General features: G+C 65.0%; 1 protein-coding gene across 4 annotated transcripts; it reads left to right on the forward strand.

Moving 5' to 3' along the window:
- Positions 1–476: 476 nt before the first annotated feature.
- On the forward strand, positions 477–96466 carry RXRA (retinoid X receptor alpha). Of its 4 annotated transcripts, none has more exons than XM_064490753.1 (10): positions 477–575; positions 68433–68698; positions 74326–74476; positions 74763–74942; positions 82808–82977; positions 86191–86320; positions 87829–87961; positions 89202–89293; positions 90857–90962; positions 92678–96466. In XM_064490753.1, the coding sequence occupies exons 1-10, from the start codon at positions 548–550 to the stop codon at positions 92823–92825; spliced, it is 1404 nt and encodes a 467-aa protein (XP_064346823.1). In that variant the 5' UTR covers positions 477–547; the 3' UTR covers positions 92826–96466. The 4 variants fall into 4 exon arrangements, with proteins under 4 accessions (XP_064346823.1, XP_064346824.1, XP_064346825.1 ...); XM_064490754.1 differs by lacking the exon at positions 477–575 and adding an exon at positions 43824–43924; XM_064490755.1 differs by lacking the exon at positions 477–575 and adding an exon at positions 51838–51945.
- The last annotated feature ends 39571 nt before the right edge of the window (positions 96467–136037 follow it).

Genomic DNA, 136037 nt, shown 5'->3' on the forward strand with positions numbered 1-136037 from the left:
CCCGCCGCCCCCGCGCGGCTCCCGGGAACGCCTGGCGGAGGGAAACTTGCAAGTTTGCGCCGCACTCGCTCGCCTGCAACTCGGCGGCCGGGCGGGCTGGCGGAGGGGGGCGCGCTCCGGGCGGGCGGGGGGAGAGGCGGGGGGGGTGCGCGGGGGGCGGCGGGGGCGGCGCGCTCCGGGCGGGCGGGGGACCGGCGGGGGGTGCGCTCCTGGCGGGCGGGGCTGGGCGGGCACGCAGGCCGGGCGGGCGGCGGCGCTGCGCCGAGTCCGCGCCCGTCGCGGGCCCCCCGCCGCCCCCCCGCCGTCGCCGCAGCGGTCGGAGCGGGGCGCGGGCGCGCGCGGCGGGGACGCGGGCGCGGGCGCGCGGCGGCGGCGCGCAGCACAAGTAGTTTACATTGTTGGGCGACTTTTGCAACAACTCGCCGCGCCGCGGCCTCCGCGCGCCGCCGCCGCCGCCGCCGCCGCCGGCTCCCGCCGCCCGGGCCCGGCCGGCCGCGCCGGGGGCCGCCGCGCTCGCCCGCCCTCCCGCCGCGAGGTCGCCGCAGACATGGACACCAAACATTTCCTGCCGCTCGGTAAGTGCTCGCGGGCGGCGGCGGGGGCGGCGGCGGCGGGGCGCGTTCCCGGCGCGCGCGGGGGCCCCGGCCCGCCCCGCTCGGCCCCGCGCCCCCCGCCGCCCCGCGCGGAGTTGGGGCGCGGGGCAGGATCGGGTGGGCCAGGCAACTTTTCCCGGGGCGGCTGGGCCGGGTGGGGGCGAGGGCGGCGGGAGGCCCCCGGCCCGAGCCGGGCCCCCGACTTGGTGGCAGAGCGGGACTGGGCAGCGGGCCGGCGGCAGGGCCCGAGGGGTTGCGGGTCGGCTGGACTAGGGGGCTCCTGCCGCCGCCCCGGCAGCTCCTCGCGCCCTTGGCCCCCAGGCGCTCGGCTCAGCCGGGCGGCGCAACTTGTGCGCTTCCAGCCTCCGGCCGCCCTGGCATCGGGACGGCCTCTGCGCCGCCGCCCGGGCTGCGGAGTCCAGCAGGCCGCCGGCCCTGGAACACTCGGGACCCCTCCTCCCCGAAAGCAGCTCACGCGCGGGTGGCCAGTCACCAAGGGGCCTTACGACCGGGAATATGAAGCCTGGGAAGGACCCATTCCAGAAATGGGGCCCCTCTCTCTGGCACACCCAACTGTTCTCCGGGGCTGGCCTTACTCTTAGGGGAGGATGTCCCAGAAGCACGGAGGGTCAGTGTCCCTGTCCTTCGGCTGCCATCCCGGCCAGTGGCTTGCCTGCCCCACACTGCCCTCCAACTCCAGGCCCGGACCTGCTGAGGAGGAGGAGGAGGAGGAGGAGGAGGAGGAGGAGGAAGGAGCATGGCCAGGTGCCCCCAGCCGCTGTCCTCCCTAGAGTTTGGGAGCCAGTGAGAGGCAGGAGAGGGGGGAGGGTGTGGGGAGACTTTATAAATGAGCCCCGGGAAGGATATTAATTTGGTGGTGGGGCCGGCAGCCAGGCTGTCAGCCTGGGTGAAGGATTTGTGCTGAATGGAAATTAAAACAGCTGATTATGAATGAAACCCGAGGTCTGTTGCCCCTCCTGCCTGCCCACCCCACTGTAGCCTAGGGTGCAGATTGGCCACTCGGTTGGCGACCAGAACACAGCACAGCTGCAAGGACGTTTGGTGAGATTGGGAGGTGGAGGGGAGCCGCATGGACCTGGCCCCCTGGATGTCTGGGCCAGGGCCTGAGCACCCTGGGGCACGCTTACAGAGTGGCACATGGCAGGGTGACTGGCATGGGGTTCCAAGTTTGTCAAATGTAAGGACTCCTTCCCTGACTGTACAATGGAGACCTCTGCAGGTGCCAAGCGGAGCGCGCTCCTTCCTCCCCAGAGCCCCCGGGTTGGGCACTCATGCCCATTTTGCAGATGAGAAAACTGGCTGGGAAAGACTGAGGCCACAGGCTACAAAGTGATGGAGTTTGGATTTGAACCCCCAGCCCGAAGTGCCTGTGTATGTGTGTGTTTGTGTGTGTGTGGAGCAGGAATGAAAATCTGTGACTCGCCACTGCCAGGCCTGACGTGGAGCTGGCGGGACCCTGTGTGGGGCAACAACATGTCCTTTCCCCCATTCAAGCTTTGCACATTTGTTTGCTCACACACACACACACACACACACACAGAGCTAGGTTCTCTGGGAGGATCCCTTTGGAGCAGGAATGCTCAGTTCTGTCTCTGCGCCCCTCCCTGCCCCCGATGAGGCAGGGCCATGGCTGGGTTCTTGGAGCCGGACAGGTCCCTGTCCCTGATATCCTGGGAGGGTCCTGGGAGTCGGCCCATAGAGGGCCCGGGCCATCGGGTGGCTGTGTTGGAGTCCCCACGAAGAGGAAAGGCAGTGCCCCAGGAACCTGGATGGGGGTCGTTGGAGGCGGGGTCGTGTCCTCCCTCCCACTGAAAGGAGGCTCAGGGGCTTCTCTCTGACCCAGCCTGTGGCCTCCCAGGCAGCCCATGCCCCAGGCCTGAGTGGAGGAGAGCCCTGGGCTCTGATTACACTTTATTTTTTTCTAAGCGTGTGACTAGCTCTGAAGTCTAGTGGAGTTGAAGGTCCATTTAAGCGGCTACTTGCCTAAGCCCTTTTGTCAACACGGCCTAATCCGTTGTGGGGGGTGAGTGTCAGAGGGCCTGGCTTGTCCAAGCCGGCGGCCCAGGGTGGACCTGGAGCTGCCCCTTGCATTGTCCGTCCGCTTTCCAGGCCTTGGGCGGAGGGCATCCTCCTTCCTGCGCCCACTGCCCCCGGGGCTTGGCAGGCCTGGGCGCTTGCTCTCGCCGGCCAGGGAGTCTCCCGGCTGCTCAGCCACCCGGCGGAGGCGGGGACGAGCCCAAGGCGCAGAACTGGAGGAGGAGGAACGTGCCCAAGGCAGCCCCCGCACCCTGACCCTGCCGCTCGCTCGGCACCGCGGCCCGCTGGGGATGGGCGTCTGTGCTGGCGGGGGGTCCGGGCGGCAGGGCTGACGGAGCCTGTAGAGAAAGTCCCAAGGTCTCAGACCGCAGGCCCCTGGCTGCTCGCGGCCCGTTTGCCAGGGGAGGCATGAGGGGGCCGGTAGGAGAGCCGGAGGCCCAGCGGCCATCCTCTGGGCGGCTCTTGGGGGCCTGGGTGAGCTTAGAGCCCTGGTGAGGGGTGTCTGCGTCTGGTAACATCAGAGCCCTTGGGACCCAAAATAGAGCACATTCCGGGGCCTCCCGAAATAACAGGGTCACATGACTCTCTGGAGGCCGGGCCTGGAGGCCGGGCTTGGAGTTGGGCCCGCCAAGGCAGTCCTGTCTTGGCCTGGGCACTGTGGACTGTTGGGGCGTTTGTTTTGGTAAACTCCAGAGGGGGCTCTCTTTGTTGATGGGGGAAGTGTCAGGGTGAGAAAAACAGCCCTCAGATGGGCCTGGCTGTGGCCGTGGCCGTGGCCTTGCTGGCCTGAGTCCTTGCCCGGGGTTGGACGCCTGTCTGCTGTGCCTGGGCCCGCTATGCAGCCCTGACCCACTCTGCCCAAACGCGAGTGGGACGAGCTGGGGATCCCCAGGAAGGGCCACGGGGGAAGGGCCAGGCAGCTCTGAGCTGGGGCTTGGCGGAGCTGAGCGGGCAGCCCTCCGGCCGCCTGCTCCCCGCTCCACCAGCTCTTCCAGCTGTGCCTGTCCTTCAGGGCCTGCGGGGAACTACGCCTCCTCCAGGAGGCCCTCTGCCTGCCTTCTCCCTGCCCCTGCCCTACCCCTGCTGTGGCTTTGGGGGTGGGGTTTGACTGGTGATCTCTGTCTCCTTTCCTGGTTGTGGAATTACTGTGTGGCACACAATGGGTGTTTGGGGTAGCCCCCTGCCTGGCAGGGCTGAGCCTGCATGCCATGGACGCTGGCATCCAGAGAGGGCCCTTCGGTGAGTTGATGTTGGACAGACTTCTGCTGCACAGAAGGTGGTGTGGGCTGGGGGTGAAGGCCCCAAACGCTGCCTAGGGCCAGTGGAGGTCACCTGCGGAGTTTTGTTTTCTTGGATCCCGTGGGTTCTTTACACAATCGGCATATTTCAGGGTCGTGGTCCCCAGTCTCAGGGCCGTCCTCCACGGGAAGAGGGCTCCTGGGCCTGACTCACCTGCTCTCTGTAGGACAGAGCAGAGGCACTGAGCTGGCTCAGGACAAGGCCTGCCCCTCCTTCCCTTCTCCACCCATCCCTAGTTTGCCCAAGCTTGTTTATGGCTGGCTCTGGTGGCCAGGGCCTTGAGGTCTCCCATTCACTGGTCTCTTCTCACGGGAACTGACCATTAACAGGGCCAGGGATGGGCAGGAGTCAGGGCCCTGGAGAGCCTGTGTGTCTGGACTCAGGGCCTGGGTGGCTGGTGGGGCTGGTGTCCATCTGGGGCTCACCTTTGAGACCTTTGTCCCAGTGCTCGCTATGCAGGTGTTTCCTGGATGCTCTGGATGGGTCAGGGGAGAGGGCCAGCCCCCCCCCACCCCCCACCCCCGCTTCCCCCACCTGCGCAGTTACATTTTATAAGGTGCAGATCTACCTTCTCCTTCCTCTCCCCCTCCCCCTCCATTCAGGCCCCTTTGTCACTTCCTCCCCCCACCAGCTCTCTCTGGAATGAGCTGGCCACTCCTGGGGGGACCCCAGGAACTGCACCTTTGGTGTGGGCTGGTGGTCAGGCCACTGGGAATCGAGTCCTCTGTCCCTGTTTGTGTGTGTGGCCTGCCTGCCGGCCTCTCAGAGCCTGACCGTCCACCTGTAAGGTGGACGCCTCGATTGGTTCCTCCACGGTGCTGGGGAAGGCAGTCCATCTTGTCAGAGGGGCGTGTCTACCTGATGATCCATCTTCAGAGTTGAGGCCTGTGGCCAGAGCATCCCTGTGTCCCCTGCCTGGGTCAAGTGGAGCCCAGTTCTCGAATGTTGGACCAAAACAGGGCCACAAAGCAGAGAAGATGGCTGGTGCCGTCAAGCCTGCAGAGTGGATGTCGGGAAGAGGGCTGCCCCCGGCCCTACCTTCCGCTCTGCGTGAGCGCTGACGTGGCCCCTGATCTGGGCTCCCTGACCCCTGTGGGGTCCCTGCTATGTGCGCCCTGCCCAAGGCCCGCGGGAGGCAGGTGGGGCGGGGGGCTCGCACGCCCACCCGAGCCCGGTGTGAGATGTTCTGAGCAGTCGCGCCCCGGCGCCTCACAGACGGGGAAATTGCACCCTAGAGTTACAAAGCAATTGTCTAGCTCAGCAGACGAATGAGCGTGAAATGGAGCAGAAAGCAGCTAGAGAAAATTGGCCCAGGACGTTGCAGGGGAGAGCAGGGTGCACACGCGCGTGTCGGGCCCGGGGTGCGCCCGCTCCCGCGTCCAGACCTGCTGCCTCCCTCGCGGGCCTGCAGCTGGGCCCTGCCTGTGCTCCGCCTGGCGGTCTGTTGCTTGTCGCTACGTTTGCGTGTCCTCTTGTCCCAGAGGCCTGTGTCCCCGTATCCCTGCCCATGGAGCAGGTGAGCCGGGTGGCCGCTCAGGTCCTGATTTCTGTGGTGTCCAGATTCCAGGTGGGTCTCTTGGTCCCTGCCTGTCCTGTTTTTCTAAATCTCTCCCGAATTGTCCACGGCCCTATGCTGCCTCTGCGGGGACACGATGGCTCCTTCTGCTGGGTGCTCGCTGTGGACCTGGGACTTGATTTCTGGGACCTGGTGAGGGCCTCATGGGGACAGCCCAGCGAGTGGGTAGGAAGACTGGCTTGCTGTGAGGCCCGCCACAGCCTTTGCACCGCGCGGCACCTCTGGGCTGTCCAGCCTGCTTTTTCTCAGCAAATTGCTTTCCCACTGTGCCCCCGACCCCCTGATCCTCAGGTGGCATCTTCTGAAGCCATTTGCCTGGCGGGGGTGCTGGGTGTGCACCCTGTCATGGCTCCCTGGGACTCTGTTACACGTGCATCTCAGGCCCTCGGGTGAGTGTTTTGTGCTGGGAGACTCGGGGGCAGGGGGAGCTTCCTTGTGTGTGTTCTGTCCCCGATCACTCCTTGAAGGCTGTCTGGGGAGTGGAGACCCTCATCTTCCTCCAGGGTTGTCCTTGGCTGGGGTGGGGCGGGGCCAGGCTGTTGATATGCTGGAAAACCATGGATTGGGTCAGCAGCCAGAGGTGCAGCCTGAGGACCCCTGAGGCCTGGCGCCCCCTCATCCCGCCCGGATGGAGCTGGCTGGCAGCGAATTCCTGAGGGACCTGGTCGGAGGAGGCTGGGTGAGGACAGCCACACCCGGTCCCCAGGGCAGGGCGGGGCCTTGCTTATCTCTGTGTTCCCCGTCCTGAGCGTGTGCACACGCACACATGCATGCGCAGGCATGTGACTACACACGCACACATGCATGCACAGGCATGTGACTACACACACACACGCACACAGGTGCACACACGGGCACGCACAAGCATGTGTACCTGGGCACGCACAGCCACGCGTGCATGCGCTCACACGCGCACGTACTCGTGCACGGGCCTGGCCCGGCTGGTGCTTCTGACAGTCTCGAGGCTCTTCCGTAGCAGGACTCAGGCCTGCTGGTGCCTCCGTGCACCCGGTGCCTCGGGCGCACCCGCTGGTGCTGGCGTTGGCCTGCTGCCCTGTGGAGGTGGGCGTGAGCCCTGGAGGTGGTGCAGGCTTCCTGCTGGAGCCGGTTCTGGCGTGGACTCTGAAGGAGAGGCCGGATTGCAACAGGTGGGGGGAGGGGCCCCGGGGGAGGGTCAGCTGAGACAGAGGCCCAGAGGCCTGGCCCCGAGGCCGGTGTGGCTGGGGCTGGGAGAGGAGGTCCTGTGTGAGGGGGTTGGAGAGACCGGCGGCCAGCCGGGGCCACGGGGTCCGGTGTGGTGATGTGCACCGTTGGAATGGGGCCTCCAGCTCTGTGCAGAGGCTGGGCTGGAGGACGAAGGGTCCTTGGTGGGCTTGGAGCCCAAAGTGGCAGGTGCTCCTGTGAGTGGGACCTGGCTGGGTCACTCAGTGCGGCAGCATGGGCTGGGGGCTGGGACTCCAGGTGGCTTCCTGGGAGGTCGGACTAGGCTGCTGGGACCCTGGGCTGGGGAGCGCTACCTTTCCTGAGTGCGGGGCTGGGGGAGGAGCCCCCCACCCCTACCCGGCCCTCGGTTTCCTCCTGTCGCCTCTCCCCTTCAAGGTCCTGGGGCCCCTAGCCTGTCCTTGGGGACATGCTCTCCACCTCATGTGCAGCCCCCACATGACCTGAGATGTTCCAGGGTCTGGTGTGCTAATGGCTTCAATGACGTGGTCTGGGGTGTCTGGGAAAGGTGATGGAACAGTCTGGAGGTCAAGGGGGCCTGAGCCCAGTCCTGGAAAGGCACGTCTGACCAGAGCACCAAATGAAGCTGGGGGATGGGCTGTCCTTGGGGAGCAGGGTGACTGGGCCTCCTGGGGGGCAGGGCAGGGACTCAAGGGCGAAGATGGGGACCAGCCCTGGGTGCTGGGGAAATGGGATATTGAAGGCCTTTGGTGGGCTGGAGCCACTGAGGCCCTTGATGTGAATTGATACCTCGGGGTCCTCTCTCCTGAGATGTTCATGGCTGGCCCGTGGCTCTGAGTTCCTGAGCCAGGTGCTGGCAGCACTGTCAGCTGGGGCTGGGGACGCAAAGGGAGCCCGTGGTCTCCTTCCCGGGGGCCCAGAGCCTAGCCCTGGCCTCCCTTTGCCTCTGTGGGCCCATCTGAGCAGTAGTGGTTTCTAGCTGTGCCTCGGTTTCCCTGGTCGTGCCCAGGGTGCTGGCGTGAAGGGTCCCCGCAGAGGCTGCGGCAGCCCTGAGCCCGGAGCCTCCAGCACGGAGGGCAGGGGGCAAGGGCAGAGTGAGCTGGGCCCGGGCCAGCCGTGTGTGAATCCTGCAGTGGCCGTGGATGAACCCCGTGGAGCTCAAAGCCGGCCGGGTGTGGCGGCCAGGCTGTAACGAGGTTACTGATTCAACAGGCTTCCTTGTGCTGCCGCCCTGAACCAGGGAGGCTGGGAGCCCCGGGGAGGGATCTAAGTAGCCCATAATTGACCAATTTAGCTTAAGTGTCCGCACTGGCCCCCGGCAGAGGTCAGGTGGTGACAGCCCAGGTGGCGGAGTCGCCTTGCTCACAGGCTTCCGATGGACAGCTGCCTTCTGCCAAGCCCTCTGGGGCAGGTGCCGTTGGGCAGCTGGCCCTGAGCCTCCACCTGGAGCTCCCTGTCCCCATCCCCTCCCCACCTGTCTGTGGGACTGTGTCTTCTGGAAGCCTGCATGCTTTCCCCGGCCAGAGCCAGCCGGGCTGTCCCTGTGCCGTGTAGACATGGGGCAGTTGGCACGGTTCGGGGCTGGGTGCCGGGCTGCCTGTGTTCCACACTGTCCCCGCTTTTCACTTATATTTCGGGTAGTGGCATGGCCTCGTAGGGACATGGAGGGTCAGCCGAGTGCGGGCACAGGGCGGGCGGGCTTGGTCTGTCCTGGTAGAGCAGGTGCCCGGCCAGCGTGGGCTGCCGGCCTACTGGCCGGTCTGAAACATGGGCACCCGTGCGGCCCAGCGTGGTGTCCAGGTATTGAGGAGTGGGATGGAGGTGACCCCATGACTGGCCGTCAGTGACAGCTCACCCCACACCATGAGGATGTACCCAGGGCCCTGCCGAGGGGCTGGAGGGCCAGTCTGGCCCCTGCTCTCCGGGAAACCCAGGCCTCGTGTCCAGAGCACCTGCCTTGCTGACCGTTTGCCCCTCAGAGGCTGGGCCAGGCGCTGGGCTGCATTGGTCAGTGGTGGCCGTGGCAGTGGCCTCTGCTGAGCCACCCTGTGCTCTGCCCTCCCCATGGACAGGCCGCGAGGTGGGGGCTACTGTGTCTCCCCCTTTGGGATGAGGGCTTCAGGCTTGGGGAGCTTGAGTGACGCCCCCAGGGTACCCTGGCTGGGAGGGCCCAGAAGGCCATGCTGGGGTCCAGGCTGCAGTGGGGGTCCTTCCCAGAGACAGTCAGTGCCTGCTGTGTGCCCCCGCGACTGGGCTTTGTCCGGAGCAGCTTTGCGGTGCCCTCAGTGGAGGCTGTCACTGCTGCTCCCAGGAGATGTCTGCATGGTTGAGCTCTTGGGGGGTTCTCTGAACCCCTTTGTGTTGCCCTGCCTGGGTGGGCGTCTGGTCACCCCCCTGCCTCTGTGGAGCAAGAGAGCCCGTCCGGTGCAGGGGTGCCGCCTGGGGTGGGGTGGACGGTCCAGCTTGCTCTCTGACCCAGCTTGCTGCATGCTTGGGCAGGTCCCTCTACCCCGCGGGTCTCGATTTCCCTGGGGCCCTCTGGCTGCGGGAACCTCTGCCCCTCCCTCTCTTGGCCTCGTTCCCACGAGCTGGTGGCCGTGCGATTGGGGTGGCACAGCTGGGGACCAGCTCCTCAGGGAATGGCTCTGTGCCCTCCTCCTTTTGAGGGGGTAGACCTGGGTGTGGGGGAGAGGTGGGTGCCTGGGAGCTAGGAAGTCGGCTGGGGCGGGGCACATGGTCCCTCGAGCTGGCCAAGCTCTGCTTTTTAGCTGAGTGTCACAATGAGACACTGTGGGGGTGGGGGGCACAGGCAGCGGGGAGACGGGTCGTTACGACGGGGCCGTGGGCAGAGAAGGGACAGATGCTGCACCCCGTGGTCTGGCTGACCCCTTCCCTCCTGGGGCTCTGATATCCCTCTCTGGATTCTCCATGGCCCCCCGTTGCCCCAGTGTGGAGGCTGGGCCTCTGCTCGGTGTCACGTGGCCCTGAAGCCTCTCCGGCCTCATCAGGCACCGTCTGCTCTGCTCTTTGGCTTTCTGTGTTAAAAGCTTGCTAGTGGGAAAACCTACCCTGTGTGTTGAATGAGTGCCAGCCCTGAGTTGGGGGCTACGTGGTCCTGGGCTGGGGGGGGGTTATCTTTCTGGGCCAGAGTTGCCTCACCTGTAAACCACCCTGGGAAATCAGGGAGGCTTCAAAGAGGAGGTGACGTTAGGTTTTTAGGGAGCAGTAGGAATTTGCTGGGTGGGCTGTGGGGAGGGAGTCAAGGCAGAGAGAATGAGTGGACCCTTGCCAGAGAGCTCTGGCACCAGCCGAGGGCGTGGAGGGGGCGCCCACGTGGGCGTGGGTAGGGGTCCTGCCTGGAGGGCTGGGGAGGATCTGACTGCGCGGCCAGGCTCCTCTGGCTTGCCTCTTGCTGGCTGGGCCACAGGCCTGTGTTGGTGAGGAACCTGTGAGCGTGGGGGTGCGGTCAGCTGGTCTGGGAATAATTAACCTTGGGAGGTGGTGAGACTGGGAGTGGGCCTGGCTGTGGTCTGGCAGCCCCCGGCCGGCTGCGGGCAGCCCCTCGGAGCCGTTTTCTGCCGCCTGATGTCCCCTCTGCTTCCCGGGCCTGGAATGTTCTGGTCTAGGGCATGACCCACGCTGACCTAGCACGTGTTCTTATACCAGCTTGGATCTCCGGCTCCTGGGGGAGTGGCCATCGCTGGGCCCCCCTCCTGGTGGGGTGGCTGAGGGCCCTTCCCCCACCCCCACCCTGTCTGGTCCATCCTGTGGTCCCTTGCCTTGGCCTGTGCCCCTCCTTGTGGGCGGCACCAGGCGTCTTTTGCCCCGGAGCCTCCTGCCTGGGTGCTGGGCTGTCTGGTGGCTCCTCACCCTCTCCTCGTCTGAATTGAGGAAAACAGCAGTGATTGGGGGCAGAGTCCACGGGAGGTGGCAGAGCTGCCCCCGCCCCACCCCTGCTCCTGGACTTTCTGCCCAGGATCAAGGTCGGGAGGAGGGTTGGGAGGTGGGGGCCTTGAACACTGGGTGCCTGGCTGCTCTGGGCCCAGACAGTGGTGAGGCGGGCCACGGCCTGGGGCGGGGCAGCTCTGGGCCCGGCTGGAGAGGCGAGGGCAGTGGGGATGGGAGCGGGGCCTTCGCCCTCCCCGCCCTGTCGCCCTGGGTGCAAGGTCAGGGGCAGCAGCCTCCCGCTCCGGGGCTGGGACTCCGGGGAGACTGCTGCCCGGGGGACGGGGGCATGCTCAGGGCCACTGGCCTGAACTGTTCTGGCTCTGCCACATGAGCTTCATGGCTTGGAGTACGTTACTTCCTCCGTTTATCTCGGTTTCCTCACTTGTGAAATGGAGAGATGTGGGGCTGGGCTGGAGGTGGGAAGTACCCGATGGCATGCTGCGGCTCCGGCCGGGACGCCGGCAGACACCTCTGGGAGTGCAGCCCGTTTCCCCCTGGGGCCCCAAGGCCGCGGAGCCCCCTGCTCACCCATGGGCTTGGCTCATAGGTCTCGTTTGCTGCTGGGCGCACGGCGCATGGCGCTGGCACCACACCAGCCTCGGAAGATGTTTGTTGACTGAATCAGTGCTTTCCAGTGCTTTCTGCAAGTGTCTCTCCCACCCCCTTCACTTCAGGGACGCTGTAGGGGTGAGCCCACCCCGTGTGAAGCTGACTTTTAAAATGATCATTATTTCAATCACCCTCCTTCTGGGGGTCCTCCCCAACTTTTCAAGGGAGGGAAGTCCTGCTGTGTGTCTGCCCTGGTGCCGATTCCTGGGAGGGGAGCAGGGAGAGGCGGGGGCCCTGCCCTGGAGGTTTCTGGGCCCATGCTTGCAGCTGGGGGCCCTGGGAGCCCTCAAGGGAGCCCGAGGCCAGGTATGTGAATGAGCGTGTTCCTGCCCACGATGAGCCCCGACCCTCGACTCTGCTTGCTTTAGACGCAACTGCCACCTGCTGCTGGACAGAAGGCTTCCCCTGGACTCAGTGCTCAGATGCAGGGTCAGGCCCCTCAGCCCTAGGTGACTGCCTGTGTTGACACCCTGCTCCTTCCTCTGCTGCTCAGCGCGGCTTGTTGAAACTTGGCTGGTGAGGGTGGGAGACGGTGGAAGTCAAAGCCTGGCCGAGAGGTTCAGAGCAGACCTGCCAGCTTGCTGTCTACTCACCGGTCCGTCTGACTGGCTGTCTGTCTGCCGACTCCTGGGAGGCAGAATTGAGTGAAGCCCAGCCATCAGGATGGTGAGTGGTACTCGGGGTCAGGGTGGACTGGGACGAGCCCCAGGACCACCTTTTGTGTCACCTTGGACCAGAGTTTTAAAACCTCTCTGGGCCTCAGTTTTCTTACCTGTGAAGCGGGGCTTGTAGTGAATCTGGAGCTGAGGTTGACCCACGTGGCCATGCCTGCCTTTGGTGTGAGGGAGGAGATGGTGTGAGTGGTGGTGGTAGGACATACTGGCACTGAAGGGCACAGCTTGCCTTAGTGTTCAGGGGGTTGGGCACTCTGAATTGGGTCCTGAAGGATGCATAAGAGTTTGCCTGCGAGAAGTAAGTTTCTGCGTCCTCAGATCTGCACGTTAGCTTTGTCTGCGTGCGGCCTCCTCAGAGCTTCTTGAATCTGCCTGTGATGAGCTGCGGGCAGTGAGGGGAAAGGGTAGAGATGGAATCAGAGAGCATGGAGAAGGCTCTGGGACTTCTGCCTCGGGTAGGTGGAGCCGCTGGGGGGGTCCCGGGAGGGTTGGCGCCTGGACTGTGCTTGGTAGGGGGCCCTGCTGCTGTGAGAGAAGTTGGGGTGGAGGGCAGGGCAGGAGAGTGGTAACTAGGCGGAAGCCGTCCAGGGCGCTCGGCCTGAGCACCGGGAAGGGTGAGGAAAACCATGGAGGGGGCGGGGCCCATCAGGACTTTGGTGTGGGATGCGGCCTGTCACGTGGGCCGCTGCCTCCTGGACGCAAGCAGCTGGGCAGTCAGGAGCACGGCTTTAGGCCACTATGGCCTGGCTTGGGCCCCGAGTCAGCTCCGAAACTGCAGACGGGGCTCACGGTAGCCCCAGCACCCTTGGGCACCCGGGACTAAGGGAGATGCTGCAGGCAAAGCGCAGAGCACAGCCTGGGGTGTCCCGGGCCTCTCTGGGCCTCGCTCTCAGTCTGGAGGGTGGGCAGATGTCGGGGCACGGCCCCTGGCCTGGGATGGGCCACTGCTGGGCCTTCGATCCTTGCTGACTTCTGGCTCCCGTGGCTGGCGTGGGAAGGGATTTATAAAAAGAAAACGTGTGGTACTCATGGCCACCTCATGCCGGGTGCGATCTGAGTCCTTCTGGCTGCAGGACCACGGGCAGCTCTGGTTCGAGGCCGACTGGCCCCCAGCCCAGGTGGTGCTCCTCCCACCCTGGCTGGCATCCTCCCCGCCTCCATCCCAGGGTCACGGGGTGAGGTTGCGTCTCCTGGTGCCCTCGAAACTGCAGCTCTCGGGAGAGGCGTGCTCCCCGCGTGCGTCTCCCCAGCCATGGCGACCTCCCTGCCCGCAGCTTGTAGCCGAGACTTATCTGCTTGTGGACAGTTATTGCGTCTCCTGCGTTGGGCCTTGGGGATGCTCTCGTGGCCAGCTAATGGAGAGGGGGAGGGGCTGGCTCCTGAGCCCACGCTGGTCCTGGACGTGGCTGATAAGCCGTGGGGCTTGTTATCAGAGGGGGCAGTCAGTGCCCCCCACCCCCTTGCCATCACTTCAGCCCTGCAGTGAGGCCAGGTCCTGCGCTCAGCCCGGCCCCCTGGGCCAGGGGAGGGGGTCAGGTGCATCACGGCCTCGGGGGAGTGAGTGGGCCACGCAGGGGCCTGGGGCTCCCAGGGAGATCCCTCCAGGGCTCTAGGGATGGCCTGCCCCGAACCTCCCTCCCCTGCTGACCCTTGGTCCCTCTTGGGGGCTGGCCCTGCACGCCCCCAGCCCCCAACCCCACTCCAGTTTTTGGGATGAATGTTGTCAGTGTCATCATCTCCCTTACCGTCTAGGCCCTTCTCTTGGTGCTGGGTGCCCACTGGCCGCCACTGGAGTCCCTGACCTTGGGCTCGGCTCCTAGGACCTGGAGGCCAGAAGGCCCAGGGCCTGCCTTCTTACCCTCTGCTCTCACCCGTGGGGCCTGTACCTTGGGCTCTTGGGCCAGCTCAGCGGGTCTGTGGGCTGGAGGGGCTGGGCAGAAAGGCTAGGGCTGGGAGAGGAGGGCATGCCTGCTCCTCTCCGCTCCCCGCCCTTGGGCACTCCATCCTCCCCAGACCCTCCTTGAGGACTTGGAGCCAGAACCATGTGTGGGGCACAGAGAGTGGGCAGGGTCACTCCTGTGGCCGGGTTCCAGAGCCAGGGTGCACGTGTGCGGGCCTCTGTGTGGATGGTGTTTGAGCCTATGTGGGCGTGAGGGTGTGTGCTCCGTGGGTCCAGCACAGGCGGGCCCAGGTTGGAGGTGGGAAGTGGGCAGGTGCCGGGGCGGGGTGTGTGCAGGGAGCCCGGTGTGCTCAGAAGTGCAGGGAGGCCGAGGGGTACGCGAGCTGCAGGAGGATTTGGGGCTTCCTCCTGGGGCTGGAGTGTGGAGCAGGCTGAGAGCAGTTGTGTGTTCCAGGGAGATCTCGGGCTGTTTGGGGACTGCCGGTGCTGGCTCAGATGATTGCTATCACCCCAGACCTCCCTGGCCAGTCCCCTAGAGCTTACCCCAGTTCCCAGGGCTCGGTGAGGGGTTCGATGAACTATGGACCTCGTGGCAGGCACTGACGGGGCCCCTGGGAGGGACGAGGACACCCTGAAGAGGTACGTGGTGGCCTGGTGTGGCCCATCCACGGCACACGTCCCGCGGCCCCAGGCCCGGGCTGTGGCAGCGTCATTCACGGTCTGCAGCCCTTTCGGTGGGTGCCCTCGGTGGCTCAACTAGTTGCTGAGCACTGACCCAGCAAGTGCCTTCCCGAATGAAGCCGGTAGTGGATGGACAGTCTTCACGCTGCCAAGGGCCGGGGTGCTGGGGTGTGTGAGCCGCAGCCTGGCCTCAGTGGCCTTCCCTGTCCCTCTGGATGGGGTGTCTCAGCTCCAGGATCTCTTCTGGGGAGGCTATGCCCTGGGAGAACAAGCCAGTCTTGAAGCCAGGGTCAGTCATGCACACTTTAGTGTGAATGAGCCTAATGCCAACCCTGTAAGGGACCAACCGGAAAGGATAGGAAAGAAGGCTTCCTCTGATTGTGTAGATGAGGAAATTGGGGTCTGAGCTGCTTGGAGAGCCAGGCTGGGTCTCTTACTGAAGTCTGGGGCCCTTATCTCCTGCTGCCCACTCTGGGGCAGAGGGAGTGTTCGGACAGGGAGGGTCCTGGAGGGGCCCTGGCAGAGAGAGGTGTGTGGCAGGCCTGAGTGAGGTCGTGGCTGGTGATGCCGGAGCCTCGTGCTGGAGCCCAGCTCCTGGCCCAGGGTCACACGACTCGTTGGCTGCAGAGCTGACTGGCCCCGGGCTCTCGAGGTCTCTCCCTGAGGCGCTTCCTGACCAGGGTGCACAGTTGAAGCCCCGGGGCAGCCGGAGGAGGGGGTAGACACTCCTTGTCTGGGAGGCGCCCGGAGCTGAGCCTGCCCCGGTGGGCTGGGCGCTGGGCGGCGAGATTCAGTGCTTCCTACACAAACAACCAGGGCTGGCTGGAGCAATTTTATTTTTATTTCCTATTTTTACTTCCCTGTTGGCTCTTTTTAGCAGCTCTGGGTTAGATAGGCCCCCGCCCTCCAGTCTCCACCCGGCTTCCTGGCCCAGGCTGGGGGCTGCGGGGAAGGCGTGCGTGTGCGAGACCGGAGTTGGGCAGCTTGGCTTGCACACACCCGGTGATGGGGAGCTCACCCTCTCCCTGGTAGTGCAGGGTGGCTCCTGTTCATCCCCTGGGACCAGTCGTGGGAGTGGGTGGTGGCCGGGGATGTGGCCTCGGTACACGACTCAGGTCCCCACACTCTCCTCTGACTCTCGGCTGGAGGCCAAAGTTGGGGTGGTCATGAAAGAGGAGAAGGGGTGATTGGTGTGGGTGCATCTGCTGGGAGGGGTGGGCGGGGGACTTGAGAGTAAATAAATACTCAGCATTTCTGTCTCGGACCTGGTTGGGCAGCACCCAGGGCCGGGCTGTACGTGACCTCGCTCAGACTGCATCTACCCAGGGCCCTGGCCTGACCCACTGAGGGACCAGCCATGCTGCGGGGCTGGCGAAGCGGGGTTGTTGGAGGGCCTGACTAGGTGACGTCTTCCTGCGATGGCGGCTGCTGGCTTATGGCCTGCTTATGGCCGGGCCTGCGGCGGGGTGGGGCCCTCGCCGCCACGAGCACAGCCGGGCCTCGTGCCGGCACTCGGTAGACGAGGGGTCTTGATTTTTCGGGTCAGGCCAGAGAACGCACCAGGCCCGCCGTGGCCCCCAGGCCAGAGTGGGGCTGGGGTTCGGGTGGAGAGCCGGGGGCCGCAGTGCGCCGAGCGGCCAGGTGCCGGCCTGTGCCCATCCCGCGGCACTGCGTGTGCAGGCGAGGACCGGGCTCAGAGCCCGAGCCGATGCTCAGGGCCACGCAGACTGTGGGCTTGGGGCGACCTGTCCCAGGTGCTGTGTAGACGAGGAGACCGAGGTGCAGAGGGCCAGGCGGCCGCTGCCCCAGGCCCCACAGCTGTGCGGGCCCTGGAGCCCGGGCTCGGAACTGCATCGTGCCACCTGTTCCAGGCCTGCAGCGGGAGGGGCCGGGCAGAACAGGCCAGGCCGAGACGGCAAAGGCCAGGGTTTATCCAGGGCCTGCTGTGGGACCAAGCGCATGGCAGGGGGCTGTGGGGTCAGAATTGAAGACCCACATGGTCCTGATGTCAGGGTGCTGCTCGCCCGGATGGGGATACGGGATATAGACATTTTCCACGCAGAAAGGTCCATCTCACCTGTACTCAACAAATGTGCCAGGTGAGGGGCGGTCAGAGCGTGGACAAGTGAGTCTGGGTGGGACCCCAGTGTGCTGCTGGCACCTGAGTGTGCAGGGCTCTGCGGGGCAGGGAGGCCTGCCAGGGTGAGGTGGGGATGGGCGACGGCAAAAGCTGGGTAAGGACGCCTGGGCCCCTCTGTGCCCAGTGGTGCCCACTCTGTGCTGGTCACTCCAGCTGCTGACAGTACAGTAATGGCAGCTGCCAAGTGGCTGGTTGACCCTGGACTCCATCCCCCTGAGCCCCACTGATACCTGGGACCCTCTGCTGCCCCGGGGGTGCTGGGTGGGCTTCCTGGACTGGCCCAGATTTACCTGGTAGGTTTGCGACTCTGGCCCGAGGGGCCAGTGGAGAACGCAGAGGGAGGAGCTCGCGGGCCTCGCTGCTGGCCCTGCCTGCCCTGGCTGGCTCAGCCAGACTCAGCCGGTGGCTGCTGAGGTGGCTTTTCTGCCTGGCATGAGTGACGTGGGTGGCGTGGTCCTCGAGGGGCCCGGCGGTGCGTGCACGTGTGTTGCCAGCGTTGTGTGCAGTCTCTTCATCAGAGGCCAGAAAACAGTCCTGTGGCCGAGGTGGGTGAGGGGTACCTCCTCCTTGGAGAGGCCCCAGAGATTATGGGATTTCCGCCCACCCTGCCCTGCGGAGGTAGTGTGGGCAGAGGGCATCTGGCTGGCGGCACTGCCTTGTCACTGCTGGGAGGAGGGGCTCCTCCCGGAGCCTGGGAAGCCACGTGTGGGCTGGGTGGCCCTGGAGCACTGCACAGGCAGGACTCCTAATGCCTGGCTCAGGTCCTCCACTCAGCCCTGTGCAGCTGTGTGACCTGGGGCAGCGTCTCCCTCTCTGAGCCTAGACTTTGTCACCTGTGGAGTAGGGTGATGACACTCACTCCCAGGGTGGTTGTGAGGGTGAACTTAGTAGGGCCAGGCCTTCAGTTCTTACCTGGGAGCAGGGAAGAGCTGTGGCTGGGGGCGTCTCTGACTGTCAGTGTCCTCCTCTGCGGAGGAGGAGAGGACTGTCTTGCTCTGATGTTGGGGGGCCTGTAAGGGTCGGTGTTCTGCAGCACCTGGAATGTGGGGGAGCACCCAGTGATGGGCTGGTCAGTGTGGGGACCCCGTGGGAATTGTCCCTGGGAAGGAAGTGTTTCCCTGGGAGGGGCGGTTCCGGGGGCAGCTGGTTCCAGAACCTTCTGGGGCCCAGGAATCTCTCAGGGCCAGGAAATGAGACCCATTGCCAGGTGAGGCCTTGACGTAGACTTGTGGGGGTGGGGTGACCCACTGGCCTTTTCCCTGCTCAGTGTGTCCAGGTGGGTGGTGTCCTGGTGGGTGGGCTCAGGGGACCAGCCTCCCCGCCCCTGCAGGCGCGGCATCCAGCTGTGGGATGGTGTGATTCTGGGTTTGCCTCTTCCTTCAAGCAAAGAGGATCTTTCGTAACTGTGGGAAAGAGCATTTCCTCCCCGAAGTCGGGTGGGGGCGTGGGCTTGGTCAGCAGATGTGACGTCCCTGGCGCCCTCGTGCCCTCCTGCCTGCGACACTCGCGGGCCCGTTGCCAGCCCTTGCGGCCCCACCAGAGTTGGGTGGTCGTGCCTGCTCAGCGCTCCCCCTGAGCTGGCAGTCTCCTGAGGGGTCCCCCTGGCTGAGTGGAGCCCTGAGAGGCCCCTGGTGGGCCTGGTCTGCCTCCAGTCTAGTTCTTCGCCCCTACAGCCTGACTCCAGGGCCTGCTCCCCTTGAGACGGTCCCCAGGCCTGAGCCCAGTGTCCCTGCCCGCCGCAGGTCCCTGTTCCACGCCTGGGAGGGCATGTGGCCAAACACGGACACATACCCTGTCCTGTCCCAGGGCTCAGTTTTCCCCCAGGGGCCCTTTCCAGTGCTGACGAGTGAGGGTGCGGTGGCCTAGGGTCCTGGGGTGGGGGCATGAGCTGGCTCTCTCCCTCCCCCGGGCCTGCAGCGGGTGCTCGGCGGGGGCCCGGGCTCCGCGTGCTCAGCTTCCTGCCCCGGCTGCTGGAAGGGGTTGTGATTCGGGTGCCCCCGCCCAAGCCCGGGCTCCTGACTCGGCAGCCGCAGGGTGGGGGAAACCGGGTTTCTCTATAAAACCCCAGCCCGGGGCACCCATTGCCCATATTTCTTTGATGAAGGTGGCAAGTAGAGCCCTGGGTTCCCACCTGGGTTCCCAGCAGGAGGTCGGGTGGGACTGTGTGGCCCATGGCTCCCACTGCTCCTGGCCAGCCCCCACTTCCCTGCTTGACTGCCCTTTCCCCATGCACTGTCCTCTGTGGCTCCCCAGGGCCCGCAGGATGAAGCACTCACTGCTGCCTGGCCCGTCTCTCCTGCCCCCCCCGGTGCTCCTCGGTCCTCAGGAGCCACGCTGGCTCCCTCTTCGGGGTCCTGCCCGTGCTGCCCCTTCACCTGCTAGCTTCCTGCTGTGTAACCTCCCCGGGGTTAGGTCCCCTCCACCCCACAGTCGCAGTGCCTGCTGTCCCATTGCCCTGGAGGAGGTGACGGACTTGGGCTTAGAGCCCTTGGTCCAGCGTGTGTGGCAGCTCCTCTCTGCCTGGACCACAGCCAGTAGAGGAAATGGAAGTGGATGTGCCCCAGAGGCCGGCAGGGAGCGCCTGGTGTTGGCGGGGCCTTGGGCAAGGACCTCAGTCTCCTTGCCTGTCAGGTAGGGTAATGGCTCCCACTGGGGTGACTCGGAGCTGACATTTGCACAACCTGAGGTTGTGCCCAGGGAATAGGGTCTCTGGGAAGGAGGTTGACAGTCTGGACCAAAGCTGGAGATGGGGTTTTCACGTGCCCTGGGCCATCAGTCCTGGGGGCGCCTGGCGGGCTTGTGGTCTGGCATGGGCTCGGCCAGCCGGGGGACTCGGGTCCTGGAGTTGAGAAGCCGGTCTTCATTGCCCAGCAGGCAGGGACCACGGTCACAGGCTCGGGTCTAGGGGGGCGCATCTCTGTCGCTCTGACATTGCGTTCCTGGCCTGGCCCTTCCTGCAGGGTCTTAATTCAGTGTCTGATAACAGCCCCAGCCTCCCTGTCGCTGCCTCCAGCGTCTGCCACTGTGGGCTGCCTGCTTGCCCCCTAAAGGTACTTGTGAAACACGGAGCTGCAGTGGGGAGGGCGAGGAGGGGAGGACAGTTGAAGCTGAAGTGAATTGTGCTGCATGCGTTTCCCCTGTCCCCTCCTGCCTCACTTGCTCTCCATGAATCATGCATGACGAGGGGAGGTGGAAAGTAGTTAGAGCCCCAGCTCTCAGCCCGCTTCATTCATGACCAATCTGGGTCAACTCCCGGCACAGATGAGCGCGCCCAGTGGTGGGGCCGTGGCAGTGCTGCTGTACCTGCTTGGCCTGCTGCGGCCAGGTGCCCCCTCCTACGGGAAGCACTCCTTGATGCCCCTCCTTGGGAGGGCCTCTCCCACACCATGGGCCCTGTGTCTTGTGTGTCTGATGGTGTCTTTTCCCCGCCTGCCCTGTAGGGACCGTGTTGGGAGTAGGGTGACAACCCAGAGTGATGTGACATCAGGGGCCGCGCAGGGCCTTCTCCAGTGCTCTTGCCTTCTGAAACGCTTGACCCCATCTTGCTGTCCTCTTTGACCCCCCCACGCTGCCATGGTCCTCGGAGTGAAGTCCTGGCCCCGGACCTGGCCCCGGTCCCTGCTCGTGGGGGACCGGCTGTCCTGCAGAGCTTCCTGTTGCTAAAAGGCTCCCGGCCCCTCCCCCGCCCGCAGCCGTGCCTTCCCCGGAGCGCCCTTCCCTGTGCCGCCCCGCAGCCGTTGCCTTGCTGTTTCCTCCCCAGGCTCAGTGTGTCCTGCCGGCGGCTTGTTGGTGGGGCTCCCGTCCGTCCCCTGACGGCACGCACGTGGCGGGGTGCCGGGGCGGGCTGCCCAGGCTGAGCCCCTCCTCTGGGGTCTGCAGCTGCCCCGCCCCCCGCCTCCTCCCAGAGTCACCTTGTGGAGCTGCAGGAGAGCCTGCTGGGGTGAAAGGAGGTGCTGCCCTGGGGACATTGCTCCATGAAGCCTTGCTGGGCTCTGGGTGGGGAGGGCTCCTGGGGCCTCAGGTTCTGGGGGAGACCACACAGGGACAGTGTCAGTGGTGGGGGGTGATAGCTGGGCCTGGCCAAGACCCCATTTTATAGGAGGGGAAAACTGACGCTGGAGAAATTATGCTTTGCCCGACTCAAGGCCACTGGGGATGGCAGGGGTAGGGGGAGGCGCTGCCCCCTGGCTGCACGGGGCCAGAGCCTGGCCATGGGGGAGGGCCCTGTGCTGGGGGAGGGCCCTGTGCTTGGGGGAGGGCCCTGTGCTGAGGGGGAACCCTGTGCTGGGGGGAGGGCCTGGTGCTGGAGGGGAGGACCCCTGGCTGGGGGGAGAATCGTGGGCCAGCACTGTGGAAGTGACAGGCAGGTGGCAGTGGGGTGGGAGCCTAGGTGTCACCCTGGGAGGGACAGCACTGGGCCCTGTGTGCAGTGCAGGGCAGAGAAGGAGTTAAAGGCTGAGAGAAGTAATAATGTTTCTAATTTCCCTGTGTGATTTAATAAAAATGTAAATCACTGGGCGAAGGACGCCCTGCCCCACCACGGTGTTGACTGAGATTAATTGTGGGCTCCGGGTGGTCAGCCTGCCTTTGTCTCCACACCCCCGAGTGGAGCCGTGCCTCCAGCGGCTTGGGAGGCCAGACAGCGAGGGGCAGACTCCACACCCGCAGCCTGGATGGGTGGGGCTGGGGTGTGAGGGGCAGCCAGCAGAGTGTCAGGGCGTCCACTGAGCAGGAGGGCCCTGGAGGAGCCTTCTGTGGCGTGGCTGGTCAGAGCCAGGCTCCCCTCTGACCCCCACACCCCCACCTCCAGAGGAGCACGGGGACTGCAGTGACCATGGCTGAGTCCTGGGTATGTGGGGTGATGTTTGAGGTGAGGTCGTAGCACCAGAAGGGGTGGCCGGGCAGAGACGGGAAGGAAGAACTTCCCTGGCTGAGGGAGCAGCGTGTGCAAAGGGCCTGAGGTGGGAGTGAGCTCAGCCCGTGAGGGTCAGCAAGGGGCCAGTGCTGGGTGGCAGTGAGGTGGGGCAGGGATCGGGGCCGGCGAGAGACAGCGACAGGTGGGCCCCAGCGGGGGCACTGGGCCTGTCCTGCAGTGGTGGGGAGCCCTGGCTCGGGTGAGACTTGGCCCGGGGCAGGGTGAGGTCTTGGGACTGTGAGGAGGAGGTTGCTGTGGGGATGGGGATGTGACTCGGTGGGTCTGGGCTGGAGTTAAGCCACGTCCATCCAGCAGGGCAGGTGTGGGGATGGGCCTGAGTGGTGGCGTTGTTGGCCAGGGCTGTGGTGGGGAGGTGGCCAGAGTCCCGGGTGGGCGGTCAGGCGGGCGGGGGCGCGCAAGGCTGAGCCAGGCCGCGTGGAGGCTGGAGGGCCGGGACCCCCCACACCCATTCCTGGGGGGGGGTCTGGGCACCTGGGGTCCGCGGTCAGAGTGCCGAATGTTCTAGGTGGCGCGTTTGGTCGGCGTGACTGGAGACTTGAGGTAGGGACGGCAGGCAATGGGGGTCAGAGCGGCCTTTGCAAGTGTGGTGAGCACGGCGTTCTGGCGGGAGGGGTGGTCGGCAGGGAGCTCCCGGTGGAGGTGCGGGGTGTGGCCGTGGGAGGGCCCTGCCACCAGTCAGGGCCAGTCACAGCTGACCGCTGGGGACCCTTGATCCTGTCTTGGCTGTGGGACCCTCCTCGGTGCTCACCTGCCTTCCTGAGGGGGTGCTCCTGCGTGTCCGAACCCAGATCTGTCCTGGGGTCCTGGGGCTCTGTTGCGCCTGCCCATCCATCTAGCGTCAGGCCTCAGATGCCCTCCTGGAGGCCTCAGATGCCGGATTGGGAGGGCTCACAGTCCCCGAGTGAGAGTGGAATTCTGAGTGTGGCCCTGAAGCATGGCCTCGGGAACCCCAGGCCAGCTCTGTGTCTCCAGACCTCAGCGGGGCTTCTCCCAGACACCAGCCCCACCGTGTCAGTGGGCGCTGCAGTGGCGCGCCAGCGGGCAGAGGCTCCAGGGAGGGGCAGGCGTGCCGGAGACCCAGTTCTGTCACAAGCAGTGAAGGGAGGGCCCGCACCGAGGAGGTGGGGGATGCCTGGCCTCCCAGTGCCGCCAGGCAGGGACCTGCGCTGCCCCTGGACCCACGGCGGTGGGGCCCCGTGGAGGCTGTCCCAGGAGAGGGGGCTGGCTGGGCTGCAGGCACCAGCTCTGCGCCGCAGCTGGGCCTAGAGCCGCCGCCTCCTCCGGCTGATGGTATGGGGGCCCCCCTCCACTGGCTGTGCCCAGCTTTGTGCTTGGACGCTGTGTTGTCAGAGGTCCTGCTTAGAGCAGCCCTGGGCGGGGAGTGACTTGGCCTGGGGGGAGGGCCGGGCGAGTCTTGGTGAGTGGGGAGGGCGGGCATCCCTGAGGGGGCAGGAGGGAGCGGACAGGGGTAGGCCTGCCTGCTGGGGCGGGTGGCTCTGGGGTGGGCACTCGTGTCTGGGAGTCAAGGAGCCTGCCTGGGCAGCGGGTGAGGGAAAGGCAGCCTGCTCTGGCGGGCTGTGTCGGTGACCCTGGCCGGTGGGCTGGGACCCGCCCTGGGGCTGAGTAGGCTCTGACGTCTTGGAGGTTCTGTGGGACCACGTGGGTCGTGTCTCTTGGATAAAACAGCCGTGCTTGGTGGTGGCGGCCAGAGCGCTCGGCCGGGGCCAGGGCTTCTCTGTCCCGGAGGCTCAGTATGAGCAGAGAGATTAGGTGACGGGGACCGGGGTCAGTGTGAGCATGGGCCGGCGACACCGGAGGCCCTGTGCTGGGGCCCCTGCCTCGTCTCACGAGGTCTGCGTCTTTGGCCCGACCTGGGGCAGCCTGTGCCTCTGTCCTTGAGTACGTGGGCATATTCACTCTGAGTGGAATCTAGGGCGCGAGCCCTAGCATCATAGCTGTGTGCACACGACCCCCCAGGGCCGAGCCCCTGGGCTGTGCCCACCCGGGAAGGCTGCTGAGAGGAGGGGCAGTGCGGCCGGCTCAGGTGGCCGGGCAGCAGCGTGGGTGACAGCATACACCAGCATTCTGCCCTTAAACACCCCCCCACCCGCTGCCTGCTGCCTGCAGGTCCCCCGCACTGCCCGGCCGCCTTCCCCGTGCCCTGGACTCACGCCTCTGCCCAGAGTGTGCGCAGGCCCAGGGTCAGGAAGAGCGGGCCCACCAGATGGCCAGGCGGGCGCATCTGCCAGTGATATCAGGAGATGCTGTGCTGGTCGCAGGCTTTGATTAAATGACCTGTCCGGGCCGACTGGGCAGCTGGTCAGCGTCAAGCTCCATGCGTGGAAGCTGCGGGGGAGGGAGGTGGGGGAAGGAGGGGGATGGGCTTCTGAGAGCCCTTGGGGTTGACACTGCCTGGTGCAGGGCCAGACGCACCACTGACATTAGAGATGCCCGGCCCGCTCGCTGTGGCTCTGTAGGGGCCCTTTGCCCCTCTGAGCTCACTCGGTTCTCTCATCTGTAGAGGCAGCTGCCTGTCCTGGTCTCATGGCCAGTGGGCCTGCGGAGGGCTCATGCTCCTCGGAGGCCTGCGGTTCCCTGCAGCGCCTTCCTCCTCGGAGGCCACAGCGGCCACCTGACCAGTGGCCCAGGTCTGGCTGCCGTGGCCCGCAGCCACGTCCTCTGGCCACGCTCTCCGAGCGGTCTGCACGGGAAATCGAGGGCCCCCCCAGCACCCGGCCGGCTGTGTGGGGGCCTTGCTCCCCCTGCACCTCCTGAGCCGGGGGCTGCTGGTCTGGGATATTTTAAACCCCTGCCAGAGTCCTTGCCCGCCCCCACCACCCATGGGGATGCGATCCAGAGAGGAGGGTCCTGGCCCCTCGCGCCCGTTCTGTGGCACCATCTGTACCTCGGGTGACATCAGCACCTCCGCTCTCGGTGGCTCCTTGAGGGGGATGGGCTGTGTTGCCACCACCAGAGGCTGAGGGTCACGTGGCCTTCTCACCTGGCCACGCCCATGCTCCTGGGTGGAGGGTGGTCGGAGCCTCCCCTCTCTGGCCTCAGCGTCCCTGCCTATAAAGTGGGGGCAGCCGACTCAGCTGTTCTGGGGAGTGTTTGCAGCCTGGAGGTGCACGTGCTGGCCGGTGAGGAAGTGCTGGCGTGAGGGGCTGGGCCCTCTGAGACCTTTCTTAGGGAACTACAGTCTCGGGGACAGGGCTGGTTCTCCTGGAGGGGGTTGGACTGGCATTGGAGGTCCCGATATGGTAGGATTGGGACCAAGAGGCTTGGAGGATGTCACTGGTGACCTTGGGCCACAAGGTTCCCTTCCAGGGAATCACCCCTGGAGACCCTGCCAGCAGTGGGGTTTGTGATGCCTAGAGCAGGATGCAGGGGACGGGAGGCAGCCCAGGCCACGAGCAGGTTGCTGGCTGTGGGCCCGGTGTGTGTCTAGCCCCTGTGCTGTGGGCTCTGCTCCTTCAGACTGCCCTGACCTCATCACCCCAAAGTCAGTGTCCACGCAGCTCGGGGAGCCCCTGGAGAGGGTTGGGAGCCTACACCTTGGGAAATGTGATCCTCTCCCCGGCCTGTGAATATTTCATCAGCGGATTAAAAATTGAAGCTGAGCTGTTGTCCCCTGCTCCGGGAGGACGGAGGAGGGGCACCGGCTCCGTTTCAGGCCCATTTGAGTATTTTTCTTGGTAATGGAGCCTTGTCAATTAGAAAATGACATCGCTGCTTAAAATGCCGTTCGGCGGCCCTCTTTAATTAAGGCCAAGATGTAATAACCGATCTGCTGCTGTGAATGAATTTTTAACCATGAAAATGAGAAGTGAATGGTGCAGAGTAGGGTTTGCCAGAGTGGGTGTGCGGGGGCCTGGGAGAGGTTTGTGGAGGCCACGCAGCGCGGCTCTGGTGGGACATGGGGGTGTGTGCGTGGCTGGCGTGTGTTGGGTGGGTCGTTCTGGTCTGTGTGTGGGAGGGTGGGTGGTGGTATCTGGTCTCTGTGTGCACGCTTGCGAGCGTGTGCATGTGTGTCGGGACGGGGAGACCCTGGGTGGCTGAGGCCTGGTGTGTGGAGTTGGAGCCCTGATGGCCCTGCAGGAGGGAGCGAGGTCTCACAGGCAGGGGGGAACAGCGAGGGCCCGGGAGTGATGTGTGAGCAGGGCAGGGCTGAGGGTGCGAGGGCCTGGTCCAGGGCTGCCGTGGGCTTTGGGCCTGCCTGGGTGTGGGATGGGTGCCTGGTGGGATGGGGCAGGTGAGCTGACACTAGGCCTCGCGGGCCGTGGGGGTGCCGGGACGTGGTTGGACGTGTGTCTCCTGATGGGTGGGTTGAACACACGGGTGTGGGCTGGGCTGGGGTCACGCCGGGCCTGGTGGCTGCTCACCTGGGCCGTTAGGGGTCAGAAGGGCGGCCTCAGGGCCCTGGGGATGGTGCAGGGGTCCCAGTCCAGGCCTGGGGACCGGCGGCAGGGCTTGGCCGCACTGCCCTGCTCCCCCTGCTTCGCCCCTGCCTGGCAGCGGGCAGAAGTGGCCGCTCACCAGGCAGCAGACTGTGCGAGGCTACGTGTCTGGACCACCCAGCCTCCCGCCACCCTCTGCCGGGCCTCCCTTGTTTTCCTTTGGCGGGGCCAGCGCTGGTCGCTGCTGCTGGGGGTGTTGGGGGCCGTGTGCCCCAGCCTGGCCCTGCGGCTCCCACCCCACTCGGTGTTGGTTTTCCCTGGGAAACAGAGTCACGGTGCCTGGTGCCCTGGGGTGGACCGAGCGGCTCCACAGCAGTTCCATGTCGCCCGCGTGTCGTCAGGGCGCGGGGTGGGGCAGGCTCGCCGGCCCCCGTCTCGGGGGAGGTGGGGGCTGCGCGGGCTGGGGCGTCCTGGGCACGCTGGCCCTGTCCGCTCATCTTCCTGGCCTGAGACGGCGGGGGCCTGGCGCCGTACTCCCCCTTCCCACCCCGTCTTTTCTCTCTGCTGGGGGCCGGGCCCCCAGCTTCCTGGCGTAGGCGTTGGTCCCACTGGGAGAGGCAGAGGGCAGCTTGAGCCCTTGGGTCCTGCTCTGGCCGGTGAGCGCAGCGGCTTCCCCCTGCTGTCTGGGCTGGGCCCCAAGAGTGCGGGCCGGGAGCCGTGAGCAGCGCCGGGCCCTCCAGTGTCTGCAGAGTTGGGGTGTGGGGTCCCCCTCTGGCCCTGGAAGGAAGGGGCCAGGGTTGCCAGGGAGGCAGGGAGGGGCAGGTCCACGGCTGGGTCCTGGGGCCTGAGGAAGCCAGAGCAGACGCTGGGCTGAGCTGGCCCTGCTGGGGAGGAGGCATGTTCGTTTTTGTAAACTGATTTAGAGGCAGCTGGAGTCGTGCTCGTGGATGTCCCCAGAAGGTGGGGTTTCTGACAGCCCTTGGTGCGGGAGGCCCAGGGCCCTGTGGAGGGAGGTGGCGGGGGCCCCGGCGGCCTGGGCTGTGTGTGCCCCGCAGGTGCGTGTACGCTGTGTGCCTGTGTGCCTTAGGCTGGCCCCTTTCCACGTGGTCGCCACAGGCATTCCCAGCTTTAAGCAAAGCTCTGCTTTCTTTGTTGTTGTTGTTGTTGTTGTTGTTGTTGCGAGGGGGAAGGCAATTAGGTTTACTGATTTATTTTTAGAGGAGGTGCTGGGGATTGAACCTGGGACCTTGTGCGTGCTAAGCACGTGCTCTACCACTTGAGCTGTATCTCTCCCCTCTTCACTTGCTTTCAAGATTACTGACTCTACAAAGTGGTTCACTGGCAGCTTCCTGGAACCTGTGGGTCCCCAGTGCGTCCAGCTGGACCTTCAGTCCTCCTGAAGGTGGGGGCTTGGATGCACCCCTGCTTCTCTAGGCCAGCAGGTCACCTGCCCACCCCAGGGCAGGAGGGCTGAGGTGCTGCTGCGTGGCGATGCCAGGCTTCAGGAAAGGCTTTCTGAAGCCTGCTGGTGTCTTTGGAGGGTGACTTGTCTCCAGGGGTGGGCGTACCTGTTTGGTAAGCTGAGCCACCTGTGCCCTGGGAGTCATGACCTCTCGCTGATGGTGTTGGCAAGACCCCGGCACAGCTCCAGACGCCCGTGCGAGCCCCGCTGAGGGTGACCCTAGAGAGCCGCGTCTGCGGCCGGGGGTGACTGAGGGTGCCGGTGGGACCATGTGGGGCCGGTGTGTGAGCGGTGCTGCTTCAGAGGGCTGGGGCCGGGACTCAGGCCACGCCTGCTCTGGCCTCCCGTGCGGTTGTGCCAGGAGGGCCGGGGCCCGCAGCAGCCCGCAGGCCTCTGATTGGCTGGCTGGGGCTGCCTGGGGCTCTGCGGGGAGGAGGCCCGGGCCCTCAGGGGGAAGGGTGCTGGGACGGCCCCAGGGAGAACCATGGGCAGAAGGGGTGTGTGCGTGCCATTGCATCCTGGGTCTGCTGGCCTCCACGGCTAATCGAATCGAGCTCTTCCACTAAGGGCTGAATGATGAGGCCGTGCCGTGGAATCATAACTCCTGCAGATTGTTCAGCTGGGCACTGCTGTGGGCTATTCTGCATCCCCCCCCCCTCCCCGAGCAGCCTGGCGTGAGAAGGCCTGCGGGTTTGTTAACGGCCGTGCTGTATGCAGCCTTGTGCTGACCTGATCAGAGCTTCTCACCCCAGCTGCCCTCCTTTGGAAACAGGGCACTTTCAGAAGCCCCCGTGACCAGGCCCCACCCTAGGCCAGTTAGATCAGCAGCCTTGGGAGCCGTGCCTGGACTCCGCGGCTTTCCCGCAGCACCCTGGGCGATGCTGGGCAGCCGTCACCGGGCCAGGCGCCCCCCGCCTCCTTCCTGTAACTCCACTTGTGTGCATGTCGGATTTCCCGTGAGGTTTAAACCCCAGGGGCATGGTTGTACCAGGTGTCTCGGATCTGGGTCAGACCTCGCTCCCGCGTCCCGGGCCCTCTGTGCTCCTAGGGCAATGGTTGTCCTGGTCCCCGATCTCTGGCTCCCGTCCCGCAGAGTCCTGCTCACTCTGCCTTCCCCTCCAGCACCTGGGCCTTCCAGGGCTGGCGATGGGCCTGGGGGTGTAGGGACTGAGAGGCCACTGGGAGGTCTCCACTGGGAGTTGGGGAGCCTGCCCTGGTGTTCTGGGGTGTTTGGACCTGAGGGACCCCCGGGGACTGACTCCCCTGCTCTCAGGAAGCTGTGTGAGCAGGGTCTGCTCTAGAAGCACCCGGGACCCGTGATTCCAGAAGGGGTGTGCTTTCTCTCTCTTCTGCCCAGGTTGGCCTCTGGGGTTCAGGGTAGGGCTGGGCCGGGCCACCCCATCCTTGCACGCAGGAGCCGGCCATCTCCGAACCCTCCTCTGTGCCTGGCTCTCCTCTGCCTCTTCCTCCCCCGCCATGCGGCCTTGCAGGGGGAAGTGCAGGCCCGGGTCTCAGGGTCTGTGCTGCAGGCCTCGGGTCGGCGTGAGCCGCGCCTGGGGAGCCGGGCGCCTGAGCTCCCCGGCTGGGCTGGCCTGAGCTGTGGGGAGCAGGGAGCCCTTTGAGCCCAGCGGCAGACAGTGGGTCAGGGAGACCTCGGGCAGCACCCCCAGCCCCAGTCCCAGTTTCCTGATCTGCCCTGGGGGAGACAGGGGAGGTGAGCAGTGCCCGCCCCAGGAATCACTGCACGTCAGTTCCGATTAATAGTCCCTTGTTTGGGCTCCATCTCTCGGGTGGGTTGGGGAGGGAAGGGCACAGGCCCAGAATTAGGCGGGGCAGCAGGGTCCAAGAGGAGGGCCAGGGTAGCAGCTCTTCGCAGAGGTTTTCGGAGCATCCCCTGTGGCCAGGGCCTTGCCCCTAGAGACTGGGGAGGCTGAGACCCCTGCCTCCCGCTAAGGGTGGGGGAAGCACCGGCCTCTGCCCTCGCAGTGTTCTCCAGCCTGAAGGGCGGCAGGTCCTTGCAACACCGCGCAGGCAGGTAGGGACCTGGCCCGTTGTGCAACCTGCAGCTGTGTGGGGAATTCCTCCCCAGGCCCTGGCTCTGCCCTGCCCTGGAGTCTGCGTGTTTTGGAAAGCTTCGTGGCGCCCTGGTCCCAGAGGAGCAGAGGCTGTGCGGAGGCTGGGCTGCTCCCAGGTGTCAGATAAGCCCTTGGTGGGGGTGTTGACCATGGTCAGGCCTGGGGGACAAGGGCTGCAGTGGCTGCTGGACCGCAGTACCCCTAGAGGGTTGTGCCCCTCTGGGGAGCCAGAGGGGGCCCACCAGAGCTCTCGCTTGTCCCGGGCCAGGCCACCTTGTCCTAGTGACCAGGAGAGCACTGACCCTGCTGGCCTTTGTTCCTTCCCTGCCGCCCCTGGTGGGCTGGGGCAGGGTGGTGGCCTTCTTGGGAAGCCACCCCGCCTTTGTCCAACTTCCCAGTAGGCTGGTCCCAAGGAGGGGGGCAGTGTCAAGCTTTTGGGGGTCACACCCACTGGGGGGCACGGAGGCGGGGGCACAGGCAGGTTACTCAACCACTCGGAGCCTCAGTTTTCTCATCAGTGACTTAGGAACGTGAAGGGCCACGTGCTGGGTCTTTGTAAGGTGGGGGGGGTCTGGCTCACGCTGGGGAGACACATGGTGTGTGGCAGTGGGCTTTGTGGTCCCAGTGTGCTGGGTGTGAGAAAATTTCCCTAGCCGGGGGCCGGGCCAAGGGACTCGGGGACCCCACTGCGTCCTGCTGCAGTGTGGCGGCTCTGCCGGCTGCGCTTTGCATAGAGGAGGCTGGGGGAGAGTTGCCCCCGCCCCCGGCCAAGGGAAGGCCCTGTTTTCCCAGCGCCCTGCGTGCCAGGGGCACAGTGATGGTCTTGCTCAGTGGCTCTTGGACCAGATCTTGTTGGGCTTTGGCCGGGGACTGGTGGGCTTTCTGTGCTGTCGGGAAGGGCCTCCCCTGGCCTGGGGCCAGCTCAGGCCCCACCCCGTGAGACAGGGTGTCTCCCTGGGACCCTCTCGCTTGCCTCCCTCCCAACCCCACAGCCCTATGTAGGCCTCGAACCTCAGTGCCCAAGCCCGGTGCTGGGCACCCCCAGGGAGCCTCAGGCCCCGGCAGGGCTAGGGAGCCGTGAAGGCACCATGGGGGCGGAAACGGAACAGAACAGAGCAGAGCAAATACCCACCGCCGAGCCCACCCGCCTGCTCCCCGTGCCTCCTTATCTGCGTGCCCCGCCTGTGGCGGCCGCTCGGTCGGCCGGGCTGAGGAACGCAGTGGAGCGGATCGTTGTCCAGGCACGGGGTGTCTGGGGCAGGCAGACAGGTTTGGGGCCTGCCCCGGCTGGGGGGCCCCCTCCCCGGGGAGAAGCCCGGCCAGAGTGCGCCCTCCCGCCCGCTCCCCGGACTCCGTGCGGGGCCCTGGGGGAAGGGGGCTTTGCAGGGCTGGGGAGGGGCCTGTGCAGACCTGGGTCTCGCCTCGGCCCCTCTCCTGCAGCGTTGTGATGTCAGGTACTTCCGGGCCTCAGTTTCCTCCTCTGCGCCAGGTAGGGGTGTTGAAGAAGGTGGGCTGTCTGCCAGGGGGCTTCGCAGTGAGCACGGGGGTCAGCCAGAGGACTGGAGCTTCCGAGGCCCTGTGACCCCACGCCAGCCGTGGCCCCGGGCGCCAGGCCTGCGAGGCGCAGGGGGTCACCGGGGTGGACACAGTCATGAGCAGGCTTAGGGCGGGGATGTGCCACCCAACTAGAGGGTAGATTTCTGTTAGCTGGAACCTTCTGGAACACAGACCCGCACCAGAAGTAAGCAGTGAGGGCCACCCTCAGGTCAGAGTCCACGTCCTTAGGAAATGGGGTGTAAATCAGGGTCTCTCCGTACATTTGTTTATCAGCTTTGCCCTGGCAGCCTACCGCCTGTCCTATCTTAGGACGAAACCGTGGAGAGTCGCGGGATGTTTCACGGCAGACCCACAGTTGGTGGGGAGAAGTGACAGCTGACGGGGAGGCCTGGCCACTCAGCGAAGGGCGGGGGTTCCTGCAGGTGTCCATGGTGCCTGGGAGTCCAGGGAGACAGGCTAGGGGCAGTCGCAGGTGGCGTGGGACCCTCCTGACGCGTGGGGGCATGATGGGCGGGGGTGTGCCCCCGCATGTGTTTTCCTGGGGAGACCCTGCCCGCCTGCCCGCCTGGGCTCATGTCCTTCAGAGGAGTCCCCGTGGGAGGCGTATGCTGCTTCTAAGAGGGCTGCCCACCACCCCCAGATCAGAGCCAAGACCACCAAGTCCTGCCCAGCCCGGTCTGCGTGTCCTGGCCTGACGAGCTGTCAGCTGGGCAGGAGGCCGGTCAGACTGTCAGTGGCCACTTTCAGGCAGGAGGTAGGTGAGGGCTGAGGCTCTGGTTGGGGCGAGGTGCAGGGCATGGGCAGCTGCAGTCCAGGGTGGAGGGCCTCCATCCACCTGGGCTGGGGTGGAGCTTGAGGGAAGGCTTTCTGGAGGAGGTGACAACCTGCAGATCCAGACAAGGGAGCGGATGGGGAGCAGCCTATGCAATGGCCCAGAGATGAGAGCAGAGTCCTGGGTTCTTGCCCCAAGGCCTGCAGCTGGGCCGGGCCCAGGGAGCGTGTGTGGGGTCTGGACTTGACCGTGCGGGAGCCTTGAATGGACTGTGTGCAGGAGCCCACAAGGTCTGTTTCCAGAGAATTCTCCAGGAACCTGGCTCCCCAGCCTTCTGTTTGGGTGCTTTTCCAGTGGAGCAGTGCTGCCCCCAGGCTCTCCCTGCCCTGGTTGTCAGCAGGACGGGGCTGGGCCGCTCAGCCCAGCCAGAGACAAGCTGTTCTGGGGCAGGCCTAGGCCTGGGCTGGGGTCTTCGAGAGGCGGCGGTGGCGGCCTTGGGAATGTTGGCAGGTCTGAGCGCAGCCTGTGTGTGCAAACGTGCCGTGTGTGTGGGCAGGGGGCCAGGAGCCCCACAACTGGCAGTTCCCCTGGCCTCAGGGGAGGGCGTGGGGGTCCCAGCGTCCCCTAGAGCCCGGTTAAGGGGAAGGGGAGGGTACAGGTGGAGGCCTCGTGGGCCAGGTTGGAATTACCAGAGGCCCACACCCCATGTGATGGGGTGTTCATTAAGCCTCGGGACACCCCCAGGCCCGCTCCCTGAGCACTTCCCTGGCTTCGCTTCCCTTCCTCCTCACCCCCTTTGCTCTCTGGTGCCCCTTCCCAGGGCACCTGCCTACCTGGCGCACCTCACCACACTCCCAGCCCCCAGCCCCGTGGAAAATGAATGCCATAGATCTTCCTCCTCGTCCTCCTCTAGGCTCTGCCCCCTCTCAGGGGACACTGAATGGGGCTTTGTCTGTCTGGAGGGGTTCCCAGCTGGGGAGGGTGGGACCCGGGAGAGGAGGCTAGTAGGCCTGGATTTGATTTTTCCTGAGATTGGGAAAGACCCCTCACTCGCTCTGCTGAATAAATAGCAAACTCAGTAATCACTGTGGTCCGAATCCCAGGAGATGGCAGGGTACTTGTGGCCCTGGGGCTGGAACCAGCCAGGGTGGGGCCCTGGTGCGGGCGGGCGGCAGGTGGCAGCGGCCCCTCCTGTGTGTACCCCCCCCCCAAACACACAGCCAGCATTTGGAAGGTCCTAGGACAGCCCTTGGTGCCCCAGCCCACCTTCCGTCCATTTCCCTCACGGGCTGGCTCAGGCCATCCGTCTTGCCGGGCAGGGCAGCCTGGGGGGCTCTGGTGGGCCTGCCCCGGGGAGGGAAGGGGCAGAGGCACTGAGGCTCCTTGTTACCCCACCAAGGTTGCAGAAGGTCCTGGGGCCATGGGGTCCTGGCCTGGAGAGGGGTGAGGAGGCAGGCTGGGCGGTGGCGTGGTGATGGGGCCAGAGTGCTGAAGGCTGCCTCTTCAGGCTGCTTTTGTCACGGCCACTGAGCCCCCAGGAGGCTGAAGCCCCTGCTTTTACTGTCTGGAGTGAGGGTGATCCAGAGTCCCAGAGCCGCCCTCGGTGGCCTTGGCCAGGCCGTGGGGTGTGGGGTCGGTGTTTGGGCGCTGCCTGAGCTGGCGACAGCCTGCAGATGCCCTTGTCACTGGGGTTGGGGGCCGAGTGGGCAGGAAGCAGCTGTTCCTTCCCTGCCACCACCCTGCTGGTCACAGGCTCGTGCTGTGACAGTGAGGCCCTGCAGCAGCCCCGGGTTTGAGTTCAGCCTCGGCCGCGCCCGGCTCTGTGGCCTCCCTGAGCCCGTTTCTTCCTCTGAAGCGCCGGTCGGGGCGGCAGGCTGCTGCTCTCCGCCCGGTGCCCCTCCACCCGCGCATCGTCCACGTGGGGCTGTCAGGTCTGTTGAAAGGTCTTCAGAGACCAGGCGGCGGGGTCCTTGCTGGCCTCCAGTGCGAGGCGCTTGGGTCACGGGCCTGCCTTGTTTGGGGGCTGACCTGGCCCCCAGGGCCACCCCGGGGGGTTCTGGCCAGAGCCTTCTGGAGGGAAGGGCCTCATCCAAGGCCTGGGGTCCCTCTGAGTCAGGGGCTCCCCCCAGGCGGGGTTCAGACCTGGGGCTGCTGCCGTGGGGGGCAGGCCCCGTGGGCACTGAGCTGAGCTGCCTGGGATCTGGGGGCCCCCCTTGGGTGAGCCAGGAACCCAGGAGGCCTGGCAGGGTCTGTGAGGTGCCTCCCGCCGGGGGAGCCCTGCGCGGTGTCTGGCTTGGCCCGCCGCCCGCTTCCAGCCCCGACGTGGTGTGCCCCTCCATTCTGGGCCGTGCTCGGACTTTATCTGATGGGAGAGAGCAGCCCGTCGGTGTCAGACGTGACTTTCCCTTGTGCCCCGCCATCTGACTCATCAAATTAACGCCATGACCGTTTTGCTAATTCGTTCATAAACTAATTCTGGAACTTTCTGTGGGTCAGGCACCTGGTCTCAGAGCCAGAAGGGAACTTTGAGATCCTGTTTGATATCCTTGTGTCACGGTTGGAGGGGGGAGACCGAGGCCTCGCTCATGGCAGGACAGCTTCCCCCACGCTGTTCCCGATGCTGCCCGGGCCCGTGTGTGCAGCGGCCTGTTTGAGGACCTGACTGGCTGTCCTGATGCGCCCGGCCCCGTGGCCCCTCCCACATTGCCCCATGTGCCCCCTCACCGCTCTCCAGTCTGAGTGTCCACTCGGCGGGGCTGGGACAGCTGTGGCCACAGGCCTGGGGGCGCTGGGTTCCTGGGGCTGACCGCCCCTGACGCACCGGCCCCGCAGTGATTGTGCTGTCACCTGTTGGTGACGAGCTTTTCACACTGTAGTTTGTGTCTCCTCCCTGCCTGGCCAGTGCCTAACAGATCTGATTAAAGTCTGGGGTACTCCAGAGGTTCCTTGTTTGCGAGCAGGCCTGGGGCTCTCAGGCCGCCCACTGCTTGCCCAAGTGACCAGGAGGAGTGGAAAGTTCTGGAACAAGAGTTCAGAGCCTGGGTACCTTTGGCTTCCTGCTGTGACCTGGGTAGGGGCCTCTCCTGCCAGCGTCTAGACTGGGGACAGCTCTGTCCCCGCAGCGAGTTCCCTGGGAGCCGGTGTTCCCACAGCCTTGTGAAGAGTCTCAGCCCCTGTGGGATGTCCCCCAGCGTGGCCGGCGGGAGGAGCCCAGCTCTGGCCGGCTCCCAGCCCTGAACGCGCCCTCTGGCCGGCACCACCTTTCCTGGCTGTCGTCCCACAGCCCATGCGGGTTGGGAGGGGATGCCGCTCCGAACAGTGAGCTGTGCTGGTCCCTGCTGCCCATGGCAGTCCCTGCTCAGGCCTCGGCCTCCCTGGTGCCCCCAGACTATCGCCTGTCCTGTGCGCCCGAGCTCCCGGCTGGCCTGGAGCCCCCAGCACCACTGTGCCCCCCGCCTGGCCCGCCCCCACGCTCCATGTGTCTCAGGCCAGGGGTCTGTGCAGGGAGGGGCCTCTCCCGGGCCCCTTGCCCCAGCTGGGGTCCCTGTTGGCACATCCGCAGGCCCGAGTTTCTCTCTCCTGCCACAGGCTCTGTGTTTTTGTGGCTGGTCCAGGGTCTCCCCCTCCTCCCCAGCCAGTGAGCTTCGAGAGGGCTGGAGTGATGCTGGCTGTGCCCACCTCTGCACCAGCACCTGGCAGTGTGCGCCTCCGCGGGTGCGTGAGTGAGTAAACAGGGGTACTGGAGGTGTCCCGGTCGCCTTCCCTCCTCCTGGGGGCCCCTCGCGGCCCAGGCGCCGGGCTGGCCCCGGGACCACATGAGCCGCTTCCTGAGTGGGAGAGACAGGAGGTCCCCGGGTGAGCCTCGGGGTCTGTGCTGAGGCGGGCCCAGTGCCCACCACCACCTTCCTCTGGCTCCTGGCTGGGGTGGGCTCTCACGCTGGTGGCCGCGCTGGGCTGGCAGGGCTTGGGGTGGGAGGTGGGGAAGGGGATTCTCCTCCACCAGAAGCCCGGCCTGCTTGCCCCCCGCTCCCCCACGCGGCCTGGCTCCTATGCCGTGTTCCTTTGCCCGAAGCGTCCACTGTCGCAGCCATCCTGCCTCTCCCCCAGCTCTGATCCCCTGTCTGGTGAATCCTTACTCTCCTTAATCAGAGGAGAAAGAGGATGGCCGGGAAGCTGGCACCGCTCCTCCCACCCCCTCCCCCCGACAGGTCAGGTCCCAGATATACGGTATGGTCACCCTCTTGGGGGTGCTGGGCGCTCGCTCCCTGCAGGGCTCTGTCTGTGGGCGGGGACCCATCTGGGGGTCCTCGTGGCTTATGATGGATGTAACATGAGTGGTGGCCGCAGGCGAGTGGGCAATAGGCCCTCATTGCTCTCGTCCATGCACAGCCCAGTGGCAGCAGGGTGGCCTCAGAGGTGTCCCCTCCCCTCGGGAGACAAGTGGTGGGCCCAGGAGGCACCGCCTTCTCTGCCAGGACGGGAGAGGTGGAAGGTGTCGGCGTAGAGGATCAGCTAATTTCACAGCTCACTGGTTTCCCATCTGAGCGCCCAGCCTGAAGCGGCCGGGGGCGGGCCCTGCAGGCCCTGCTGGGTGCCGTCAGCCTGCTCCTCGCCCCGCCTCGCCCCCTGCAGGCCCGCCTGTCCCGCTGTCCAGTTTCTGGGACTTGCTGGCACTGTCTCCAAGAAGGCCCTGTTGGGGCAGGGGGGCCGAGGATCGTGGAGAGTGGCCGCGGCGAGCACACCCCAGGGGCCTGCGTCCTGGGCCGGGCCGAGTCCCGACTGCGGTGACGCCCGGCTAAGTTGGTGATGGCAGCCCTGTCTGCCTGGGCGCAGCCCTCCAAGGAGGGCCCAGCCCTGCCCGTTCCTGACAGCAGAGGCAGATGCGGGGGCGGGAGGGGCCGGCCTGCGGCAGAGCAGGCGGTGTGATTTTCGGCTGCGCACAGCCATGCCGCCTTCCGTGGGGCCTTGGGCAGTGATGTTTTGTCACCTCCACTTGTTAGTAGTTTGGAGGGGGAGCCTTTTCTAAGAACTTTACAGCCAGAAAAAGGAACAGCAGACCCTCAGGAAGACGAGGGTCTGCGCAGGGAGCGTGGCTGCGGGGCCCACCCTCCCCCAGGTGTGCCCCTGCCGCTCCCCCGCCCTCCTCCGCCTGCTTTTCTAGATTCAGACTGGACGATGTGATAGGTCTTTTCCCCTAAGCCCCAGGGGTAGCGGAGACTCTAAGGTCCACAGCGTCTTGTCCAGGCGTCCAGATCATGCTGCAGAAGCCTTGGGGCGGGAACCTGAGTGTCTGGGAGGGACAGGGGGTCCAGCACTGGGATGTGGGCTCAAGGGCCCCAGGCTGGGGTGGCCTCCAAGCCCTGGCTTGTGGTCCTGGCATTTGGACATTATTGATGAGACTCTCCAATCCCTTCTGCTCCTCTGTCTCCCCTCCCTCTTGCAGATGAGGAAACAGGCTGGAGAGGGTTGTGCCTGCCCTCTCCAGGGGTGGGGCAGCCCCGCAGTGGCTGGGGGCACTTCCTGTGATGAAGGCTGTGAGCTTTTGGGTGGGCAGTGTAACCAGGCTCTGGGTGCTGGGAGGGAGGAGGTGGGCAAGCCGACAGCTCCTGGGGGCTGGGGTGCAGGGGCAGCTGCTGATAGCCGCTGGCTGCACACAGGCCTCAGGAAAGCCCCCCACCCCTGTGCCATCTCCAGGGGTCCTCTCCTGCTTAAAGACAGAGAGGTAGCGGCTTGGCCCCATCCCGCAGCCTGCCTGTGTCTGGCTGAAACCCCTCTGCCCCGCCAGCTGTTCGCCCAGGGGGCAGTGGTGCCTGGGCGGGTGGCCCAGGGAGGCGTTTGGGTCCCGGCCCTGGGTGTGCTTGGGGCAGGGGCCGACCCCGCCTCTACGGATGGGGTTTGGCGGGCTGTCTGTCCCTGAGAAGCGCAGCAGTGTGCGACTTGGGCGTTTTGGCCTCTCTGGGTTTCATGCGCCGGCCTCAGTGTGGACAGCTGGCCCTGGTGCTGTGCGCGGCCAGGCGCCCTGCTCTACTCACCAGGGGTGCCAGGGGCCTAGTGGCTCAGGCCGTCTGTGTGGACTGGGGCCTCGCTGTCCCTCAGTGGGCCCGGGACAGGACACCTGGCCCAGTTTTATGTCTGTCCTCAGTGGCGGCAAAGCCTGGTGGGGTGGCTCTGAGGGTCTGGGTGGACTTCGGGGGGGGGCAGTTGGCAGGCTCCACGGATGGAAGGGAAGGTGCTTCAGGCAGAACCCACCCCTCCATTCCCCAGGCCCCCCGCCCTGCTGGTCATTCATCCTGCCCGACTCAGGCCTGACGTGGGGTGGGGTCCCATGCTGGGGGGCTTGGCTGGTGAGGAGGCTGGGCCCTCTGTGTGAGCTGTTGGGTGGCCTGGAGGTGGTGGGTCAGGGGTCAGGGGAGCAACCTCTAGGAGTGTGGTTCTGTCTTGGCTGGAGTCATGAGACCGTGGGATCTTGTCTGGCGCCTGCTGCTTGCACCCCTTCCTTCCTGGGGGCGGGGTTGACCCTTGGTCAGCATCTCTCAGGCCAGGCCCTGTGCTTTAGCGGGGAGCGGTGCTGTGCGGGGTGTGCACCGGGGGACGGAGGCTGGGAGGCCCGCGGCTGGGGAAGGGTGTGGTCCTGGGGGTGTCTCGGCACTGGCGCTGCCTGGGTGGTCCCGGCGCTCACACGCAGCTCGCCGCGGGGAGCCGCCTCTCCTCTCTGCGGCGCTGCTCGCCGCCCCCTCCGGGTCCACGGGCCTTGGCACGGGCTCAGGAATCCACGTTATCTCAGACCGGTTCCAGCTCCCTCAGCAGGGCGCAGGGCTGCTCCCGTCTCCACTGGCCACATCTGGAACTTGTTAGCTCAGGGTGTCAGTGACAGAGTGGCCCGGCTGCGGCTGCGGCGGGGTCCTGGGGGCAGCGGAAGCGGCCCCCTCCCCAGCACCAGCCGCAGCTGCCCCGGCTCCGAGTCCCCTCGGGCAGCATGAGGCCGGCTGGGGGCCAGCAAGGCAGGGCCCGGCATGGGAGGGCGGGGAGGACCCCACCGGCAGACTTGGGTCTCCTCTTGACAGGCCGAGCAGGGTTGGTCTGGTTTTCTGCTTCCAGAAGCCGCGCCTGGAAACGTGGTACCGGGGTCTGAAGAGCCGAGAGGCCCTGTCTGCAGACGCGTGGGGAGCTGAGGCCTGGAGAGGAGGGTCCTTTGCTGGAGGCCATACAGGCCCTGGGACCAAGGACTTCCCCTGCCTGCGTGCCCTTGGATGGGGGCCGGATGGAGGTCTCTGGCCTCCGTGGCAGGTGGCACAGAGCAGTCTGGGAACCAGCGGCTCAGATACGGGACAGCAGCCTTTGTGAAGCTGTTGGGTCGTCAGGCAGGCCTTCGAGGTGTGCCCTGGACGTTGAGTTTGCCTGGAGCCCAGCCTCCCAGGCCTTGGCTTGCCCACCTGCACAGTGGGACGTGGGAGCATGTGCTCCTGCCACCGAGAGGCAGAGACGCCGCAGGTGGAGAACTGACACCCATGCTGTCCCGCGGCACCTCATTCATACCTCTGGGTTCCTCTCCCTCGCCAGGCGTCACCCAGGGACGCGCCCAGCCTGGCTCTGGCCGCCACGCTGGTTCCCGGGCCCGGGCTAGGCCGGCAGCTTTTGCTGATCACGCAGAAACTGCTAATTAAGCTAATAGTTCCCAGAGCTCCCTGACATCAGTCGATGGTATCAGCCCTGCTGGAGATCCTCCTGATAAGACACTCCCTCCCGCTCACGGTAATTTGTTATGAAGCCCGTGGAAGTGCCAGCATGTGCTGCTGGGCTCCAGGCCCGGGCTGCCCGAGCTCGGCTGCAGCAGGTGTGGGCCTGGGTCTCTCAGCCCTCTCAGGACGCTTTCCGTCATCTGAAGGCCCAGGGCAGGGCCTTCCCCAGCTGGAGGCCTGGGCCCTCCCCTGGGGAGCCCACTTCTCACCTCATTCTCACTCGCCAAGCTGCAGTTCCCTCCCTTGTCGCTTGACTAAAATGTGAAATGAAACCTCTCCCTGGGCCCTGTCTCCAGGGGCCCCTGTCCTGCAGCGGCCTCTGCCCAGTGAAGGAGGACATGTGGGCATGCGGCCCTGTCCACTCTGGGCTCTGGCTCCTGGTGCCTCGTGCCCCCACTGGCTCAGCAGATGGTCGTGGACTGGACAGAGGCGTGACCAGGCCCCCAAGAGGAGGTGCGGCCCCTTCCAGGAAGATGACAGTAGCTCTCGCTCTGGCCGTCCCAGGACTCTGGGGAGGATGCCCCCGAGGGGCCTGGGGCTTCCCTCCTGGGGCTGGACAGGCACCTCCCTTCAGTGTCGCAGTAGACGTGCACCCTGAACGTCCCAGAGAGCAGGCTGTCTTTTTGAGTGAGACGTTGGGTGCCGTTCTGCGGGCAGTGCACACGCATGTGTGGGTGTGAGGGCCAGTGGCCACCATGCCTGCTAGGGCCCCTTGGGCCCCCTCACCCTGTTCCTGTGAGGTCCCCACACAGGCAGCCCAGCCTAAAGCCGCCTTGACCTGCAGGTGCTGCCTGGGTTTGGGATCACAGGCCTGGCTTCGAGGTCCAGCCTGGGGCAGCTGGGCGACCTCGGGAAGTCGCATCCCCTCTCAGGCCATGTGAACACTGTCCCACAGCTGCCCTGCTGTCTCCTGCAGCCTCGTGGTTCAGAGGTGGAAAAGGAGGCTCGGGCCGGGGGCAAGGCTGAGTTGGGATGCCCCTTCCTCCCAGCTCAAGGCCCATTTAACATGAACCCTCATGCATGTCGTCTGCACTCAGGTCACGTGTGTGTGCACATATGTGCGCAGACACGTGCACGAACCTGCACCAGACCCTGCCTTATGTCCTCGCGTGTGGTGAGGAGGGCCTGTGTGGCCCCGCTGTGCGCCAAGCTGGTGCGTTCCTCTTCCCTCTGGGGCTTCTGGACCCTGCTGGGCTTGAGGACCTAGTGGAGGGGTAGGCCTCTGGGGAGGGGATCCTGTGCCCTGACACGCTGGGAGGCAGGCTTCTGATGGGGGCCAGGGAGGACAGCCGTCTGTCTGTCTCCACTCGGGCTGTGTCCGAGGGCTCCAGTGGGCCTGTAGGGTGATGTCCATCCACAGCAGGCCCTGGGGGAGCCCCGGTTTTGATGACATTGGGCCTGAGCTTGAGCCCTGGCAGACGGCCCTGCCCTGTCCTCGGCAGGAGATCCCTCTGCCTGGCGGTTCCTGCTGCTCAGAGCACCGGGCCTCCTCCCACCGGGCCTGCTCCTGTTGGCCTTTCCTGGACACTGTGTCCAGACTGGGCCTTCCCCAGTGGGTTCCCTTTTGTATCCCCAGACCTGGAACAGCACCTGGTTGTAGAAGGCACCCAGTCCCCCTCTGATGAAGGGTGCACAATCACCCCTCATTTGAAATTCGTTGTCTCTGTCGGTGCCGCTGGCTATGCGGAGCCTTCGGGATTTCAGAGGGCGGTGTGGTGGCCCCGTCGTCCCTCCTGGTCACCCCTGAGCTGTCTCAGAGTTGGCTGGGCATTGCGGTGGCCACTGGGGTTGGGGGGACCTGTGTAGAAAAGCTGCCCCGTGGAGCCGCGGTGTGGCGGAGTTCCCTGTGTCGGGGTCCAGGGGGCGGGCCTGGCTGTGGCAGGACCTGGTGGGCCTCATGCTCAGCAGAGCTCAGACCACGGGGCGGGGTGGGGGGCGGTGGTCAGAGGGGGCATGGCCGCTGCAGATCCCTTCGTCCTGCGGAGGATGCTGCCTGGCTGGGCTGCTGGCGGAGGGTCGGTGCAGACATCGTGGGTGGCAGCAGCCCATGCAGCGGCCCTTCCGCTAGCTGGTTCTGGAAGTCTCCCGAGGGCCTGGGGCGAGGCCGTGTCAGGGCTGAACGTCAGGCGGCTGTGTCGGGAACCTCAGCCCCAGGGCAGAAGGTAGTTGCGGGGGGAGGTGGCGGATGCTGGCGGCCCCATCAGGCTCCGGGGGTCAGTGGGCGGTGGGACCCTGGGCACGTAGGCAGACAGCCCCACTCACAGGGACAAAGGGCAAGAGGGCACGGGGAGAGGGATTTACCTCCAAAGTCGACCCTGCCCCAACTAAAACTCCCCTCCTGCTGACCCAGTGAGGGCGGCGGGCGTGGGGCCAGAGCGGGGTCCCTGCTGCTCTGCTCCTCCAGGGGTGACCTTGGGCGAGTCCGTCACCCTCACTAGGCCTCGGTTTCCTCCTGTGGGGTGGGGCCGCCGCCAGGGCTCAGCGGGACCGTTTTCCTGGAGCAGGGGGTGCCCTTGGGTGGCAGCTGCTGTGCTGGGCCCGCTCTTGTTTTTGCTTGAAATTCAGCAAGGGCGTGTAGGGCGCGTGCAGCCCTGGGCTCGGCTGGACCACGGGCTGGGGTGTGCTCGTTCAGCCGGTCGGTCAGCCGAGGGGCCTCTCAGGCCTGGGCTGGCCGGGCTGGACCCCCCCCAGCTCGGCCGTGCCCCCCAGGGCTGGTAAGGAGCTCCAGCTGGCCCCGCGGGGGCTCTCTCCTTCCAGAAGGCGGTCTCCCCGAGCTTGGCCCCGGGGGGTTCTGCGGGGAGCTCTGGGCCCGGCTCCGGGCCTCGGGGAGCCGTGGGCAGAACAGGCCTGCGCTGGCCCGCGATGGCCCCAGGCTGCAGGCTGGGCCCCGCATCTCTGAGATGGCTCAGCCCTGTCTGCGTGCCCCCGGGGACGAGGGCCACGGCCCGGGTGCGGGCTGGGGCCGAGGACTGAGGGTGCAGGCCGGGCGCCTGGGGGCCGAGGTGGCCGCGGCTGGTCCCGGGTGCTGCATGTCGAAACCAGTCGCTGACGTGGCCGCCGTGTTGCAATAAGGCCCGCGGGTTTCCCAACATCCTGCCAGCCTGTCACAGGACTGCGCATCAGGAGCCGGGTGCCAGGCCTGGCCGGGACCTGCTTCTTGCGGTGCCTGGCTCCCCATTTCCTCCCTGAGGAGACACGGGGAGACTGCTCCTCCCCCACTGCCACCCGGGTGGGCAGTGACATTAGGTCAGGGTGACATTACCCTGGGCCAGTGTAATCCTTGTGACTGGCCCATTTTGGGGAAGTCAGGTGTTTTTGGAGTTGAGGGTTTGATTTGAACCCAGGCCTTGGAGTCCGGGCAGGAAGGATGGGGAAGGGGCTGAGGGAGGAGCCAGCAGGCGGGATGTCCCACTGGCCCGGTGGGCACACACCAGTCTGGAGGCAGAGGGCAGTGGCCAAGGCTCCCAGCCCCATGCCCCCGAGGGACTGCCCTGGACTAGGGGTGTGGGCCCTTTACGAGGCCACCCCCTCGAAGGGGTGGGAAGTGGGGAGCCCTAGGCTATACCAGGTGGCGCCCCTCTTTCTTCTGCTGCAGTAGGCCTAGGGCTGCCCTGTGACTGGGCCCATGGTGACCATGGTGGCTGCAGATTCATTAATTCTCCACTGCCTGCCAGGAGCTCAGCTTCAGGGATCGGGGATCCCTGCCTGTGACCTCCTGGGGTGGGCATTCTTACACTCAGTGCTTGGAGGAGGAAACGGGCGCTCAGAGAGGCCAAGTGACCTGCCGGGGGCGCACAGCCATGGGCAGGGTGTCCAGGTTGCTGGACGGTGAAGGCCACTCCCCCTGGGGTTTTGCTGGGTCAGACTGGGAGATGTACAGTGGGAACGCAGACCCTTGGGGACGTTTCCCGGCTCTGTCCTTCTGAGCTGTGTGACCCCAGGCAGGTAGTCCAGGCTCTCCGACCCCTAAGGGGACTCTGCCGACTTGGGCGTGGAGCTGGTTGAGGTTGGAACTGGCTCCCTGGGTGAAGAGGAGGAGCAGAGGGGCCCAGGACCACCGTCCCAGCGAGGCGCTGCTACAGACCCCAGCCGGGACCCATGCTGGGTGGGGCCTGGGGTTCTAGGAACCCGTGGTCAGGCCTCGCCCCGACTGGCGCCTGCCGTCGTCGCCCATCAGCGGGGGAGGGGCCTGGAGATGGGTCTCTGAGGGATGAGGAAGTGGGCGCTCAGGGAGGGTGAGGGGCTGGGCTTGGGCCACAGGAAGCAAGCAAGGCAGCCCTGAGTCGGGGCCTGTGGAGAGAGGGGCGTCGGGAGACCCGTGCTCTGGTAAGATGGAAGTTTCAGTGGTCGGGGTGGGGAGGACCTGTGGGTTCTGCCCAGGGGCACCTGGTGCCTGCACTGGGGCTGGCAGTGACAGGGACGGGAAGAGCGAGGACCCTCAAAGTGGCTCTCGGTTGCTGGGTGTCTGCTGTGTCCTGGGGCTGTGCTGGACGCATACCTGCTTGGTAGCTGCAGGCTTGCTGTGCACTGGGTACTGTGCTCTGCTTACCCCCTTTATGTCCTAAAGCAACCCATTTTCCAGATGAGAACGTCAGACCCAGAGAGACGACATTGTTTACCACAGTCCTCAGCCAGGAGGAGGTGGGGCTGGACTTGGCCCCTGGTCTCAATGCCTCCTGGTGCCAGGGGTCGCCTGCATGAGTCTGCTGCCCTCTTGGGGTTCTGGCTGGGGTGGCTGTCCTTGTGGTGGGCATGTACGTGGGTCTGTCCCTCTCCCAGCCATGCACAGGGAGTCTAGGGGTTGGTAAGAAGGTAGGGTTTGGGGGAAGGTAGGAGTCTACTGCAAGTTACAGCTGGAGGGAGGCAAGTGGTGCCTCCTACAGGAGGCCCTCCTTGATATCTGCACCCAGCCAGGGTGCCCATTCTCCTGCTGCGTCACTGACCGACTCGGGCTCCTGGAAAGGGCTGTCTGACTCTGGACTGGTTGTCCCTGGGCAGGGCCTGGCCTTGTTTATCTGCTTGTTCCTAGCACAGTGGGGGCGGTGGGGAAGCAGGTGTCCCACTAGGGAGTGCTTGGTGGTGTATGAAGGGAGCTGAAGCCCAGGGCCTCGTCTGCTTTCTGAGGACGAGGACGCTTAGACCCGGCGGGGCTGAGTCAGATGCCCGCGGCCCACCCCGCCGGGAGCGTGCAGCCGGGGCACCTGCAGCTCGCCACCTGTGGGGGTGGGTGAGCAGAGGGCCAGCGTCGTGGTCTCTCGTGCACTTCCACTGCCTCCCAGCCGCTTTCTCTGAGTGTGATGTCTCTTTGCAGAAGAGGAGGTAAAGGCTAGACCAGTGGTCCGGCCGCCTTGGGCCTGCACAGCTTGTCAACACCTTGGGGCCTCCTTGAGGCCTGGTGCTTGCTCAGCAGTCTGTTGAGGGCCCTGGTGAGTCCTGCGGCCTGTATGGGTCCGATTCTAGCCCTCTCGTTCCCGCCCCGTTCATCCGTTTGGTCTTTGCTGCCTGCTGTGTACCAGGCCCTAGGCCCGGCCCCAGGGATGCCCGAGGAGCCAGTTCTGGCTCCTGACCTCACGAGCCCCTGGATCCTGGCAGCCTCAGACAAGGGAGCTGAGTGCCCTGTCGAGGGCACGTGGTGGAAGAGGCCCCAGCCCTGGCCAGGAGGGTTAGGAGGGTCTCCTGGAGGAGGCAGTGTTTAAGCTGGGTTGGAGCGAGCCGGGAGGAGGCATAGGGGAGTTTCAGGCCCAGGGAGCAGCGTGTCCAAGCCTAGAGGTGACAGCTAGTGTGTTTCTGAAATGACCTGGTTCCCAAGCCTGGTGGTGGCGAGTGGGTGGGGGAGAGCGTGGGCAGCGTGGGGAGAGCCAGGGGCCCCGGGGACTGGCGAGGTGGAGGGTGGGAGGCAACTGCTGTGGCTGCTGTTGGCCTGGGCGCCTGAGACCTCCCTGCCTTCAGAATCGCCGTGGTGTCTGGGCGCTCGGCCGGCCCAGTCCCGGTCGGGAGGTGGGTGAGCTTGAAGGGAGGCTGAGGGGTCCCCTGGTCGGCCTCGGCCCTTCCTGGAGCTCTGGGGTCGGGATGCTGAGGGAGGATGGTCCCAGGCTGCTGGTGGAGGCTTCCAGGCAGGCCATGGCCCACAGTAGACCTCGGTCCATCGCGGGGTCAGCCCCACTGGGTCACCAGCTCCTCTCACAGCTGGGGTTGGGGGCGCGGGCGGGGCCGCAGGCTCCTTCCAGCCCACACTGGGGATGGGCTTGAAGGGCTGTGGGCTGGGTGGGGTTCTGGAGAAAATCAAACCTGCCTTTGGCTTGGAGAGCGCTTGTGGTGGGAGAGTCTGTGTTCCGGGCTGAGATTCTGTAAAACAGCTTCCCTGCCCCCTCCTCCCCCCTCCCGGGGAAAAAATGAAAGAAAGAAAGAAAGGAAGGAAAAACAAAACCCAGCCATCCTGCAACTCTGTTACCAAAGCCAAACAAAGTCACTGCAGACCAGCCTTGCGCGCTCAGCCGAGGGGAGCTGCTGGCCCGCTTTGCCTCTGGGTGCAGACAGATAACGGCCTATCTTGCTGTTTATTATTTTTTTAAAATAAAAATGGAATACAGATTTTTAGGTTCTGTTAAGTTAAGGTCCCCTGTCATGAAGAGAGATCCCTTTTCTTTTGGTGGAGGGAGAAGGAGGCTGTCGGTGGGTGGCCAGGCCCTCCCCCGGCCAGTGGAGGAGAGAGCCGGGGTCCTGGGAGGCTCCGGCCTGCCAGCCCCAGCAGTGCCCACTCCCCTGAGGGCATGGCCTGGGTTGGGGGATTCACATGGGGTGTCAGGGTCCCCAGCAGGGCCCGTGACGGGGGTGTATGTGTGCACACGCCTCCCGCCTTGCCCTGCGTGTGCCGCCGTCCGCCTGCGCTGCCGTCTAGGGCCTCCATTCCCCACGGGCAGAGGTTCCTGTCACCGCCTGCCGCCCACCCCCTGCTGCCGCCCACCCCCTGCTGCCCCCCTCTGCTCACCTCCCTCCCTGCCTCCTGCACCCGGTGCCTACCTGGCATAGGGCTCCCGTCTCCCTGGTGCTGACCAGCGTGTGGACTTGCAGCGTCTCTGAGCCTCACTTCCCCTTCTGTGACGGGACCGTCAGACTTGCAGAGTTTTGCAGGAGCTGCGCGAGGTGCACGTTCCGAAGCACTCGGTGCAGGGCTCCCAGGCGTGGGGGTCACCAGGAAGCACTGGCAGCGCCCCTACCTGACTGGCACCTACAGGCGGGCGTGGGGACCCGGGCAGCTGGGGGGAGGGACCTACCTGGCTCCCTGTACCTGAGACCAACGAGGGGTCTGGGCACTGAGCACCTGGTGGGGTCCTGGTGGGCTGTGGGACTCTAGGGGGCCTGGGCGTGGGATTCTGGGCCCGCGGCGGGGGTGAAGTGGGTGAGCATAGGACGCACTTTCCCCAGGCTGGCTGGCCACGTGGGCAGGCCGGGCTGATCCTGGGCACCCTGTGCTGTTCCTCAGTGCCGGGGTTATGGCCTGTCCTGGTGGCTGTCTGACCGCGGAGCAGGTGAGACTGGGGGTAGTCTGGCCCCTGTCACTCCAGGGCCATCTGGCTGAGGCCCGGAGAGGTGCAGGGCTCCCATGTCAAGTCCCCCCAGCGGGCAGGCCCCATGCTCTGGGGCCCAGTGAGCTCACGGTGGCATGCACACACCGCCCGTAGCCAGGCGTGCCCAGAGCGGGAGCTGGCCTTCCTGGCTCCTGGCCCACGGCCCCTGTCAGCCCCGGGCCACCTCTGGCACTTGGTTCTCTGGACCTCACGGGCACCTTGGCCTGCCAGGCGTGGCCGTTTCTCTGTTTCATCCCAGGCGGCTGGGCTCTTGGTCACACTCGCGGTGTGGACGGGCCTCGGCATCTCCTTCTCGTGTTTGTCCCTGGTCCCCACCGGCAGGACTGACCCTGCGTGGCTGCTCTCGCGGCCCGGGACCGGAGCCCCACAGTGCGGGGACGTGTTTGGAGGCAGCGGGTTTCCCGGGGGTGTCCAAGTTACCCCCGGGAGCTGGCCGCTTCGCATCCCGCAGAACCGCCGTCGTCCATGGCGGAGTGGCTCGGGTGGCGGTGGAGCCGCGGCCCCGCCCCCGCCCCGTGCACCGACTCTGACCTGTGCTGGGTCTGGGGGAGTGAGGAATGCCCTGCTCGTCCAGACAGTTAACATTGTTACCCCAGAGTCTGATTTCTCCCTTTTTCTGTGTCTGTGTGTGCTAGTTGGCCACAGAGCCCTGCTGCCCAGACCAAGTGTGTCCCCAGGAGCCTGTCCCGCCACCCCTCCCCCAGGTCAACGAGGGGCTGCTGGGGAGGGGTCAGGGTGCTGAGTGAGGCCCCTGCTCCGTCAGCCCCTGATGGCTGGGAAGATGCTGGTGGGGTCGGCGGGGCCTGGGGGGTCGAAGCCATGGTCCTCCCGGCTCTCTGTCCTCTCAGGCGGCGGCTGTGTGGTGGATAGCGGTGCCGCCCGCGGGTGTGACACTGACCTGGGGATTAGGAGCCTACTCAGCAGGAAGCTGGCAGCTACCATCCCTCCCAGCAAGGCCGGGCATGGGCAGCGAGTGTGGGTGAGGCCCTGAGCTCCAGGAAGGGGGTGGGAGAGGGCGCCAGGCTCCACCTGGCTGCTTCGGAGCCATATTCTGGGACGGGTGTCTTGGTCACAGAGAGAGGCATGCTGTCCATCAACTTGGGCACGCAGTGAGGGACGGGCTGCCCAGGCTGTGGCTAGGTGGTGGCTGCGTGCAGGAGCCTGTGTGGGGGGTCCTAGCCCCTGAGCTGTTGACCTCTTGCCTCCCGAGGGGGCTGCACACACCTGTCTCCGGAAGGCGGAGAGGGGAGGAGAGGTGGCCTGTCCCTGGGGGGACTGGGTGCGGCTCTCCCCACCTCCCTGGCCGGCTCAGGCCGCGGCTCACCAGGGTGGGCGGGCGGCTCCGTTGTGGCGTGGGGCTCGCTCACCCCCAAGTGCTTGCCCCGCCCAACTCCCGTGGGCATCCCGGAGCTGGGTTTGCCGAGGGAGGTTGGTTCCCTGCACGCCGAGGGCGGGTCCCAGAGGTGCGGCCGCCTGAAGTGTGTGCTCCACCTGCGCCGGGAGGCCGCGGCCTGCCCGCAGGTGGCCCTCATGGCCCCTGGCCGCGCTGCCTGTGCGTCCCCTTGAGCTGAGTGCAGGGTGAGAGCCAGGCCACCCTTGGCTGTGACTTTGTTTTGTTTCCTTGAGTCAGGTTGTCCTGCTTCATCCTGTGCCCAGAAGAGAGGCCTGCTTCTGCCCTCGCCCCTCGCCTTCCCTCCACTGGGGGGGGGGTGGGAGTGGGGCTCATGCTAACGGCTGTCCATCAGTCAGTTAGCAAACGCAGCTGCTGCTGGCTACACCCCCGCTGACACCGCTCCGGGGGCCGGGCTGGACTCCAGGGCCCCTCCCCCCCGGCCCTCCCTCACACTCCTCTGCGCAGCAGGGCTGGCGTCGATCTGTTCCCTGTCCTTCCTGCTTGTCCTTGCTGGGCTCTTCCTGGCCCGTTTGCCTTTATTTCTCCTCTAGGCTCTGCGTCCACTTGCCTGCACCAGGTGAGGCTCCTGCCCTGGGGGGTCTCCTACCCACTTCCTGTGGGGTCCCGAGGGCAGGGGGCTGGGGCCTGCCTCCCACTGCTGAGGGAGTGATGCGCATGCCTGGGGGCTGAAGAGGGCACAGGCTGCCTCCAGGTGGGGCTCCTGGGGGATCCTGGGCAAGGGCCTCCTTGCCCCCTGGCCATGGAGCGGACCGTGGGGGAGTGTGAGGAGGGCCCCGCCCTGGGGATGAGTCGGGCGGTGGCCCTTCTGTGTCAGAGGCCTACTCTGGCCCTTCGAGCTGTGGTGCCCCTTGGAGGTGTGCGCCCCTGACGGCTGGCAGGACCTCGGCCTCCTGACCGTCAGCCACTTGTGGTCCCCCTCATTCCTGGAGGTGACAGGACACCCCGATTGATGGCTGAGACCTTGGGCCTGGCTTGAATAGAAGCAGGGCTCTGGCCGTGCCTCTCCCTGAGGTGGGCTTCCCCACGTGGCCCCTACCAGAGCCCGAGGCCACTGGCCTACCCTGTCCTCCAGGGTGAATCCAGCCTCATGTGCGGAGGGGCAGCCGTCCCGGGCTGGACCTGGAGGGCTCGGCACCCTCCCCGGCTGGTCAGCATGCTGGCTTCTGGGCTGACTCGGGGGCGTGGGCCCTGTCTCAGCTCCCAGGCCCTTTCCCCACACCCGTCCTCTGGGCCCTTGGGGTCTTTGGGGTCCAGCCCTGCAGGGGCTGCAGTTCCTGGGCCACCCGCCTGACGGTGACCTGCCTGGTCCCTCCTGGGGGATCCTCCACAGTGAAGGGCCTGGCCGGCCCCACCCCTGGTTCCCAGGCCCGTCCTGCTGTCTGCCGGCATCAAGTCTGGACAGGTGTGTGTGCTCAGGGCGGCCGCCCGCAGTGGGGGCTGGAAGTGGCGTGCCGGCCCCGTGAGTCACCCCAAGCCTGGGAGCGGGGATGGCAGGGGCCCGGCTGTGGGCCGACATGATGGGACATGCTGCTGGCCTGGCATGGGAACCTGCCATGGAGTGGGGTGGTGGGCGGCTTAGGGGCCTGCCCACAGCCTCCCCAGGGCCCAGGTCCGGGTCTGGGGTCTCTGAGGCCCAGCCTCCTCCCAGGCTGTGCTGCCAGGGGCAGGGGCTCTCCCGCCTGCAGCCGCGGTCAGTGTGGGCAAGGAGCAGACACTGCCTCGCCTTCTGCGTGGGCAGAGGCCCTGCTGGGGGGGGGGGGAGGTGGGAAGGCAGATGGGCACGGAGTCCAGGCCCCTGGATCAGGTGGGTCGATGTCCCTTGACGTACAGGGAGCGAACGTGGCTGTGGGGCAGCTTCCACCGTCCAGAGCACCTCCAGGCCAGACTCCAGCCCTCCTGTGCCAGGCTGGGAGCAGCGCTGGCTGCCGAGTCCTGCTGAACACCTTCTGCAGACCCCCTGCACCTGAGTCTCGGGGGTCAGAGGCCGGAGGAAGGGCTTCTTCCGTGTAGCTTTAGGACCACCAGTCCTGGGGTGAGAGGTCCTAGAGCTTCAGGGGTCCCCAGGTACACAGCAGCCCCACCTCCTCCCGAGGGTCAGCACCCCACGTGCCCTCTTGCGGGCAGACAGCAGAGCCCTGGGAGGGGGTGGGAGCGTGTGGGGGCCCCTGTGGGGGGGGGTGCCGACCCTGCAGGGCAGTCAGACGGAGCCGGGTCCGAGCGCGGCAGAGCCTCCGGCCAGACCTGTGACCTGGTGCCTTGGGGTCTGTGGGGTCTTCTGAGCCTCAGCTGCTGCTTCTGGGAAGTGGGGAAGCTCCTGTGCTTGAGGCCCAGTGTGGGCACCAGCCTGAGGTGGGGAAGGGCCAGCGTCTGGGCTGGTCATGGCGGTCCTGGGGGAGGAGGGCAAGGCTGGAGCAGATCAGAGGTTGCAGAAGCTTTGAGAAGGCAGTGTGACTTGGGATGGTGACCGCCTGGGCTGGGCGCTGGTGTCCAGGGAGGGCCCCGGCTGCCTGCAGAGCCTGCTGTCAGGGCAGCGAGCCAGACCCAGCCTGGCGTGCACAGGGCCGGGGCCCTGTCTGGACCTTCCTGCTCAGCCTGACAGGTGCAAGGAGGGCTTCTTGGAGGAGGTGTCCCTGACAGGAAGACCCAGCGGGAATGGCTGCACCTGGGCTGAGGGCCAGAGCTAGGGCTGAAAGGGGCTGAGGGCCACAGCAACTGGAGAGGGCCGGGGGCGGGGCCGGGCGGGGTGGGCACCGAGCCTCGGCGGGGCAGATCGGCCCTTGTGGCCCCAGGGCCCCGCTGAGAGAGGGAGTGGGGGCTGGCCTTGCTTGGAGGGACTTGATAGAGAACCATGGTCGAGTTCAGGGTTTTTGCAAGGTAATAGCAGCCTTGGGGGTGGGGACCCTGGTCAGCGCAGCGGATTAGCCCCTGCCCTCCCGGATATCTCTGTGGGTAATGAGGTGGGGGTCCTGCAGGTGAAGGCAAAACCAGCCATGGGTGCCCATAGTGGCTGTCAGGGGCCCTCCTCGACCTGCCCCCAGACCCAGCTGTCCTCAGGGCAGCCCCTGGTCTCTGTGCTGCCCCCCAACACCCCCTGCCCCCACCAGGATGTGAGCGAGAGGGAGGGACCTCGGGCTGGACGCGGGGGCAGGGCGGGGGGCTTGGCGTAGCTGCAGTGGGGCTGGCGCCCCCGCCCACCCCAGCCCTGCCCGCTGCTCTCTCACTGCCGGCTGTGGGGGGAGGAAGGAAGCTGAGGGCTGGGTGTGTGTGTGTGTGTTGTTTTTGACTGGGCTCCGGCGGCGCTGGCCAGGGCCCGGGCTCCAGCCTCCAGCGCCTTGACAGGGAGGGTGAGGCCTGGGGAAGGCAGGGGGGTGGCGGCGGCTGGGGGGCCTCCTGAGGGCCAGGAGCTGGGCACTGAGGCAGATTGCGGACAGCCGGCGGGAGAGGTCTGAGAGGGTGGCAGGAGGCTGCCCGGGCCCGTCTGCCCAGGGAGACCCCTGGGCCAACACCTGGGGTGTTGCTGGACTGGCAAGGCAGACCAGAGGTGGGGTCTGGGCAAGGAAGCAACAGTAGGTCTCAGGCTGAGGGGTGCTGGGGGCAAGGGAGAGGCCCTGCCGTTGCGTCTGGGGGAAGCTGAGGCTGAGTGGGGGCAGCCCTGCGTCTCTGGGCTCTGGGGGTGTGATCTGTGCTTTTCCTATTTTTTGTGGGGTGGACACTTGCGCCGTGGCCGACTTCCCGCTACTGATGTGATGTCGCCAAACGCTGATTGGGAAGAGACGTGTCCATGAGCTGGTCGGAGCTGGCTCAGCCCCTTGGGGGCCGGCACCCCCTCCAGGGGATCCCCCTACACTTTTGTGCCCACCCAGAGGCAGCACACGCTGCTGCTTGAGACTCGGCTCAGCACCTAGCACACTCTTGGTGCTTGCTAAATGTTTGAGTCCCGCAGGGCAGGGCCTGGTTGGTGAGACCCCCCGGGCGGCAGTGCTCAGCTTGGACTTGCAGGCTGCCTGACCCACACGGATGTGGCTCATGTGTGCGCACAGAGGTGGGCGCGGCAGGGGCTGGTGCTTCCCAGTGCCTGGTCCTGCGAGAGGCCTCCCCAGTTGTCGCCACACAGGTGGGTCGTGGCCGGGCCTGTGCTGGGCTGCGTCACCCCTGAGGCCACCCAGCCGGTGGGACAGGTCCTGCGCCTGGTCAGCTGGACCCGCTCTGAGGGCCCAGACATCCACCAGCCATGTCAGGGCGGGACAGGAGGAGGTGGGACTGTGGGGGGTGGGGCTGGGGGAGAGCCTGAGGTCAAGGGAGCCTGGTGGGCTGGGAGCCAGTTGCCGGCCAGGATGTGTCCAGGGTCCTGCACTGGCCCTGCTGAGGCAGGAGGTAAGTCTGTGTTGACTCCAAGAGGTGGCCTCCAGTCCTGGGCCCCGCCTGCCACCTGTGGGGCTGAGGGCGAGTGGGGCAGGGCTGAGCACCTTTCTCTCCCTGGCGGCTAAGACAGCAAGAGTTAGCTTTCAAGTAACGAAGCTTGTTGGGTACAGATGAAGTGAGTCAGTGGGCGAGGGCCAAGAGGACCTCACAGGGGACCTCCCTGCCCCGTCCTGGGAGCACAAGCCCTTAGCTGACTAGCCAGGTTCTTGGGCGGCTGAGGAGGATCTGGGGGTCACGGCTGACCACCAGCCACAGCTGAGTTGGCTTGGCTTGCCTCTTGGGAGTAAAGCCTTTGACTGGGGCTGGGCTGTGATCCTGGCCACAGACAGGCCTTCGCCACACCCCTGTCCGCTGGGTGAGCTTATCCCCGCCCGGGCCCCGAACCAGACAAGCTGGGAGCTAGAAGTGGTGACGAGGAGCGAATGAGGGAGCCTGGCCAATGCGGAGGAGGGGTGGCAGCAACCTTGGGTCTGGCCAGGGTCTTGCTAAAATCAGGCCTACGCCGAGGCTGTTTGTGTCATTGTCATGAAAATGGCACGTGCATGTGGCAGAAACCCAAGCCAGATAATTCAGGGAAGGACGTCTTGTCTCCTGCCCTACAGTCGGGGTCCTGGGCCCTCTGCTCTGCAGTGTGATGCTTGGGGGTTTCTCTCTTCATCCTTGAACCCCAAACTTGAGGGGTTCTGGCCAGTGTGGATTGGATGTTCACGGGCAGGGCAGGGTGGGATGGGCCTGGGAGGGAAGGGGCCTGCCCGGCCCCACAGCGAGTGGAGCGTGCGGTGCGGGCAGATGGGTGCACGTGGGGGAGGCGCTGGAGGAGAGGCCGAGGCAGGGCCGCTGCTGGGCCACCAGACAGGTCAGCCTGGGCGGAAGGCCTCTGGCCTCCTGTCAGAGTCCTTCAGGAGGAGTCGGCCCACCTGGGCCCCGGCAGCCAGTGTCGGGGCTGTAGTGGGCAGCAGAGCTACCACGTGCTCAGGTGAGGGTGCCGGCGGCCTTGGGTCCAGGGCTGGCCTGGCCGCCGGCGTGGCCGATGCTGCCAGGGAGTGGACGGTGTGCGGGCAGTGTGTGACGCTCAGAGCGGTCCAGGCGGCTTCGGCCCCTGCAGCCGGACAGGGCTGCCCCTCAGGGACAGAGCTGCTTGGACCTCAGGCCTCCTGGGGGCGGGGACTGAGGACCCCACACTGGCCTGCCAGGGACCAGCAGGGCTAAAGGCCATGTGACGGAGCCCCTGCGCCCCCACTCCTGCTGCTGGCCCTGGGCTGGGCCCCTGGCTGCCGGGCTACAAAAGGCATTCTGTGCCCCGGAAGAATGACCCCGTTGTGTGGCTGGAGGGTGGCCGGGAGCCACGAAGGCTTCCTTCCTCCTGCACTTCCTGCACACCCGCTCCGAGGCAGAGCCCCCAGCCTGCCCAGGCCCCCTCCCCTGGCTCTGGCGCGCCCCATTGCTGCCCCATGTGTCCTGGCAGTCGGGGCTCTGCTCCACTGCTGCCTCTTCTGTGCCAGGCCTGCTGAGCCCTGTCCTGTGCCGGACTTCCAGCCTCCGGGCCCCGGCCTGTGCCGTCCCTCCTCCTGCAGGACCCTCGCTGCCGGTGCTCCAGGGCTCTGTGCACAGGACGCCTCTTGCCGGGGGGTGGGGGTGGGGGACAGCGTGGTGGGGCCCCGAGCACTCCCAGGACGCCCCCCTTCCTGACCCCCAGGCCGGGCTGAGACCAGCACTTGCATCGGGAGGAGAGCATTCCTAGGCGTGCTGCCTGGCACTGTGTCGGAGGGTGGGCCCCATCCCCGCATCCTCCCACAGCCCAGAGCTGGGGGAGTGGGCTCAGCCAGGTCACCTGGCTTGCCCGCGGCCAGGCAGCTGGCCTGAGGTGGGGCTGATTGGAGTTCAGGTCCAGGCCTTGCCCTTCCTCTCTCTGCCCAGCCCCGGGCTGGGCCGGGGTCCCACGTGGTCACCACTTGCAGGCTGGGACTGTCGCTCTCAGATTGAGGAAACGAGGCTGGGGTCCCTGTCCTCTTTTAGGAAGCAGTTAGCTTCGGCCAATGGGAGCCGCCTGTGGTCACAGGTGTCTGGGTGAGGGTGGTGGGCCGGGCGGGCCCTGGGAAAGGGGAACTCAGTCGCTCTGGACGGTGCCCAGCTGCCTGGCGGAGACGCTGCCCTTCTGGGCCTTCTTCCCCGCGGCCCCTGCTGCTTGCTGATCTGCCACCCTGCATCGCCCGAGGCCGTGGGGCCCTGAGCCGGCAGGCCAGAGGGTGATGGGGCCACCCCTGTGGTGGGACCTCTCACCTACCCTGGCCATGAGGCTGCACCTCCTGGCCTCTCTTTCGAGAGGTGGCCTGGCCTGGCGGGTGGGGGACCACAGGTGGCTGGCAGGTGAGGGCTGGGCTTGGTGGGCTGGGAGGGGGCCAGCGTCTTGGCTGCAGGTGGTGGCACTCAGGGCAAGCGTGCGGGGAGCCAGGAGGGAGAGCTGGGGCCAGGTGCTGGGCGTCTCCAGGAAACTGGCCTTTGTAGGGCCAGGGCCCTGCTGAGCGCGCCTGTGGTTCCCGGCTGCATGAGGGCGTCCAGTTCAGGTCCTGTTTCTTGTCCCCGGCCTGAGCCAGGACCACTGAGCTCTGGGCTGCCCTGGGTGTCTGGGTCAGCGGGTTTTGGGTTGGGAAGGGGAGAGGTACTGGCTCACTCCCTTTTCAGATGAGGAAACTGAGGCTGCGGACAGTGGGGACTTGTCCGTTTGGAGGGCTTCAATGGGCCCAGCCCCTCCTCCTGGGTCCAGTGTGGAGAACACCTACTCAGCCGTACGCGGCCTGTGCGGAAGCTGAGGGAGGCCTGGGCTGCCCGGAGCCGGCCCGGGACAGACAGAAGGCCCCATACCCGGCTCGCCCCTGGGTTTTGGCTCTGGCCCATGTGGCAGAGCCGGGCCGTTCAGGGTGGGAGGCCCGTGGGGAGGAGAGAGGCCAGAGTCCCGGAGGGTCCCGGTCTTCCCTGCTGTTCTGGTGGGGCCGGCACCAGCTTCCTACCTGGCACGGCTCGCGGGCCGCTTGCCTTGTCTTGGCTGTAGGCAGGTCCGTTTCGTCATCTCACCCCAGGCTAGGGCCCACGCGGCCGCTCACTGACCTTCAGAGGTGCCCCTCGGAGGATGTGCTCCCCCCTGCCTGGGTTCTGGGGGTTGCTGTGGCCCAGAGATGTGAACTGGCTTTCCCAGGGCCACACAGCAGTTCAGGGGAGGGGCTCAAATGAGACCCCGTGGCCAGGGTGGGAGCTGGCACCACTTCGCTCTTCCAGGCCCTTTAAAGCCCTCTTGCAGCTCGTGAGCGTTCGGCCCTCCATGTCCAGGGTGCCTCACCTGCATGTCCATGGAGGGGGCCGTGGCCCGGCCTCCCTCACGCCATGTGGACGGTGGTGGACACCAGGTGGGGTTGCCCTGGGCTGTCCCTCGGAACCACTTGGTTTTGGAGCTGGGACCTGAAGCTAAGGACACTGCCTCTGGGCGCTGTGCTGTCTTGCCTGGGGTCTTCCAAGCCTCGTGCGTGTTCTGCTTGGTCAGGACTTGAGGGACAGGTCCACAGGGGGTGCTTGTCCTGTGTGTGTATTGCATGCCTGTCCTGGGGCCGGCCCGGGTGCTGGTGACCTGGAGCCCACCCTGGGCCATTCTGGGCTCGGTTTCTTCCATCCTCACTGAGTGACCGCGGAGGCTCGCTGAGGGCTAAGTCTGTGAGCCCAGGGTTCTTCGAAGTCCCTGTCCTCCCGCAGCAAAGAGCTCTCGGGCACGTGGTTTGGATTGGAGGCTCTGTCTTCCTGTTCTGGGGGTGTTGGTGGGGGGGTCCGAGTTCACGTGCGGACCACAGCTCTTCCTTGGGGGCTTGCCCTGTGCCTGTGTCCCTTGTCCGCCTGCTGCACACAACCCTGGACAGGCCTCGTCAGCTGTTGGCTTTGGTTTCCTTGTCTGCAAAATGGGTGCCGGAAAGAGAACTTTCCAGGTCAGTTTGTTGATATGACAGGACATTTAAAATCAGATAAAATTACCTTCGTACAGAGAACACCCTGGGCTGTTCCACCTGCTCTGTGCTTAGTCGTTGCGGCCCGTGTGTGTGGGGTGAGCGGTCGTCGTGGCCGTCCGGCGGCTGGTCTGGGCGCTCTGCGTGACCGCCTCCCTGGTGGGCGACTGGGGGCCTCGCCTGGCCCCGTCGGGGTATCTGGATTTCTCTGCGTAGAACGCGCACCTGGCTGCTGGGTCTTTCTGTGGTTTGTAGCTTTTGCACCGTAGCCTCCTGCCTGTCACCTCCTGCTGCCACATTCAGCCATCTCCACCTGTCCGCTCTCTGGAAGGTCATCCGAAGCAGACTGTCAGCGTCGTGAGTGAAGTTGAGCCACTGAGCTCTGAGCGAGGACGGCCCCTGTGAGTCGCACGCGTGACGCTGCTCCGAGCGCACGGGGCCTTCCCACCCGCTTGCGGGGCCTTCCTGCGCCCGGGCCCGCGGCCGTCCGCGGCCTGGGTAGGTGAGGCTCGAAGCCGCTGACGGGGTCCGACTGCTCCCTGCTGTTCTTCCCTGGACCCCCGGCCGGCTGTGCGCCCTCGGGAGGGACGGAGCCCTCTCCCTGCAGCTCTGCGGCCTGAGTGTCGGTGTTGGGAATCGGGGTGGGTTTGGAGCCGTGGAAGGCGTGATTCTGGGTTCCCGCTCCTCCGGGCCGGGTCTTCGTGTTGCCCTCACTGAGCTCCGGCCCCCCACGCCCCGCCCAGGGTTGGGGTCTGGTCCCTGGGGCCCCTCAACCCGGCCCTGGCACTGCGAGTGCACGGCGGCCCCTAGCCCGGCCCACACCCCCCACCCCGTATTAAAAGTGCGCATTGTCCACGGGTCTCGGAAGCTGCTTGCAGGTACTGCCAAGGACAGGAGTGCGCGGTGGGAACATGCTTGCCCCGGGTTCCCTCCTCCTGTTGACCCTGGCCTTGGCCATCCCCTGGGGTTGCCTGTGCGACCCAGAGAAGTGGTCGTTGGCAAGGCTGAGGGGGCCAGGAAGGGGCCCTGGGGCAGGGCCTGTAAGGGCAGAGGCTCTGGCCCCAGGTGGCCACACGGGGTGGGAGTGCTGTGGAGCTTGGGGTGGCTTTGGAGTTTGGGGTACAATGGGAGCCATGAGAGGTTCTGGTGGTGACTGAGTGGATGGTGGCCATACTGCCAAGTGGCCGATGACTAGGACGGCCCTGGCGGGGGCCGGATTGGAGCCCGCTTTCAGCTCTTGTCTCTGCAAAGGGGCGGGTGGGGCATTCCCGGGGCTGTGCTGGGTGGACGGAGGTCATGGCTTTCCGGCTCTCTGTTAGTTTTTCCGGACCCCCCCTGCCTGGAGGCCCTGTGGGCTGAGTGGTGCCATGGGTGCTTGCTGCGGCCCCAGCCGGGTCCTTGGCATCTCACGCCTGCAGGGTCAGCTGGCTTGTCCCCTTGCTGCCACGCCAGTCCCTGAGAAGGGCCTGCTGAGGGGCAAGAAAGTTCTCGTCTTCTGCTGCTGCCCCAGGGGTGTCAGGAGTGAGGCCCTGGGGATGGGGATGGACATTTTAGGGCTGCACTCCCACAGCCGTCTTCTGGCTCCTGGCCTCCCGGGCCTCCTCCTCTGGGTGCAGAGTGGAGCCCACCCTCCTGTCCCTGCTGCCCTTGCCGGGGCTGGGGAGGGAAGTGGAGGGCCGAGCCTGGCACACAGCTGGTCCGCAGGGGGCAGATCTCAGTTTGGGAACCAATCCTGCCAGCCCCATGGGCCCCAGACTGAGCTGGCATCCTGGGGAGAGCGCCTGGGGGTTCAGAGGCTCAGCCCTGGCATGTGCCAGCCCCAGAGGCTGCCCTGCAGAGATGGGGTCTCCCCAGAGCAGGGAAGAGCCAGCAGGGCCTTTAGCAGGGGTGTGGGGGTGATGAGCTGAGGTCCGAGGTGGCTGCTTCGGTGGGTGGAGAGGGAGGGTCAGGCTGCTATGCTGGTCCAGGTGGGAGGCGCCCATGCTGTGGCTGAGGTGGGGAAGCCCCGCTCCAGCGGGCGGATGTCCCATTCTCAGTCTGTCTCACGGGTGAGGCCCTGTCTGCTGTCTGCAGAGGCCCGCCAGCTGGGCCTCCACACTGCAGGCACCAGCCTGGTGACACCGGCTGAGTCTGTGCGGGGTGGGTGAGCCCCTGCCTAGGGGAGGGTGCTGAGGGGTCAAGCTCATGGCCCAAGGCAGCGGGGGTCTCTGAAAGCCCCCGTTGGCAGCTGGGTGGGCGCGCTGCCCTCCAGGGTCTCTGGCTCGGCCCTGCCACACCCATTGCGCGGCCCTGGGCAACCACGCCCTGGGGTGCCAGGCGTCAGGGCCACATCCGAGAAATGGAGATGCTCAGAGGGCACTGGGAGGCCCCGGGGACGTCCCCAGCAGAGGCCGGCCCACGCCCGCCGGGCAGCTGCGTCAGAGTGGCCCCTCTCCCTGACCTGGCCGCTGTGCTCTGATGGCTGCCGGGTCCCCACACTCCAGCACCGGTGGCTGGGGTGCTGGCCAACCTCGGCCTAAGTATCAGCCCACAGGGGCTGCAAGGAAAGGCAGAGAGAGAAGCTGCCGGGGCAGGGGTGGGAGGCATTCCACGACAGAGCTCCGCTGCGGGCCTCTGCGCCAGTGAGAGCAGCGTGGCTCAGAATGAAACGAGAATCGTGTCTTTTCCTGTTGAAGAGAAACCGCCCCAGCCAGCCCGCAGGCTCGGGGCCCCCTCGCCCCCCAGGCCGCTGTGGGACAGGCGGGGTTTCACCAGGAATTCCCCCCTCCCCGCCCACCCGCCCCCGCCGTCTGGGCCGGCACCCTGAGGTGCTGGGGACGTTCAGGGGCACTGCCTGGATGGGAGGCTGCTGCGCCCCGGAGCCCCAGCCTGGCCTCGGAGAGGTGAGCGTGCTTCCAGCTCCCTGTGCTCCCATGTCCCCACGGTGGGCGTCACTGCCGGGCACCGGGCTGCGCCTGGAACCCGTGCCGGCCACCCCGGCTGGCCGCGTGGAGTGGGGTCTTTGTGAGAGTGACGTGTGTCGGGAGCATCGCCGAAAGCCAGGCTCTGGTCCTGGCTGGGCCGGCGGCTCTCACTCTGGCTCGGGGAGCGCCTCTCCCTCCCCAGCCCCTTCCTTATTGGCAGAGGGGTCGGAGCAGCTCTCTGTCCCTGGGCTTCCCCAGCTCCTGTGGTAAATGCTGGCGCACGCCCGGGCCGCACAGGCACTGCTACCAGACTAGCTGTGCGTTGCAGTCTCCGATTTCATTCCGGGGACTTCGCGAGCCATCAGGCCACCAGCCGGTCACGGATGTGGGGAATCTCCGTTTTGCAGAGGCCGCGGTGGGAATGGCGCCGCACCCAGGCTCATTGCAGCTGGCTTCTGGCTGCTCGGTGGCCTTCTCCCTCTTGTCACCCCCTTTCTGTGCCTGTGCCTCCTCCCCTGGGGGTCCCAGCAGGCCTGGGGGTTGGACTGCTGCCCCGCCCGCAGCACGTGTTAGGTCGCTGAGTGGGGGGCGTGGCTCAGCTTTCCCCAGTAGATCCGGGTGGGTGTCTGCTCCCGTGCCCAGGGCAGGGGGTGAGGGACGGCTGCGGGGCTGCAGGCTGGCCTGCTGAGGGTCTCTGGCCGTGGGGTCGGAAACCAGCTCTGGGGACTCTCGGGTCCCTGAGCATCTTTCTGGGTGGGTGGCCCTGTGCTACCTCCACGTGGCAGCCCCCCTGTCAGGGGCAACTTTCTGAAACAGCCAGAGGCAGCGCTGCTGGATGCGGCTGAGTCAGACGCTGCCCCTCCCAGCACTCTCCTCGCCCCCCTCAATGCCGGCTGGGCGGGACCTTTCTCACCTCCTAGTCCCTGGGATGGGTGGATGGCCCTGTCAGTGAGGCCACACGAAATCCTCATTGTCCCCCAGCTGTCTCGGGGTGGGGGGCGCCTTTGGGTAAAATCAGATACCTTGGAGCACTCCTGAAAGGACTGGCCTCATGTTTGGGGGCCGCAGGTGGTGGCTGTGTGGCCTGCACCCTGGGGTGGGCATTCTGCTGGATGGATAGAAACACAGCACCCAAGTGGGGACCTGGCCCTGGGCCGAGCACTCTGAGGTGGGTCCCCTAGTCCTGTGGCCACAACACCCCCTCCCCAGCCTCCCCAAGGCCCCTGGGAACCAGCCTGCCTGCTGGTCCTCGCCAGGGGCCGGCTCTGCCTGTGTTCACCTGGCTTCTCCTGAGACACCGGCCTTGCCCCGAGGTCCAGGAGGCCCTGGAGCCAGGGGGAAGAGGAGGGGAGGCTGGGGAGTTGACATTCCCCAAGTCAGCCTTTGGGGCACCTGCATGGTGTGCAGGATGGGGCCAGGAGGGTGGTGTCTCTGCAGCAGGCCTGGTCCTCGTTATCCTGAAGCTGTGGGCAGCCTGCAGGGTCTTCTTCCCGCAGCACCCAGGTGCACCCAGGGAGGCCTGGCAGAGAGGGGCCGGACACAGCCAAGGGGCCTGGGCCCAAGAAGCAGGCCTCCAGCGGGAGATGGGCCCCAACCTTCTAGGGTGCGTCCCCGGTTCCCCTACTGAGTCCCTCTCTCTGTGCACATTTTCCTAAATGGTGAAGAGCTGGGGGCTCAGATCCCTCATCTGTGCCATGGTGGCTTGAGCAGCGCTTCCCCCAGGTTGGCATGCAACTCAGCACCGAGGGTGCCCCCAGATCCTACTTTCCAGGGGCACCTGTCCCGAGTGCCGCGGGCCCAGGGGAGCGGGCAGCGCCCACTGCAGGAAGTGAGGGGAGCGTCGCAGACATGCTGAGTTGACGCTGGCTGAGCCTGGGGTGAGGGCTGTGGCTGCCACCCCTGTGGACTGTCAGCTTCAGGGTGGTGGGCACGGGAGGCAGTGCCCGCTGAGACCTTGGCTGGATCTCCCCAGTGCATTGGCGCCATCCCCCCTCAGCCCTGTCCTGGACTCCTTCCAGGCCCAGGTGCTGGCTAGCTGGTCATGGGGAGTCCTTTCTGGCCACCCCTTTCCTCCTGGCTCTGCTCCCCACTTCCCCCACAGTGGCTGGGCTTCAGCCACACCTGCCACCACAGGGCCCAACCACAGTGCCCCCAGGCTGTATGAGTGTCCTGGGTGAGGGCGGCTGCCACCACTTCCCGTTCCTTCCCCTGCCCCTCACCAGCCCTGGCCTGCTTAGTACAGCCATCGGAACCCTGAAACACCGTCCCTGGGCCACTGGTGGCAAAACCCGTTGTGTCAGCATTAGCTTCTTTGGGTTTCAGCCTTTTGTCTGTGCAGAAAGAGGGCAAGGGGTTGCTCAGATGTTGAGGATGGTGGTGAGGATGGTGATGGTTGGTTGTCAGGATGATGGTGGTAATGGTGAGGATGGTGATGGTGATGATCAGGATGATGGTGAGGATGGTGATGGTGGTGAGGATGGTGATGGTGGTGATTTTGGGAGACTGCTGCTTCTGCAGCCCCTGGGTCACTCTGGGTCCCCTTGCGGCCTAGGGGTTGTTGGGGTCCTGGTGTCCGTCCCTCAGAGTGCCCTGCCTATCCCTCGGCCTTCAGCGTCCCTCTGCCTGCCGCCCCTCAGCCCTTCCCCTGGCCATCCCCACCAGTGTCGCAGAGGACTGGATAGGATGGTGGTAAACAGTAGTATTTGGGAGAGGCTGGCCATGCTCTCCGTGTGGCCTGCGGGGGTGGAGCCCCTGTTGAGTGTCCAGGGGCAAAAGCCCTTAGAGCCACTTCCTTTCGGCGTCTGTGAGCAGTGAGGGGTGTGGGTGAAGGAGATGCGTGTTCACGCGCCGCCGCCTCATCTCTGGCGTCTGGGCCACTCTTGTCCCCCTTGTGGAGGTGGGACGTGAATTCTGACCCCCGCAGGCCCATGGAGTGTTGGGCCTGGCATAAAGTGGGGCTGGGTTCCTTCTGGCCAGTTGGGGTCCTCTCCATAGGGGCCCCTGAGGCTGCCTGCCTGGTGTGAGGCCCACCTTGGGCTTTGGGGCCCCAGGGTCTTAGGGAAGGGCCGGAGGCGGGCTGGAGTTTCTCCTGATGACCTGTGAGGGCTGAGCTGATCCCTGTCCTCCTCAGTGGAGCTGAGATTTGAGGCTGGGGACATTGGTTGGGGAAAGGGTAGGGTGACCCCAGAGGCACTGAAATTTCAGTCCAGGTCACCTGAGCTGTAAACTGACTCTCGGCTGGAGGCAGTGAGCTGGCCATGCCCCCTGGGTTGGAGGTTACAGGCCCGGAGTCTTGTCCACCCTCTGCAGGGAGGTCAGAGCAGGCCCACGGCAGGTGCTGGGACCCCACCCGGCAAGGGTGTGTGGGGCCCACTTCTCTAGGTCATCAGAGCCGCCTCGTTTCGCAGCCCGCAGTCTGTTTTACAGAAGGTGAAGCTGAGTGGTGGGCGTTCTCCCCACCCCGGCCGGCCCCACCCTGTGTCGCAGGCACGCCTGCCTCCCCCCACCCCCAGTACTGGAGGCCCCTCCCCCCTGGAGCCTGCCTCCGCCTCCTCTGCTCCAGCCACCCCCAGCTTCCCCGAAACCCCGGCGCGCCGTGGTCCCACCGCAGTCCCCGCTGGGCTGCCGCTTCTCCCTCCCCCGGGTGGCAGGGGAAGCAGTCCTTCCGGAAGGTGGGGGCTGGAGGTGGGCATCCCAGGAAGCTCCGGAGGGCCTGCGAGCTCCCCGAGGTGGGGCTTCGATTCCGGGGGTGTCCCCAGGCCGGAGCACAGAGCTGCAGGGGTTGGGGGACTGGACACGTTGTGCTTAAAACCTGTCCTGTTCTTGTCCGTCCAGTGCTGGCTCCCGGGTGGGGGGGCTCTCCCTCACCCCTTTGTGTCCCCTTCCCTCCTGGCCACTTTCCCTGTTCTGTGCTGTCCTGCAGGGCCCTCTCTGAAGTCCCCGGCTCACTCCAGCCCCGCGGGACCTGTCCCCATGCTCATTCAGTTGGGTTGCCCGTCCCCGCCTCCCCTGGACTTCCCGCTTGGCTGGGCCTGGTGTCCTCCTGTCCCAGGGCCCTTGGCCCCAGCCTGTGGCCTGCTTAGACCCTGCCTCGATCTGGCCTGCAAATTCAGAAGGGCTGTGGAGGAGCCCTGAGCCTCGCTTTTCAAGAGTCGGGGTTCCCTAGCTGCCTGGCAGGGGTTGGAGTCCCGGGGGCTTGCCCCCACCCCGGCAGCAGTGGGGCTGGTATTTCCTGCCACCTCCCCCGCCTTCCCCGTCTGCCAGGCAGAGGCCGGAAGGGAGTTTGGGGGGGGTTCCCTGACTTCCTGCTGGGGAGTCAGGCGTGGGGTGGGGGTGGGCAGGAGGGTCCTGGTGGCCTTCTGGAGGGGGCCTGTGCAGCTCAGGGATTTTGATCAGTGGGGAGGTCCCTTTTCCTTCTCACAGGGACCTCGGAGCCACCTGCTCGGCCGTTCCCGAGTGGCGGTGCTAGTTCTTGCACAGGCCTGTGACGGGGCACTCGCCTCTGCAGCGCTCTGTCCCTTTACTGTTGACCCTCACGCTCGGGGCCCGGGGTTTGCTGCTCTCCTGCTTTGGGCGTCCAGCCTCCCGGGGCATCCCAGGCCTTCCACCTCCCACCTCTGCTTCGTGGCTTCCGCTTCTGGCCTCCAGAGGTTTGTGTTTTAAAGTGAGTTTTATGGCCTGAAACACTTTTTGTGTCAAGGGAGAGATCTGTCTATCTCCTCTTTCGTGCAGCCTTCCTGGACTGAATCCGGCAGTGCTTCAAGGTCTTTTTGCCTTAGTTGGGGCTGCTAGGATGTCCCTCTGCCTGGACAGGGGTTTTCTCTTTTTGGACGTCCCTGTGAGCCATGGTCTCCTTCCCCAGAGCCCTGAGTCTCACGGGTTGCTGCTGGTCCCAAGGGGCATGGAAGCTGTAAGTGGTGTGGGGCGCTGAGTCCTGGCCCGGTGAGGCCCAGGTTCTGAGCGGAAGAGGTCCAGCAGTTGGGTTTTGCCGCCTCGGGTGGGGCCAGCCGGGTGTCAGCCTCTCCTAGGGTTGGGTCTGGCGTGAGCCTGGCGTCCTGCAGCCCTGGCCCCGCCAGCCTGGCTGAGCTGAGGATCAGATAACCGTGCGGTGACCACTGGTGACAAGTCCCCTGCAAGTCCAAAGTATGAGTTTCAGAATAACGCCTTATCGCAGCCACTGCTTATCAGTGGGTGGGGACAGATAGGGGCCCGGAAAAGGCTGAGCCTGCGTGCACGTGGAGGGCGGCAGGGGGCCCCTCTGCCAGCATGGGCATTTAAGCGTTCTGTCCTTTTCTTCCTAACATTCCCTTCCTGGCCAGAAAGTGTCTCTCCAGAAGGCTCCAGAAAACACACCCAGCCCATTGTCACCCAGGCTCCGGGAAGGTGTCTGCCATGGGCGTTCTGTGTCAACAGGAAGGGCCTGGAGTGGGGCCCCTGGGGCAGTGGGGGTCACCTGGGTGAGCTTTGGCTGGGGCAGCCCCTCCCGGGGGACTCATGGTTCACTAGTTTGGGACAGTCACTGTACACTTGAGCCTGGGGGGCAGAGGATGGGAACTTACCTAAGGAGCCAGGCCCCCACCCTTCGCATCTGGGGGGTTGGCTGCACCCAGAGGCTGGCGGCTGGGCCCCTCCCCCAGCACCCCCTGCACCTGGCTCTCCTCTCCTGCCTGTTTCCCTCATCTCAGTGATCTCCTGACGGTTCTCAGACTTGGGCTGGGTGCGGGCGGTCCCTTGAGGGGCTGCGGAAGCTTTGGGGTGCAGCCTGGCAGCTGGCAGTGGAACAGGCCACCTCCCTCCCTCCTTCCTTCCGGCCAGAGCTTTCTCCTGCCTCTCCCCCTCCTTCCTGCTGGGGAGCAGCAAGCAAACAAGCAAATAAGCAAGGAGCTCAGGCCCCGCGGCCCCCCTTGGCCTGGGGCGGCCTCTGCAGCCGTGTGAGCTGGAAGCCGCAAGCCCCCACCCGTGCAGGGGTGGTGGGCCAGCAGCAGGCCCCGCCCTGGACGGTCGCTGCCAGCTACACCCTGCCCCTTGAGGAGGGCAGCCCCCGAGAAGCCCCCAGTCCTCTCCTCTAATTCAGAGCCCTCAGGTCCGCCAAGGTCACCTGGGCAGGGGGTGGAGGTGGAGAAGCTGTGAGAATTCTGGCCTCAGATCCCCAGAAGCAAGGTGGGCAGCTCCGCAGGGTGGCCAGGCCCTTAGGCTTCTGCATGCACCAGTGGGGCTGGGACCCCGCTCCCAGCCCAGCCTGGTCCCCCAGCGGCTGCCCCCGTGCTCTGGTGCAGACTGCGCAGCCCCCACCTGGCTCTGCTCTCCCTCCCTGCTCGAGGTCAGCAGGGCGCTTCCCGGGACTGTGTGAAGGGGAGGCGCCTGCACGGGGTGAAGCGGGCTCAGGGATCCTCAGCCAGGGTCGGTGGAGGGCCGGGGAGGTGGGCACTTGGGTGGCCCCGCGGCCTGGTGGAAATAACAGTTGTTGCTCTGCCTGGCAGCAACCGCACATTTTGGGGAGTCTGGGCGACTGGCACGTGTGCCTCAGTTTCCTTGTCTGTCCCAGGTGGGTGGACATGGGCACAAGAATTCAGTGAGATCAAGGAAGTGCAGCCAGACCTTGGGTCTGCTGCTCTTCCTGCCCGTCCTCTCCCGCCAGCCCCGGGGAGACACCTGGGCATGCGTGTTTGGCGTCCACCCGCGGGTGCAGGGATCTGAATGTTTAGTAGGGCTGGTTTGTAGTACCCATCTCTGCCAATAGGTGTCGCTGCCATCGAGTTCTGGAATTTCTTAAAGCTCTTATTTTCAAGTTCAGTGAAATGGTTTATTCCCAATTTTGTGAATGGCGAGGATTTCACATGGATCTGATGAGGCTCTTTTGCTAGCCTCCACTCCCTGGCTTGAATGAGCAATTCCAGACCCCCTTCCTGTGCTCCTCTTCCCTCAGAAGGGGAGCAAGAGAGGAGGTGCCCAGAGGCGGGGGCTGCGGGTTGGAAATGGGTAAGTGCTCCCAGAGGAGGGGGCCTGCAGGAGTGGCAGGGCCTCCTGTGTTCCTGTGGGGACTGCCCCGCCCCACGGGCTGGCCGCAGCCCAGCACCTCCACGGACAGATTCTTGAGGGGAGAGCTCGGCTCTGGCTGGACAGAGTCAGGCCTGCTTGAGTCGCAACCCTCCCTGTGGGTAGCGGTGTCCTGCAGCGTGACGGTGTGTGTCTGAGACCCAGCTTGCACCACTGACCAGTGTCGACGAGAGGACCTGGGGGCGATGCACACACAGGGTTCTTCCTGCTCTGAGCCTGGCACTTGGGGGATGCTCAGGGCACGGCCACTCCCAGGTTCAGACAAGCGAAGTCATCCTGGGGCTGTTGAGTGGTGTCAGTAGGGCATGTCCCTGACCTGTTGGTGCGTGGACAGAGGCCACTCCATTGCACCCGTGGCCCACTCGACATCTCAGAAGCATGTGTGATCACTGCAGGACTGGTGGGAAAGGGCCCCAACAGGCCATTTTGAAGATGGGAAGGCTGAGGCCTGGGAGGGGGTGTGGCTTGCTCGGCCCCTTGCTGGGCAGAGGCTGGACTCAGCTGTGGCCTGCAGCTCCAGCTCCCACTGCCTTGTTTGGGCCTCTCTGAGTTCCCTTCAGTTCTGCTAGGTCCCTGGGGCGGTGGATTCGCCACCTGAGAGCCTCCCTCCTGGGGAAGCTTCCTGCTGAGCTCTCAGGGTGGGGAGGGAGGCCTAATTAGCACATGTTGGGGCTTTGAAGTCCCAGAGATGAAAGGCTGGTCTGTGGGAGGGCCCAGCTTCCCTTCACAGCCTCTGTGGGTTCCCTACCTCCAGGCCTGGCACACTCCTGGGCCCCCTCCACCAGACCCACCTCGAAGCTCCCTGCCCTGGGCCACACGCCGCCTGGCCTGGGCACACAGGAAGTGGCACCTCTCTGGGGCCCCTGAGTCAGAGGGGCCGGGGGTCTGGTGTCTCGGCCCGCCCTGCCCGAAGCAGCCGCAGAACAGAGGGCCTCGGCCCCCACCTGTAAAGCGGGTTAGCGGCAGTGCCTGGCGTGTACCTGTTGGTGCGGCGCGTTGAGCTGCAGTGAGGATGTGGACTTGCTTGCGCTGCGTGGTGGGCGCTCTGAGGTGTCAGCGTTCGCTATTGTTACTGTTCCCAGACTCTCACCTTGACCTCCGAGTGGATGGGCAGGGGGCTGGCAACTCCCGGCCACCAGGCATTCCAGGTGGACAGGCCCCGTGGGGTTGCAGGTTCAGGGACAGCGCCCTGGCCTCCCTGCCCAGATAGGTGTCTCAGAGCAGCCGTCAGCCTGCTTTCCCTGCGCCTGCCTCGGGCCCAGCCTGAACCTGAAAGCCGGGCCGGGGGGCTCTGGGTGTGAGTTTGCGTCAGTGGGGCTGAGGAGCAGGTGGGGGGGCGCCTGGGGCCCTGCCCAGGGCTGTCTCTTGCCTTTCCAAGGCCTGGTGTGGCCGCTGTGGCCTGAGGGGTGGCAGGCTAGTCGGTGTGGATTCCTGACCGGCCTCCTGTGGATTCTTGTCTTGCAGACTTCTCCACCCAGGTGACCTCCTCCTCCCTCAGCTCCCCCACAGGGCGCGGCTCCATGGCTGCCCCCTCGCTGCACCCCTCCCTGGGGCCCGGCATCGGCTCCTCGCTCGGCGCACCGGGGCAGCTGCACTCGCCCATCAGCACCCTGAGCTCCCCCATCAATGGCATGGGCCCGCCCTTCTCCGTCATCAGCTCCCCCATGGGCCCCCACTCCATGTCGGTGCCCACCACACCCACCCTGGGTTTCGGCACCGGGAGCCCGCAGGTAAGTGTGGGCGGGGCCTGGACTGGAGGGCGGGGCCGGGGAGGCAGGTGCTCTCACTTCCAACCTCTCTCTGACACAGTCTCAGAGAGGCGGCCTTAGCCTGGGTCTGAGCCCAGGTCTGGCTGACTCCGGCCCCCGAGGTCATCAGCTGAGCTCCCTTGCTGGCCCTCTGTTCCAGCAAGGCCCCCTTGGTGGGGGGCTCCTGCCCCGTGCCACCAAGCTCTGTAGGGTGGGGTCTGCACAGTCCTCAGGCTTCAGCCCGCCTCCCTGGAGCCCCGGGCCTCTCAGCTGCCCCTCCCTTCCCTGGCCCCGGGCCCTCACCCTCCTGGTCTCCGCTCACACCCGTGCTGGGTGTCTGGAGCTCCCTGCCCAGACTCCCAGGCTTGGGGAACACACGTCCCTCCTCGGGGTGCCAGGCCCAAGTCCTGCTGTGGCTTCAGACCGTCTCCTGGACTCCGCGGTCTTCTCTGTGGTCCGTGGTCATGTGTGCTCAGGGGCTTCTCTGAACAGTTTGCTCCTGGAGTTGTGTCCGGGCAAGGGGGCAGCTGGCGCCGGTGGCCTGACTCAGCCAGGTCTTGCTGTGGGGACCCGCAGGCCCGGTCCACCCTCCCCACCCTGGGCGCCTCTCGCCCGAGCCCCTGCAGCGGTGCCCTGAGTTCCCAGGACCCTGGCTGGGCATCTCCCGTCCTAGCTCCGGTGGGTTCCTGCTGGATTCCTCGTGAGACTTCTGGGAGAGCTGCTTGAATCCTGGGGGTGCTGCTTCTGTCTGGGGCTCAGACTGTCCGTCCTGAAATACGAGGGACCCCTTTGCCTGGAGTGTCATTCAAGTTTGGGTTCCATAGAGGAGGGTCCCCCGAGTAGGACAGGGCCCCGTGGTGGAGAGCTCAGGTGCACCACCTCCGTGAGGTTGCAGGACAGCCCTCCAGAGAGGGCACTCTGGGGCAGGCCCCACCGTCCAAAGCCACACAGCTAGTCGGGGCATTGTGTCCTGGGCACTCCCTGCTGCTTTTGGGCCAGGCCGCCCCCAGGGCAGCCCACCCCACCCCCGGCCCAGGAGGATGGGGGCGCCACTGAGGTCTGGGGTCAGCTCGCTGCCCATCGGCTGGGCCTGTCCTGAGCTGGTTTTGGTGGAAGATCTCACCGGCTCTTCCAGGGTGACCTTGTCAGCCCCTTTGTCCCTGGAGGATGGGTACAGAAGAGCTGGGGCTTTGGGTGCCCCCTCCTGTCACCTAGCCTTCCAGAAGCAGGCCGAAGGCCTGAGGTGTTGGCCTGAGGGGGTCTCGGCTGCCTTCAGGGCCTGGCCGTGTTGTTTTTAGCACAGCCTCCACACCCCCGTTCTTGCTGGCTGTATGACGACACTTGGTGAGAGGACAGGTGCAGACTGGGCGTGCACCTGTCCCCTGGGAACCGGGACAGTGGCGGCACCTGCTGGCTCTCAGAGCCCCAGGAGGCTCCTTGCTGGCACCGAGGCCTGATGCCCACCCTGCATGCCCCAAGGGCACGTGTATGAGCCTGAGTGTGCAGGGACACAGGGCCGAGGGTGGCCGTGATGCCCCCAAACCTTGGGGGTGCCTGGTGCCCCTTGGCACTGTTAGCCTGTCTGGGGGCAGGGGTGGGGCGGTGCTGGGGATTCAGGGGTTTGCGGGACCACCTCCTTCCTGCACACAGTGAGGCTCCTGGCACACAGTAGGAGCTTGTTGAAGCCAGGGTGAGGGGTGCCGGATGTTCACCCCTGCCCTGCTGGTCACCGGCCATCTGGTCTTTTCGTTTATCAGTTAGGCCCAGTTAGTGTGGCGGTGGTCTGAGCCCTGTGCTTGGCCTCTGGCCACCATTCCTGGGGAGGTCTCGGTCTCTTCAACCCCTGCCTCCACCCCTGGCCCCCAGAGCTCCTTGCCTGGGAGCTGACTTCAGCTCCTAGGCTTCACAGTGTGTCTTCAAAGCTTGGGGTTCCCCATGTTCATGAAAATGTGGGTGGAGTTCAAGGGGAGCACGCCCCCACCCCCGCCTCCAAACCACAACCGCGAAGTCACGGTGCCGGAACCAGCGAGGATCCCTGACTTCTGCTGTCGTCGGAGAGGGCCTGCTGCTCGGCCTTCGCATCCACGCAGGAGGGCTGTCGACATCCCTGAGTCCTCTCCACCTGACCCTGCCCAACAGGGAAGTGGACACGGTGGGTGGGGGAGAGGGACCAGGCAGAATCAGGCCAGACCATGGGCGCTGTTGCCCAAGTGGCCCCGTGTCTCTCCCCGCATCAGCCCAGGCAGCATTCCCCACTGCGTCCCCGAGCCCGCCCGCAGTGCCTGGCACCAACCTGGCCAGCCTCCCCCGGGCAGGACCTGTGTGGGTCCTGCCTGCTCCCCGTGGTGGACATCGCAGCATGGGGCCTCCGTGATGGGGCGTCTGCGAGGCCACGTGCACTTCACAGGGTTTCCCGCTGCCTTGATGGGCAGATGGAGGCCAGTGAAGCCAAGGGCCTCCCACCCCAGTTCCAACCATGGGTGATGGCCCCCAACTTAGGCTGGGTGTGGAAGAGACAGGCAGGAGACCTGGGGGGCACTGATGGAGGCGGGTGGTTATTTCAGTTGGTCCCGCAGGCTCCACGGGAACTGAAATAAATGCCAAGGATATGAAAGGGGAAACGGAATGAGCCCCCACCCTTGCCGCGCCGTGGTCTGCAGGCTCCAGAAGGAGATGTTGGAGCCCAAGGTGGAGCACAGGAGGGGAGCCATCCCCCATCTGTGGGGTGCTGGGAGCACACTGGGAGGGGTGCTCTCCTGGCAGGATGAGGCCCCCATGCTCTGTCCTGGGAGCTGTGAACCCGGCCTGAGGCCTGTCAGCTTGGGGCTGGGGAGGGAGAAGGCCCCCACACCCCTGTATCCTCGAGGTTGTGGCCGTGCCAGGACGCCTACCAGTTGAGGCAGAGAAGTGACATGGTGGCCGGAGGCCTGGGCTGAGGGTGCGGCTGCCGCCCAGTCTCCATCTTCCCACATGTGCAAGGCCTCCTAGGGCTGATTGCTGTGCCCATGGGAAGAACGCCTGAGCCCAGGGTAGGGGGGAGCAGGGATGCCCTTGGCACACGGCCTGGGAGCCAGCTTGGCCATGAGCCTGACTGACTAACGCTCCGTCCATCCTTCCTGTGTCTCCTTCCTGATGCAGTCTGGCTGGCCGTCCTCAGTGCTGCGGCCCTGCCTCAATTTACCCAGGCAGGTGCCAGTCCCAAGGGCCTGCCCGTGGGGGCTGGGAGACAGGACAGGTGGCCCTCACCCACCCGGATGATTTGGGCACCCATAGAAAGGGGAAATGCCCCAGTTCCTCTCCTCGGTGCCGCCCAGCAGACCCAGCTGCGTGGAGTTGTGGTCGGGCTCCAACAGCCTGAGAGGGGCCTCGTGCCCAGTGTCCAGCCCTGGCCGCCTGCTCACGTGTCCTCGGTGGCTGCCTTGGCCCCTGCTGCAGACCCTCCACCCCGGGCTGCATCGATTTCCTGCCCTTTTCCCAGCAGTCGTTTGGTTCCCCCACCTCCAAACGATCGTTCCGGTGGCCTCTCTGCCTGGGACACCGGCTTCCATTGTCCAGGCCCAGCTGGCCTGGCGGCGTCCCCCGGAGGCCCGAGCGCTAACGCAGAGGCTGGTTTGGGTTCGTTAGCTCTGCTGTCAGCGCTGCCCACGAATCGCTCCGTTATCCTGACGGCAGCCCTCAGACGGAGGCCTCGTGTTATTCTAGTTTTCACACAAGGAAACTCAGTGATTAGATCATTTATCCAAAGCCACCCAGGGAGTGGAGGAGTCAGAGTCCCTGGGACAAGCTGTGGCTGTCCCCTTCCCACCTGCCAGCGAGCTCCGCAGGCCACGCAGGGCGTGTTCTCCGGGGCCTCTGGGCGCCTGGTGGGCACTCAGTGAATAGCCAGGTGGACGGGATCACCCAGTGGCTCTGGGCCGGCCAGTCCTCTGGGGCCCCGGGCGCCCCTTCTGAAGCGTACAGGGACCCCTCAGTGCTTACAGCTCTCAGGGGCCTGAGCTCATACCTGCTTGGCCACTTCGCGGCTGTGTGCCCTCAGCCCGACCTCCCTGAGCCTCCGCGTCCACTCCGGAAAGGGGAGTGCAGCTCTGCCCGCTCACTGGGGGCTTCCAACGCGGCAAGAGGCCCGGGCACAGCCGTTCCCAGTAGCACTTAGCAAACAGCCAGCGCCCTGCGTAGTCTGCTCTCTTATTAGTGAAATGTCTCTGAAGCCTGCAGACGCTGCACGGGGGTACTCTCAGTTGACACATAGGGTGCCCTGTTCTGCAGTGGGGTCCCCTGGACACTTTCACCCCACCTCCTGAGTCCTGACAGCCCCCAGCTGCAGGGGCTGGCCTCCTGGCAGCCCCCCGAGTCCCGTGGGGTTAAGCATCCTCAGAGACCCCCCGGGGCCCACCTGGGCGGAGGAGGAACCCAGCACTTGCCAGGTGCTGAGGCTAGTGGGAAACAGCCTTTGGGATGGTTTGTGTTTTGTGTGCTTTGAGCACCCAACTCCTCCTGTCCCATGAGAAAGGAGAATGGGAGCTGGGGGCTGCGGGGAAGGAAGGGGGTGAGGCTCCCTTGTGCACGGGGGCCCAGCACGACAGCCGCTGTCCATCCACAGACATCACACAGCCCGACTTCCGCCTTTGCCAGGGCTTTGCAGAGCGGGGGTGCTGGGGGCTGCCTGGCTGGGGTCCTGGCCCCAGCGTAGACCGGCTGGCTCGCAGGGCGCAGCGGGAAGCACCTCCGGGCCCTTGGCACTGATGGGAGAGCTGGGGTGGGCGCAGCGGAACCAAAACCGCTGTGTCACTGCAGCCGCGGCCGCTGTTGCCAGGGTGACGGGTGAGTTTCCCATGCTTCCTCCTGGCGCAGCATCAGGATGGCGGGAGGGGTGGAGGGCATGTGTGTGTGTGTGTGTGTGTGTATGTGTGTGCGTGTGTGTATGTGTGTGTACGTGTGTGTGCCTGCGAGTATGTGTGCGCGTGCGTGTGTATGTGTGTGCTTGCATGTGCGTGTGCATGTGTGCGCCTGTATGTGAGTGTATGTGTGCGTGTATGTGTGTGCGCGTGTATGTGTATGTGTGTGTGTATGTGTGTGCGCGTGTATGTGCGTGTGTATGTGTGCATGCGTGTGCGTGTAGGGGTTGGTGTCTCCTCCCTCTCTCCTTGGGTCGTGTGATCTTTGACCCCTACCCTGCCTGCTGAGGCTGTGTGTCCTGCTGGGGTGGACACCCTCTCCTCCCTCCTCACTGCGACCAGACTCGGTGCCCACCTGTGGGCTGGGGGTCCCCAAAGCGCCTGCCTCCCCAGGGGGTCCCGGAGCTCTTGCTGGCCTGTGGAGGGAGCACCCAGTAACGGCAGGCAGTTCTTACTTAGGTGGGTGAGGGATGCAGGTATGAGCAGGGGCCTCTCGAGGTCTTTTTCACTCCCTGTTGCGGTGGGAGGGTGGGGCTCCGAGGGCGGGACAGCCGCCGCCAGCCTGGCGTGCTCACAGGCTGAGCACCCAGCTGCCCCTCCGTGGGGCCTGGGGTGGACAGGGCCCCTCTCTGAGCTTCAGTTTCTCTCTCTGTACAGTGGGGGTGTGGCAGCACCTTCTGGCCCCCAGGGCTGACCGCGGTTTCCCCTCCTCAGCTCAGCTCCCCCATGAACCCCGTCAGCAGCAGCGAGGACATAAAGCCCCCGCTGGGCCTCAACGGTGTCCTCAAAGTCCCGGCCCACCCCTCAGGGAACATGGCGTCCTTCACCAAGCACATCTGTGCCATCTGCGGGGACCGCTCCTCAGGTGAGGCGCCATGGCGCAGTGGGGCTGCCGGCCCGCGGGCGCGGGCGGGGCGGGGCCCCCCGGGCCGCCCACCCCGGCCCGCCTGGTGCTTTGCCGTCGGGGAGACGGTGAGTGGCAAGGAGGGCCGGGGGCTTCCGGAGGAGGCGGTGCGCGTGGGCGCGGCCCCTCGCATCCCGCCGCTGCGCCCGCCAGCCCCCGGGGAGGGAACGAGGGCCCCGGGGGCGCGGCGCGGAGCCCCTGCTGCGCGTGGGCGCGGGCCCTCACGCCGCCTGCCCGCCGCCCACAGGCAAGCACTACGGGGTGTACAGCTGCGAGGGCTGCAAGGGCTTCTTCAAGCGGACGGTGCGCAAGGACCTGAGCTACACCTGCCGGGACAACAAGGACTGCCTGATCGACAAGCGGCAGCGCAACCGCTGCCAGTACTGCCGCTACCAGAAGTGCCTGGCCATGGGCATGAAGCGGGAAGGTGGGCCGGGCGGCCGCGGGGCGCGAGGTGGGGAGGCGGGGAGGGGGGGGCGGGCGGCCGTGGGGCGCGAGGCGGGAGGCGGGGAGGCGGGCCGTGGATGAGTGGGCGGGGCCGCCTCCCACAGGCCCCCTCGTGGCCCAGGTTCCTGGAGCACAGGGTCCAGCCCTAGACTCGGCAGCTGTGCAGACCTCCAGTGGTGGCCGTCGCGTTTGCGAACCTTTGATGACGGGGCGTGCTCTCCCACCAGAGGAGCTGCCGCAGTGCTGGCAGCCTGTCCCCTGGGCTGTGGGCTCACCCACCATGTCTTTACTGAGTGTCTGCTGTATATCAGGCTCTGGGTTAGAGGAGACACAACTTTGGTCCTGCCTGCGGGCTGCTCCCGGCCCTGCTGGGGACAGGCATTGGTCAAGGCCTCTTCAAGGTCGTAGTGGGCCCCGGCTAAGTGCGTGGGCTCTGGAAGGTGGAGAGGCAGAAACACATCAAGGGCCGAGGTTGGAGATGGGGGGTAGGGGGTCACCGGAGGCAGCCAGCCCAGGAGAGTGGGTGCACCTGGGGCCTGGTGCTCTGCTGGGTGAGGAGACGGTCACGTCCTGGAGGGGACAGTGCTGATTCAGGGGTGGGAGGGCAGGGAACTCTAATAAGACCATCAGGACGTCCATCAGGATGTCCCCAAGCCTGTTGGGTGCCGGGCCATCCCATGCTCTGCATGCTCTTGTGAGCCTGGTTGAGAGTGCCTGGTGACCCCAGGTCCTCACAGTAGAGGGACGGGCCGTGGGCCTCTCGGGCTCGGGTTTGTGAGCCCATTTCATTGAGGACGTTTATTAGGGGTGGGTGGGGGCAGGCAGCGTGGAAGCCCAGAGGGGGCTCCTTGCTTCCCCTTGCTGTCTGGGGGGTCTCTTTCTCCCCCTCTGCAGGTTTGATGGCTCCTGTGTTCTGGGTGTCTTCTCTAGGTTTTGGTCTGTGTCCACCCTGGGGTCTGGGATGGGCCGCATCTCTGAGTCTCGTTCCCGGGGCCTCGTGGGGTTGGGAGGTGCCATCTGGGGTTAGGATCCGTGTGGTCTGTTCTGCACTGTGGCTGCTCCCGTGGTCCGCACGTGGCTCGTGTCTGCCTGCCTCTCTCCCACTGTCTCCTGGTGGGGTCCCCGGGCTGCAGATTTCATCCCATTTCATTCTTTTTTTTTTTTTTTTTTGCTCTTCAGCACCAATCAATTGTTGTTGTCGAGAAATTGAAACTTTAGCAAGGCCACACGGTCCTGCAGGATTTCCTCCTTGAGGCTGTGAGCGCGTGTGGAGTGCAATGTTGGTGGGGGTGGGGCTGGGGCTGGGCGGCAGCCCCCGGCGAGGGGCAGTGGGTCTGTGGACCCCACAGAGGGGAGCCTCCTGTGAGCTGAGGGGCGGCCCTGGGCCGAATGGGCATCCGCCCACCAGGCCTTCTGATCTGGGCGCATGTTTATTTAGAGAGCTTGGCCCATGCTTCTTTGCGCAGTTGGAGAAACAGGTCTAGAGGGTCCAGGGCTTGTCCACAGTCATGTGCCAGCCTGGAACCTGAACTTCTGGTTTCCGGTGTAGACTTTGTTCCTTTAGGCCAGAGAGGGGCAGAAGAAGCGTGGGCCTGGCTGGGGGAGGCATGTACCCAGACCTGGTCCCTCTGTCCACCCCATGCAGTCAGGGTGGGCTGGCTGGCGGTGGTGAGTGCAACGTTGCTCCTGAAGGGTGGAAACTTGGGCGGGGCAAGCACGTGGTGGGCAGGGGATCAGTGTGCACCAGGCGTGGAGCCTGGCCAGAGGCGGGGCCCTGCCATGCAGCTCGAGGCTCCAGGCCCCCTCGAGGTCACCACTGCGCAGTGAGCCTGGATTCGTGCCTGGGATCACTCACTCGCTGAGCTCACCGCCCCTGGTGCCTGGCCCCATGCCGAGCGCTGGGCACACAGCGGCCAGCTGTGGGCCTCCGTCCATTCAAAGTGACTGTCAGACAGGCCGGCCCCCAGCTGTGGTCATTGCTGGCTTGGAGAAGCCCAGGGAACTGTGGGAGCCCAGAGGAGGTGCCTGGCCCAGCCATGGGCGCCAGGCAAGGCTCGAGTGGGCGGGTGTCCAGCTGACACCTGAAGAGTGTTCAGCAGACCATGTGCCCGGCTGGAGGGGACAGTGTGTGCAGGAGCTGAGACTGTCAGCAGCTGTGGCACCCTGCGGGGCCGCAGGCAGTGCCCTCTGCCGGTCCTCAAGACTGTCCAGTAAGTGCTGCCTCCTTCTTAAAGCCCCCTCAGCCTGTCCACCTGTGAGCCTGGGCGTCAGCAGACTCCAGCTGCCTGTGGCCCCAAGGAGCCACAGTCTCAGGGCTGGGGAGTCACCGGGCCCGGGCCCTCCCCTGGTGCTCACCAGTGACTAGGTGACTGGGTCTTGTTACAGCGGCTGTTAGGAGCTCCTGCTGTGTCCGGGGTCTCTTTGGGCACCCTGTCCTCGTCATGCACACTCTCACTCACCCGTGGTGCTGCGATGCTGTCCGCACACGTCCCAGATGGAGACCCAGGGACGAGGGGAGCTCGGGGAGGCCTCAGAGCCAGCACCGTGGGGCCCGGGCTGCTCCCGTTTGGTCCAGAGCTGCGTCGCCCACGTTCTCCCATCTGGTGCATAAATCTGCAGCCTTGGGCGCATTCCCGAGGCAGCACGGCCCTTGAGACCTGATTTATGGGCCATCAGATAAGTGCCTGATTGCATCGGGACCCGCCTTCCCCGGCCTCCTGCTGGGTTTATAGTCACAAGCAGGCCGTGAGGACTCTCCAGCAGAGCTCCCTCCTGCTGGAGCACCACGCAGAACCCTCCCCCCGGCTGTGGAGGGTGGCTCTGTGCAGGCCCGAGAACCCAGGGTGCAGGAGGAGGGCCGGGCCTCCTGCCGGTGGGCTCTGGCCTCGCGTGGGTGGCAGTGCCCGTTACCCGCGCTCGTTGGGGCGTGGCTCGCAGCAAGGTGACAGCCTGTTGTGTCTCCTGTGCCTGTGAGGCCCAGGCCATGGCCTTGCCCTTGGGAGGAGTGACCAGTGGCCTTGGTGTGGCCTCGGTGCCGGCTGTGCAGGGAACTCAGTGGTCTCCAGGATGAGTGGCTCTGAGGGGTCGGGGGCAGGCCCCCTCTCAAGGGGCCAGGTGCAGTGGCTGACCTGCAGAGAGGCCCCCCGGGAGGTGGTGGGGCTGTTGGCTGCATGGGTTGGGGCAGGGTGGCTGTCCTGAGGGGACTGGGAACCTGGGTACCACCCCAGCCTTGTCCAGGAGCACATAGGATGTGAGTTGTCTGCTCCTTGGGCTGGCCTGAGCCCTCATCAGACCCAGAGCGCCAGGCCCTGCCACTGCACGCTCCAGCGCATTGCAGCGCTGGGAGGGAGCGCCCCGTGGCTGGCACCCCCGCTGCGGACCGCAGGGAGGGCCGGCGAGGACCCCACCTCCTGCTGGCCTAATGAGGGATACCGCCGCTGATAGGCTGATAGCATCTCGTGTCGGGCGATGGCCAGGGCCTTCGCACACAAGCAGCCACCAGGGACTTGTTCCGCAGCATTCCCGGTCACTGGGGGGCCCAGGTGGGAAATGCCACACAGGCCAGCCTTCCCCTGGCCGAGCCTGGGCCTCTGCTGGAGCGTGCGGTGGCAGAGCCTGGCGCTCCGGGTCTGATGAGGGAGGCCGGCCCTGCGCTCAGGGCTCCCCAGTCTGACGCTGGTGACATGGCCCCCAGCCGGGGTGTCTCGGGCCCTCTCTGGTCCCTTCTTCCTCCCTCAGGAAGCCTCTCCCCTTCCCTTCCTGCCTCCCTGTGCTTCCTGTACCCCGTCTCTGACTCTGCAGGACTGGGGTGTGTGCACAGGCACGTGGAGCCCCACGTCTGGTGGAGAAGGGGCTCCAGCTGGGTCCCAGCCTCCCTGTCAACACGGCGTGGGGCTTTGCCTCTCCGAGCCTCCAGCTCCTCTCCCATGCACAGCATGTCAGCGAGGCTCCCTTCAAGGGCTTGCTGGGAGGAACCTGGCGGGTGGCAGCACCTTGTGGGGCCGGTCGTGGGGTTGGAGAGTGTGTGCACAGGGTGATCATTCTCATGTGCAGATATCTTGTCCTGGACTGAGTCCCCTGGGGGACAGAGGGACGCGTCCTCTGAGCTTGAGAGACGTAACTGGCCATGTGACCTCGGGCAGAGGCACCGCCCTCTGGCCCTAAGGAGAGGCGGCTGGGCCAGAGCCTTCTAGTGAAATCCACTCTTGCCTGCTGTGGGGGGTGGGCAGGCAGATTGCAGGGGGAAGGGATGGAGGAAGGGCCCGGCCGGTTGGCAGAGCTTTGAACCGGGGAGGCAGCAGACCTGGGGTTCCCGCCCCCAGGTGCCCCCAACCCCGAGGCTTCCTGCCCAGCCCCAGGCAGGTCCAGGGTGTCCCTCTTCCGCACGCCGGGGACCCCGGTTATGCTGGGCATTGAGCCCCCCTCCCAGGCATGTGCTTGGCTGCGGTGTGGGGTCAGCCCCGAGGGTTTTCCTGGGGATCCCCAGCGCCTGGCCCGGCCCAGCTGCCTCTGCGCTCCTGGCAGCCTCCCCTCCCTGTGCCGGCCCCTCCGCCCCACACTCAGGGCTGGGAGGATAACGAGGCCCTGTCTTTGCAGACGCCTCCCGCCCGAGGCTTCCTGGCGCCAGCGGGACGTAAGTCAAACAGGAGTACTGCAAGGTGTTTGAGCTGGCAAAACCTGAATCCCCGGGCTCCCCCGCCCCCTCCGCCGTCTATAAATAAAACCGTAATATTTATAAGACGCTGCTCAGAGCTGTGGGCCTTCACGGCTTCCAAGTGCTTCACAAAGCACTCTAATTAATTCTCGCCGCCCCCGCGCAGGAGGCAGGTGCCGGGGACCCCCGCCCTCTCCCCGTTCCTGGCGCTGCCTCCATGCATGGGGCCACCTCGTCCGGGACTCCCCGTGCCCCGGGCTGTCTGTGGAGTGGGAGGAAGTCCCCGTAGCCGGGCCGTGTCGTGGGGAGCGTGGGAGCAGGAGGCATGTGACAGCTGGGGACATCCCGAGGGCACCTCCCTGTGGCTCCAGCCTGAAGGCCAGCGTGTGGTTCTCATTCTACAGCTGAGGAAACTGGGGCACAGAGAGGCCAGGGTCTCACCCAGAGCCACACAGCTGTTGGGCAGAGCAGGGTCTGACTCTGGAGCCTGGAGCTTTCGGCTGTCCGCTCTCCTGGGGGCCCAGCCGCACCCCTGCGGCACTGTCTCCCCACGTGGTGAGATGCGCCCCTTAGCTGTGTCCTAGCTCCTGAGGGTTTAGGATTCTGTCCAGGGGACAGACACCAGGGACCCCATCCTTTAAGGTCTCAGGGTCACCCTGGATGCCAGCCCAGATCAGCCTCCCACAGGGTGGGCTTTGCTGGCCTGTGACCCCGTCCCCTGTGACAGAGGGCGATGTGAGGAGGTGCCCACTCTAGCCCAGCACCCCTATGTGGGGAGTGACCAGAGTCAGGCCAGCCAGCCTGAGCCCCCCACCCAGCCCCACCGGCTGTCGGGTTTTCCAGAAGCGCCAGGCCTGCCGCCTGGCTCTTTGGCTCTGAGGTGCAACCTGAGGTGCTGGCCGGGCCGTGTCTGAGTCCCCCCCACGGATGGGAAGCCCCTCACCTGAGTCGGTGTTTGGGTCCTGGGTGGGTGCAGCCCTGGCAGGGGGTGGCTGCAAATGGCCACTTGTTGACGCAGGAAGGGCTCAGGGAGCCCCGCAGTCTGGAGGGGGGCACAGACGGACACGGCATCTCTGAACGGGCGTCGGCGGGCCGGCAGGAAGCCCTTGGCGTGGCGTGGTGGAGAGGGCCCTACGTGCATTGTTACAGAACCACTCAGGCCTGCAGGATCCCCAGGCAGCAGCAGCGGGGGGCCCTCCCTCCCCCCGGCCTGGAAGAGGGGGATGGGGGGCTTGCGGAGTCCTGAGAACAAGGCTGGGCGGGGTGGGGCCGGAGCTGTGGACGCTCCGCCTTCCTCCGGCTGGTCCTCTGCATTTACCCAGGGTGAGCGGCCTGAGTGAGAGCCCCAGGCTGGGCTCTGGAGCAGGTAGGGTGGGTCTGGAGGTGCACGGGGGCAGTCCCGTGGCAGCCGACGTCAGCGAGGACGCGGAACCATTCCTGCCCGGCAGAGACGTCCTGCAGGGGAGGGTGAGCCCCATCTGAGGCCTGGAGAGGCGCTGGCACGTGGGGGGCCCCACGGGGGCCACACCCTCCCGGCCTCTGGGAGCTTGGCCTAGCATGTTGGACCAGGAAAGAGGAGGGGGCTGAGAGTAAGCTCCCCCAGGAGCATGAGGGCTGGGGTGCCGGGCTGAGGCTCAGTGGGGAGGGTGCTCGGGCTGGTCTGGGGGGCAAAACTCTGGGATGGGTGAGAAATAAGGAGAGGGAGACCCGGGTGGGACTAGGGCTGGAAGAGGGAGGTGGGCGTCCTTGGAAAGCCCTGTGACCTCTTTGCTGAGCCCCCACCTCCAGGGCTGGCCAGAGGCTGGGCTCCAGGCCAGGGTGCCTGCAGCTGTCGCAGTCAGCCAGCCTGAGTCAGCCCCTGTGCGCTAGCTGACCTGGAGCTTCCCGCACGGTCACCAGCCTCTGTCAGAACGTCCTACCCTCAGGTCCCCCAGGGTGGGCCGTTGACCAGGACCTCTTGGTGCCGTCGCTCTGAGTGTGGCTGGGGAGCAGGACGGTCCCCAGGGGGCAGGAGGAGTGGCCGCCATGAGGCCTGGTCCCAAGCTGGGGTGGGGTGGGGCTCATCCCTGGCTCTGGCTGGTCCCGGACGTGGGGGCGGGGCCTGTGGATGCCGCAGGCCCTCCTGCTCTCACATGTGTGGCTCTAGGCCTTGAGGTCCATCCCCGCAGGAGTGGTCTGGGAGTTGGGGCACACGGTGGCTCGTGGCCACCTCCTGTGCCACCTCCCGAGGATGAGCGTGGTGCTGCCCAGTTCCCGAAGCCCTGGGGTGCTGGCATGGAGTGAGCCCGGCCCCTCTTGGGAGAGGGCAGCTTGAGCTGCGCAGGCCACAAAGTCGAGGGTCTGTGAACGCCCAGCTGTGGGGTGCCCGGTCCCCTTGGGGACAGCGTTGAAGTCAGCCCTTCCCATCAGCTTCTCTCCTTGGGTTCCCAGAAGCTACGCCGCCCCGCTGACCATACCATCTGCTCGGTCCTCCACCCCCGTGCTGCGCCTGTCCCCTGCCCCGGCCCCCGCCAGGCCAGCCCAGGCCAGCCCGACTCATGCCTGGGTTTGGCGCCTCTCCTCCCTGCAGTAGAAGGGGACTGTCAGGGATCTGCGTCCCCTCCTGTCCCTTTCCTGGGGCACACTGGACCCCATCCAGGTGGCTGGCCCTGCTCCCCACGCTTGTACCCCTTGTTGTGACTCTGCAGCTGGTATGGGAGGCCTTGGGGCAGCAGCATCTCTGCTCTGGTGCCAGCCCTTTGCGTGTGCTCCCTCCTCTGCCTGAATTGTTACCCCTGTTTTCCCTGCTGCTTCAGTTTCATTGCCACTTCTTCCGGGAAGCTTTCCTGGCTTTGCCCGAGTCTATAGCCTATCAGAGCCCTTCTCCTTGCATGTTTGGATTCCTGCTGAACCGTCAGCTCCCCGAGCGCCAGGCCCCAGCTGTGCTGGTCCTGGGTGGGCCTTGGTGTGAACAGGAGTTGAGTGAGTCAATGAGAAGCGGCACGCTCTGTGCTCAGGGCCCACAGCCACTGGGAGGCCAGGCGTGGGGCAGAGACCGGGCCGTGGTCTGGCCAGCTCCGAGCAGCGTCAGTCTCCCTGGCTCTGGCTGGCACTGTGGACGGGCTGGCTCAGGGTGGGCGCTGCTTGGCCCCTGGCAGCGGAGGGGCTGCGGCGGGAGCTGCGGGCTGACCAGCGGCCTCCCCGTGCTCCAGCCGTGCAGGAGGAGCGGCAGCGGGGCAAGGACCGGGGGGAGAACGAGGTGGAGTCCACGAGCAGCGCCAATGAGGACATGCCGGTGGAGAAGATCCTGGAGGCCGAGCTGGCCGTGGAGCCCAAGACCGAGACGTACGTGGAGGCGAATGTGGGGCTGAACCCCAGCTCGGTGAGTGCACTCCCGCCCCCACCCACCCTGCTCTGGGGAACCCCGTTGGTCACGGCCCCGCTGGCTGGTTCCCAGTCGGGTGGATGATGTTTTGATTGCTCGGTTCAAAGCCCAGGACTCTACACTTAACATTCAAGCTACCTGCGTCTCTGGCCCATTGTCCAGCCGGGTTTCAGGGGTTCTGTGTCTGCCCCAGGTTTGCAGGCAGTGTTGGGTGCAGACTTCATCTGTGTCTCCTGTGTGGGTTCAGGGCTGGGGCCGGAGCCCTATGGCTGGCTCTGGAGACCTTGCCCAGGCTGGCCCTGAGGTCACCCTGGCCTCCCTCCCTCTGTTCTGTCCTTGGCTCACAAAGGCCCACACCCACTGACGTCCTGCTGCACTGGACGCACCCTGCCCAGCCACAGGACCTTTGCACATGCTTGCTCTCACTATTCCCACTCAGGCTTCAGTCTCAGAAAAGGGTCACTTCCTCAGGGAGCCCTTTTCCTCTCGACCCCCCCCAGCAGCCCTGTTATTTGGGCTCAGAGCCCCTGTGGCTGCTCACCAGGGCCCCGAGCGTGGGGGGTGTGGCGGCTGATTCCCCCCTCCCCACCGTGAGGCTGTCCTCACTGCCCAGCTGCAGTCAGGGATGGAGACCCTGCCCCAACCGTAGGTGTTCACTGTGACCCCCAGCCACAGTCTGAGTGTGCGGGTCCCATCTTGCCTGCGGTCTCAGGCCACCGCTGCTTCTCTGCACCCCTGTGTTGGGAGGCCTGGTGCCCCAGACCCACGGCCCATCAGACCCCTTCCTTCTGGGGGTGCCGCCTCTGGTTGTGGAATGGCCGACCTCCCTCTCTGGCTTGGATGCTCAACAGTGCTGTGTGGCCCATGGCCCAGCCCCACCCTACACCCCACCTCCAGTCCCAGGGAGGGTGGGGGAGGCCCCCTGTGAGAGTTTCATGATGGAGCAGAGACTCCAACAGGAAAGTTAGGAGACCCCAGAGGTCTGCCAGCTTTTAATTTTGTCAAGTAAGGACATTATTTGGAAAAAACAAGTCTGCCATCTGCTCTCTCCACGATTCCAGACCAGGAGGGTGGTTCCCCCTATGGCAGGTGGGCGGGCTGGCTGGGAAGGGGGGCCTTCTTTAGGGGCACCTGAGGTTCTGTGCATGGTCTGCCCTCCCGCAGGGTACCTGGTCCCCTCTAGGGATGTCTCATTAGGCCTCTCCCCTCAGACCCACAGCACGAGCCGCAGCTGGCACCCCTGGAGCCCTAGGGGTCCCGCTGTCACCCCCCAGGACAGGGAAGGCCCCTGCACTGGGCACGGGGCGGGAGCTCAGGTGATGCCTGCTCTCTGGTGAGGCCTGTTTTGTCTCTGGGTGGGAATCCAGGCTCAGAGAAGTTAAGCACTTCCTCCGCAGGATGGAGTAGGGTGGACCTGGAGCCCCCTTCCCCGGGAGGGCCCCCTCCGCCTGGGGAGCCCCCCGGGCCTAGCCCTGCACCCCCTGCACCGACACCCTTTGTTCTCAGTTCTAGACATGACCTGGCACCCACCTCTGAGGCCCCATCCTGCCTGGGAGGGGCTCAGGGTGCCATCCTGCACCCCCGGCCTGCTCTGGGCCCCTGGAGGACTCGGAGAGGGTGCTGGCCAGTGGCCAGGGAGAAGGCCTTATCCAAGGGCTTCAGTTTGGGGCTCTTGTCCGGCCTTCCCCACGTCCTCTGCCTCCCTGCTGTGCAGCTCTCCGGGCCCCCAGCCCCCTGGCCTGGGCTCTCATGTCGGAGGGCCGCCTGTGGTGTGGAAAGGCAGGGAGCAGGTCCAGGTCTGCACGTGGCAGAAAACCACCGGGGCCCTGCGGGGTGGAGCCTGGCCATGGCCCTGGCACGCTCGCTGCTGGGGTGCCACCTTGTGCTGACCAGCCTCTACTGTGGCTGCCGTCCTGTGTCAGGTGGCATGGGGCGGGGGGTGCCTGCAGGTGACCTGAGCCAGACACGTGGTGTCCAGGGCTGGCAAGTGTTCAGGCTTCTGGTCAACGCTCCCAGAAGGTTCTCTGAGGAGCAGACGGCAGGGGGACAGAGGAGGGGATGCCCTGTAGGCCGTGTGCCAGCCCCCCACAGCTCAGGGACTTCTGTGTGAAGGTGACTTCGGGGGAGTCGGGGTGCCAGTGCTGGCCCACCCTTCCCCCTGGGGTCTGCGGGGACCCCGGCTGCTGCCCTCCCTTGGCCCCAGGCCCCCTTTCTGCATGCCCGCCCCGTCTGCCCTGGTGGCCTCGTGCCAGTCTGTCACTGGGCCTCCCATGAGAGCCCTCAGCAGGCCCTGCATGGGGCCGGGTTGTTTAGACTGAGCGTCACTGGAGGGCAGATGGTTTCTGTCAGAGGAGGCCTTCCTTCATGTGGACGCTGGCTGTCGTAGTTTCTGGAATGAGGGATTCCTGCATCCGGTGCACCAGCCTTGGTCCCCCCAGGACCCAGAGGGTTCACCTTCCAAGCCCCACGGGCTGGGACACTGAGGCCCGCCTGGCTTTCCTGGTCTATAAGAATGTCCAGGGCGGCACCTTCTGGCTAGACCTTTCTGGAAGGGCCTCTGGTGCACCGCATTGTTCTGTGCTCCACCTCTGTGTCTGGTAGGAAGAAGCAACCCGGCAGGGCTGGCGGCGCCCATGCCAGCGCCACGCGCTCTCCCGTGTCTCGGTTCCCTGGTCTGGGACGCGAAGTCGCCCGGCACTGCCCCCCAGGGCTGCAGTGTGGACCCAGTGGGTCACAACACGGGGCGATTGTCCTGTGTCTGCTGGGACACGTGACCACACTCTATGTGCCTGTAACAGCGGATTTTCATATCTTACCCTCCTGGAGAAATCAGTGTCTCTGGGCCACACCTGGGCTCCGGTGCTGGCCCGTCCCAGCTCTGGAGGCCCCCCTGCTCCTTGGCTCCGGGCCCTTCCTCTCACTTCACGGCCAGCAGCATCTTCTCCTTGACCTCAGCCTCCCTCTTGTAAGGACCCTCGTGATGACACTGGGCCCACCCACCTCTTCTGGGATAACCTCCCGCCTCAAAACCTGTAACTCAATCGCGTCTGCAGAGCTCCTTTCGCTGTCACTAGCGGTGTATTTGCTGGCTCTGGGAGTGAGGACGAGGATGTCCTGGGGGATGTTGTTCAGCCCCCATGGGTAAAGCATGGGGGGCCTGGTCTGGGGCCACGCTCTCCTCGTGGCGCTCACCGCATGCCCCTCCCCCAGCCCAACGACCCCGTCACCAACATTTGCCAAGCGGCGGACAAGCAGCTGTTCACCTTGGTGGAGTGGGCCAAGCGGATCCCGCACTTCTCCGAGCTGCCCCTGGACGACCAGGTCATCCTGCTGAGGGCAGGTGAGTGGCGGGGCCTGGGGGGCGGAGATGCAGGGGCGGGGTTGGGGCAGCCCCTCTCTCCTGCTGTGTGGGGCTGTGGGGGGAGGGTGCCTGGGGATGCAGGGCCGGGTCCCTGCTCCAGCACTGCCCCCTCCAGCTCAGTTTCCCTCCCCTGCCTCATAGGGGCATAGTAAGTTTGGGGTCTCTGCTGGTGGCCTTCAGAGAGGTAAAGGGCTGTCTGGAGGGGCCGTGGAGAAGGAGGCGTGTGCAGCGGGGGCTGCCCTTAGGGGTCCGTGTGTTCTGCCTCCTCCCCTTTCCTGGCCTGGGCTTGTGATGCACATCTCCCGAGACTGAGCGGGGCCCCACGGGGGTGCCGGGCCGCTGTGGGGAGCGTCCGCTTTGGGTGTGGGGTCAGGCCCGAGTCCCAGAAGTGGGCATGATGGACGTGCCGAGGGGAAGCCGGTGTCCACTGTGAGGCTGGGATCCGGGGTGCAAGTTCCTGCCGGAGGGACAGCAGGGACGGATGAGCTGGGAGGCGCAGGGAGGGGGCTGCAGCCTCCTCAGCAGCCGCCTCCTGACAAGCGTGCCCCAGGGCTGTGCTGGGGGCAGCCCAGCCCTGAAGAGCTTTCACTCTAAAACTCAGCACCCAGAGCTGCCAGGGGAGGCTGTCGAAGAGGCGCTGGGGTCTCTTCCCGACTCTCTGATGGGGCAAACCCTTCCTTTCCCTGGGCCTCAGTTTTCCCCTCTGTAAAATGGGGCGAGTACTTGCTTTGTAGGGTTGAGTCAGGATTAGGTGGGATGATCCACATGATACTGTCTGTCAACCACGGAGCCTGGACCCTTTGGAGCCCTCGGGAGTGGTGGCCGTGACAGTCACTAGGGGTGTCCTTAGGGGAGATGGTTCACGTGCTCCAGTTCATAGCAGCATTGAAGCGTCTGAGCACGGAGTTGTTCCCATCCCTGCTCCTAGCCCTCATACCCACTCTGGTCTGTGCACGCCAGGGCCTCACTTACAGCGAGCGTGAGTTGGCCTGCAGCTCCAAGATGCCTTTTTTCAGTTTAGTAACTTCCTGTTTTGTGGCATTCACGCAGCATGTGCCGATCTTTGGGAGTTTGCCATTGGGACCAGACTGGTGGCAGCTGCTCTGCGGCTGCCCGGAAAGGGTCGTGGGACCTCCCTCTCGCTCTGTGGCACAAGCATCTTGCATTTGCAGACAGAGACTTCCCCGGCACCCGAGTTTGGGAGGGCTGGGGTTCAACTGCGCTGCAGGAGATGCTCTGTGCAGGACTTCTCAGGGCCTTTGTTGTGCCCATGCGCACTGTAGAGGCATCTCCCAGGCGCCGGTGACTGGGAACCTCCTTTCTGTGGAACGTTCATGGGGTTGGGGTTCCATGGATTCCTGGCTTGTGTTCCCAGAGGGATGGGTGTGTGAGAGCCGCCTTTGGAGGTCTGAACGGGGGTTGGGGGCTGGGGGCTGGGTGTCTGGGGGCCTGGAGACAGCGGTGACCGCGTGCCCTCCTCCCCGCAGGCTGGAACGAGCTGCTCATCGCGTCCTTCTCCCACCGCTCCATAGCCGTGAAGGACGGCATCCTCCTGGCCACCGGGCTGCACGTCCACCGCAACAGCGCCCACAGCGCGGGCGTGGGCGCCATCTTTGACAGGTGCCCGGTGTCCGTCCTGTTCCTGAAGGTTTTGCACGTGGACCATGGGGGGACCCGACAGCCACAGTTAGCATTTTGGTTTATTCCCCGCCCATTCCCCCTTTAAACCCTGCATGTGGGGAGGAAGGCTGCACTGTTTCTAAAGCGAAGGTAGATTACGCCGTGGATACAGTTTCACGGTGGCTGTCGCGTTGGCCACGACAGGGCCTCTTCTGAGCCGGGGCTAGCGCACACCTCTGTGCGCCGCTGCCGCTTCTCAGCTCGCACCCGGAGGCCCGGGGCTGGTCGGCAGGCGGGCGTTGCCTTCAGGTGCTCTTGGAAGCACAGCCCGTCGGCTGCACCAGGCGAGGCGGCCAGGAGCTGCCCGTTCCTGTCTCCGGCTGGTCTTGTGTGGGAGCCCCGAGGGCCTGGGGCCCCTGGGGGACCTGGGCGTCAGCTCAGCCAGCCGGCGCGGGTCCCTCGGAGGTGGGGGGGCTGCCGCACAGGAGTGGCGAGGGGGAAGGAGCAGGCCGGGGAGGAGGCGGTGGGAGGGGTCCCCTGCCGGCACCCCCCCCCCCCCGGGGGTAAGTGTGGGAGCTGTGCCACCTCTCTGACTTCCACGCGCCGCGTACTGCGGGCGGGCGCTGGTGCAGACAGTATGTAGACGTCTTTGCTGCAGGATGTTTCAGGGCCTTTAGTAAACGCACATGCGGGGGCGCCACCCAAGGGGGCTGCGGGGGGCAGCGTTCATTGCCCACAGAGCTTCCTGTGGGGAGCGTGTCCCTCTTGGGGGGGTGTCTTCAAGCTCAGCCCCAGCCATGCAGCAGCTGGCCGTCCGGGGGTCCCAGCTACTGGGAGGCGACGGTGAAGGGCATGTGATGAGTGGCCGGTGGTGGGAAGTGGAGCAACCAGGAGGAGCCAGGAGCCAGGGAGACAGCCTCCCATGGGCTCGAGGCGGCGGTCGGAATGGGGGCAGCAGGGCCAGCCCGTGCCTGGTCTTCAGCTGAGTCCTGGCTCACCTCAGCTGTCCCCAGGTCCTCCTTCGTCCCCAGGTTCCCAGAATAAAGTCCCACGTGCAGACCCTTTCTGGTGAGGGGAGAGGCACCCACCCTGGGGCTGGGACTGGACAAGTTGTGCGTGGAGACTGTCGGCCCGTCTCAGCTGCCCTCCAGGCCCACGCCGGGCTCCCTGAGTCCTTCGGGGGTTTCTGGGGGGCCCAGGGGGACACAGCCTGACTTGGATCTGGCCGCTCCCCCCTCAGGGTGCTGACGGAGCTTGTGTCCAAGATGCGGGACATGCAGATGGACAAGACGGAGCTGGGCTGCCTGCGCGCCATCGTCCTCTTCAACCCCGGTACTGCCTTCCCGCCGCTCGCTGGTGCTGCTGTGTTGGCGAGCCGCCCCCTCCTCTGGGCCTCCATGTCGCTCTTAGGATGGGGGTGCAGCCGTGCCGCCTCCTTCTCGAGGCCCTCGTGAGGGTCCAGCACGGCTCAGTTGGCCAAGCTCATCCTCCGTGGTTCGGGAGGCCTCTGGCCAGGCCTTCTGGGCACTGTCCAAAGCGTGGCACCACCTGGCCCAGAATCCGGGCTCCAGGAGAGGCAGCCTCTTCATGCACCTCCACGGCTGATGTTCTGGACCCCGGATGGTCTGGGGCTGGACGGGGACACCGGGGGCAGGTTCAGGGCTGCTGTGGGCTTCTGGGGGGAGGTGTGGGGAACCAAGCAGGCGGTGGTGAGGATGGGACAGCCCCAGGGTTCGCAGGCCCCGACCTCCTTGCTCTCCATTGGCTCCAGCACTGAGGGGCCGGCTGGGGTGGAGACGCGGCCCCCTCGTGGGGACAGCTGTTTCCAGGGGCGTTTGTTCCCGGGGTTTGTGCTCCAGCTCGTGACCCTGACAGGATGGGAGGCTGAGCTGTGAGCCCTGGCCTGGCCCGGCGGGATCCCTGTTGAAATCCTATGTGGCTTGGCTTCTGGCGTTGGTTCTCCTGTTGGGGCCTGGGTGTGGGGCCGCTGGGGACAGAAGGGAGACGGCCAGAGCAGGCACAGCCCCAGGGCCCAGGGAGCCCGGCTGTGGAGAGCAGCTGCGCGGTGCCCTTGCCGGGATGTCAGACGGCCAGGCAGGGCCGGGGCAGGGCCCCTGGGCTGGGGCTCAGAGGCGCCCTCGCAGCTGGCCCGCCCCACGGCCCAGCCCCCGGGGGGCTGCGGCACTTGCCGGCCAGCAGCAGGTGGCTCCCCCGCCATCAGGATGGACCACGCCCGGCCGGGGCCAGGCTCCTCTGCGGGAGCCTGAATCCTGATTCCCGTGGTGGCTGTTGTGGGGGCAGGGGTCAGAGAGAAAAGTTGGTCCGGCGTTGGCTTGTAGGGGAACCACGGGAGACGAAGAGAAGGCTCAGCAAAGCTTTACCTGGCTGGGGGCTCTCCCTGCTCCAGGGCGGCCTGTGACAGCCCGCCGAGGTGACCTGGGGACAGCCCTCGGTCCTCAGTCCTCAGTCCTGGGCCTTCGAGGTTTTTTGGCCCTGGTCCCAGGCATCTCTCTCCAGCAGCAGAGCCCCTTCCACACTGGGACCCGCCCCCAGGGTCCCAGAGCTGAAGATGGCTTGAGGCCCCCCTGCAGCGTGGGTCTGGCTGTTTCAAGGAGAGGGTTTGGAGCCTTCATCCAGCTCAGAGGGGCTGGGAGCCAGTGCAGCAGAGGCCTCGGGAGTCAGCCTGGTCTCCATGGCAGCAAGGAGCAGTCAGGGCAGCAGTCCCACTTTACAGATTGGGCAGCTGAGTGACAGGAGGTCAGGAGACTGGCCTTAGGTCAAGTGGCAGGGATGGGGCTCAAGCACAGGGCGCGATGTCTGAGCAGGATCTGTGGGTCCCAGGGGCAGCCCCCTTACCGGGGACAAGCTCTGACCTGAGGCCCTGCTCCCTCCCAGACTCCAAGGGGCTCTCGAACCCGGCCGAGGTGGAGGCGCTCCGTGAGAAGGTCTACGCGTCCCTGGAGGCGTACTGCAAACACAAGTACCCGGAGCAGCCAGGAAGGTGAGACCTGGGCGCAGCCTCTGCCCGGACGGACCTCCAGGGCTCTTTCCAGACCCCCTGCCCAGGGCAGGACCACCACCTGCCCGCTGGGCACTTCTGTGAATTAGAAGTTGGTACCCCTCCTCCATCAAGGGCAGCAGGAGTCAAGGCGCTCTCCTGGCCCGAGCACTATGCTCTCACGTTGTCCTGTGGCTCTACCAGAGGTGGGTCCGGTGCCAGGACACAGTAGGTGCTTGTCTCTGTGGAGCCCATGAACAAAGGCAGTGCTTTCCACCACTCGTCAAAGGGAACTGCTGGAGGCAGGGCCTTGGCGTGCTCGCCCAGCAGGGATGGACGCCAGCACATAGTAGGTGCTTTACAAACTCATGCACAGTCTGAGTGCAGAGCTTGGCTCTCTTGCCTGGTGGACTGTGGCCCCAGAAGGGCTGGGATTGTCTCATTTCCGGGTCCACGGTGCCGGACGCACAGTGGGGGTCCAAGGGAAGGGGGAACATGAGTGGCTTCCTGGCATTCCGCATCTGTAGTCCTGATTCTCCCCCCTCCAAGGGGCACCTCCTGGGATGGGGTGGGGGCCTCCGAGACCAGGCCTCCTCCTTCCCCTGCCCACCCTGCCGACTGGCGCACACAGGGTTAACCACGTCCTGCTTCTGCTCAGCCTCATCTGGTTTGGTTTAAACGAGAAACTTCCCGAAGGAGGAGGACAGAGGGGCAGCAGTCCCTCCTGCTTTTCCTGGCTTCCTGGCCCGGCCCGTCTCGCCAGCTCAGCAGAAAACAGCTTGTTCTCTGGCCTCGGTCCAGCTTCTAAGCTGCATTTTTGCCTTTAAAACGCAGGCTGTGTTGCAGCCAAGCACGGGGCTTCCCCCCTCAAATACAGACATTGTTAATAATTAACAGGGCCCCGCAGCCCCGGAGGGTCGTGCGGAGAGACCCTGCAGCACCGGTGGGGGTGGCAATGGCGGGCAGATGCGAACATCCCCGGGGGGGGGGGCGTCTGGCGCCATCGCCACACTGCACTGTCCTTGGTGGCAGAACAGCGGAGTACCCCCAGCCGTCTTCCCCCTTCCCTGCCCCACCAGAGTTCTCACCAGCAACTCCGGGGCATGGGGTGGGGCGGAGGGCCGGCTGGCAGGGCCTGAGGAGCCCCCCGTCCCCCCTCCCGCCCCGCCCCCCGGGCACCAGGTGCCTCTGGCTCAGCTCTAGCACAGCTCTTTCTGGGCGGTGGGTGCTGATGGGGGGCGTCCTGGAGGCCGGAGCTGTCTAAGAAGGGCCTGCTGGAGCCCAGACCTGCTCCCAGCTCAGGAGTGGCTCCACCTTCGTTCCCCGCTGCAGCCAGAGGCAGCGCTGATCCTCAGGCCCCTTTTTGTAGCCCCCCTCCCCGCTTAAAGCCCTGCTGGGGCTCCCTCTCGCCCCTGGAGGAAGCCCCACGAAGCCCTGTTCAGCCTGCTCCTGCCTGGCTGCTGTCTTGCCTCTGGCCCTTCACCCCCAGTCTCCACCCTCGGGGTCTCCTTGCAGGGTCTTCGCACCCACCCTGCACTCTCCGCCTCCGGGCACTGGCCTGCTGTTTCCTCTGCCTGAGAGACTCCCCCTTCCCTGCCAAGGCTCTGCTCAGGCAGGGGGACTGGGCAGTGAGGCGGTCCCTTCCCGGGACCAGGCGTGGGGTGGGGGGCCTCACCGGCCCCTCTCGCCGGCCCCTCACGCCGGCTCCTCTCCCGCAGGTTTGCCAAGCTCCTGCTGCGCCTGCCAGCCCTGCGCTCCATTGGCCTCAAGTGCCTGGAACATCTCTTCTTCTTCAAACTCATTGGGGACACGCCCATCGACACCTTCCTCATGGAGATGCTGGAAGCCCCGCACCAAATGACTTAGGCCTGCTGGCCGTCCTTCGCGCCCACTGGTCCGGCCGCCCCGCCTGGCTGCCAGCTGCCCTTCCCGGCCGAGCCCCGTCCCACCCCTTCTCCGCCTGGCTGTTGGCCTCCGGGGCGCGGCCTGCCACCGCAAAGCCTCAGAGACGTGCTGCATCCTCCTTGTTCTCAGTACTCCTCATCCGCACCGGGGCAGCAGCCGGAGTGGCAGGAGCTGGCGTGAGCCCAGCCAGGCCCGCCAGGCTGTCCCCCGGGAGCCTGGGCGGCTCGCGGGGTCTCAGGCCCTCGCCACTGGAGCTGCGGCGGTCGGAGGGCAGCTCTGTTCGGTCACAGTCAGTTGTTGCTGGTTTTGGAAATCTCCCATGCGAGGTCCTCTGGAGTGAGCCCTACTGTGTGTGCTGGTGTCGGCCCCACCACGACTGGGAGAAGGGAACAGGTGGCAAGGGGACGGGGCGGGGGGCTGGTGTTTCATTGCAGAAGACCCCACCTGCCCCCCGGGAAGACAAGAGGGCTCGGGGCAGGCAGCCTTGCCTTCTGTCAGCGTGAAGGGTGAGCAGCCCCTTTTTCCAAAGATGACTTTTGACTTTGCCCCTGAGCCAGCCAGAACGGGAGCTGACCTCTGTGCGGGGTTTTGGGGCTGCCTCAAGGCTGCAGGCAGGGGTCATCCACCTGCCCCAACTCAGTTTTCTCTTTGCATCATCCTGGTTTCAGCTTCTTCCCCAGTGTGCTCCTGTCCAGCCAGGGTAACCAGACCGCAGTGCCCTGGCCCCTCCCCAACCCTGGACCTGTCAGTCTGTGCGGAGGGCAGGCCCGGTCTCTGGCTTCCTGGAAGCAGCAGGGGCCCATCCCAGTGTGGGCTCTGCTCACCTCTCAAGGGCAGAGGTCACCACCCAGGAGGCCTGCGGGCATGTGGCGGGAGGAGGGTCACTCCCCAGAGGGTCTTTGGTCAGCCCTGCACAGGGAGGAGGCGGGCGGCGTGGGCACGGGGCCAGGTGGCGGAGGGGTGGGCCACATTCTGGAGCTTTCTGGGTAGAGAGTCCCCTTTGCTGGCTGCTCTGTCCTGAGGAGTCTTGGAATCAGGTGCCAGCATTCTCAGGCCGGGGCTGGACACCCCTTGGGGACGGCCAGCCCTGCGGTCGTCTTGTCGGGGTGACGGAGCCCTGTCTGGGGGCCCCATCGACCGCCCCACGCAGCCCTGCGCCCCCCCCCCCCCGCACGTTTCTCCCCCGCAGGCAGGCTCTCTGCCCCGGGGCGGGGCGGGCCGCTCTCAGGTGGAACCAGCCTCCTTTGCACTGTAAGCCCTCCCTCTGGTCTGAGTACTTCGCATTTTCACGCCTCACTCCCTGTGAGCAGGGCCTTTGTCAGAAGTGGGGGCCTGAGCTGGGTTGGCAGGGTGGGGTCCCGTCTTAGCCCCCCAGGGGATGCTCTGTCACACCTGTCTTCCCTCCTGCTGCCCCCAACCAGGAGCCTGGGAACAGGGCTGGAGGGTGGGGTTGGAGCTGCCTGCCCCCAGGTCTGTCTCCCCAGGTGGTGCGGGGGTGCCCCTGGCGGGGCCTTACTGGCCCCAGGCCTCCATGGGAAAGGAAGTGTCCATTCTTTTCCTTCCAGAGTCTGGCCCCAGCTGAGCCTGGGGCACCGTGGCAGAAGGTACGGGGGATACCGCAAACACCTCCTTCCTCTGGCACCCCGCCCTAATGGGCAGGAGAGGCGGTGGCTGCCACACGGGGAGTCCCCGTCCACCATTTGAGGCAGAGATGGGTGTGCCGGGGCCTGCCCATTGTCCCTCCTCCCAAACTGCCCCCGGACGTCTCGGCAGCCCTTGGGGGCGTGGTTGTATCAGGCAGAGTGATGCAGGCACCCTCAGGGGTCCCCCTGCTTGTGGGAACGTTGGGCTGCCCCACCTCCGACACCCCTGGTGCCTTCTGCAGCCATACGCACGCCCAGCCCCCCACCCCGCTTCCCTGGGCCCCTCAGGAACAGGACCGTGGTGGCTCCAATGGAGAAACCCAGGGTGGGGCCCTCTAGGTGGAGGTCGGCCTCCGGCTGGCTGCCAGCAAAGCACTGAGGCCCCCGGGACAGCCCCTCCCACAGCCAGAGCTCCCAGCCCCGCCGGCCACTCGGCGTCTTGGGCTCCTGGGGCCGCCCTTTCCTCCCTCATCAGCCCGCTGTCACCCTTGCTGTCCCAGCAGTGCTGTTGGAGAGGTGCTGTGAGGAGGCCACACGCTACTCGGTAGAGGCAGTGTTTCTACTTAACCAGACCTGCAGTAGTGTCACCAATCTGGTTCAGTTACGGTGATTTTTTTGTAATTATTATTATTTTTATTATTGTTTTGGTGGGACAATCTTTAATTTTCTAAAGATAGCACTAACATCAGCGTGCTAGCCGTCCTGTGCCCGTCCCGCCTTGCCTGCCGGCGTCACCTCCCGCGTTGACATCAGACGGGGCTCCCGCAGCTGCAGAGCGAAGATGACCGCGTCCTGGGGGGGAAGGTGTCGGCTGAGCCAGGCTCGGGCTCATCCCGCGTCAGGGATCTCCTGGGAAGCTGGCCTGCCTGGGGGCGGCCACCGAGAGGCTCCCGTGTCCGAGATGGCCCTCGTCGCCTGGGGGAAGACAGCTCCACGCCCTCGGCTTTCCAAGTCTCGGAGTCCCCAGAGGATTCAGGCTGTCAGGCCGGTAGCAAGAGCTGGAGACCACGCCGGAGCCGCCTTCTCCGCGGGGCTCCCGGGAGGGCCTGGCTGGGGCACGCGGCCGGTGTCATCAGCTGATGTTGTCCCCATCACGGAATGACGGCACGTGGCCTGTCCCTGCCCACGCAGGTGTGTGGCGTGAAGCGTGTGTGCTACACAGGGAGCCTGTGTGCACAGACCCGCACAGCATCCACACAGTACACGCCGAGCAGTTTCCAGCGTTTCTGTGTTCATTTTTAATTAAGATTTTCCCCCTTTTTCCTATAAATTTGCTTAATGTAAGCAAGTACATAAGGACCCTTCCTTTGGTGAAATCCGGGTTTGAATGAATATCTCAAAGCAAGGACGTGCATCTATTTTAAGATGCTTTGGAGCAAGCAGCTTTAGCAGTTCCCAGCCCTTAGCAGCGCCTTAGCCGGGACGCGTAGCTCACACTCTAGAGAGGAGGCCAGACAGAGAAGAGAGGTGTGTAAAGCATCGGGAAAGGTAGAAAAAAAAATCTATTTTTGTACAAATGTAATTTTATCCCTCATGTGTACTTGGAGGGTGTGGCGGGGGGGCTTGTTTTGTTTCTGCTGTTAGAGATGGAGGTGGAAGCTTTCTCCGCGGGTGTCTCGACAGGAGACGCAGCAGAGAAAGGGGCTCCTGGGACGCAGGCTTCGTATGAAACCTCTGCGCATGGGTCTTCTCCCGCTGGGGCAGGAGGGTGGGCCTGAAGCTTTCAAGGGTTTTCCTCCCCTTTCGAGTAATTTTTAAGCTTCTCTCTGTTCTGTCCCTGTTGCCAGCTGGCCTTCCCGCAACTCTGACTGTGAAATTACTTCCCTACGTGATTGTTCTCAAAACATCGCGGCCGCAGGTGCCGGGGATTGACGAACAATGGTGTTAGAATTGTGGAAAAGAGAAACGCAGAGAAAAACGTGAGAGGATAAACAAGCAAAACACGAGCGTTTAAAAATACACCCGTTCAGCTCGCCTCTGTTCCCTTGGGGTCTTCCGGGCTCGGTCTGGAAGCCGGCCGCCCTGGACGGGGTGGGTGGTGGCGGGCCTGCTGGCCTCACCCTGGCCGGGGCTGGGTCCAGGCAAGGCACCTGGCTGCCCCGACAGCGGTGGTAGCTGGTCCTGGGCCAAGAGACCCGGGCCTGGGGCTCCTGGGTGCCTGCCCCCAAGTCCTTTCTCCTCCGGGTCCCGTCCAGAGGCGCCGCCCTCCGTCAGCATCCACCAGCCCCGGGCGTGCAGCCACCTGCACGGCCCCAGGCTGCCTGAGCCCAGCCCTGCGGCCATGCTGGAGCTCACACAGCCACAGAATGTGATGCCATTTACCCTCCTGGTTAATGACCAGGTAATGACACTCTGTCTGCTCCAGCTCCTCTGTGGCGGGGCTGGGCTGGCTGCAGTTCGGTGATGGTGCCCAGACCCTCTCGTGTCCCTCTGTCCAGCAGGCACGCTCCGGGGAGTCCCTGGGTGCTCTGGAGGTGGGAGCCTTGCGGGCCAGAGTCCTGCTTGGTGGTGCTAGACACACGGTACCGAGCAAGAGACTGGTTCTCAGTGGAACGGGGTGAACCTCACTACAGGCTGGCGGCCAAAATGGCAGAGTCGCCCTGATGACCCCCGAAGTGCGTTCACACACATGCGACATGCACAGGACACGTGTGTTAACACACACAATCCTACACGCTGGTACAGGCGCACATACACCACCTCACTGACTCTCCTGGGCGAGGGGAGCCCCAGGACCGTCATGATGGTGGATTCAGGGCACAGTCGGGGCAGAAGGGCCTCTCGGGCCTCAGGGAAGGTCGAGGCAGGACTGAGTGGGCCCCTGTGGCTGTCGAGGCCCCACGCCCACACTCTCCCCCTTCCCAGGCCGCGTGGGGAGGCTGCACCCGGCTGCGGTAGTGGGGCAGTGCCCGCGGGACGTGGGGGACTAGCCGGGAGGCCTGCTGCCGAGCCCGCTGCTGGTCCCTGCAGTCAGGGCGTGGCCGCACCCACCGGCCCTCGGCCTGGACAGGGAGGTCCGGGGAGACAGCCCCTGCGGGCCCCCGGGCCGCACTGGGACCGGCCCACTCTGGGTTCCTGTCATCAAAGCCCAAGTATACCGGCCGCGGGGGGCCCCTTCTTGGTCTGGAAAGGGGTCAGCCCTGGGGGGCCTGGAGACCTGGAGGGTTGTCTCCCCACTGAGGGCCCCTCATCCTGCCCCCCGTGAGGATGCCGCGGGGGCGCCTCAGGCTCGGGCTGCGAGGGCACAGGTGTGACGTGCCAGTGAGAGGCGGCTCCGAAGGCCGCAGGGCAGGGAGAGGCTGCGGGCTCTCGGGGGAGGCCAGGAAGAGGAAAGCTCCACACAGGCTCCCGGGCCACAGCAGGGCGGCGACCAAGATGACCTGACCTGGCTGAGCCCCCCAGGCTCCGTCCAGGACGCAAGCTCCCGGGCCCACCGGGGTGGCGTGCTGTCCCCAGAGGAGGAGGAGCAAGGAGCCAGTGGGCGTCGGGGGCTGAGAGGCGGGTGAACAGGGTTCCACCACCCGACTTCCTGCGGAGAGCGGGCCCGGGGAGCCCCCGGCGGCAGGAGCCCCACCCCGTCACTGCGCTCCCACCGGTCAAGTGGAGACCCCGGGCTGCCACGGGCATGGCGTGCTAACCTGGCTTGAGGCCTCCTTGCAGCCTCTGGCTGCCCTGCTGATTCCTGCCCAGGACGGTCCCCTGGGTCAGAGATGCTGGGCTTGATCAGTTTATCGCAGCGGGAGCAGGTGGTGACAGAGCCTTAGCAGGGCTTGGGGCTTGTAACCTGAGAGGCAAGGGCTGGGCAGGGGGCTTCTGGACGGGACGTTGCTGGGCACCGCTGTGTGCCAGGCCCTGTGCCAGGTGCCGGCACCCAGCGACCAGAAAGGGCTGGCCCTGCCATCAGCAAGCGGGGCCGTGTGACGGGGGAGGGCCTGCGTGGGAGGCGGAGGAGGGGCATCCCGGGGGGCCGGGGCGAGCCCCACAGAGACCCGGCACCTGCCCCAGGACATGGAGGGCGGGGCAGAGGGTGTCATCACCGGGCCCGGGGGCAGCGGAACCTGAGTGGCCAGAGCCCTGCGGAGGTGGCCAGGGAGGTGAGACTTCAGGCAGGAAGGGGCTGGAGTGTGGAGGGAGTCAGGGAAAGGGGCCACAGAAAGGTTTCAGTCCTCAGGCCCCTCATGCACAGACAGCCCCACCTGCCCCCCAACTCGGGGGCTCCCCAGCAGTGGTAAGGGCTGCCCCTGCCTGGACACAGACAGGCCACTGGGCCCGTGCCTGCCAGCGTGGATCCCGACGGGAGTGCCAGCCAGCTGCCTGGACCTCCCATCCGCCCTGTCCCTGGCGGGCCGTCCAGCTGCCGGTGACCTCGTGGACTGAGAGTGTCAGAGTGGACGGGCCACTCAGTCTAGCATTTCCACCCGCCAGCAGCCAGCGAGCCCGTCGACACAGATGTCTGGAGAACACACTGGAGGTGGGGAGGGCAGGGCAGAGCAGCGCCCCCGGGAGGAGTCCTGAGACGAGAGACGGGGCCCAGAGGCCGTAGCAGCCCACTGTCTGTTAGGACAGAGCCCACTGAAGGCTCACTGGGCGGCTCAGCACGGGAGCCCCAGGGCCACGGTGCCCCACCTGTGAGGTGGCACTGCCCCCTGCTGGAGGCGCCAGGGCAGAGCCCACCCTGGTCCTTTGGTCCCTTGTCCCCTCCCGTCCCTTCCGTCCATAGGCGTTTCCTGTGGCCCACGCTGCAGTGGGTCCCAATTCCCTGCATGTAGACTCGCTGGAGATTCACAGAATCCTGACGCCCAGATCGCCCCTGAGCCAATTAAATCAGAAGGTCTGGGCGGGCGCGGGTGGCACCAGCGCTGTGTAGAGACTCCCAGGTGGGCCGGGCAGTGGAGTGCTGCTGTGCGCTCAGCCTGGGCTGGGGGCAGGGCGGGTCCCCGTCCCCGCGGTGGGGACAGGCGCCTCCACCTCCCAGGGCTGTGGTGACGAGGGTGTACAAGACCTCGGTCACGCAGAAAGTGCTCTGATGTCGGCACTCGCTCCCTGTTTTGTTTCTGTGTGAGGAGGGTGTCATGCTGGGACACGGACCTGGGCAGGGTAGGGGCTGGACCCCTTGGAGATCAGGCCCGGGGCCATGCTGGGAAAGCCAGGCTGTGGGCCTGGTCCCAGGGAGCCCTGGAAGGGTCTCTGTTCATTTGTTCATCCCCTCATTCATTCACTGGATGGCACTTATCAGGCCAGGCCCCACCCTGAGGGGTTGTCTGCCCCACTGGGGCACCAGGGCCTGAGTCTCTGAGCACCTGGACCACCCCCCACCCCCTGAAGGATGACCTGGCACACTGTCCCCGAACTTGACCGTGACTGACCCCTGGGACACTGGCCTAACCTGGCAGGGCTGGCTGTGGACACTAGGACCCAAAACCTGTGGGGGCATGGCGCTGGGAACACAGTAGGGCTGGAAAAATCTGCTTCTGCTCTTGGGACCATTGTTGGTTCTGGAGTTTACAAGCCAGAGGTCGGCCAGGAGCTTCTAGTGAGCCCAGACCCACAGCCCGGGGGGGGCGCAGTGGGCGGGGGCCTGGGACCAACGCACCTGACAGCGACCTTCCTGGCTGCCCTGCCCCTCGGGGGTGGTCCTGATGCAGCTTTGAGAAGCCTGCTCTGGCTGGGGAGTGACAGGTGTCTGGGGCAGCCACCAAAGCCGGACCTGCCCTTCTCGCACCAGCAGCTGCTAGAGCCTGGCCAGGGCCATCCGGGGAGGCCCAAGGCTCAGGAGGCCAGGTCCACCCTCAGCTGCTGATCAGTGGACAACATGCTTACCTCCTGGGCCTCGGTCTCCCCTCTGTGGACAGGGAGAATTGCAATGAGCATGTGTGCAAAGGCTCAGAGCAGAGCAACACTCTAGGCAAAGGTGAGTAGCCCCATTGCTCAGGTAAGAAATTGAGGCCGGGCGGAGTGGTGATGGCGCGGGCTCAGTGAGAGCAGTGGACCCGGGACCGGCTTCTTGGCGGTGCTCCAGGCAGGGGCCGGCCTGGGGCTGGAGGAGGGGGCAGGTGTGCGCCCGCCCAGATGTCTGCTCGGAGCCCGGCTGCCCGGGTGCTGGGCGGAGCAGCCCCGCAGAGCCGCCTGCAAACCGCCCTTTTCCACCTGCTGCTGCGTCCTTAGGGTGGCAGGTAGGGGCTGGGCCGTGGGTCCGAACTCTGTAGATGCCCGAATGCATTTGAGAGCTGAGCAGGGGAGAGGCTGCTGGGAGAGGCCATGAGGAGGCTCCTCCGGCAGCTCCCAGCCCCTCCAGGGGGCTGGGACGGCTGCTCTGGGAGGCCGTTTGGCAATTTCAGACAACGCTAGACACCGTGCACCGACTGCGCTCCTGGGCGGCACAACCGACCTGAAAACACGTGTCCACCCCCGCACGCCCCTCTCTAGCAGCTTTACTCACAACCACCAGAGCCTGGAGGCAGCCGCGGGGCCCTTCAGCAGCAGGCGATGGACGAGCAGGCTGAGGTCCATCCAGACAGGGGAACTCTTAGCAATAACGAGAAGTGAGCCGTCAAGCCAGGAAAAGGCGGGGTGGATCACAGTGCACGTCGCTGGGGAGACAGCCTAGGAAGGGAAGGCCACGCTCAGCACGGCCCCATTTGCACGAGGCTCCGGACATGGCAGAACCAGAGGAAAGGCGAACAGATCAGTGGTCACCAGGGGCTGCTGTGGGGGAAGGGAGGAGGCGAGACACAGGGTTTAAAAATCCTGGACAGCGAAATGATTCTGTATGAGGCTGCTGGTGGATACGCTGCATGTTCGTCAAAACCCACAGGACTTTCACGGCACAAACAGTGAACCGTGTTCATGCGAATAAAAAAATTGCTCAGGGGGTGGGGAGAATCCCAGGGTGGACTGCAGGCTGTGAGAGAACCATCCTCCCGAGCCAGCCTCACGGAAGGGGTGGCAGCTTTGGAAACGAGTGGGGTTTGTAAAACTGGAAGCGAGAGGCTGCCCTCTAGTGACCACGCAGCAGGTGGGAGCCAGCGCGTCGCCGCTGGCGTGGGAGGGGCAGGTAGGCAGGGCGGTGCAGGGTCAGGGCTGGAGACCGTGTGCGCTATGCCTTCGTGCAGCCAGCTGCGTGCAGACGGCTGCATAGAGAAACGTCTAGAATTATGTGTAGCGCAGCCCAGGTCAGGATGCACGCAATTTTCTCGCTCCATCAGCTGAGAGACAGCAGAGTGACGGAGAGCGCCCATGGCCACTGAGCACCCCAGCACCCAGGCCTCGGTTTCCAACACCATCCTCCAGTGCAAGAACCAGGATGCCTGGGGCAAGCCGCTGGTTCGAGGGCAGGAAGTGGCCGGGATGAGCCTGGAGCATCTTGTTGAGCCAGGAGGTGACAGTCAAGAAGTCAAAAGCGGAACGGTGGGGTCATCAGAGGGACAAGCAGGCGGCCAGCACGGTTCCCAGCGGCAGGAGCTGGAAAATCCGAGCGGGGACAGAGCAATTCAAGTAGAATTGGGTTACAATTCAAAGCATGATGTGAATGTCCGTGAGTCCGAACTCCTACAAATACATGCATCGCTAAGCGGAGGAGAAGGGACATGTCGCCTGCAGAAGGGCTCCTAGTGCCCCCGCGGGGTCTTCCTGCCAAACCCACCGCCAAGTCCAGCCCCGAGAGCGGCGCCAGACAAGTCCTGGGCGAAGGACAATCTACAGGTCTCCGAGCTGCCCCCTTACTGCCACGGCCATCGCAAAGAGGGGAGTCTGAGGGGCCGCGCCCGCCCCGAGGGGGCCACGGGGGCCTGAGGCCTGAATGTCATGCGAGGTCCTGGGACAAAGGAGGACATTAGGTGAGAAACAAAGGACAGACAAAAACTCAGGCTGACCGCGTTTGTCGGCTCCCCTGTCCCTCTCTGAGCGGACACTGTGCTTTTCACAGATCGGAGGTCTGTTCCCACCTGGCCTCCAGAGGGTCTGTCGGCGCCATTTTCCCAACAGCGTCGGTTCACTCTGTGTCCCTGCGTCACATGTTGGTTATTCTCGCAATATTTCAAATTTTTCGTTACCACTGAGTCGGTTGCTACTGTCATTGTCCTGGGTGCCGCGACCCTCGCCCGCGTAAGACGGCGACCTTAACCCGTAAACCTCGAGTGCGGTCTGCGTGCTCCGCCGAGGGCCGCTCCCCGCCTCGCTCGCTCTCCCCGGGCCCCTCGGCCCCGAGGCTCGGCAGCGGGGAATCAGGCCCGCTGATAGCCCTGCGTGGCCTCCAGGTCCGCACGTGAGGGAGGAGTCTCTCACTTTCCATCCGCAGCTAGAAATGATGACGCTTCGTGAGGAAGGCGCGTCGAAAGTCAAGGTCGGCCCAAAACTCGGCCGTTCGCACCAAATAGTCAGCCCAGCTGTGAAGGCAAAGGGAAGGTCCTCGAGGGAAATCAAACGCGCCGCCCCCGTGCACACACGAGTGATGCGAAGGGAAACGGCCCTGTTGCTGACCCGGGGGAAGCCTGCGTGGTCTGCAGCGAAGACCAGGCCGGCCTCACGCCCCCCCCCCCCCCCCCCCCCGTCGGCCAAGGCCGCGCCCGGAGCGGGGCCCCGGCTCCCTCCATCCTGCGGCGGCGAGGAAGCCCCGGGGACGCGTGAGGCCGGCGGAGGCCGGCGCCCGAGGCCGAAGGACAGACGCCGGCTCGCAGCCGCCAAGGCCGGGGTGACCGGCGAGTCATGCACGAGGTGGGGCGCGGCCGTTCACGAAGGGGCTACGCTGAACGCAGGCTTTCGGGGCGGACGGGGCCGCCGTCTGCTGGAAGGGGCCGCCGCCCGGGGCCTCGCTGTCCGGAGAGGAGCCAGTGCCCGGCTCCCGGCTCCACGGGCGGGTGGCCGTCCCGGCAGGGGCTCACGCAGCTGGCGACCGGGCTGGAGCCAGGGCCCGCCGGCCGTTCCCTGACCCCCCCCCCCCAGGCCCTTCAGGGGGCGCCGGGGCCGCTCTGCCCGTGCCCGCGGGCGGGCCGACGCCGGGGGCCGCGCGTCTGCAGACGCCGCGGGCTCCTGACGCTGCGCGCCCGCTGCCGGGAAACAGCTTCCCTTCAAAGCGCCCCGGCCCTTGACGCACCTGGGCCCCCGGGCGCTCTGACGGGACGGACGGCGCCACGGACGCGGTTTCCCCGCTGACGGCGCCCGTCCCGCAGCCCGGGCTCAGACGTCATTTCAAGTCCTGTTACTCAAGAAACGTATTCTGTACGAGTCCAGCTGCCTTAGATAGTGGTTCCTCTGATGGGCCTGGGCAAAGTAAAGTGAAAGCCTTCTGGAAAGGACTCCGCCTTTGGGATGCCACGAAGTCCACATGATCACGGGAAGAGGCCAACACAGCAACATTCACAGGCGTTTGGAAGACGCTGGCCCCAGCCCTCCTGGGTGACTGAGGGGTGAAGGCTTCGCTGGAGGAAGTGGCTGCAGATGCGGTGGAAGCAGCAAGGGAGCCAGAACTGGATGTGCAGCCTGGGGATGGCGCCGCACTGCTGCAGCGTCGGGGCAACGCTCGCATGGAGGGGGAGCTGCCTCTCGTGGGTGAGCAGACAGTGGCTTCTTGAGAAGGACTCCACTCCTGGCGAAGATGCTGTGAGGAATGTGGAAGTGATTCCAACAAAGGATCTAGAATATTCCATAGACTTCGCTGATAAGGCCGTGACAAGTTTTCAGAGGACTGACACCGATTTTGGAAGCAGTCCTAGTGTGGGTGCATGCTGTCCGGCAGCGTTGCCTGCTACAGAGAAATCCTCCTTGAAAAGAAGAGTCAGTTGATGTGGCAAACTTCATTGGTGTCTTGTTTTACGAAGTTGTCACAGCCCCTCCCGACCCCCAGCCTTCGGCCACCGCCACCCGCTCAGGCAGCAGGAAGATCAGAGCCCGCTGAAGGCTCGGGTGATGGGTAGCGGTTCTCAGCCATCGAGCGTCAGAAGTGCCAGCGTGTACACTGGTCGTGTGAGACGCGACGCCGCTGCATGCGGCACGGACGGGGGGTGGGGGTTGGGGGGTGGGCAGCGTAAACACCACTTTCAGACGCACAGGAGACCAGACAGTCCTGGGACTTGCTCTCTTGGCTCGTCGCTGCACTGCGGCGGGCGGGGGCCGGACCCGCAGGGTCTCAGAGCGCGCCCATCCTGGTCCACGCGCTACAGCGCACGTGCTATAGGAACACGGGTGTCAGCACGGGGGAAATCTGGGCGCGGGGTGAGCGGGCTCGCTGTCCTGTCTCTGCTGCTCTCTGGTACATCTAACGCTCCAAAATTTAGAAAAAAGTTTATTTAGAGAAGTAAAGGTGCGTGTGTACGTGGCAGCCGGCGCAGCCGCGGCCTGGCCCTGACTCAGGGAAGCCTGTGCGCTTGCCGAGGGCCTCGTGCGGGCTGCTCCGGCGGCCGGGAGTCAGGGCGCAGCTTTTCTACAGAGAGTCCGCATCCAGCCTCTGACTGACATCCCGCACTCAGAGGAGCGTGGGAGAGAAGGCACGTGACTGCGGGGCCCTGGGGGCTGGGGCTGGAGGGGGCCGGGGAGGCGCCTGCTAGGCTGCCTGGCGCTCCCCGCCCTCCCTCCCTCCGACCCCTCTCGGGTCACCAGCCAGGGTCCCTGGCTAAGACTAACTAAGGTTAGTCTCCCCCGGAGTGAAAGCTCTTTGGGGGTGGGCGCGACCCTGATTACACGAGCTCACGTGGCAGGTTTTTGTCCCTGAGCTCAGCTGATGCAGGAGCAGCCTGGGAGCCTCGGGCAGGGTGGGGCCCTCTCCCAGTCAGCGGCCACCTGGCGGCCCTGCTGCCTGGCTTCCAGGGACCTGTGAACACACCGGGGACTGCGGGGCTGGGGCTCAGCATGGCAGCCAGGCCACACTGCATGTCACTTTGGGCTGGTCAGACTCCAGCTCTCCCACAGAACACCCCTAGGTTCCAGGTCCGCAGGATCTGGGCTGGGGCGGCCCCAGGATCAGGGTCTGAAGGCTGTCCCCACTGGGACGTGGGCCTTTCTTGCTTGTCTGGGGCTGGACGGGGAGGGCGAAGGCGGGCAGACTCGAGGTCCATGTGGAGCAGGGAGAGTGGGCTGCAAAGCCTCCGAGGCCGTGTTCCATGGAGTGACGGGGGGCTGGGAGACCAGGGCCCTGCTGGTGGGGGCAGCCCAGAACCCCACCTTAGGCCTCTCCCACCTACCCCCAGGAATACAAGTGTGGGTTCCGGAGTCGCACACGTCAGCCCCTCGCTTGCTCACTGAGTGAGCTTCAGTTTCTCCATCTGTGAAATGGGTCAATCACAGGCCTGGCCGCACGGGGCTGAGGTGAACTGAGCACTCAGATGGCATTGCCTCCACCCTGGCATCAAAGAAACACTCAGCAAGTGACTGCCCTCTTCCACTAAGGGCAAGAGACCCGCAGGGGCTGGCTTACAAGAAGGTCCTTTTCCAAGAAGAGCCTTTCCTGGGCACCTGGGGAGTTTGGAGGACACCACGTGGTATGCACGGAATCCGTGACAAGCGTGAGTCTGTCTGGAACTGAACCGTGGTGAGGAATTCCCGGTGTGGGTGAGGGTGGTGGAGGGGCAGACTGTCGCAGGGCCGGAGGTGGCTGCAGAGACGGCCCAGGGAGTGGAGGACCAAGATATCATGGTGGCCAGAGGGCCTTGAGGTCTCGGAGGGCCCTGGGTGGGACAAGTGGAAGGAAAGAGTCCAGGAACTTTCCAGGAAGTACAAATCTAGTGAACTTGGATACAACAAACAAGTGATACTTTAATTAGTAAAAGAAATTTACAAAAAACCCCAACCAGCTGGGAGCACATGGAATGAGGATGGAGGGGCTGTTTGGAACTCTTTGTCCAGGGCAGCTGTTTGGCCGTCCAGCCCGCAGCAGGGGCTGCCTGGAGCACTGTGTTGAGAAGGGTTCAGGTGCCTGACGGGCTGGTTCTGCCGAAGCCTTAGGAGGATGGAGGCTGCGCACCCACCCCCCGATGGCACTGTCGCCGTGTAGCTGCTCCAACGGGTCAGTTGGAATATTGAGAGGGCAGCTGGCTCAGAGGTCTGGAGCCAGGTGACTTCCCTGGCTCATCCCTCCGACTCTGGTGGTTTCCTTCCGTCGGTCACATCAGGACCTCTCAGGCTGCTGGAAATCCCACCAGCTCCTGGATACCCTCCCCAGCCCCTCCCGCCACAACGGCTTGTAGAGCTGGGCTGCAGTTCTCTGGGTCGACAGTGGGTGGCGCTCTCTAATGATGCCAAGCTGAAGGTTCCTCAGTTCTGTAACTAGGGGTTTGTAAAACCAGAATAACTTACTGAATGAGCAAGTTCAATAAAGCGCATCTCTGTGCACAGAGCTGTGTGGATTATAACTTTGAATTGAGTCCGATTCAAGGAAAGAGACAGTCCAGGATCTCTTTATTACCTGCAAACAGCTTTCCTTGGCTTGTGAGGTGACTCCAATAAAAAGGGGCCTCCTTGGAGTACAGGATGGGTGTGAAACCCACCACAGCTGGAAGTATTTAGTCTCCTCCCCCAGAGGAGCCCCCGCCTTCCTGGGTACCTTTAATATACCTAGAAGGAGGGGTGGGGGGGCAACATCGCCAGGTGCCTGCACCTGGTCTGAGGGCAGGGAAGGGGCCGGGCTGTCAGCGCCCACCTCCACCACCAGAGGGCAGCATTGCCCCGCTGAGTGAGCACACCACCAAGCCCGGCGGCCAGTGCTGATTGGCTAAGCCCTGCCATCTCCCTGGCAGCCGTCCTCCCTCTCCCAGGGCCCATCCCGCAGCCTGGTGCTCTGTGACGGACAGGTGCCGCCCCTCCGCTCTCTGTCCCTGTGCCTGGGGCCGGGGAGCTGCCCAGGTGGGCTATGTGGGATGGTGGGTGCAGCCAGGGGCCCCTGACAGCATCTCTGATTTCATCTGGGCTGAGGGGCCCTCCTTGTCCCCAAAGCTTCTTTCCAGTCCTGGAAACACAGAACAGATAAAAAGAGTGAGTTTTCAGAGCCAGACACGAAGGCAGTAGTCATCTCACACCCGGTGGTGGGGAGTGGTCCCGGGAGGGTGTACCTGCTGCTGCGGGGAGAGGGCAATGCAGAACTCAGGGGATCATGGGCAGAAGAGTGGAGGTGCCTTGGACGTCCACCTGGCGGAGGTCCAGTGGGAGCCCCCTCTGTGGCCAGACCTTGGGTGTGAAGGGATTATGACTTTTGACCGCCTTCCACCCCCATGTGATACCCCAGCTTGTCCCCAGAGGCGGCAGGAAGCTTCAGGGGGCACCTTCCCAGTTCAGAGTGAGACACAGAGGAGAAGGGAGGTTGGGGATATGCCAGGAGCCCTCGAGGGGCATCCAGTGGCCACGTCTAGGAGGCCAGGGCCATGGGTCCCGGCTGAGTGCTCAGGAAGCAAGGTGTGGGTAGGTGGGGGGCCGGAGGAGTGGGTGGGGGGACAGTCTAGACAGCACAGTCAGTGAGGAGCCAGCCACACCAAGACCCAGAGAAGGACACCGCAGCCGCCTGCTTCCCCTCCCCCCTCCCTCCAACTCGGCCTGGCAGACTCTTACCCTGAGCCGAAGGCCAGCGCCCGGCCTGTCCACTGTGAGTCTGCAGGTGTGGTCAAGGGCGGGCTGGCAAACCTCTGTAGCTCCTCACTCACTGGAGCTCCCTGTCTTCCCTGGGGGCGCCCCCATCTCCTCCCCCAGGTGCCGTGAGACCCCAGCATGGGGCCAGGTGCCGGGTGGGGCTGATCACATGACATGCAGGTTGGGTGTGGACTCCAGAGGAGGGAGCTGTGGCTCAGTAAACACCTCATGTTGTCTGTACTTTGACAGGACAGTCATGGTTCATGCTGGGGCCAGTCCAAGGCTCCAGGGCAGATGCATTTGGCCCCAAGAGCCCTTAAATTCATTCATTCATTCATGCATTCACTCAGCAAACACTGCTTGGAAATCTGAATGGGCCAGGCCCTGGGCTGGCGCAGGGGAGAGCCGAGTCTGCCCGACAGAATTAACCTGGGCCCATGTGTGACTGAAAATTTTCTAGTAGCTGCATTAAGAACCATGTGAATTTTAATAGTATGTTTTATTTAACCCAATATGTCAAACTATTATTATTTCAGCATGTGAGCATCTAAAAATGATTAACGAGCTACTTTATGTTCATTCTTCGGGTGCCGAGTCTGAGATGTGGTACTAATTTTTCCCTTACAGCCCGTCTCCACTTGTACAAGCCACATTTCAAGCTGTCAAAGGCACGTGTGGCCAGTGGCTGGCACATGGGACAGTGAAAGTCTAGAACATTTTCTTGGGGCTGCATGCAGGCAGCAAATGGGGGCTGCGCTGCGCCGGAGGAGGCCTCGTTGGAGGAGGGAGCTGCCGGTGGGGGAGGCGGGGGAAGGCTTCCCAGAGGACGCGGCTGTTAAGCTGGGCGCTGAAGGGTAAATAGGGGTTCTTTGGGCACAAAATTGGGAAAAGAAAATCTTCTGATTTCATGCCTGGTTCCTCAAGGAAGTCTTCTGCTTTGAAGGCCAAGATCAGTCTGAAGAAATCACGGACCCTCAGTGACCTCCCACCAGGCTCTCCGAAGGGAACTGCGGGCCGAAGCCCCCTTATCTCCGCCCCTGGGCTGCTGCGGGCACTTTGCCATCTTTTAGCTACAAGCGCTGAGGCCTAGAGATTTAGCTACTGACAGGCGGGCCATAAATCTTAGCTGTACTGACCAGGGCGTCATCGGACGGGTCGCCTGGTCCTGCCGCTGTCTCACGAGGTCGCTGTGTGCGCCTGTGCCTTCCGGAAGCGTCACGTGTGTCGCAGGGAGGAGAGCACTTGGGGGCTCCTGGGGCTTGTCCGTAACCAGTGTGATCTCCTGGTTGCAGCTTGTGTCTTCCTCAGGTCTAACTGGAGTCTCTCTTGCTGCTGCTGCGGTCCAGGGTGAGGCTGCTTTGCAGGGCTGCTCAGACGACTCCCCTCCACCTGCACTGATGGCTATCCTCTTGGACCAGCCTGGAAAGCCGCTGTGTGAAGACTCAAAAAACTTTGAGCCGGCATCAGGGACATCTCTGGATAGATGAGCAGTGTGGGGTGGCCAAGGGCTGTGACATCTCTGTGTGACTGGGGGTACATCCCTTTGGGTCTCTGGGCTGTCAGCTTTCCTTTCTGTAGAAAGAGGAACTGATGCTCTGTGGTTCCGGGTGACGGGGTTGGGGTGGGCAGCACCAAGGCTTCCCTCCCCCCCAAGCCCCCTCCTCTGTTGTCTGGAATCCGAGCTTCATTCCCCGGGGTTAAGCATCGCCCTCTGCCCTCACAGACGCCTGCCGCACATTCTGAGACTGGGGGTCCTGGGAGGGCTTGGGTGGGGACCCCTGTGAAGGATGCTCATGTCACCTGCAGTTGAGGAAAGACTCGCTGGGGTCTGGGAGGAGGCGACTCCATCTGGGCCCGCTGCAGGGTCCCGCAGGCGTGTGCCCGGCTGGCTCTGCAGAGGGGAGGCTCAGGGGGAGGTTGGGAGGGGCTGGGCTGCCGTGAGAGATGGGCTTTGGATCTGGGCTGCAGTGCAGGCTGACTCTGCGCCCCCACTCAGCCTCTGTTCTGTCACCTGTAAGACAGAGGTGACAGCAGTGTCGTCCTGGCCCCCACACCGCCCATGTCTCTGGCAGGGGCTGTAGCTTCCTCCCTGCCTTGGGCTCCTCGGGGCCAAGTGCCTCCCAGCGTGGTTCCCAGTTTGCTGTGGTCACTGTGCAGGAAAGGGTTAACTCAGCAGCCCTGGGCCCAAGAAAGGTCTGGCCCTGGCCCGGCTCCCAGGAGGGACCGCTGAGCCCTGGGGACGTCCTGCTGAAGAGGGCATCTTTGTTTACCTGGGGCCGGCCTGGCAGGAGAGTCCTGCTAGCGATGGGTTTACGGAGGACCTCGGGCCTCTGGAAGGGCTGGAGGTTCAGGTCAACCACATGCTCAGTACACGGCCAATCCCCAGGGAGACCCTGGGTGCCAAAGCTCAGGGGGGCTTCCCCGGTTGGCAGCCCCCACCCATGACGTCACACGTCCACCAGGAGGGGCTGGTGCCTGGTCTCTCCTGGACCTGCCCCACGGGGACCCTCCCTTGCCTGGTTTTTATCTGTCTTTTCGCTGTAATAAACCCCAACTGTGAGCGTAGCATCTTGGCTGAATTCTGAGTCCTTCCAGCGAATCACCGAAGCTGAGGGGGTGGTCTTGGGGGCCCTGGCCTGCAATGTCAGTGTCTCTGTTGACCGGCCCCGAAGCAGGTGGGGGGGTCAGACTCATTTCTGTCATGACCCCCAGCACGCCCCTGCGGTCCATCTTCAGACCCTTGGACACTTGGCTGGGGGTCCTCACCTGTCCACACTCCCAGCTCTGCCCACCGGGCATCCCCTGGCATCCCAGAGCCCCCAGGGAGAACCAAGAGTTTCAGGTGAGGGGAGCCTCCCTGAGTGGGGGTCCTGCTGACCAAGGCGGGGAGCATGGTCTAGCCTGACCACCCCATCCCATCCTGGACCTGGAGGCACACAGGACGGAGGGGACCCTGCCTGGTAAGACTCTGCATCGTCTGGGAGGATGGCGCTGGGGGCTGAGTGGGGCCGCGGGGCTTCCAGAGGCAGCACCTGGGCCCTTCTCTCCCGGCTCAGGCTGTGCCTCCAGGATGCCCTCACCAAGGCTTCGATGGTGTCCCGGCGGCAGGGTGGGCCGGCCCCACCTTGCAGCCCGGAGGTGCCGTGGGCCCCCACAGCGGGTCCCCCCACAGTGCTTCCCCACCGGACACAGCCTTCCTGCCTTTGCCTGGGGGCTCCGGGGTCTCCTTCCAGGCTCCAAAGCGCCTCCTCCCATGGGGCCTTTGGAACCTGCCTCCCGGTGAGCTAGACAGGTGATGCCAACGCCAGATGGGCACTGCTTGTAATTAGGGCCCCCAGCCGCGCGGCCAGCGCCGTGGAGACGCGCTCTCCCAGGGCCGCGCGTGTGAGCGCGCTGCTGGGGGCCCCCGCCGGGTCAGCCTGGGCCCAGCGCCGGGGCCTGCTGCTCTGCCCTGCCCGGCCCATCGCTGCGGCCGCGGCCCCGGCGTCCAGGGAGAGGGGCTGCCCCAGGGCCACGTCCTGCGGGTGTCCGGACCCCGGGCCTGCCTGGAGCCTGCGGCCTCCCGCCGGCCTGCGGACGTGGCCGCCACCCCCGCCCTGCCACGTCGCCGCTTCCAGCCCGGGCCGGCAGGAAGCTGCGCGCTCTCACTCTCTTTTGTGAATTTTTGGAGGGTTGCCTTTGCAGGAAACATCTGGACGTGGTCCAAGGAACATAATAAAAGAGAGAGGGAGAGAGGGAGTGGGGGAGGAGGCAGGGGCTGGGGGAGGTTTGGAGAAACCATCTGATTTCACTTTGCGAAGACAGCTGTAATCAGGCCCCTGAGGGTTTGCAGTCACTTCAGAGGCAGGCCATGCCGGGTGACGTCAGTGGGAAAGTATGCAGCCCGCCCGCTGCTTCTGGGACCCGCACCGCAGGGCACGGGCCCCGGGCCGGCTCTGGCCCTCGAGCCAGGCCAGCCGATGACCCGTGGGGTCTTCTGCAGAAGGTGGAAGGTAGAAGCGAGGAGGACAGACAGTCTTTGGACAGACTGGGCTGTCTGGTCTGAGACCTGCGGCCCGACCCAGGCGGGAGGGAGGGGAGCGCCCCCTGGGCTCCGCCTGAAAATTTCAGTTTCTGTCAGTCCCGCTGGGCCTGGGATGGAAACATCGGGAGGCCCCTGGGAGGGTCCCTGGGGCTGCAGAGTGGGGCGGGGCTCGGCCCCCAGGGTTCCCCACTTTGAGCGGGGCCTGGGAGTGGGAGGGAGGGTGGCAGGCCACCTCTGTCCCCTCACAGGGTGCTGTTCTGGCCCCTGGGTCTGGGTCCTGCTTGTCCCTGCACTTCCAGATGGGGTCTCCAGAGGGCATGCCCCTGAGCCAGGGGTCCTGGAACGTGACAGCCGACGTAGTCCTTGCTGCCCAGAAAAGGATACCAGCTCCCTGTGCCCAAGATTCCAGGGACGCCGGTGGAAACACCCCTAACCCCGAAGGCGGACCCCGGGCCTCCGGGCCGAGGTTTGCACGGCTGCAGACCCCCTCCCGTCCCAGAGCCAGGGAACTATCAGGGCAGAAAGGGCCTCGCCTGCTGCTCATGAGCCCTGCCGGGCACAGCCCTGCCACCTCCGAAGGGTCACGCTGGGGTCCGCACAGCGGCCTCGCTTAGGCTCATCTCCGTGTTTCGTCTCAGAAACGTTTCTTGAAGTAAAACCTCACAGAGAAACCCAGTGACAGGGCGAGGGTGGGCAGGCGTCTGCGTGAGGAACTCAGGTTCCAGTAGGCCAGCGTTCCCTGGCAGCTGCCAGGTGCCAGGCCTGAGGGCCAGGACGCAAGGCCTGAGGCCACCCTCGCGGGTCACCCTGAGCAGTTCGCCTCTGGGCCCTGAGGCCCGGCCTGCCGCCAGCCGGGCTCTTCTCCCCACTTTGCAGGTGGGAGGCGGACACCCCAGAGGACGGGGACTCGAGCAGGGGGCTGTGTCAGGCGGGGCGGAGGGCCGGGGCGCCGGGAGGAGGGGCTCAGGTTGGAGGGGCCCTGGCCGGGCGGGCCTGCCGGGCGGGGGCAGAGCCTGGCTCAGGACGGGCTGGCGGGCGGGGGGGGGGGGCGGCTGTCTGTCTGGGAAGAGTTTCAGCAGTGGCTGCAGCCGAGCCTTGACTCATGGGCTGGGGCCTCCCGGCCTCTCGGGGTCTGAAGACATTTTTTCCGTGGAAAGTAGCTGCTGGCTCTCCGCTTAGCAGGGAGCTCTGGTCCCCCTCCTACCGTGGCCGGGCCTTGGCCGTGGGCTGCACTGTCCTTGGGCTGAGTCTCTCTGCTGGACTTTCCATGGGCCTGGGGCGGGGCGGGAGCTCCAGGCAGGGGTCAGACGGGCAGTCCTGGGCCCTGGACGGCCTCCAGCAAGCCCTGCCCTCTGCGCCCGTGATTCGCTTTCTGCCAGGGCTAAGGTGGGACGTCAAATGTCACCGTCTGTGAAGGAACAGACCTGGTTCCTTCGTTAACTCCTCAGGAGGAAGATGGGGGGTCGGGAGGTCCGGGAGGCGGACCGCCCTCCTGGGAACCGCAGAAAGCGGGGTGGGGCTGGCGGATGTGGCAGATCTGGGTGTTGGCTGATGCTTCTGTGTTTAGGGGCAGCTGCCCCGAAACCTGCCCCCCCCGGGGAGGTGGTGATAGGGCACGTCCCCGCCTGCGTTGTGCCCTGGGCCAGTTCTCCACTGGGGGACCCTGGATGTGGACTGGCTAGCCAGGAACCCTCCTTGGAGCCCCCTGAAGGCCTCATCCCCCCATGGAGAGCGCGGGCACCTCGGGAGCCCAAGAGCACGTGCTGACCAGTGGCCCGAGCTGTGGGGCAGAGGGTCCACAGGGATGATCGAGGCTCAGGGCTGCCAGGAAGAGCAGCGGGCGGTCTGCGGCTGCGCTCAGGACCCCAGGCCCTGTTTCCTCCCTGTAGCCTGGCTGGGAGGGCGCGCTGCACAGGACCCTCCGGGACAGCAGGCCTCCAGCCTGCACTGGGCGCCTCCTGGCCGGGCGTGACTGCAGCCTGGGGAAGACCCCAAGTGGATTACCCCCAAGCAGTGTCAGCAACGTGGTCCTGGGCTTCCACAGGGAACACTCGGTGGCCATCCCCCAACCTTACTTCTTCCTCCAGGAAGCCCTCCTGAGCCAGCCCTGCCTGCCTGAGTTTCTCCCTCATTTGGATTCTGCTGCATTTGATACACGGGTCACACAGTCTGATCTTCTGTTTTGTGAACAGAAGTCTTATCTCTTGGAAGAGCCAGGGGCAGGGCCAGGCTCAAAGCTCAGCTGGTAGAGGCTCCCCGCAAAAGCATTGGTTGTGTTGACTGAGGAGTGGGGGGGCAGGCATGTGGGCCCCGAGAGGGCACCTGGCTTTTCAGGTGGTCCAGCCTGGGTGTGACCCCCAGCGATGCCACCCACAGTCTTCACGCCCACGGCTCTGAGCCTCAGTTTCCCCTTCTGGGAAATGCGATCTTAGCAGCACTGGCCTCACCGGCTTGCTGGAAGGGACCGCAGATGCGAGCCTCCCGCCCGTGCCTGGTGCCTGGAGAGGCCAGGAGCCCCGGAGCAGACCAGGCCAACTGGATTTCGACTCAGGATGCCCAGGCCATGTGTGGGGTCACGCTTCCCCCCTCCTTCTCCAGGCCCTGCAGACTGCCCAGGTCTGAGCCCCCTCCAGAAAGCCCATCATGCCTGCACTGCCCCAGCGCTTCATCTGTGTTCTGGGAACTCCAGGCCGCTCGCATTGTTGGGGTTTTTGTTGGGGGGGGGTTGGGGGAGGAGGCTTGGAGACTCTGCAAATACCCTGTTTCTTCTTTGGCCCACTAAGTTTTGCGTCCACAGTGGAACCACATGGTGGTCCGACTGGCTCCCCTGGGGGAGCACCTGGGGCTGCCTGCGTGTCTTCATGACACGCCAGCTGGCTTCCTGGTGCAAACAGTCTCGGCCGGGAGAAGCCGCCACTCAGAAAGTCAGACACTGTCGTTTGCACTAGGTCCTCCTGTCACCTGGCCCTTGGCTCAGCAGGGTCCCAGCAGTGGTCCTTCTCCAAGATGGCCCTCGTGGTGCCATCCGCGGCCCATTTCCTCACACGCCTGTCTCCTCTCCTCAGTGGGACCCCAGTGTCTGCTACGTAGGCGGGGTTCAGTCAGCGTTTGAGTTGAGCTGGGCCCCAGGCCTCCCAGCTTGCCTCTTCCTGGGGTGAACTGGACCCTGGGGGGTGCTGCGGGGCCCATTTGTGGCTTGGAGGGAGTATGGCACTGTGGTGGTGACCAGCGAGAGACATGTGTTCCAACTCCGGCCACGTGGCCTCTGGCATGTCGCTGGGCTCACCGGCCTCCGTTCCCTTGTCTGTCAAGTGGGGAAAAAACAAACCCCCTCCTCTGGCATAAAGGTTCCAGCACAGCGCCCGGCCGGGAGCCGAAGCAGAGTGACGGGGCGGCCGCAGTGGCAGCCTGCCCAGAGCCGGGCCGGGCACACGCCGGCCTGCTGGGTCTCTGCGGCTGGACGCCCGTGCGGGCCTGTGCCGGTCGCGGGAGGGCGGAGGCAGACGAGGGAAACACACTTCCCCGCTGCAGGCTACGGACAGAGACGGGGAGGATGGGCGCCGTGCTGCTTGGCTGCGGGAGGCCGGTCCCTAGGTACGGGGGAGCGGGGAGAGGAGGGCCCCCCGGAGCAGGGCGGCCCCTCTGCGCCCCGAGGCCGCGTGGTCCGGGGGCTCCCGGCCCTTGAGTTTCCTGTGTGTCCGCCTCTTTCTGGCAGCAGAATGGCTAAGGCTCCTCCCGGAGGCAACCAGACAGGTACTGAGCTGTCAGCCAGCGAAATGCCCGGCCGGGGAGGAGGTCTGAGTAGCCTGGGCAGCGGCAAGACGCTGGCGGCTGAGGCAGGGTGGCCTCTGGTCGTCCTGGCCGTCGGGCGTCAGTCCACAGGTGTGTGGCCCCAGCCCCAGCCCAGGCTCCAGAAGCTTCGTGCTTGTGCCAGTCGCTGGCCTGCAGCCTGTCCCAAGCTTCTCCGTAGCAGCCACATCCCTCCTCTGTTACTCGATGCTCCTTTTCATGAAAACATGAAAAATAGGTAGAAGGAGGGCAGGATGTTCACGCTCAAGACCTGTTTGGCCCCTAACGTCCACTGAGGGAGACGCGGGTGCGAGGGGGTCTCTGGCCCTGAACTTCCAGCTCCCGCTGCGAGCAGGTCTGGGGAGAGCTGCCCTGCCTGCTGCCCCTCCCCGTCCCTCGGGCCCCCTCCGCGGCCCCCGCTCCTGCAGTGGCGCCTCCACCCCAGGCTGACCCTCTCTCCCGTCTGCCAACTCCACGAGGTAGAACGCAGAGCCCAAAGCCGAATGCTGCCGTGGCCCATGCGCCCCTGCTCCCTCTTCACTGCCTCCCTCTTCCTCACCCCGGAGACACCTGGCTGGGTTTGGGGGCCTCCTCTGCACCCCCTTATTTTCTGTGCACCCCAGGACTCAGGGCAGCCGTCCACTTCCACCCTTGGGCCATGGCCTCTGTGAGGGTCCTGGTGAGCCTCCCTCCTTCTGTGTCCCCAGGCTTGGCCTGTGTGTGTGTCCAGGGGACACCTGAACAGACGCCCTGTCCACAGCTCAGATGAAGGTGGAGTGGGAGGGGGAGCCCCCGGGCCTATGACTGGCAGCCCAGTGGGACGGGAGGAAATGAAGACCCATTTCCCAGTGGTGGTCTGTCCGGTTTCAGAGTTAACACCAATGAGTGGGACCCCTTGGTTGGAGCCTAGATGGCCAGCTGGTTCTAGGCTAGTGGCCTCAGCCCCTGGAGAGCCCACCGTAGACCGAGCACTCAGTCTGCGCTGGAAATCTGCGTCCTTGTTAGGGGACCTGGCACGAGGCTGAGGACGGCTTGTGGTGCTCGGCGCCCCTTGGGGAGAGGCGGGGCTATCCCAGAAGGGAAGTGTCTGGCACCCAGGACACGGTGGGGTTCCCAGCCAGGCCCCATGCTGATAAAAACCTGACCCCACTGGGGCCAGCCGTGGAGGGCATCGGTGTCTGGGGCCCCATCTGGCCATCTGGGGGCTTCTGGGGCAGGACGGGCATCCAGCTGGCCTCTTGGAGCTGGAGCAGAGAGGTCAGAGCCCCAGCCTCTCTCGAGCCCCTGTGTCCTGCTTCTGCTCAGCTCACTTGACTGGCCTCTGTGTGCCCGGCCCTGACCCGCGTCCCTGGCTTCAGTGCCCGTGGACCCGGTGGCCTCGCGCATGTGCTCATCCCAGCTCTGGAGCTGCAGCTGGGCAGCCGGGCCTGCAGGGTGGCCGAGCTGGGGGCTGGGAAGTGGAGGTGGGTGCTGGGTCTGCTCCCTCGGCCCCGCAGAAGGGCCCCTGCTGTCCCAGCCCCAACCTGTGTGCAGGGCCGCAGCCGGAGCCGGGGGACCCCTGTGGGAGGGGCAGAGGAGAGTGCCGGGGCCCCGGCACCAGCAGGAGGTACACCGTGGCGGCCGGATGGGCACCGACTCGGGCCGCTTACCTCTTTCTCCGGCAGAGCAGGGACGTCCTGGGCAGCTGTCTGCACAGAGGCTCAGCCATCCCTGAGAGCCCGGTGGGGGTCCTGCCATCTCAGCACCGAGCAGCCCGGCCCCCAGGAGGCCAGCGCCACCGAGCAAGGCCTTCAGGAGAAGCGGGCCCCGAGGCAGCCGGAGCTCCGTGAGCCCCGAGCCCCCGGTGGCCGCCCGCCCGCCCGCCTGATGGGGCAAGAGCTGTGCAGGCCTTCTTTCTGCACGCGCCTCCGTGGCAAAAACCTATGTTGACCAGAAGGCACCGGAGTTCCTACCTGCCCCTCCTACCTGCCTCAGAGCAGAGCCTCCCAGAGGAACTCAAAAGAATCTGACTGTCATAAATCCCCTCCTTGGAGCCACCAGGGCAGACTGTTCCCATGAAGACCGAGGCCCCACACGGCTCGCGGTTCACCTGAGCCTCTCCCGGTACCTGAGCAGATGCCTGCAGGGCTGCCCCAGCCCCGCCCTCCTCCCCAGGCGCTCATCCTTCCAAAAAGTCACACGCTTTCTTTCCTGCTGGTGCCCTTCCCCTCTCCCCTCCCCCTGTCATGTAACCCGAAGGGGGCATATAAGCCCCAAATTCTAAGTCCGCCTCCGAGTCACATTTTTCTGTGAACTCCCGAGTACGCGTGTACAGGAAGAAAGATCTGTATTTTCTCTCAATAATCTGTCTCTTGCTGGTTTAATCTGCAGGCCTCCACAACTGCACTTAAGAGCCCAGGGGGAAAGCTTCACCTCCCCAACAGGAGATGGTCCTAGACACCCCCGCATGTTGAGAGGAGCCGGGATGAGGAGGGGTGGGGAGGTGGGCCTGCTTCTGCCCAGGGAGAGGTCTGCCGGCTCCCTCCTGCCGCACGCACGCAGCCTGCGTCCCTGTCGCTGCCCAGCCAACCTGGTGAGTTCCTGCCCACCTGTCCAAACCCTTCATGGGCCCTCCTTTCCTGAACGTCATTTTTTGTTACTCTCCATGAGTCAGGCCCTGTGACAGGTAGTTTAGGCACAGTGAGGTCCTTAATGTTCAGAACCACTTGCAGATGGGGAAGGAGAGGCTTGGAGGACCCCAGGGCTGACACCCCCCATGCCAGCACCCTCCCCTCCGACACCCATGTCCCAGCTGTTTAGAGGTTGCACCGGGGCCAGCCCCCAGCTCAGCCATTTGCTCTGAAGTCCAGGCAAGCTCCTCTGCCTCTGTGGGCCTCTGCGGGCCTCAGTCTCTCCCCAGCACCTCGAGGCTGGGCCCCGTCCTGGCCCAGAAAGCCTGCATGGGGCAGGGAGCCGTCCGCACAGATGCAGTGCTGCTATTTAGCAACTACAGAAACAAACTCGCCATGAGTCGTGTTTTGGCCCCAGAAAGAGGCCATTTGAAGACGGCAGGCTGGCCTCTCCCGCCCAGCGTGTCCGGCAGCTGGGAGCCTGGGCTGGCCGGGGGAGGAGGCCAGAGGAGCCTGGGGCTGGGATGAGGGTCAGGCTTGTTTCATGTCAGGATGTCTCCGGCCGTGGAGGAGTCGCGGCGTTGCCAAAACAATGTTTAAAACATCTCGGAAAATGTGCAGCCGCTTCTTTTCCACGGGACTCGGGCCGAGTCCTCTCAGCTCCTTGGGTGAGGGTGGGACTGGGCCAGGGGGGTGTAGGGGAATGCTGGAGAGAGAGAGGGGGAGAGAGAGAGAGGAGTCTGTAGACCTGGCGGGCTCCGCCTTCGCCTGTGCCAGGCCTGGCCCTGCTCCCTGCCCTCTCCTCCCGTTAGCATCCCTGCTCCCCTCTCTCTCCTCCCTCTCTCCCTGCTTCCCCCCCACTTCCTCTCCCCGCATCCCTCTGGCCTCCCGGACTCCCTCCTCACCCACCCCGAGCTTCAGAGCTCTGTGTTTCCTTTACCCTCTGACCACCCTGGGAACTGGGCATAAACCCATTTCACAGATGAGCAGCCTAGGCCGGGGCCGGGGGCGGCAGGGGCATGGCTGAGTCTCACCCAGCTGGTGTGAAAGCTGGGAGCAGGGCTGGCTGCAGAATTTGTGGGCCTCTCCTTCCAAAAAGACTAAGAACCTCAAGAGGGCAACCACAGTGGGCCAACCCCAGACCACCTCCTGAGCGTGAGCAGCTCGTGGGGCTGTGCGGCTCGGACGCCTGTGGGTGGGGCTGCGCCTGGGCTCACACCCGTTGCACGGGCACCGGTGAGCTGGGGCTGTGAGCGTGACCACCTGCCTGGGGCCCGGTCACAGGCCGTCCTTCTGCCCCACTGACCCCGACGGGTAGGGGGCAACCGCCAGCAGCCCTAAAGTGCTGACACTAGGGGGCAGAGGAGGCCCACCCAAGCAAGGGGCCTGGCCACTGGCAGCCCAGGGGCCCAAGGCGGGTCCTGGGCTGGGGTTGGGGACTCCTTCCTCAGGTAGCACCCTGGGCTTTGGGTTTGCAGGAAACATCTAGAGGCCCAGTGGTGGGCCTTGAGGCTCCTGGAGACAGAGGGTGGCCTGGCCGGGGCCCACATTCGGAGCCAGGTACCTGGGACAGGTCAGTCCAACCCTCCCCGGTTCCCAGAAGGTAAAGTGGAAGCTGTGGCACTGACCACACAGGCTTTTCCGAAGACCCGTCATTTGCACCCCACGTGCCTGGCCCGTCCCCCCATGTCCTGGTGCCCGGCAGGGTCCAGCCTCTGGCAGGGTGTTGGGCTGTCGCATCCGGTGGGGGGACTTGGGGTCCTCTCCCAGCTGGGACTGGAGCCCCAGGACCTGGCCCTGCCCCACCGTCAGCTTTCCCGGGGAAAAGCCTGGGTGGGCTGGGCTTCGCCCCTGAGGGCACGAATGGTATCTGACTGTGACCCCTGCAGTAAGCTGGACCCCTAGGCTCAGGGGACCCCGGGGCCGGGGGCTGTGCCAGCCCTTCCCGTGGGCCCAGCCCGGCCGAGCGCCCGCCGGTCTTCCCCCACTCCACGGTCGCGCTGGGCGGACGGCCCGAGTCTCCCCCTGTCATCCACACGGCTTCCGCCGGCCCCCAGGAGCCCGTCAGTCTCCAGGAACGCTATGTTCAGCAGCAGCGTGGAACTCAGCCTCCTCTACGAAGATGTCCGACTTAACGCCGATTAAGACTGTAACAGAGCAATTTGTTCTCAGGGCACCCTGCGTCCCTGGCCCCCAGGGGCTCTGTGGTAGGAAGGCCCCCCCATCTGGCCCATGCAGAGAAGCCAGCGGCAAGTGCTCCGGGAAGGAAGGCAGGTCAGCGGGCAGCACTCACGCTCACTGGAGAGGCCGGCTCTTCTGCGGGAGTGAGGGAGGCCCTTGGCTTCCCTTTCCCTCTGCTCGGGAAGCCTGCCCTGGCACCCTACTGGCTGTCCGTTTGGGGAACTGAGGGGTGCTGAGACTGGGCTGACTTGCCTTGTCTTGGACTATTGGGAGCAGGTGCAGCTTGCTCTGGGTGCTAGGGCGGAGCACGGCGGAGCGGCCGCGCTCAGCTTCGCTGTCAGCTGACTTGGATGCTGAGCCTGGAGGGAGCGCCTGGGAGCTGCGTGGCCAGGGAGTGGGCAGCGCGACCTCTCTGGGCATTTGTGGCAGGGGGCGGTCATCCCTGCTGCTCTGGGCTGCTGCGAGGCCACGTGCGCTCTGTGCCGCGGTGGGGCCCCGCCAGCCCGTCGGTGCAGCTGTGGTGACTACGTTTCTTCCGGGGCATCCACAAGGAGGCGGGGAGGGGAGCTTGGGCGTGGAGGGGGAGGAGGAGGGGGCCGGGGAGGGCCTCGCTTCCTCCTGTGGGATGGCTGGCCCTGAGTGCCCCCGTCAGCGCCCACTGTCCTTGGGATGCGGCCGCGCCCAGCCAACCCCCCTCCTGTGGACCCCTCCTCTCCTCCCCCAAACACCCTGTGGCCACCACTTCCCCTGGAGGAGCTGCCCACACTGGGAGACCCTGGCACTCAGGCATTTGCAGACCCCCGGGGCCGGGGAGGACCTGCCGGGCAAACGCCTAGAACCTTCCAGAGCTGCCTCCTGGGGGCACCATCAGCACGGGCTGCCCCGCTGCAGGAAGGCTGCCCCTGGGCCGGGCCGCACCGAGTCGCTCTGTGCCGACCAGCATTTCCTTCAGTGCTGTTGGACAGTGAGTGTCCCCTGGTCCTCAAGGGGGGACCCCGGGGGAGGATTTAGCCTGCCCTGGAGATGGCACCCAAAGTCGGCCTCAGGTACACTTCATGGATGCGAGGGCCAAGCTAGGTAAGCCTGGGCCTCTCACCCTGCTTCCAGCTTCCGGGGTCCGTCGGCTGGAACACCTGTCCCCCAGGGAGACCCCGAACCTGTGGGAAAAGAGCCCCACCCCCGCAGAAGCAGGCACACAGCTGGTGCCTGCTGTGTGTTTAGGGAAAGGATGGCACATACGCCTGCCCCTCCCCACTCACTCCCTCCCACATCGGCCTCCTGGGAGCCCCTCCTGCCCCAGGGCCTTTGCATTTGCCATGTTCTCTGCCTGGAGCACTTCCTCAGATCTCCAGCTTCTTTTTGCTGGCTCTGGTGTCCACTTCTGGGCAGGGCCTTCTCCGAGGGTCCAGCGGGCACCCACTCTCACCCTGCTCTCCAGTCTCCTGCCCACATCTTCCTTCCTCAGGCGCGGGAGGCATCTCCTGTGCTTGTTTATTTGTCATCTTCCCGGGACCCAGAGCAGAGACAGATGTGTTATGCTCGGCTGTGTCCCTGGTGCCCGGGGCAGACCTCGCACACAGAGGCGTGGATTTGGCCCCGAGGGAGAGTCCAGTCCTGGCAGTGGAGGTGGGTGAGCCTCTCCTCGGGGGGGAGAGCCCCACAGGCCCCCCGCCCTGACCGGCTCCCGGGGCCCTTTCCGCCTGCCCTGGGCTGAAGGGAGAAGCAGCAGCTGGTTCTGCAGGACCGAGGAGGGCAGGAAGGGACCAGCCGTGAGGAGGGGGTGCCTCCTGTCCCAGCAGGGCCCTCCCCAACCCCTCAGGAGCCTGCAGGGCGAGGCTGCTGGCCGAGGGCGCTGGGGTACTGCCACGTGGACGAGGCCGGCACTCTTCCCTTTCCGCACGAATGTTCAGGAAATGAACTTTTTCCTCCTCCTTTTCTGGGTGGCTTCCCGGGGAGGCTGGGGCCGTGGGAGGGGAGGCGGGCCCTGGACATGGAGTTGCTCCGGAGTGTCCCTCCCCGCCTGGGGCTGTGCCCTCTCCCCACCAGGGTGTGCGCCCTTTGCTCGGATGCCACCAGGGTCAGCTGCCCCCTGGGCCCCGCGCGTTACCAGAGTGGGGGACCCCGGAAGCCTCGTGAGCCCCTGGAGGGCTTCAGCAGGACCGCGAGCACGCGTGCTGCGGACAGTCAGCCGGGGCTTCCACCTGTGCCTCTGGCTGGCTTCCTCTGCGGCCTCGGTTTGCCCCTCTGTGCCCCAGGGGCTGCGAGGTGGGTGTGGACTGGACGTGGGGGTTCAGACACCAGCTTCAGTGGTGCACAGGCTGGTCCCGGCTTGGCCACGTCTGGGCTGTGGAGCCTTGAGCGAGTGGCTGTCGCTGCCCGAGGCTCAGTCTCCCTGCCTGAGTCGGTGCACAGTGAATGCTCAGGCACTGGGCAGGGTTGTGGCCACCACTGCACTGCGCCTGCCCAGGGCCTGGTGGGGCTGCACTGAGGGATGTTCCAGAGAGCACCGGCCTGGGCCTGGGGGCAGGCAACGCAGCTCCAGGCCGCAGGGCCACCAGGCGCCGTGTGGGGCCAGAGCCCCGGAAAGGGAGGGGTATGGGAGGCAGGCCCCGGGGGTGTCTGTCCACCGCATGCCACCGCCTCCCCTGCCAGCTCCTCTGGTGTCAACCCCAAGACAGACTCGGCCCCCAGTCAGGCCATCAGCAAGTCTAGGACGACTGTGGCCTGGACGCCACCACTGGTGACCACTGCCTCCTCCACCGCGACTGACTCAGCCTGTGGGAAGCCTGGTGGGGGCTGGGGCGGGCCGAGCCGACTCCTGGGCCTGGACTGGCCAGGGTGCCCCACTCTTGGCAAAACTCCAGCCGGGCTGGGGAGCCAGGGTCTGGGGCAGGGTTGCTCCCGATGAAATCAGATTCGAGCGCCGGCTGTGTTCTGCCTCTTGGAACCAAACGCGGGCTCTGCCCCCTCCCTGCTCGGATCTGCTCCCCCACCCGCCGCCGCCCTCGGCCCCCCTCGCCCTCTGCCTGCTGGCATGGCTTCCACGCATCCGCCCTTGTAAATGTGCTCGCGAACGCACTCTGGAATGGGAAAGAATTTTAGGTCTTTGTGAAGTTTTATTTGGGGAAAATACAGAAACCAGGTGGACAAAATTAGCTGCATTTAGGGTTTATAACACTTGTGACATGTATTAAGAATGCTTCAAGTGCAGTTTTTGATACTCCTTCCAGGGGAAGTGGAAAAAAGTATTTTTTTTTTGAATTCAGTGTTTGAGGAAAACTCATGTCCCTCAGGAAGCAGTTCTAAGGGGGCTTTTGTTTTTCTCCTTAAAGGTCAGTCCAAGTTGCTGTGAGAGTGAAGGAGGCCTGTCTGCTCCTGGGCTCAGGCCGTGGAGGTTGTGGGGGCTGGGGGCGTGGGGTGTGGTGGGAGTAGAGGGTGTGGGCATGGGGGCCGTGGGGAAGCGGGGGGTGTCGGGGCATGAGGGCTGGGGGGGTGGGGGGACGCGAACAGAGTAGAGGGCATGGGTGGGGGGGTGGGGGGGTGGGGGCCGCAGGGGCGGGTCTGGGGTCAGGCTGGAAGGGGGCTACAGGGCTGAGCTGAGCAGCTGGGGAGCCCGCTGCATGTTCTCAGCTGGCACCCCCAAACCCAGCAGGCCCCTGGGCATCCCAGCTGGGGGTTCCCTCCTCCTCCAGCTCTCTGTGTGGGGCCCCAGACCTCCCAGGAGCAAGTGGAGGAGAGTGCTGTCTACAGCGGGGGCTGAGAGTGGCTCCAGGGCACATGACCCCACCCTTGGAGGGCCTGGGGTTCCACGGTCAGGCCCTCCGTCCCCGCCAGGGCCTTGGCATGCCAGGAGGTGCCTTTCAAAAGGCCTGTGGTTCTCCGCAGCCGATGGCCTGCTCCGGCCCGGGGCCTCTCTGTTTCCCCCACTGAGGCTTGTCTGTTACAATGGCCCAGGGACAAGGCCCGCAACCCCGAAGTCTCCTCTAAGGCAGCCTCTTCCCTGGACGATTCTGTGATCCGGCCCTGGCTCCGGCGTGCTGAGGCCAAATCCTGCACCTACCCCAGTCTCCTGCGCACACGCCAGCCTCCCCGCTGCTGGGCGCTGCCCCCTCCACCCCGCCTCGAGTCAGCCTGCAACGTGGCTCTGCATGCAGGCGAGGTGGGGGCCGCACTTGCTGTCTCTCAGGGCCAGGGGGTGGGCTACGCTGCGGCTCAGGCGGCTCGGAGGAGTCGGAGAGCGTGCACCTTTGGGTATCTCACCCTCGTGTCATGGTGTAGACCCCCCCCAGGCCCCCGGTCCTGGCCCAGCTGGCCCGCCTTGTAGGACGTCTGGCTGTCTGTGGAGTCCAGCCACTCCAGCCACCTCTGACCTTGGGCGCATCCTGGGTGCTCTCAGCCGTCCCCTCCCCACAGGCCCCCCGACTTTCCCACTTGGGCTCCACTGCCTGTCCTGGCCCTTGGGGTCTCTCAGGGGTCCCTTGTCCTTCTGGGCAGCACCAGCGGGCTTTGCCATGACCATCAGTCCTTGTTCCTCGCAGATACCATCTGGCCCGTCCAGCAGCAACACCGTCCAGCTCCTCCTGGTCGAAGTCACGACACCAGCACAGCGGCCCCCGTAGGCCGTCTGTGCCCCGGCAGCCAGCAGGGACACAGCCTCCTCGGACCACTCGGAACCGCTGTCTCGGGCTAGGCGCTCCAGGTGTGGATGCTGAGCTGCAGTTTGCGAGGGCAGGTGTGTACGAGGCGCCCACACGGCGAGGGGCAGGGGGAGCCCGGACGGAGCAGAGACAGTGGCTGTAGGTGCTGCAGGCCCGCAAGGCGTTGCCCAGCCCCACGGGGGCGCGGGGTGAGTGCGCCCGACGGAGCGTCCAGAGTTAGACCGCGGTGTCTGAACCATGCGAGCCCCCCCAAACCCTCTCACTCTGAATGTCAGCCCCAGGAAGGGGGGGAGACCCCGAGGAAGTGCTGACCGTGCCCCGCACCAGCCACGCGTCCTGCAGGGACCTCAGGGCTCAGTCCCTCGTGGAAGGGGCGTCACAGCGGTGCCGAGAGAGAGTGACACGGCCCGGGGCTGGGGGTGGCGGTGGACGTCGGGGCAGACTGGGCTCCGGCGCCCGGGACTCGTTCATCTTCCTGAGGGGCTGGCCGCTCTGTGCGGGCAGGGTGGGGTCTGCGGTCTGCTGCTGCCCCCATTCTGGGCATGGCTCAGCTGCGTCTGTTTTGAGCGTGGACTGTGGGCCAGGCTCCGGTGACTCCCCGGAGGAGCGCTGGGTCACCCTTGTGCTTTCTGCAGGGCACCCCCAACCCCTGCCAGGATCCAGGGCTTCCGTCCCACACCCTCTGAGGGGCCCCCACCCGGCCTGGGGCAATGAGTCTGAGCAGGCAGCCTGCGCCCTGGCGGGGCTTCGGTGCTCTTTCCAGCCTGTGAAGGGAGGAAAAGCCTCTTGTTTGGTTTGCGCATGGATTGGCAGAGAAGTGACCTCTTGCGCTGTTTATGGAGTGGCAGTAACTGGGATCGAGGCAGGAGCTGGGCCAGGCTGTGGCAGCGAGTGGGCGGGAGCCGGCTATGCTACCAGCCGGACCCCCTCGGGGCTCATCTGTCTGCTGGATGAGGGGTCTCCCCCCCCCACCCCAGGCTCTGACTCCCTTGGGGACGGTGTGACAGGACCCACTGCCTGGACGCAGAAGGGCAAGTGGCCATGTGGTGTCTGGGCCGGAGGCTCTGTCCCTCGCCCGTCCGTCGGAGGAGAGCAGCCCAGGCGCAGAGAGCCTGTCGCACTTGGTGTGACCCGGACCCCGAGCCGGTTTCACGATGGAATCTTCTCTGCAAACACTGTTGCCCTTGCCCGTGCAGTGGGGTTTGATGGAGAACACCTTGGGAAATGTTGCCTCCCTTTCCCATCAAAGGAAATAAGAGAAACCATCCCGGTAGCTGGTCCTGTCCGTGGTGGAGGGACAGACGCCCAAGACTGTCTTTGCAGATGGCCGTGGGGTCTGTTACAGACCGAGTGTGCCACCCCCTCAGGCAGCTCCGGTGGGACTGTATTTGGAGATGGGGCCTTCATGGAAGTCGTTAAGGCTAAATGAGGCCCTGGGGGTGGGGCCCCAGTCCTGTTTAATCAGAGTCCTTATGAGAAGAGATGAGACGGTCTCTTTCTTTGCCCTGTGAGGACCGCGGGAAGGTGGCTTTCCAAAAGCCAGGAAGAGAGCTCTCACGAGAAACGGAAGCGGCTGGAACCTTGATCCTGGACCTCGCAGCCTCTGGAACTGTGCGAAGGGCCTTGCTGCTCTGGCCCCCACTCTGCAGCATGTTGCTAGGGCCACCTGAGCAGCCTGAGTGTCCAGACGCTCAGTCACGCTGACACCAGGGGACCGGTGGCTTTGCTCCAGCAAATATGACAGTGATGCCCCCGGGAGGTGGTGGAGAGAACTGAGCTTGAGGATCTTCCGATGGTCCAGGGACTCAGGGAAAAAGAAAGGAGGGACCTGCTCAGGGCCAAGGCAGGTTCCCAAGCCACAGCCGGGAACGGCTTAGGAGCCCAGAGCCCGAGAGTGTGCTCTGGGGCCGGACGCTCCCCCCGGCGAATGGGTCTCGGGAGCCCTAGCGCTCCTCAGTACTTGCCGAGCGCTTTGTGCACTTTAGCTCCGTCATTTTATTCAAGATACTCGGCGTGGTGGATCCTCTGTCTGGCATAGCTGCCACTGTGTGACCATCTCCCGCTCAGCGTGTCCCCTCGTGCTGCAGGTGTTAGCACCAGCGTCGCGGTGTGAAACGACACACCCTTGTTGTTGCACGGCTTCTAGGGCAGGGGTCTGGGCACAGCAGGTCCTTGGCAGGGCTCCATCAGGTGCTGGAGGCTGGGCTGCACCTGGAAGCTTGGCCCGGGAAGGACCCAAGCCCCTGTCTCCAGTGGTTGCTGGGAGATTCAGGGCCTTGCGGGGTGTCACACAAGCGCTTCTGTTTCTTGCTGGCAGTCCCCTAGAGACCACCATCAATTCCTTGCTGATTGTTGGGGGGCTGCCCTCAGGCCACCCTCAGTCCCGTGGGGCCCTCTCCCACGGCCGCGTCCTTCATCAAAGCCAGCAAGAGAGACGGTCTCCTGGAATGTTGGGCAAGATGGAATTCTGTAAAGCACCATGCCAGAGACAGCCCACTTCCTGTGCTGTAGTCTGCTGAGTGTGAGGAGGTCTCAGGCCAGCCCCCACGCAAGGGGACGGGGTTACGCAAGGAGCCTGGGATCATGGAGGCCGCTTTAGAACTTGCCCGGCAGAGTCTGCTCTCTGGCCCCTGGTGACTCACGTCCCTCCCACACATCAGACGTCATCCATCCGAGGTTCCCGAGTCTCATCCCATTACAGCGTCTGCTCAAAGCCCGGGGTCTGTGCACTAGTTGGGGGGTGGGCGTGGGGCTGTCCCTGGACGGCCGACTCCCCATTTCTGCCCTAGGTGCGTGAGCAGGAGAGCGGGAAGAGATGCCTCAGGGGACGAGGGACCCACAGGTGGCCTCTGGCAGGGGGACAGCCTGGCCCACGACGGTCTGCGTGTCTACACAGCAGGGGCGCCTTAATTTCTGCATGGACTTTCATTCCTGGGTTGGGGGGTGTGGAGACATGTGTCCCAAAATTTAAATCAAGTTCATTCTACATACCAGCGAGCTGTGTGCAGCCCTCGGCACTTCCTGCCTCCCTCCACAGGGACCTCGTGATGAGGCTGGTCCTGGCTTGGCTCCGTCCTGGGCTCAAGGGGAAAGTAGGTCTCGTCCTCCACTGCAGTCCACGATGAGGACCCGGCAGGCCCCGGGCCCTGAGGGCCTGACCTTGACAGAGGCCAGGACATGCACTTCCTCTCAGAGCTGGGCCTGGTCAGTGAGGGGACAGGAGCAAAAGTCCCAATTCTGACCTGCTGGGGGTCAAAGTTACTCATCTTCCTTGTCTGTCAAATGGGAACAGCGACCCGGCTCCATCTACCGCACTGGAGGGCGATGAGCGTCGGGTGGGAGGGTGGCGTCCCAAGGCTCATGGGGTGGGAGACACGCACCCACAGGTGGGATCCACGCGCGGCGTTGCCCTGAGTGCCCATGTCCTGCTGGGGGAAGGGGGCGGTGGGATAGCCCCGCTGGACACCGTCCAGCCTCGTCTGTCGAAGCTGAGCCCGCCATGTGCTGTGACCGAGGCTCTTCCCCTCGGGGAGCGCACACATGGGCCCCAAAAGATCTGTGCAAACATGTGCGTAGCAGCTCTGCTCCACAACCAGGACCGAGACGTGCCGACGGTCCCTCTTAGGAAAATGGGCAAATAAGGATGGTGTGTTTAGACAAACAACATACAGCAGTGAAAGTAAATGCTCTTTAGCTGTGGAAATACGCAATGGACGCAAACGTAATGTGCAGAAGAGACTGGGGACCAGCAGCAGTCAAGCAGCACGGAGAACGGGCCGCCCGCGCCGAGCCCTGGACCTCGGGCAGAGTGGAGGGGTCGGGGACCCGGGCAGCACAAGGACCACTAATGACCATCCGATGCCTTTCCTGACGCCTTGAGGCATACTGACAGCTCTCCGCCTGCGAGCAGGGCTGCCGTCCCCCACACGCCCGCACGCAGGCGCGTCCCATGCCGTTTCTCTGTCCTCCTTCCGTCGGCGGGCACCACGGGGTCATCGCGGAACCTCGACTCCCTCTCAGCAGGAGGAGGCACGGCTGTTCCTGCTCAGGAGTTCTCCTCCAGGTGGTTACTGGGGCCCCAGGCTCCCCCCGGGGCTCCCCCGAAGCCTGTACAGAGAGAGAGCATGGCGGCACCGCACCTCCCACCACCTTGACCGGGAAGTGCTCCTGGTGCCCCCTCTTCCCTCTCATTGGTGAGAACCGATCACACGGTTCCACCCAGCTGCAAGGGAGGCGGGGAAACGTCCGTGGCGGCGCAGCGGCTCCCATCACCACTCTGCACCACGGAAAGGGAGTCAGGCCCCTGTGGTCAGCTGGCTGCTTCTGCCATGGCTCAGGCCTCCGATTCTTGGCTTGGTAGCACTTCCTTGGGGGGATTTTAACCATTTAGAATCTCATCCACTCTGTGCAGATTTTGTGGTCAAATAACGAGAATCTGGGGACATCTATAGCCCGATTTCAGAGCTTCTGTGACTCATCTTTTATTCCAGGGCTGCATGAAGGGATGGTGGGAAACTCGGCCAAGCACTGGGTTGAACTTTCTGCTAGACTTTGTGGGTCAGCAAACTCTCCCTGACAGCTGCCCCTCCTGCATTTCGAGCTGCATTTTCATTGGGATCACAGAAGCAGAAGGCGGGTGCTTGGACAGAGGCATTTTTCTGGCTGAAGCTGGAGGAACGGCTCTAAGGGGATGACGATTCTTTGCATTGTTACCAAGCCAAACTTGAGTCTGCTCGCCTGCTGTGCAGCAAAGCCAGTCTGTGACATCAGGCCGTGCTGAAGCGCAGTGCAGCATTTATTGCAGGGTGCTGAGCACGGAGAACGGGCTGCTCGTGCTCAAAGACTGGAACTCCCTGAAGACTTTCAAGGAAAGGTTCTTAAAGACAAAATGAGGGAGAGGATCGTGGGGTGCGTGCTCAGCTTGTGCACGCTTCTCTGACTGGCTGGTGGGGAGGTTACAGGATGATGTGTCAGGAATCTCAGTCATCAACCTTCTGGTTCCAGCTGGTCTGGGGTCTATGTGCCAGTGGTCAGCACGCAGTTAACGTCTTCCACCTGGTCGGGGTTTGAGTATCTGCAAAACAGCTCAGCATGAAAACTTTGGGGAGGACTCTCCAAAGTCAGCTCGGACGTGGGTACTTCCAGCATCAAGGAGATGCAGGCAGCAGGGACCCGAGGATCAATGTCCGGCTCCTTCTTGTCAGAGTTTTGGGCTTCCTGCGCCGATGTCCTGGAGGACAGTCCTCTGCTCTGGTCCAGGGCCCTCTCTTTCATGGGGATGGTCCTTAGAGACCAGTTCTGGGGTCAGTGGCCTGTGTTCAAATCCTGACTCCACTGTGTGGGCTCCTGGGCAGGCCAGCGACCCTTCAGAACCCCCCGGCTATAAAATTGGGGTGAGGATGGGGCCTGGCTTGTTGGGCTGTTGGGGGAATCCATGAAATAGTGGATAGAGAGCACTCTGCCTGGGACCTGGCTGGAGGGACCGCGGGGATCCTGTTTCCGTGCTTCTGCGCGCACCACGCTGCCCCCGCCTGGCCTGTGTGCACCTGGGGGTGGAGCTCTTCAACCACGTCTGTGGAGAGCTCCCTGGAGGAAGCTTCCAGCAGAGCGCTGGTGTCCCCTTGCCTCGGCCAGTGAACTGCAGAATGTATGTGCTCCCGGGAGGGGCGTTGCTCGCCGGGGGCCCCGCCGTCCTTCCCACCTTCCTTTCCCACTTGTGTGCTTGTCGTCCTGGGCCTGTGTTCTCTCCATGGGTAAAGAAGGGGCTTCATTATAACCTGAGCCCCAAACAGGGTCCTTCTGTGGCCAGAAATGCGGTCCCTGAGAGAGTGATCATGGGGGCCGTCATGAATGGGACCGGGGCCTGGCGTACAGTAGGTGCATAATAAAGCCATCCACAAACATCGAGCGCCTGAGATGTGCCAGGTGCGGTGTGTGTGTCTGTTGACTCCGCAACAGAAGAGTATTTTTATCCCCCCAATTTAAAAAAAATTTTTATTGAAGTATAGTTGATTTACAATGTCAGTTTCAGGTGCGCGGCAGAGGGTTCAGTCATACGGACACATGCGTGTGGACATTTTCTTTTGATTCTTTTCCATTATAGGTTATTGCAAGATACTGAATATAGTTCCCTGTGCCGTCCAGTAGGTCCTCCTTGTTTATCCATTTTATCCACAGTAACACATGCCTATTAACCTCCCCCTGTTTATGGACGAGGCTCTGGGGTGAGTGACTTGCTGTGGGCCACGGAGGGGCTGAGTGGGGAGCTGTGATCTGAAGCCTGTCTGGCTCCGGGGACGCCCCCTGAGCTGCTTCGGCGCCCTGACCTCCTTCGTGGTGACGACCTGGCTCCCCCCGACCGCCTGCACCCCCTCCCCGCCCCCTGCTGCAGCTCAGCGAGCGCGCGGCGGAGCTTGCCGGGCAGTGGAGCTGGAGCACAAGCCGCCGCTGACTTGTGTAAAGTTCCTTCCACGTCCTCGGGTGTCACAGACGGTTTTGGAGAGGATGGGATGTGGATCTTCTCAAAGGCTGGTCGAGGTGCCCCTGTCAGGCCACGTCTGAAGTCGCAAGTCAGCCCACCAGAAGGAGGACCACGTCCAGCCCTCCAGCTGAGGCCTGTGCCGCCAGTGAGCCCAGATGTGCCTCTGCAGGCTTTCAGCACGAGCGTTAGGAATCTGTCCGTGTGTTTCAGAACAGCCGGCTCACGCCCGCCCAGCATCTGATCCACATGGAGGATTGCCGAGTTCACCGCCCTCCGCCCCCGCCCTTGAGCCTTACTGGTTTGCGTGTTCTCTAAACGGACAGTTAGGATTAAAGTGAGTTCCAGTGTTTTGTGCAATCCTTGAAGATAAGGAGTCCAGTTGGGGTTTGGAGCAGAATTCTTTGTGCTGCCAAAGCATTCCTGAGAGTCCAGAGTCACAGCGCAGCCGGGATGCCCGCGTGCGCTGCTTGCTGTAACCGGTAGGGGTTGGCGGGGGGCGGGGCGCCAGCTCGGAGAGCATTTCATTCACGCATTCATTCATCCCCTAGCAGGCAGTTGCTGAGTTCCTGGTCTGGGCTGGTACCTTGCCCGGTGCTGAGAACACAATGGCAAGAAAGAAAGAAAAACAAAAAACCAAAAAACCAGCCTGCCCTGCGCCAAAGGAGCTAGCCCTGTAGGAGAGGAGAGATTTAGCCAAGGGACCGAGAACTGAGTATAATTCCCCAAGTGGGAGGTGCAGAAAGGGCAGGTTCCAGGGTTCTCTGGAGGTGAGCGAGACAAAGGGGTGGAGGATAACGGGGAGGAGGTGAGGCAGGGTGCTGAGAACGGGCAGACAGCCAGGCTGGAGTGAGGTCCTGGAACTAACCCCTTCGTTTCTGAACGGTCCCGGTGTCTGGGAAGGAGAGGGGAGCATGGAAAGTCCCTATCCCTGCTGAGCGACAGGCAGTGTTTCAGCATTTTATGCCCTGTCTCAGTGTCCCCGTGCCCCTGTTGCATGGCCGCCCTCTGGAGCAATGGGAGGACATGAATGGGAGCAGAGTGCGGGGTAGGGCCGGAACCAGGCAGCATCTGGTTGGGTCCCCAACTGCAGGGGAGGACAGGTGGTGGAGGACGGGCAGAGGACGCACCACCAGGCACCAGGGTCCCCCTGTCCTCTGGGCGGGAGACGGTGCTGGATGCTGGGCCTGGTGGGTCCGGAGCCGAAGGTGACGTCTCCGCTGTTTAGAAGGAAGGGGCCGGTGCCCAGTGCCTGGCTGGCTCTGGGTTTGCCTGGAAAGTTCAGTTTGAAGCCTCTTCTCGGGGGCAGGTGGGGGACAGTCCCTTCACCGTGTGGTTAATTCCAGGCCGGGAGCCCAGGGCCGGCTGTGATTTTCCTTCTCCTTCTCAGGCACAACGGACGTCTTCCCACCCAGGACGGCCTCGGGGGCCTGAGTGTGCCGTAGGCTGGCTTCCCACCCAGGCAGACCCCAAGACAGAGATCTGGATGCAAGTAGTTTACTCCGGAGGTGCTTCTGGGAGTCCCTGCGAGGCCGTGGGGAAGTTAGACGGGGGAGGGGGACCAACAGAACGTGTCCTAATGAGCGGAGCCTCCGAGCTGTCCCTCTGAGGGTGGCGGGGACACTGGGGACTTCTAACCCCTTGTTCTTCGAGGGTTGTTCTGGGGATTTCAGTCCCGTGTGTTCATGGACTGAGCAACCCCTCAGCAGAGAAGCCTCCCGGCTAAGAACTGTGGGCAGCAGGGGTCATGGTGCGCTGCCCACATGACCCGGGGCAGGCTGAGGGCGTGTGCGCAGGCGTTCGCCTTGTTCAGACCCCTTGAGCCTCTCCACCAGCCCTTCCTGTCCTGTCTTTGACGCTTCAGTATGGTGGCTCTCAGCACCCCCCAAAACCCCGCCTCAATTCAGGAGAGTCAGTGGGATGAGCTGGAATGCCTTCTGGTGCATCCTCGCGACGTCCTGCTTGCCTGGCCCTGCCTGCCTGCCCCACCACCCCTGCACCCACGCTTCTGCGGGCCTGGGCTGCTCGCCGTGCAGAGACCGCAGCCTTCCCGCGCCAGGCAGGGGAGTCCTGGCTTCCGTTGCCCCTGAGTGCTGTGGCGGTCCATCGACTCTTATCCCCAGGGTGGTGGCCCACAGAGGGCGCCCAGAACGACCCTCCTGCCCTATGACACGGCTGCACCCCCAGCCCCTCGTAGGGAGGGCGGGGAGGAAGAATGAGGCACCCCCTTCTTTGCTTTTGGCTCAGCTGCCCTGAGGGAACCGAGAGCAGGAGGTTCACGGAGACCCTTGTGAACCTCCCTGGAGGAAGGGTATCATCCCTGGGGACCCGGGCCTCTCGTGCTACAGACTGAAGCTGTGAGGACGGAAGCCGGATTCCCAGGGCTGGGCTGGGGGTAGGCGTGGGAGGGCCTCTGCGGTAGGAAGGGCTGTGCCCCGCGCGCCTTGGCTCCCAGGTCCGAGCCTTCTACTTCCTGGGCTCAGGCGCTCACTGAACGGTGGCCGCTGGTTCAAAGCGTTTATGGCGCCTTGAAGCACAAGGGCTCAAAATATATACGGAACCTTTCCCTTTTCTCTTTAATGTATTTCTAGCGAGATGAAATTTGCATAACATACAATTATCCACCTTAAAGCGAACAGCTCAGTGGCGTTTAGCGCATTCACGATGTCGCGCGGCCAGCCCTCTAGCTAGCTCGAAAACGTGTTTATCGCCCCACGCCCATGAAATAACCACGCCCGCTCCTCTGCCCCAGTTTCCCAGCAGCCGCCAGTCCGCTGCCCGTCCCCTTGGATTTGCTCTTTGTGGCCGGCCTTCCCTCTCCATGGGATCGCACGATGGGGACCGCTCCTGCCTGGCTGCTTTCCCGCGTAGGTTTCTGAGGTCCGTCCCCAGCGCGACGTGCACCAGGACGCCGCCCCCTGCAGTGGCTGAGCGCTGCTCCGCAGAGAGGACAGACCACGTCTGTTTACCGGTTCCTGCTGGTGGACTTTCGGGCTGTCTCTACCTGCTGGCTGTTACACGGAAGGACAGCGTCCTCCTCCACAGAGGCCACCGTCCATTCGAGCCAGGAGGTAGGACGCCACGGAGCTTTCTCGCGTCCCATCAGGCCGCCAGTGCTGGGTGACGAGGTGGGAGGCAGGGCCAGCGGGCCCGGGGGTCGTGGTCCCGCTGCCGCTGCCTCGCCGTAGCGCGGCCCCGCTGGCCCGAGGCACGTCCCGCCGGTCCCGTGCTGTGGAGCGAGGCGCCCGCGGGCCCGTGGCGCGTGCAGCCGGCGGAGGCCGTGTGGCCGGGGACGGCGAGCCCCCGCCTGGGTCGCGGAGCAATGCAGAAGGCGAGTGGCCCCCGGGGCGGAAGGTCTGATGGGGCCTGACAGCCCTGCCTTGTCCGAGGGAGGCCGTTCGGCGGCATGGAGGCACGGCGCCCTCCCGGGGTCTCTGTGCCTGAAGGCTGCACGCTCGCCTCGGCCGGGTCCCTCCCACCCAGCCCGCTGCTCTGCCGCCAGCCTGGCTCTGCACTCTGGGGCCGGCCGAGCCGCTCCGGGGGCACCCGTCCTCCCGCGGGGCTCGCACCCGTCCCCCCGGACCACCGCCGCCGCCGGAGGAGGCCGCGGAGGGCGGCCGCACAGGGGCGCCCCCCGCCAGGCCGCTGGCTCTCCGGCCGCCCGCCCTGCCCCGAGGCGTCGCGCGCCCCGACCTCCTGCCCGGCCCCGCACGGGAGTCTGACGGCAGGGGTCCTACCAAAGGCCGTCTTCCGGGGCCGCCCCGAGTGAGGGCGGGCCACGGACCCAGGGGCTGGGTCGGGGACGGCACGCGTCGGGAAGCCACGGACTGCGCGCAGCCAGCGTGGAGGGCCGAGGGGTCGGGACCAGCCTAACCGCTCCCGCGGTTTGTCAGTGACTGCAGGGTGTAAATCCGCAACTGTTTTTTATTGTTTGGTAATGCTTTAAAAACTTTGCAGTAGCCCATGCGGCAGCGAAGAAACGTGAAGACCGGGCCTCGCAAAGCCTGGACGAGAAGGGAGCGGCCAACGTGCGTGAGGCCGGCGCCGCTGCGCGGCAACGGCGCCAGGACGAGGGCGGGTGGGCGTGGCCAGCCGGCCCGCCCGCTTTGGGGGCGGGGACGTGGGCGTGGCCATCCGGCCCGCCCGCTTCGGGGGCGGGGCTGTGGGCGTGGCCAGCCGGCCCGCCCGCTTCGTGGGGCGGGAGACAACGGCACCCGCGTGGCCGCAAGGGCTGCGCTGACAT

The sequence above is a fragment of the Camelus dromedarius genome, chromosome 10 (assembly GCF_036321535.1).
Source record: "Camelus dromedarius isolate mCamDro1 chromosome 10, mCamDro1.pat, whole genome shotgun sequence".
In the NCBI taxonomy this organism is placed as follows: Eukaryota; Metazoa; Chordata; class Mammalia; order Artiodactyla; family Camelidae; genus Camelus; species Camelus dromedarius.

What these genes read in the sequence shown, in the direction of transcription:
- RXRA (XM_064490753.1), top strand. Translation starts at nt 548, where the DNA reads ATGGACACCAAACATTTCCTGCCGCTCG. An exon ending in TGGGGCTGAACCCCAGCTCG is followed by an intron (nt 82,978 to 86,190) that starts GTGAGTGCACTC and finishes CCCCTCCCCCAG; the next exon opens with CCCAACGACCCCGTCACCAA. An exon ending in GGTCATCCTGCTGAGGGCAG is followed by an intron (nt 86,321 to 87,828) that starts GTGAGTGGCGGG and finishes TCCTCCCCGCAG; the next exon opens with GCTGGAACGAGCTGCTCATC.